The sequence below is a fragment of the Chamaea fasciata genome, unplaced genomic scaffold (genome assembly GCF_029207755.1).
Source record: "Chamaea fasciata isolate MVZ Bird 193981 ecotype frontalis unplaced genomic scaffold, bChaFas1.0.hap1 SCAF_1, whole genome shotgun sequence".
NCBI classification, from domain to species: domain Eukaryota; kingdom Metazoa; phylum Chordata; class Aves; order Passeriformes; family Sylviidae; genus Chamaea; species Chamaea fasciata.
In genome coordinates, this window is record NW_027094086.1 from 115,348,973 (window position 1) to 115,483,864 (window position 134,892).

Sequence of the window (134,892 nt, forward strand, 5' to 3'; positions counted from 1 at the left end):
ACATCCTATCACCTGTGTTGAACATCCCTACTACCCCACAGCTCAAACAAACGACATGCTCTGCTTGTGTGAAATAGCTTCCTTCCTTTGGCCTTGCTGCACTTATAAGCCTCAAGCTTTTATCCAAAACAAAGGTTGCCACTGCAAATCATTTGGTGAGGAAGACTCATTTCTTGCCTGTCACCCTGACCATGCTGTGCTGTGTTTTTGATTGGCTCTAAGATGGAAAAGAAAAAGCCCTGAATTAATAGAAAAATACCCTCTTTGGTATTTTTAGGGCAGGGAAGAAAAGGAAATATGAATTTTTGGAAAGTCCTGCTTCTGCTAGCCTTGTGTCCTGTGGGAAGGGGGGTTTTAGATGATAATCCCAACAGGGGTGAGAAGGGTGGGCAGTAGGCTGTGCTCGGTGGGAGGGAGCCAGGAGGCATCCTCTGAGGCACCAGCTCTGCTGGAAGGCTGGGGAACAGAGCTGGGAACAAAGAAGCGTCAGCCTGTGCAGACAGGGAGACAGCCAGCCCATCAGTGAAGGGATTGATTTTTCCCACCAAAAGGTCGTCTTTGTTTTTCTCTTTGCAAAAAAAAAGAAAAAAAAAAAGAAAAAAAAAAGAAAATAAAACAAAAAAAACCCAAAACCCAACCTCCCCCCACTTATTTAAACGTGATCTGTTTTATTTTTTTTCTTCTGAAAATGTTTTATTTGTATTTTGAGGAGAAATATAGACAATTTCAGACAAAATATTTTCTTTACATGCTTTCATTTTGCTAAAAGAATTTTCTGTAAGAGAGGATGTTTCTGTGCATGGTATGTTCATTTTTATGCATGTGAGGGAGTTTCATATGCCTAATAGGTATGAAGGGCTGAGTGCTGTTCGGTTGCTTCTCTGTCCTTCTGCAAAGCAGGTAGAAATCATCAATAAAAGGCAGGCTGGCCAGTGCTTCTCTGGGATGACACATGTATGCAGTACTTATTGGAGTTTCATGGTTCTGACCCTTAGACAAATTTACTCCTATCGTTAGTTTTTCAGAGTGTCATTTGTCCTCCTTTGTTTTTTTGTGTGTGTATTGTGGATCTTTCTTTCTTTTTCTTTTTCTCTTGTTCTCTCTCTTGTTCTCTCTCTCATTCTCTCTTTCTCTTTCTTTCTCTCTCTCTTTCTTTCTCTCTCTTTCTTTCTACCTTTTTTTTCTTTCCTTCCTTCTCAAACTTCCTATATTCTTAATACATTGTAATACACAGACTTACCAAGACTTGCCACAGAATGCTGACCACCTTTACTTTCTTGAAGTCAAGCACAAAAGTGTTCAGGATCTGCTGCAAATTGTTGCCTCTCACAAAAGGAATTTTTTTTGCCTCAAACATAGTTATGACATTTTGCTTCACTGATAACAATGAAGGGTAATAAAGATGCAACTGCAGCCTTCAAGAAAGAGATCACTAAAATATCATTGCTTTGAAGAAACTGGTACTTGATGGATTGTACTGAAAGACTGCATAGCCTTCTCACTTTAGTTCCCTACACACATACCAAAAAAAAATCTTTTTGATTCCAAGATTTCTAAATTACTAAAGAAGAAACTACTTACCTGGTCTTTATTTTCTATTTCAAGACTATATGCCATTAAGACAACCAAACAAAAATCAACTAAATTATAGCTATGTCAGCTCTTCCCCTTGACATGCTTCAGAAGTCTCCAAAGACTGGCTGATGTGTAAATATATTTTTTGCAAAGACATGGGTAAAAATAGAAGAGAGTCAAGGCATTAACTACTGTTACTCAGAAATGATTGGACTAATTAATTATAAATAAGGTGACAAGGAACTACCTCAATACATGAACTAAGGTACAGCCATGGACCCCCCTACACTGAACTTGTACCAGAACACCTAAGACACAATTGAGCTAGTCCCTATGACACCCAGGCTGAGGAGAGAGCTTGATGCCCCTCAAATTAGGGACAAGTGGCTGACTGAAGCCATAGCAACCCCCCAAGAGATTTGGGTGGAATCTGGATCTGTCATTTAGCCTTCCTATGGATCAGTCTCCCATCTGTAAAAAGGTATGATATGAGTTTTCTTAACTAGAGTTCACTTCTCTGTTCTGCATCTCAGGATGATGCCTTGTACAAAAAACTTCTGATCTTGTTTGGTGTCTTTCATTATTACCATAATATTTAAAGGAAAAAATAGTGAAAGTGAGATTACAACCTCAAGGTCAGCTTCTGCTGTAGTGCTCTCACTCTTTTGCACTGAAGTCTGCCAGGGTTTTACTGAACACAGGATTTGGCCTTTAAGGTTTTGGTGTACAATATACACATCTTGTGCTGAGATTAAATATGAATATGTTTAAAAGTCTGCTTTCAATCTAAATTTTGAGGGCTTGCCAAACTATCAGAGATTGAGATAGGATCTTTTGTACTATTAATTGAAGGCTATGCTTTTATTTCCTTTAAATTTTTTTTAAAGCCTCCCTTCTGTGGTGGAAGATATCTTGCTGCTGCTTGGATTGATTCCAAATACTGTTTTCCCCTTTAGCTAGAGCTGCAGAATGTCGTCAGTTTGATTCCTTGCTAAGTATCTTTTGTTAAATACTGGCAATTCAGAGTTGCAGTTACCTTAAGGTGAAAGGGAAACCAGATCAAGATGCTATTAACTGCCACTAGAAAGAAAACATTCCATAATGTCATATGAGTTAATAACTCTAAGTAGCCTGTAAGATGCTGCTGTGGAATTAAATGCTTAACAATAATTCAAGAACGGCTTACAGAAATTTAAGAATGTGGATCATTTAGTATAGCTGAAATTATGCTCCTGGCATATATGTATGACACATGAGAGCACTTACCTGGAAATTTATTACCCAGCTCTGAGCAAACAAAGCATGACCTACATTTGACTAAAGTCAGCTGTCTCTGGCTAATCCTATGGGCTTCTTTTTATTAATGTCACAATTGCTAATGTGGTATAACATTGTCATTACTGAATAGCACAGCGGGATAAGCTGCAGCTGTTATTTCTCTTTCTATACCTACTAACTCATTAAATTTGAGTTTTGGGGAATACAAATTGTAAAGATTATTCAAATTCTGATTAAGAAATAGGGCTACTGGGAAATTGGTGGCATATAAAGTAACACTTTGATTCAAGGATTTTGGTGTCTTTTTATTAGGAAGATTGGAAAATTCACTTTTTTTTTTTTTTTTCCTAGTATCTTGGCATTAATGTCCAAATTAAGCCAGAGGTAGAACATCAAGAAAAGTCATAGATGTAGGCAAATTATTTCACAGTGGGTACTATTCTTTCTGATGGAAACATAAAATTCGAAGGTTGTATAGTGAGAACATGGAACAAGTGAGTTTTATTCTAAGAGACCAGTAATACACTAATCATCTCATTGTTATTTTAAATAGCATAATTCCTCCTTTAAAATACATAAAAAGTATTGGATTTTAAAGACTTTTTATCTTTAAACATATTTTTACAGGATTGTATAGTGTACATAAGTCAGGTCCTTGGACTTCGGTATTTCCACAAAAACACACATGGCAGCAAGAGCTGACTTCTACAAGGGGGAAACTTTCCAGTTTGTCTGCTTCAGGGCTGAGACCTTGGTGTTCCTTTTTTCTTTAATTATGGTAGACTTTTCTGGGAGCCTTACCTCATGCTTATTCAACTCACCCTAAGGTCTGGTTGAAAACTTAAAAAAACAAAAAACAAACCCTTAAAAATAATAATAAAAAATCTTTTTTTTTTTTTTTTTTTTTTTTTTTTTTTAAATTTTTTTTCCTGCTCTCCCAAATCGTGACTACTGGGCAGGAAAGCGTTTCCAAAGCGAAGTGTTCCAGGCTGGCTGCATCCCGGTGATGTCTATCTGGGAGGAGCACCCCACCACCAGGGGTCTTGGGGTGGGCGGGCAGCCGGACGTGCAGCCCTCCCGGACCGGGTAGGAGGAGGCATGTCTGGGGCTTTCTCACACCCCAGCTATTTCCTGCTTTCTACAAAGCCCATGGAAACTGTGTCAGCCAGCAGAGTTAGGTCACTGCTCAGGGGTCAGGCCGCAGGGTGGATTTTAATGGACCTAAGTTGATGGTTGCAGCTGAGGATGTGGCCATTAATTTCCACTCTATTGTTACAGTGAATAGTTTTACAAGCTAAATTCAGTGCATGATCTATTGCTGTATTTCAAGGGGTGTAAATCCCTTGACTTTCATAGATGGACCTGGGGAAAGGCAATGGTGTTGAAGGATTAAATAAATTAAAGAGTTGAGGCTGGGGGGAAGGGGAGCTGGAGTACCCAGATATTGGTGTATGATCATGTAATTGTGGTGAGAAACGCGTGGTAGTTGGGCTAATCTGGAAGCATGGATGAATCTGAATTCCTCAAATCATGATTCAAACCTCCTGCTTCAGATAAATTGGAAAAGAAATGATCTCTTAGGCGTTCATGCACTTAATTACTTTCTCTCCTCCTCCCTCCTCTGCCAAGAGAAAAAAATAACTGCAAACTTCTACATTCTTGTTTAAAGGGTGATGTCAGCTGTTAGGCTGTGGCTGACTACTCCTGGGGATAGGTGGTCAGCCTACAGTGGATGCTTTACACCCAGTACAATAAGGAAATGTGTACTTGCTGGTGTTAATGAAACTGAAACATTGGGAAGCAGTATGGAGAGCAGGGGACTTGAACTGGGATGTCATAGCTACAGAGGAGGGATAATGAGCAATTTTTGCAGATGGTGAATAGAATTTGTTTGGGAATTCTGTGGAATGGAAGATCTGTGATCTCTATGATCATTGTAAATAGTGTTCTCTAGCCTCCTGAACTTCCCCTTTCTGAAACAGTGTTTCCTCTTGTCTTGCTCCTATGTCTTGATTGAATCGTTTTCAGACTTCCCCAAAGTGAAGCCTTTTCCCCACCTTTTTTCTTTTACAAATTTGGTGTTGTGTGAGCCCACCCTCTCCCCTTCAGAAAGCTTAATCCCAGCTGCCTTCTTGATCTGCCTGTTAACTAGTTTCACAAGCTGTGACTACTACAGCAGTAGGCTAGCTTTTAAAAATTGAGCTTTTCAGGGGAGCCTGGGGACGACAGAGGATAGCATGGAGTGTAGAGAGGAGGAGATGCTGAGGGCTCTGGCAGAAGGAGGCTGGCCCAGAGTGTGAGGAATGCAGTGTGCTCCTCTGTGCGTGCGTGATAGGAAGGGAGCCTGCACAGAATGATTCATATGGGAAATATGCCATGACCACGCTGAAAACAAAACAACATCAGCTCAAATTCTGGTGGGGTTTGTAGTGAGGAGAAGTGCTTTTTACTTTTTATTAGGTGGTTTGTGGTCTATATGAGTAGGCTTGAGGATTCAGCTTAATGCTTTGTGAGCTGGTGCCCACCACAGGCATTGTCACTCCTGCAGGAGAAGGACTTGGTGAGTTTAAGAATCTCTCCAGGGTGTGACTTGGGAATGGGATAGCGTGTGGAAGTTCTCATAGCTCTGCTTCTGGGTAAAATGAGAACTTCAGCAACATAAATATAGGATTTCTAATGCATAATACCAATAAGTGTACTCAAAATTTGTGTTAAATGCGCTTAAAAGAAAAATTATTTTTTTGATACTTTTTAAACAGCAAATGCCACAGAATTTTTATTAATTAGCCACATGGCTGTATGTAGGAATTAGCTTAAATGATACATGAATGTTCCTTCCCTCTGTTTTGTTTTTGTTGTTATTTTAACTTTCCCTGCTTCTCCCATTTCCTGCCTCACATTTTTATTGAAAATGGAGCAAGACCATTCCCAAGCATCACAAAAAAGCAATTCACTGATGGTGCTTGAAGATAGAAACACACTCTGCCTCTGGATTTCCATGTAGGTCTTAGGCTAAAGAAAATAGCCTGTACAGATCAGTCATGATATGAGCAGGTCTGCTGCCATCCTTTCCCCACCCGAACTATTCCTTTTAGAGGAGTTTCTTCTCCGGAGTTCTTTCTGATTAGCAGTTTGCTCCCTCTGTCTGTGAGAGCTGATAAAGCAAGGGCAGCAGAAGAGCCAATTTGAAACCATTCTTTATCCTTAGATGTGGTTTTAGGGGAATGCTCTTGAGTTGCAGATAAGATTAAAGTTACTAAGAACAAAAGTCTCTGTGAGCTTTTCTTCATCTTCCTGAGAGCCAAAGCACTGACTGATCAACTTGTTTCTAGTTTGGGCAGTTTCAGGCTTGGGAAAATTTGTGGATAATTGGACAATTGTCTGAAAACGGCATGAAGTTCAATGAGCTAAAAGCTTTTGGGGAGATTGCATTCTTTTTGAATAAGCGAAGTTGGTTTTGCTGTGGTTTTTGGTTTTTTTGACAAGATTTTTCTAAATTCTTTTAGGGGGAGATGAGTTTAGTTCTCTCCCCTGCTGCCTGCTACCCTCTGCGTTAGACTTTTACAAAGTCTGTGTGCCAAATGAGAAACCAATGGGCCAAAGGAGGAGCTCTGGAAATGGGCTCTCCAGGCAACGCTGGGAAAGAGACTAGAGGCAGATAACTATGTACCTGCTCCCTGAAATACGGTTCTTTTTCTTCTAGGTTCCATGCAGGTATTTCAGGGAAGGTCACATTTTTTCTGCCACTTCTCCTTCCTTTCATGTGGCCTAATTGCCGCTGAAACAGCTCAGGTGTGAATCCTCTGCTTGCTGATTTTCTCCTGATAGTGTGGGGCAAACACCCTCAACAATTCATTAACAAGCTAATAAAACCATGCAGAGACTAAGCTTTCCATTAAGAAAAAAAATAACTTCTTCAAAACAAGGTCTCAGCTCTTCCCATAATCAACCAAAATATTTATTGAGTATACGCTTTAAATAATTTATGACATGAGTAGTGAGTGTGTGCACAAAACCCAAGTGAACTGAAAAGTGAGCAGTTTCACCAGTGCGTGTTAGAGTGTCAATGGAAAAACAAGTGTGTGAACTAATTAAGTCGTGTTAGGAAATGGCATTGCTGTGTAGGCACAGGACTAGGAGACCACACTGGCCTTCAGCACAGAATTAAACCTTACTGAACAATATTCTGCAGCATGCAAAACAACTTGAAATGTTCAATGGCTGGGAAAAAATAAATGTCCTTTCTAACTTTCTTGTACTGATGTACTTGGAATCATAAACCTTTTTCTTTTAAACAAATGCCATCTTTAATTTCCAGAAACTCCTTAAAAAAGGCAGATAGATTCTCCCTTGGCTGCAGTTACATGTAAAAACCTCTTTATCAATTTTCAAGGAATAAGTCTGCACTATGTCTTGTTATTTCTAGCCTGACAAAGCAGAAGTTGTAAATTTTCAACATAATAATATCCATTTTGATAGATATTTCACCACATGAAGGACACTACTACTTTAATCAGGAAGCTATTTGCATTCATGTACCATTTTGTCCAAAGCTGAATGTTTAAAACCGCTGATCTATATCTAAACTTCGAACAGGTTTTTTAGTGAGCATGCAAATTAACTACATCATGCTATGTAAGTACCCGTTCGTGACTAACAGAAATTACCAGAGTAATGCTGCCTTTGTTCTCCTTTCATTATCCTCTTGTACCATAGTGTAGTATCGTATTTTTGGTAGTATTTAATTTTGTATAAGAAGAAAAATGAGAGGAAAGACGCTGTGAAGAATAAAGACGTTCTTTGTTACACACGGGAAAGATTAACGCTACTGCGTGCCACATGGAGGAGCTCAAGTATCATCTTAGGAATTACCCTGAGCCTGGCGAGCCCCGGCAAAGCTGGTCTGGAAAAGTAACTCCTGAGATTACCTTGGCCTCATGTCTGCCCGTGGGTGTGTGGATAAGGTTGATGCAACCCGTTAGCAGCAATGCATAAGAGCATAATTTGTTCTGTAGTAGTCCTAATACTCTTTCCCACTGGTATTATGAAAATCTCAAACCTGCTTAAACTGGGGCAAACCCTGGCTTTGGCTTTTCTGTGGTTTTCTAGATGTGTTTCCACAACTCCTCCTCTTGCTATAACATGCAGGATTAATTAAGAGGAAAGAAGGGGGGAAAAAAAAAAGAAAAGAAAAAAAAAAAAGAAGTTGTTCCCACCTTACTGTGCCATACTGCACTGTAGATTAAATAATGTAGATTCAGCTCCAAAATCTGGCTGTACCAACATAAAGGGCCGTTGACCTGTAGCTATTTTTCAGTCCCTTTCTGACCTACAAAGAGACCTTTTTTTTTCTCTAGTACACTGCCATTGGAGAAGTTTATGTGAAAATTCCCTAGATAGGTTCAGGAAAATCTGTCTGTGCTAGGTACTATAACCAGCATCAGTCCTATGGCAGGTGAGGTTACTGGGCTGGCAGTAGAGATCAGGGCAATTCTTTGTCTTAGTGGATAGACCTGGGAGTGGGGCTGTGGCTGTGCATGTTCAGCCTGACCAGCTGGACCACCTTGATATGTTCTGGCTGGGTGGGGTGTCCTTGGTTTTTCTCCCCGTGGTCATGCTGTTTTATGTAGGCTGGATAGTGCATGTAAACTAAAAACATCAGCTCTGATGAACTAGAAGAATAAGGAAAATGAGAAGTACACCAGCAGGAGGGAGTGGAAGAGAGGTAGGGGCCTCTCATGCCACTCATTTCTTAAAGTCAGGTTTTCACAACCTGCTGGCTTGTTAAACATGTTGACCCTCAGTTTGAAGCACCAGTTTTAGGTGATCTGTGAGACTCTGCTTGAGGTGTGTGAGGAAGTGCCTGTGGGAGATGCTTACCTGGCAGCTCTTGAGGGACACAGCTGGCCACAGGGAGGTGCTGAGTTAGAGGCAGGGATGGGAATGGAAAAGCCATCCAATGCCTCATCTTCCAAAACCGCAGTGTTGGGCTGATTATTTCTGGTTAAAAACAGGATTGCTTATGACTTTTTTTTTTTTTCAGATGAATTCCTGTAGTTATCGGACTTCTCTTTACTGATGAATTATTGTCAGACTATTACTCCTCCTTTCCTTCCCAGGAAGCATAATCATTTGTTCTCACCGTGCTCCCTGTGCTGTTGATGAGGTTAGATATGAAACTGTCACAGCTGTAGCACCTGTCCTGTGTTGTAGGCACACATAAGGCTCTGGGGAAAGGAGGAACCACCCCAGAGTCTGTGATGCTATTGAACTGCATTTTCCTTTTTATTACTCCCATTGGTGGTCTCAGTTGAGACACTGCGTTCTGGAATAGCAGAAGCCTGAAGAGCTTTGGGGCCCTCCGGCTGGTGTTGCTTCCTGCAGCTAGCTCCTGAGGGAAACAGCAGCCTGGTATGTATTGCAGGAGGAAAAGGTAGCTTAAACTAGCCATTTCTGCTGCTTACTAGTTTATTTTAAGCTACCATGCAGGTTTTTGCTGCATGATGAGCTACAATGACAAAGGTCAGTCTTCTGAAGTTGATGGTTAATATGCATTTCGTAATGGCTTTATTTTCCCCTCGGGTCAGATGTATGAAAAAATATCTAAGTTTTAACTTTCTAAATATTCCTGAAAGACTTTGTGTTGGTGTAAATCCTTGTTGGAAAGGTTAAGATGAATGATAATGGTTGCCACTAGCCTTAATTATACAAACAGTTTCATTTTTACATTTTTCTCTAAAGCATGTCAAAATTCAAAACTTGTTTGACGGGGATGTCTCACCTTATTTCCTGAGATTTAAGGCACAGAAAAAAAAGAGCTCATGACATTACTGTCTGAAACAATTTGGATACATGACACACTTGATGACTGCAAGGGTAGCGGCTGCTACTGCGGGTTCAGCTGGAAGAGTGGCAGTAGGAAACACTTCTAGAAATCCAAGATTCTTTTGTGAGCTAATACACCTTTCTGGCCATGTCTGTGAGTAAGCAAAATTCATGTGTAATAAATTAAATATTATTCAAGTGTTTGGATTGGAACTAGGCTTTAAAATGTGAATCCCGCAAAATCTATGGTTGTACTCTTGCCTTCTTTTTTCTTACCTGCTGCAATATTAGCAAACACATTGAGTAAGTTAGTTAGGTAAATGCAGTAACACAGCACAGAACTGGTTCTAAATTAGTAGTTGTGGGTGATAAATGATCTATTTCTGATTTGATGAGGGTAGAACATAAGAGTGTGCAGTACCAGCAATTGTTGGCTGCTGTACACTTTAAAAATAAATGGTATGCCAACTTTGTTGCTGGATTCCAGTGAAATAAAAATAATAATAAAAAAAACTATGGAAAATGTACACCTTCTTTCAATTAAAATGCATGCTCTTTGTATTAAGGTGCAGCAATACACAAAGCAATCCATACTGTCCAAGACATACAGTCCTAATTCCACAGATTTGAGATGTTAAGAAGCTTCTCTCAGGTTTGAGGTTTCCCCTGCAGAAACTGGAAGAGATCAAAGTGCACAGCTGAGTAAATAGAGGGCTCCACTTCACTTGGTAGGAATTAACACTGGTGGAATTGCATGGTGAATAGGAGAGAGGAGATTTTGGCTAGGAAAGCACCTTTTCCTTCTGTTTCTTGGAATTTTAATCTAATTAAAAGAAAAAGTTTTCCCAATATAGGTCTCCCATAAAAATGTAAGAACTTCATAAGCCCCTTCTCTCCTTAGTTCAATCATTTAAACAGCCCAAAATGATGCTGAGGTTGAAGAAGGTCTTTAGTTCTATGCTGAAAGTCTTCAGCTGTGATAATTCTTGAGGGATCTTTCAGTGAGCAGAGTTGTGCTGACCCTCTTGAGCAAGTCATTAATGAAACAGCTTTGTGATGAATAGTAGTGTGCTAATGACCTGCAGAGCGGGTTTATAGAGAAAGGCACTGGTCTCCTGGGGTCAGTATAGCTGGTATTCCATTTTTAGGAAGAATAAAGGTGTTAATACTTCAGTTACCAGACACAATCCATCTCAAGAAGTTAAATTTCGACTGAAATCCCCACTACATGGTCAATAACTTCTTTACACTTAACTTATGCCCCCTTTCTGAGTGCTGCAGCTGTGTGCAACAGCCACCGAACTCATGGCTGTTAAAAGCCATCCTTGTGCTTCTGGGAGGATTTGCAAAGGCTTTGTTTTATTTTGGTTTATTTTATTTTATTTTATTTTATTTTATTTTATTTTATTTTATTTTATTTTATTTTATTTTATTTTATTTTATTTTATTTTATTTTATTTTATTTTATTTTATTTTATTTTATTTATCTTTTTTGCGCTCCTCAGAGAGGAGCATGAATTCAAGACTTTCAGTTCTTACTGTGCCAAATCTGGAGGTTTTCCCTCAGGTCTCCATTCTCTGGGAGTCAAGTAGTGCTGAAGAAGGGCTGTAGTGCAGCCAGAGAGCCTGGCATACCTGCCACAGCACTGTTCCTGCTGCAAATCTTGAGCTCCAGCAGTTTCAGTGACTTTGAGAGAATTTCAGTGAAAATTCCTTCCAGCAGGTGCTGTGTGTCCACGGTACTACTTTCTAGTTTCATGCTGATCTTGAAAATACAGCTGCAAAAAGAGGATCATATATATCTTGTTTCTCTTGAAGTTGGCTTTTTTTTTTTTTCATTTTCTATTTTACCCCACTTCTTCACATTCTGAAAATTAGGTGTTACCTTCTTTGCAGTCTTGAAAACCTGAATGATAGTAAATGTATACAATCACTCTTCAAGTGTAAAATCGATTTTTTCCCCCTCAATTTCCTACTCAGCATTTCTGTTATTCTTCAGAATGTTGGCTGTGGAAATTGAAGAAATACAAGTGTCATTAGGATTTGTTCCCTTTTTTATTTCACCTAGCAACATCTTTGTCTGCTGTTCTCCATCCCCGTTCTAGGACACCTCCCAGCAAAGCAACACATTTGCAAAATATTGCTATTTCTGCTATTTCAAAGGCAAAGATATTTCAAAAACCCCACAACCTGCTCAAAGGAAAGAAATACCAAGGACTGGAGACTCTGAAGGCAGTACTTTCTGCTTTTATGGCATGGTAGTGCTCTGGGTAGACACAGTTGCAATGCTGAAATGGCTGTGAACTTGAAGGCGTTTTTTGGTGTAAACAAATTTTGTCTCTGTAGGTAAATTCTCCTCCTTTCCCTGTAATCCATGTCTACATTTGATGTGGGGGAAAGATAATGTCGGGGGATTTTGCAGGGAACTATATTTATTCATGTAACTCCATGAAACAGCAGGTGTTTAAGACTTAACAGCAGTTAAATTTATACTCTCCCATTTATAAGGTGGGAGAGGGAATGATCAAAACATTTTAAAATTTAAGTGTCTAAATATGGATCCTAGGTAACTTCTCTGACTGTCTTCAGAAGTGACCAGTGGTCTCTAGATCCTGTGGGCAGGAACATTTAGGACTTTTTCAAATACACTATTTTTTTTTCCTGATGCCCTAATCCACAAATTCATGTGCCTGAGGACAGAGGGGCAAAATCTAGAAATTTTTGAGTGTTTTAAATGTCCATTCCCTAACAGACTTGTATAAAGTGTAGAGTAGAAGAATGAGAAAGATGAGAAGCTCCCATATCTCTAAAGCAACAGAAATGTACTTTAGGAGTTACCCTGGTATCTCCTAGGCTAGATGAGATAACGCATAATTAGAATATTTATGATCGCTCGTGACAAGTAGGAATGATAATATTCACTAGGTGCAGTATTCAACTTCCCTGCAGGCTGAAATGTGTATTAAAGTGGATGTAGTATGTGGAGTGCTAATACAATACATGTGGATCATTGTGGGGAGAAGAGGTTTTAAAATAACTTCTCAGTCTGCAATTTTTCTCTTTGTCTGGGAACAAAATCTTGCTTTGCTCCCAGAAGTAAATCCTGTTTTAATGAAATGCCTTAGGAAAGCTACCTTTCAAGGTAGTGTCCTCTGTCTCCTTCTAGTATTTATACATACTTAGAAGACATTCTGAAAAGTAATGCAGAGGAATTTTTAAACATTAATAAGTCTCACTTTCTTTACTAATTGCTAAGTGGCTTTGCGTTAAACTTGTACTTTTCCACTTCAAACACAGGCAGCCTTTCTTTGAGCTGAGGGAAGGTATTTGCACTTTTCTAGTGTGTGGTTGAGTTCCAGTTGCCCCTTTGAAGTGCCGTAATCCTCTGAGCGGTCTGACACAAAGCTCAGCTGGAACTGCACCAGGACAACTTGCAAGGTGGAAGCCACTGTAGCACTTTGGTTCAGTCTAGCAGAGAAATGGGAAAAGCCCCACAGATCCAACTGAGATCTCACAAAATTGGGAAAGTTTTCAGTCTCCCTATCTCCTTCCAGCAATGATCAAGAACCTGATTTGTGAGTTTTCTTTGGCTAGATTTTTTTCAAAACTTAGTCTCTTGCGTCTTTTTTGGAATAAGAGTTCTCAAGCAGAACGTTATGTAGGCTGAGGGACATGCCAAAATTAGGCATTAACAATGCTGTTTTATAGCTATTATGACTCTGCTTTTCAAACACCTCCCATCAGCCTTTGCTCAGTCAGCTTTAGTCTTTGTGTGAGCCCAGTTTCCAGAACTCCAGCTTTGTGTTCCTGTGTTTGATACTCTGTCAAAATCTCTCCCTCTCCTGTCCTTTCCACTTGCTGCCTCTGAAGGTTTAGTCCTGCAAGATGTTGAATGTACCGGATATAATTAGAGTCACCAAAAACTCTTGTGTACATCGATTGTTGCTCACACCAACTACTCACCATACACCAAGCTCTTCACAGGCATGTGAGGTAGAGATGCCATTCCACATGTCTCTCCACACACTTAATAGTAGTCAGTGGTACTCTTTTCATTCCTGAAATTACACACTTACTTTAGAGCACAGGGATTGAAATGCTCATCATTTGGCAGAATCAGAATCTTGAAGAATATATGTGGTTTGAAGTTTGCTGTGCCTACCCAGAAAACGCTTTATATGCTGATTATACAAAACAGAAAGCAAGCCAAGCATGTTCACAGTGGAGGAAGGAACTGCTGACAGGCCTATGGCTGTAAGCTGTGCTGCAGCTCCTCAACAAATTACCCCTACACTGAAAAGCAGAATTCTGGGGATAGCCTGGTTCTTCTTAGGACAGTAGGCTTTAGCTAATGGTATATGCAGCTATTTTTTCTGTGGAAGAAACAGGTGTGACAAACCCAATGTTTGGTAAATATGACAGATGAACAGACTTTTGCAGAGCAACAATATGTTGTGCTGTTTGATTGCTCACTGTTTGGCAGAGCTGTTCCAGGGAACCAGATGATTGCATGTGAGCTTCACCTCACTGGCTCAAAACGACTGTAATGCTCTTCTTTAATATATAGAATACTTTTGTTATATGCTGCTCCTTCAGATTTCCAATAGAAAATAATTTTTAGTGTTTCTGTGTCTACAGCTTTTATAACAAGTGGTCCATAAATCCCCTCTCTAATATCATGTAGCTCTATAGTACTGGTGGTTTATCACAGGGATAATTTTATAACTTGTGTCACATGGGGACTCAGATTGTAAACTGTATGCTTGTTCTAAATCTTCAGCAATTTGTACTGATCCAGCTCACTGCTGCACTTCTAATCCCCTCCTGACCATGCTTTAGAGTAAGTTGTGCCATGGAATTTCTGTATTTACCTTTACTGAGGTAAAATTTGTCCATTGAACAAATGTATAGAGAAATACTATGTTGTGCTTTTATGATTTTGCTCCTGATAAGAATTTTATTCTTAACCGATGTTTCTGCTCATTGACACGACTAGTTTTGATTAAAACACTGAGGTTTGACTGTCAAGAATTTGTGTGTGTTTATCCTGCAAGCCCAAGTACTTTATGTGGGTTTTTTTTTGATTGGTTGGTTGGTTTTTGTTTGGGGTTGTTGTTGTTGTTTTGGGGGTTTTGAGGGTTGTTTTTTTGTGTTTTGTTTTTGATTTTACAACTACACTGTGAGCTGATATAAGAAAAAATGTTTTCTAAAGAAAGCAAGTTTATCATTACACACTTTCAAGGATAAGAAATACTTATTTTTTTCTAAGACCTTGTCATAATGCTAGTTGGCTAAGATACAGAATATGTGTTAAGTAATAAACATTTATGGCTAGTCCAGTGGATGTGGTGTCCTTTGGCTGTCTCTCTTCACACCACCCAAGCAAGATGCAGCTCCTTGTTTGCATCACATTACATTACATTAGTACAAAGTGCCAATCTTTAAGTACAGATTTGCATCCTTTCTGATACCAGAAAGAGAAGATAACTTTCCTTCCAAAGCATTTTGTATCTCTACACCAGTCGATTGCAAAGCTTCTCAAGGGACATCTCTTTTGTAGTCTTCATGCACTCCTTGTACATTCCAGACTCTTGATACATAATCTTTTAAACTGCACAAAGAGCTCTGCTCTGTGATACTAAGTCTTCTACAAAGATGAGTCATATTTATTGCATTGGGCATATTTAAACTACTTATTCTACATATCTGTCGAAACTGATGTAGGTAAAATAGGCAGTTACTACAGACACTCTGTAAATCTGGCATTCTTTCAAGGCCTGGAGCAATCAGCTATTGCTGGTGCAGAGTCACAGAATGAATTTTAAAGTAATCAGTTTATGCCAAGTTCTTCTTAATGTACTTGCAGGTCTAGTGGCAACAGGAAAGAAAAAGATAGTGATACCTCATCTGGGAATGATTCCATTATGTCGAATAATCTGCAGCTATACAGAAAAAATGTACTGTGAGCAGGAGAGGTCTCTAGAGGTTTGCTGTGTTTTTTAAATCTTGAAAGGCACAACTTTCTTGTCACTGACAAGGCTTTACATCAGAGAGTTGATTCAAAAAAATGTGACATTTATCTTAATTTTGCTCTTTTCAACTTCAGTGACACCATTTTGCCACTGAGTGGGAGTAAGATTAGAATAGTGCTGAACATCTTTGACAGATATTTTAAAGGTGGCAATTTGCTGGAATTGCAAAGAACTCTACCTGCTTGGCGCATAAAAATCATACACTTCAGACTAAGTCTTGGGTGTTTAATGGAGCCTTAGAAAAATTCAGAAAATTTAGAGCAAAGACTGTACATGCGTTTCTCTTATCCAGTTGTAGCGAAAAAAATATTTTTGTGTGTGTGCTCTTTAGATAAATATGTACAGAAGTAGGTAGAACTTAGCTGAGATTATGGTGTGCTGAAAATTTTGGAGTATTGTTTCGTTGTTTTTCCTCTGATGAAATTGTACACAGACATTTAGTCCTGGTTGGGGACCACTGATCTAGAACTGTTGCTTCCTCTATATATAAAAAACGAAACCCATTCATTTAAAAACAGCATCACTGGGCAGACTTTTAAAAATATTTTTTTTTTGTATTTTTCTAGTTGCCTACATCCCAGCTCATGATTTAGAGGGAAGGTTGTCTTTTGACACTGGGATTCTATTAAGTGTATCACAAGTCACATTATATTGGTTTTTGTTGTCTCTTTCTCTGCTGCTGCCATTTTTCTCTTTCCTTTCTGCCCCTTAATTGAGATCCACAGGCTATTCAGCAGGAATTAGTCTAGATTAACATTTCTGTCAGTCTGGAAGTCCTGTGGTCTGCTACTCTGTCCTTCACTGGATCTGACGGTCACTTCTGGTGCCTCTTGTTAATATCACACAGAGCCCAGGGCTTCTTGCTGAGGCTATCCCTAAAGGTATTTGGCAAATTCTATGACAAACTGATGAAACTGGAATGGTTCTCTGTTGTTTGACTTGGATGGGATGAGTTGCTAAGATCAGGTGTGACCCTTTCCCAGAGGTTTCAAGCCACTAGGATTCCAGGGTTGAGCAGTAAGAGAGGCAGCAAGCCCTGAGCCCTGAGTGATGCTCTTGTTTGGGCTATGCTGACCAACCCTTATGTTCCTGCAGCTTTGCAGAAAGGGAAAAGGAGAAAAGATTCTCTTAGCATACCCCCCTTCTCTACACCACCTGAAAATAGGACTGGGGGAAGTAGTGGGGGTTTCCTTCTGTCCTCTGTGAAGGAAGATTCAAAGATTGGCATGTTGGAAGTTTGCTGATTGCTACCTCTAAGAAGGGACCTGTAAAAGCAAGTGAGTGCACTGGAGCATACACTTTTCCAGTAGGAACCTAATCTCACTTTAGTAGGGCTCTGTGCTCACAAAAAAGGATTTTGTTCTCTTCTGTTAAAGTTTTTATGTGACTGTGAGCTTATGAAAATCTTAATACCAGAGAGGTTGAAATTCAATACGTTTGGGAGTTAGGTTCTTTAGACAATACCTCCAACACCATCTCAATTTCTAACAGTGTTTGTATCTCTGTGTTTACTAGTAGATCATAAAATCTCATCAAACAAACAAACCCCAACCCCATAACAAACAAAAACCCAGACCCAACAAATTCAGAGACTAATTTTGCTTAGAAAAAAAAATATGTGAAAGACAGGAGGGAATTTAAACTGCAATGAAGAACTGTTTAAATAATCCTGAAACTATAGAGTTTTCTGTCAGAGTAGCAGATGTTATAGCAGACAACCCCTCCCCCATTTTTTAATGGAATGTGAAAGTGTTGAACACTCTCATTTGAAAGAGCTAGACACAGGAGTATAGATCTTTGTTTCAGGGAATTTGAGAATGTGTCAGACATCTCTGAGTATAAGGGGTCTTTGAAGTATACTACTAAGCTTTGTACTTGAAAGAATTAAAGGATGCTGTATAGCTTTGAGTGAAAGAGAACTTCAAAGCACACTAAGAAGTAGTGAAAGATCTGCAGTTACTAAATTTACAGTAAAGAACCATAGTAAGTCTTCCTTTTTATGTACAATAGCAACATGATATTTATGGAGAAGGCACAAAAGATGGTGACTGAATGGATCAGTCAATGAGATATACGGAATTTTGTATCACTTAGTGTTTGAAATCCATCAAATGGTGATGAAACAGCCATGACTGCTCAAGGTGCTGAGTTAAGTGTGTTGCTGTGGTCTTCCACCTTAAATGGTTTCTGCTCTTTAAAATTTCTGTGTATTTAGTTGAGCCTTGATTTTCCACAATGACAGCTGTGTTTTCATGTTAAGCTATTAGAAGTCTGCTAGACTGTTGGCCACTGATCATACTACTGAGATGCAGCCTACACTAAGGTTTTTAGTGTTAAGGATATCCTTGTTATATTTCAAGAAAATTTTTCTAAGATGGGATAAGAGAGAGAAAAATCCAAGTGATTATGTGTTACAGGAGGGAACTGAGAAGTGTAAAAGAACACAGGACCTTAGAGTATCTAAGTGAAAGCCCTTAACTCTGCTCTAAGCTTGGCACAGATCTCTAGTCACATGCTTGCTGCCAGTAGCATTCAACAGTTGAAATTTTTTAGCTTTTCTCTGTTTAGGACTGTATAAGGTTGCGTATAAAGATGCTTGCTCTTTGAAGGGAACTAAGGGTTATCTTCAGTTTGGAGGACTACAAATCCCTGGAGACAGGAGGAGATGGGATGATGACCTTTAACTTGCTTTGGTTATATTTGGATTCCAAAAGCTGTGTCCGACAGGTAGACTGGCACAAAATAAACTAGGTTGTGAATTTATAGTGTACTATCTACTTACTCCATGCTAATTGCTTTTTTAACACATTTTGGTATATTTGAGGGAAGTTGTGCCTTCCAGAGAGACCTTGACAGGCTTGAGGAGTGGGCCAATGTTAACATCATGAAGTTTAAAAAAGCCAGGTCTGCACGTGGGTTGAGGCAACCCCCAATACCACTACAGTAGAGAGGGGTGAATGGACTGGGAGCAATGGTGAGGAGAAGGACTTGGGAGCATTCATGGATTGACAAAGACACATCGGATATGACATGGAAGTGTGTGTTTGCAGCCCAGAATGCCAGATGTGCCATGGGCTGCCTCAAAAGCAGCATTATCAGCAGGGTGAGGGAGGTGAGGTGATTCTCCTCCTCTGCTCTGCTCTCATGAGGCCCCACCTGGAGCACTACATCAGCTCTGGGGTCCCCAACATAAGATGGATGTGGACCTCTTGGACTGAGGGCCACAAAAATTATCAGAGGGCTGGAGTACCTCTCCTATGCAGATAGACTGAGAGAGCTGGGGGCTCTTAGCCTGGAGAGGAGAAGGTTCCAGGGAGATTTTGTTGTGACCTATCAATACTTAAAGGGGGCTTATAAGGGAGATGGAGAGATACACTAAGAAATGTTGCCCAGAGAAGCTGTGAATCCCTGGAAGTGCTTCAGTAGGATGGGGCTTTGGGCAATGTGGTCTAGTGGAAAGTATCTCTGCCCATGTCAGGGGATTTGGACAAGGCAATCTCTAAAGGTCCCTTTCAACCCAAAGTATTCCATGACTCTGTATTCCCAGTACATATTAGGTGAGGCCAGTATCTTTATTTTCTTTAGAAGTAGGATAATCCATGCTGCACAAAAGAATCCTTTGTTTCTGTGTACGTAGTGACTAATGCACACTTATTTCATTCCCTGTATCCATGGCTTTTAAGCATACCCTAAGGAAGATGATGCTTGAAAGTATTTGGAAAAAAGTGAGCGCAGCCAGAAGAAAATGGTTGATGCAAGGACTGGATTAGGGAATGGGGCAGGTAGGGCTTACACAGCTGCCACTGGTAGAAGACACTGATCATGACAAGGATCAGTGACCAGGAGCAGAGGAAAGTCATGACTTGTGAGGGCTGTCAGCTGACCCAGGGAGAGAAATTTGCTACACCAACTTACTATGCATTAACTTTACCATCTAAAGAAGCCTTAAGTAACTGAACGAAAACCATGTACCCAGAGAAACTGTTTAGAGCATCATTCTTCCAGATTATAAATTGGAAGAGCTAGTTTTATAATCCAGATTTTTGAAAAACTAAAATAAATGAAATCACCCCCGTTTTTGCTATTTCTCCAAATGACAGCAGTATGTCATCAACTAAATCAATGTAAATGAGTGCTGACTCCAGTTTTTTTTCTCACTTAGCTATGAAAAGTATTGAATGTTTCTTCAGTGATGTTTTATTCAAAATTTATTCAAAACCAGCTGGAAAGAAGAGGGAGAAACTGTGGCTCCAGAGATTCACTGTCAGCTGTGCCATACATCTCCAGAGACTGCTATATCTTGCTTTGGGATCTTTGTTCTATACATAGCTGCTGAGGGCTGCCTACACTCTCATTATTCTACTGCCTTGATCCTTTTGTGTGTTCATGAGATGAATGAATGGCTAAGGTCAGTATTGGACTCAGTGGTTTGTCAGTTGGCACTGCTAAAACCTGGCAGAAGATCACCCTTCCCTTTTTGAAGATGAGATAATCTGGCAGTGCAGATGTCTCTTTAAATATAGAGACAAAAGTGAGGAGTCTGTAAGATCTTACATTGTCTCCTCTTCTTATATCTTGCAATAAATGGCATACCAAAACCATTAAGTGAGGCACAGCTGTAATTCTAATGCCCTTTAACAGAGCAAGTACTTTCAAAAGTATCCATCGGAGGACACTAGAACACTATGAATCAAGGAAGTATGGTGATTCTACTAAAAAAAAAAAACCCAAACAAAAAAAAAACAACAAAAAAGCCACATTTTTTTTTTAAAGAAAAATTAAAGTAGAACGATTTTTGTTTTCATAACACAGTCTGAAAATCCATTATTATTTGACAGTTTTTCTCTGTCTGTCACACCTTCTATAGCTCCATTACTGCTTTGTTTTTGAAAATGGTGGCATGTACTCACTCTGTGGATGCTTGTATAATCACTTGTTCTAGTTTTACATAATTACCAGATGGGTTTGAGTTTTCTGTTCATTATTTTTTAATTATTTTTGCCTTTTGAGCTTTTAATCATTTGCAAGTCTTACATTAGCTTTTTGTACCTCATTTATATTTAAAATGATTACTATCCTTGTATCTTTTTCCTTACATCTCACAGAAAAGGTTTAATGAGTGACCAATCATTAGCAATGTAATTGAGATATAAATCAGAAAACTTAGTGCTGGATTGAAGAACGCTTTTGACTCAACATGGCTCTCTGGGAATGAAAGAAAAAATACTTCAGGTTTTGATTCAGTCTAACACAAACTCTCATCTACTGTCTCAATGACAGCATTCTACTGCTTTCTGCTCACTTCCATTGCACTCAAAATTGCAGCTGCTGAAAGTATTTTTGTCCCCTGTCATTCAGAGGTTAGAAGATAACTGCGTCGTATTTAAGGTTTTCTTTTCTTTATTCCCCGCCCCCCTCTCCTTACTTCTAAAGTCTCTCACAGCTTTGAACTTGTCTATAAATTGTATTCACATCTGTGATAGTGAACTCAGATTTCTTCCCAACTTCCATGCCAGACCATCCTCTCCTTTTAAAGCAATGTTTCCTTTCCACTTGAAACACACTGGTGGTAGAAAGTGAAGCATCACCTTGAGATTTTCTCTTGGAATTGTTGTTTAAACACAAACCCCTTATTTATATCTTGCTTAATATCTGACTTCCATGTGAGGGTATTTGGAAGACGAATTTAAGAATAAAAGTTCGGTGGGGGTAGTGGAAGACAGAGGAAGAGAAACGGGAGTTGTGGAGGGATCAGGCACCTGCCTTGTGGTTCTATCACTGGTAACTTTGTGGTCACTTTACTGTCACATTTTTATGTTTCCTGTGTAAAGTACATTGTGTAGTTGCTTTTACATCAATTTAACAAAATTCTGCACAAAGTATTTATTCAGTGGCTTATAATGTAATAGTAATTTCCAAAGAGAAAAAGAGTACATTAAATGCTTTTGGCAAATAATTCAGTGGAATTTGGCTTTTCACTCCTTCTTTTTGCATAGGGTCAGGCTCTAGAGTGGTAAGTATCTTTACACTTTGGTGACCTTTATACAACTCGAACTTTAGTTCTCAGTTTAGTTTAAAGGACAAACTAATGCTTTGCAAAGTTCAGAAATCAGTGTATGTACACACATAGAGAAACCATGTTCACACATGACATTTTCATTTTATTGCACACAAATTTAACTGTGGATCATGAGCTTGAGTTAATATTTTGTGTTTCCCTTTCCCTGTTACATTGCATGTGGTGTTGTCTCTCTCGGTTTGTGTGCAAAGCTTGTCCATTGTATTTAGTTGTTTTAAATTGTAATATAATGGTGAAAAATAACTACTTGTGGGGGGATTTTCTGAGAAGGTGGCTTCACAGTGATGTCTGATTAATTTATTCCTATCCCCTACTGTTAGCCTACTCTAGGCATCAAAGCATGTAATAATAAAAGGGATCAGATAATAAATCAGAGTCTGCTATTATTTAGTAAGAGAGACTATCTCTACCTTATTCTAGACAGTGTGGTGCCACACCATCTTCTGCAGTCTTACAGGGACAGGCTGCTAGGAAAGCTATTTGTCACAAGTCTTTTGCATAATGTTTGTTGTGCAAAGAAGGAGGGTGAATGGGTTGCCTTTGTGCTACTGAACCCCTCTGTGTGTGAGCAAAGTAGGGAAATCCCTAAGACTTAACCTACAGTTCTGCCTGTAATGGGCCAGGCTGCTCCCCTGCTACAGGCATCACGGATTGGCTTTCTTGTCTGATTGCCTTGCTGGTTTCCCTCCCCTAAGCAATGTTTAAAGTTGTTCAGGTGTATCAGCACGGTCCAATGCTTCCAGTTAAGCAGTTCACATTTAAGAAGAAATATGAATTGAATAATATCAAATTGAAGCCCAAAATTTCTAAATGAATCATGTCTGAAGTGGTTAGAAGTCCATAAAAGGCTCCTATAATGTGATATTTGAGATTCAAAAATTTAGCATGGTTCCAGGTTTATGTAACTGTTTTCTCTGAGGAGTTACTTAAGCTCTACCTTTGATGATTATAATTATTATCAAAATTGCATAATGTCCTAAATTGTTGCAGCTTTCAGAGGCCTTTTACCTCTATTATGGCAGCACCAGTTCTTGCTTATCTGCAATTCATCAGGCACAAGTCTTATGTGCATTGAAGCTCACAGATGAAATTGAATTTTGTCTTTACATTGATGATAAATTGGTAATGAATGCAATACAAGCAGCCTGAAGAAAAATGATGACTGTCTCTGGCTTGCCACTTCTAGCCATGGACATTAATATTCAATATGGCTGAGGACTTTTGTTAAAATTAAAGGTTATTTGATTCTAATGAATGTCAGGAACATTTCTCTGCATTTGTGGTCAATATTGTGATTGGTTTAAGTCTATTCTGATCTACCATACCCAAATTCCTCTTGCTTATGCAGCAGGGGTTCCTGACATGAATTTTTTTTAAACCAGATGTCATGAGATTAATATGAAGAACCATATTGTCCTTTGCAAAAGATCAGGTGGGTTCCCAGAGCTAAACTGAATGCATCTCCAGGACATTATTGTGGGGGTTAGTTAAGACAGAGTTAGTTGCACAAGACAGGAAGTTTATTTCACTGGAACTTTTTACAAATTACAGAGGCCAGAACTTACAAAGATCCTTGGAGAGGTGGAGTGTTCTTTGCTCCTTGCTGTTCTTTTCCCACCTCTAAAATAATGAGTGGTATGTTTTATATAACAGTCTCTTGTTTTCAAAGTACAATCGTATAGCCTAGGATGAGGGACTTAGAATAGTCCAGAGGATAAAAAACTTCTTGATTTTCTTCAAATCAAAGGAAGATTAGAAAAGTTTTTTAATTATTAAAAAAAAAATCCAGTTCCATTAACAGTTCTGCCACACAATCAGAAAGAGACTGAGTCTTTTGTGCTCTCTAGGAGGCTAGACACTATACTGCCTAAAGAGCCACCTTCTACCTTTCATGCCAAATTTATTTACAGCTGGTTTCCTGCCTACTTGTTCTCGCTCCCCTTTGAATTTGGATGCACAGTTTCTCCCCTAGGGGTTTCTCTACCAGTATACTTCGGGATAGCAATGCACTTCCTCAGTCTGTTTTGCCATTTGTATTGTCTCAGAAAAAGAAGGATAACTACTTCTACTTCTGACTGTGTGCCCCATCTGAGGAGAGAGTGCACATAGCAAAATCCCTGTCATGGTTCCTGTCAGGGGTCAGAATGACCTTCTCTCTGCTGTCACCTTTGGAGCTCAGATCTGTAGTGTGGGTTCTCAGAAGAAGCATTCTGCCAGGGTGCAAATTAAATGGTCCTGGAGCAAACTCCAGCACTACTGAGGAATAGACTTCTGGAAATCTGTAAACTGAAGAGTCATGAAAATTTTCTGCTGCAGACTTTGTACTGATTTTTATGTGCAGTGAGCCATCATGTAACTGTTTGAAGGTGACTGACTCAAGCGTGTGGAATTTGAACCAGGCTCCATTTACACTAAATATAATGGAGTGTACAAAGCCGCTTGTCAGACAAAAGAGGAACCTAGCCTTCTGGAAAGGGGACAGAAAAAGTGTTGGGTGATGGGATTAGTTGATGAAATGCTTATTATGAGAGTTATGGGTAGTTAGATTAATGCTATCCTAAGTACAAAATCACAACCAAAAAAGAAGTCCATGGTAATTCCTTAGGGAGCAATTTTGCCACTTTTTCCTGCCTTCCTCGAATTACAGTTTAACGATACAACCTTTTATTCACTATAGAACTAATTCAGAGGAAGAGAGTGATTAGGTTCAGAGTTCTGACTGGACTTCTAGGTAACTTCAGGCATGGGCTTCTCAGTTTTATTCCAAAATGAAGGTCTATGGTCTGGAAGTAATTATTCTGGATTCACTTATAACTCCTTTCTGTGTAAGCAAGCCTTCACTGCCGTCAGATACTTTTTGCATCTGGAGTATTTGTATCTGGATAACCAATATTTCAAACTATTTTATAATTTATTATAATAATTAATTAATTAGAACCAAATCCTATTCTTTCATGCAATGGAGATGAAACTGGCTTAATGGTTGTGAAATTGGCCTATTTCTGGTCTTAAACAAATGGACAGTAGAAAAGTGGAGACAGAAAGGGAGCAAGTAAGCATGAGGTTTTGCTATTATCCCCAGACAGCATACTCTGACACAAGAAGACAGTGAGGAAAATATATTTATTGTTACTTACTGCTAACCACAAAATCTTACCAGCTATGCTTTGGGCATGTCAGAGCTGGATTTCATAATTCTCCCTGTTTTCTGCAGTGGTTTTGGCTCTCCTCTTGCCTGGAGATCTGTTCCTTTCCTCCTGCTCCTCTGTTCTTTCTGCAGGAGCCAGGGGCATGAGGAAACTGGTGATTTTCTGCCCTGCTGCTGCTGCTACAGTGAGTGCAACTGAGCTTCACTTTTGTGATAGGCTGACAGAATCCAAGCAGTGTTGATTGTCATAGGTAACTGCAATCAAAGCTTGGTGTCTAGAGAGTTTTTTTGGTTTAGCTGAGGCATGCTGGAAGGCTTTCTTTGGATTGGAATAAAAAATCCTGCTTCAGAGGTAACTTAGTGCTTACAAGGGACTGTACCTTATGCCACTCCATTGCCACCACCACTATCCTTAGAAAGAATTTTTTGCTGCTGAGACTTGTTACTCAACTTCTCTACCCAAAGATCAGTGCTCTAATCAAAAGCATGACAGGTTTTAAATGGTAATAGTAAATTTTATCTTTAATTTTAGTTTTTATTCTTATACTGTGTTTCTTGCTATTATTGTATTTGCCAATGTTCAGCATCAGCTGACACTATAAAGTCATGGTCTAACTTTGTGGATTTCCATCTTGACTGAAGAATTTTCAATTTCACCTTCCAGGCTAAATTCTCCTTCATTAAGCTGGAGTCTTACAGACTCTTTCCTCCCTTCCAGTTCCTTTCATTAAACTCATTTCTATTATATAAACAAGAATAGATTTTGATTTATGGAAAGCTTTGTTCAATGAGGAGTTAATGTTCCCACTGTTCTTTCCTACCACTTGTAATCCCAGTGTGAGTCAGTGGTTAGTAAGTGAAGATGTACCTCAATGTATTATGCTAGTAGTTTTGTGGAAGTAGTCAGGTACAGCTTAAAGTTGCTCTGAAATTATGCAAGATAGACCATAAAACTTACAGAGTTATTGTAATGCATTTAATTAGTATTTAAAACAAGATCTACATTTGCATGCTTTCTTTTGGTATGTAAGCGTGCACACCATCTGATAAGCTAGAATTGTGGAAGGTCATCTAGAGGAAGAATAGAATAAAATTTTCCCCGCCTGTGAAAACATCTGCAGATCTAAAATAAAAAATGGGAGGAGGGGGGAAGAGAGTGGAATGCACTAGAAATTCTAACAGGGACATGGGTTGCTTACAAATAAGTATAAAGCAGAACTGGGGAACTGGATAACTGCAGCTGATGATCATTGACTTAGGATAGATTCATTTGGGGATGCCAATACCACTCTTAATTGGCAGTGAAAATATAAGATGTCAATGTGCACTTCATTCAGACCTTGTGACCCTACTGAAGCCCATTTATTTAGTCAGAGTTGGTTGTGGTGGGATGAGGAATAAGTTTCAAACCATTCATGATGTGACTGAGTATTGTAGGATCAACTTGGCTCTTAGACAGGCTGCCAGCTTACCCTGGGTGATTTCAGCAGTGAGTTCTCTGACCCTGGTGTTCATGCTGCCTGTGCCAGTGCAGCCTGGGAATGATGGTGCTGTAGAAAATGGGCCACATTTGGAGGCATATTATCTGTGCTGGGTTTGGACCAGGAGGTGCAACAAAAAGTATCTGTATTTTAAGGCCCTTTTTCCTTATTTTAATCACCTGGGACCTCTGAAGACTATTATTTGAAGCAACAATTCTCCATTGAAACCTTACTTGGCCATAATGCAACCCAAATTGGAGTGAGTAGGAGATGCTCTCACATTATTTCCAGATACAGCACTATCAGGAGTCTGAGGCAGGGAATTTCCATGGGTATTCTTATGTAAACCAATAATAGGAATACAAAACCTGTTAAATTTTCTGTAGCCCAGAAAAATACCAGGGAAAGAAATCCTGTTCACTGAAGGCCCAGCAGCAAGCTGTGCTGAGCATTTGCTGTTCCCCCGAGCATGAGGGTCAGTATCTCTCAGAAACAGAGGCTGAGCTGCCACCCTCATTGGTGTTTTGCTCAGGTTTAGTTTTCATTCTTGTAATTAGGACCTTCTGATCCCTTTGAGAATGCATAATTGAAAGCGTGTTAGCAGAGTATTTGTGATGGACGTGTATTTGGCCAGCTTCCTAGATTCCTCTTTTCTTCTCATACCAGGAGGAGATTAAATACAGCCATATATTCTCACTTCATAGTGCCCTCATTTTCCTGTTTTCTGGTTTTTGTGAAGACCACAGATCAATATAAAACCAGTGTAAGCTTCTAAATATATTTAATGTAAGTAAACTGATAATATTTGGTTGAATAACTTGAATCAAGTAAATATGAGTACATCTATTAAAATGTTTCATGTAGGTTTATATTGACCCCTTTGCAGTCATTTTTTGTTTTCAGTTCACGATAATTAGATTGCATGGATTAGTTTCTTCTAAATTTGACCAAGCTAAGTGCTAGATTTTATTGTGGGCTTGAATTTTGCTTTCTGTAAACAGCTTGTAAAACATTTAGGAATAATAGCATTATGGTGACATTAAAAACAGAAATGTAGATCAGCCAATTTCATATAGACAGCCCTCTTTATCTAATAAAAAATCATGAATAGTCAGAAATTGCCTGTACCCTTGCTTTCATGGGGAAATAACAATAGTGTTTGCATGTTTATCTCTGAAACAGCATCTGCAGCATGTTTGTCATTAATATAAGAAAACATGAAGAGAAGCAAAGCTGACATGCATTTGGAAAGATGATGTTTTTACATTCATATCCTAATTCTGTTATTGACATTGGGTATCAATAGCAGAAGCTCTGTCACAGAGACAATTTTAAATGTATGCAAAGAGGCATCCATTTCATCTTCCTTTAATTAACTTCATTTTGCATCCTGGAAAATATAGTAGGATAAAATAGACTATGTGGATCCTGCTTAAGGAGACAGAAGACATGGCAGAAGACCCTTTAACAATATCTATTTTATTACAAATCTAATGGTATTTAAAACTGAAGACAAGTCTCCTCAGGAAAAACACCTCCGGGACTTAGATTATGCAGATGATCACCATCACAGGCTCCCAGCTGGCTTTTTGTGGGCCGGCCCCATGGTGTGGTATGGCAGTGGGCCGTGCCCCAAGCCCCTCCTCCTGTGTAGTGGTGTGTTTTCGGGTTTACCAGTTTTCTGTATGCAGGTGTTCTTTGTTTTATACTGTTTTATATAAGTTACAATGATTTCTCCCATGTACCCCCTTGTTAAACCCTTTTTGGTTTACCCCAGTGATTGTCAGGTGTCAATCACAATTATGGGTCCTGTCCATCACTTTACAGCCTTGCCCTGATATCTAAAACGTTCTAGTGAGGATGTCAAGTGATTGGCAGGGTCCCAGTTCTCCCCTCCTTTGACTGATTGATTTGTTCTATTGCCTGTCATTTAGGTTCGTGGTCTCTCCCTTCTCCCTCTAGATTGGTTCCAAGCTGCCCCCTTCCCATTTCTCCACCCCCATACTTAAGGTGCTGTACAAGAGAGAAAACTCGCTTTTGTGGGTTCTCTCTGGGTGTGTACGAGTCCCGCATGGGCTTAATAAACCCCAGTTGAATTTCTCACAAGAGTCCTCCCTTATTCCTTGCCACTGTTCGTGCTTCTGCCAAAGGAAAGAACCCACCGGATTGGGAAGTATCCCAGGATACAAAACCGTACTTTACTGCAGCGTCAGTGCCCGAGCTAGCCAGAAATGGGACGTGAGTTCCCTGAGAGACACACCGCACTGCCGCAGGTTGGCACCCTGCCTCTCGCTTCTGCTGCTTCCTTGTCTCTCAAGAAGTGCTTCTGCCGTGGTGCTGCCATTGCACCTCCCCTGCAGGCTTTGCTCCATCTGCTAGACTGAGCCTGAAAGGGTCCAGGCCCAATTGTGGCTAAGATGTGGGTGAGCATCCCTCATCCTCTCAGACATCCCTCCTGTGGTTTCAGAAGCAGGTTGGGAGGACAAAGGAGCTGACCCTTCCCAGATTGCACGTGAGACTCAGCACTGGTGGGGCAGCATGTCCGGCAAGGTTGCCTTGGGTAGGTGTCCTTCAGGAGATCAGCTGCACTCTTTAAGCTCTTCAGCTTCAGTCAGAACAGCCTTCCTCACCAAGATGACATAAATTGTAATGTACTGTAAAGGCTTTTTTGGGGGAAGCGAGACAGTGCATGGTGAGCTGGACCTTCAGGAAAAGTGGGCTGCTGCTTCAGATACACTCTCTAGCCTTCTCTGTCAGTTAATGATAATGCTTAAATATATATAGGATACTTATTGTAATGGCCAAATTGATGTTTTGCTTGGTGATGGACAAGTAAACAACATATAATTTAAAAGAGTAGTTTATGTACACTTGTGGGATTATAGCACAGGATTTGTTCCGGAGATCTCAGAAAATTCACTGTATTTGGACACAGTTGATTTGTGATATTTTATGAAGCTGTGATGCCTAGACATACTGACAGCCATGCTGAGGGCACGGCTGCTTGCTCAGGAGATGTCTTGTATGGTGCAGACAGCCATGGGGGTTGGATCTTCCTCTTGAGCACAAGAGACCAGTGCATTAGGGAAGACCTCTGTGAAATTTCTATACCTACCTCTTTTGTCTCCAGATGTATTCTAAAAGGGGATTGCTATGTCTCTAGGGACTATTTCAATGCAGAGATGTTCTTTCCTAGCCTTGGTGTGTCAGTACCTACCCCACATTATCTTCTTTTATTGTATACACAGAAGTGTCAACCTTAAAGCACTCATCTGGAGAATGTACAAAGATAGCTGTAATTTGTCAACACTTTTAAAATCTCCAAGCAATTGCCTCTCTTTCCATCACGTTCACTGTAGATGTTGTTCTGCAGAATGACTTGAGGTTTTAATACAGTGGTGTGTGAATGAAATTCTCACAGTTAGTTCTTCTGGCTTCTTTCTGCATGGAGTAGGAATTATTTGCTAATTGTAAAATGAAGCGTCTATATAAGATGAAAAAAGAAAAAAAAGAAGTAAGTTTCATTTGTTTATTGTACCAGACTATCCCCTCTCTGCTATCACTCATGTGCATTTAAGTTTACGTTGGTGTGGTTGGTGGCTCAATGATACTATTAGTCTTACACTGTTTGATTCCTAAGAAGTCAGTTCAATAACCACAACAAGGATGGATTTTTTTGTTTGTGTTACAAACCTGTCAAGTAAAGGGATATTTTTTTAAGCAATTGCTCCCCAGGAGGAGCAGAAGGGCGAGAAAACTCCATTCAGTCTGACCTTGTGCTATTGAGCCAGGACAATATACTGCAGAAGAAAAGCTGTCAGCAGCCTATTGTGGCAAATCCTTGCTGGTCCTCGGGGCCTCACACCAATGAAAATCTGTGCCAAACAGATAACTTGCTTTCTTATCTCCCTGTTTGGTTTATTTGTATCTGTGGCCTACTATAAAATATATGGTGACTGAAAAGACTCAGAGTGGATGCTCTGAGACCTGTCCATGAACCCTTCCTCCATAACATGAGCCAGACTGCAGCTCAGATAAAAACATCTGTATGTCTGTTCTTGATGACGGGGGCCACATTTCCCTTCCTGCCACATTGCACCTGGCTGAAGATCATCTTGAGTTATTCTGGAAGGACCCTGATTTGTGGTTCCAGAAGAATTTGGCCCTTTAGTGGCTATTTACTCTGCTTGTAACTTCTGCTGCTGTGAAATACCAAACTGGTAAGGGCAGCTTGATTAACTACTTGTTCCTCTGTGCTAATCTTGGGCAGCAATTGTTGTCACAAGCACGAGCTTCTATTACTTTGGAAGTTGTTTCTGCTATGTAGCTCAAAGGAGAATTTTTCCCATCATTTCCTCTGCTCTCTTCCTCATCCCCAGGCTTTTATAAGCAAATATCGTACGAGCTTAACTCCAGCACTTCATCCTTCAATAGCAGTGAGCTTGCTGTCTGATTAGGTGATGGGGGACTTTTTCCTCCGAAAGGAAGACTTCGGAAAACTAAACTGCTCAATACTTCATGCTGAAGTTTTTCATATGTTTGAGTGCTCTTTGGATAGGTGGTTATGTTTACACTGTTTTATTCCTCATTGTGTGTGTAATTCATTATGTAGGCAGTCATTTGGTAGGCAAAAAATAAATTCTGGGAAGGCAATGTACTATTTCAAGTCTATTAGAGTTCATACTAGAGTTTCAGATGTTGTTCTATTTAAAACCTAATGGTTATGCTTCTCTGTTCCATAATTTTTTGAATTGTTAACCCAATGCAGTTCAAAGCAACTAGGGAACTATGCAAATGGATTTTCTTTACCACACCTCCCTCACACACTCTTTCCAAAGTACCCTAAATATAATGCTAATCTTCACTTCCTGTACATAAAGTTAAAAATGTGTTTGTGCTCTGCTGAATTAAGGATTTTAAGGCTCACAGCCTGGTATACATGAAGCAGCACCTCCAGTATAAAAACTTTTGAAAGAGTACTTAGTATGTACTAGGAAAGATTGATTGGTACATTGGAAATGAAGTGAAGAAGTTGACAAAGTTACTTGGCATGAAGAAGAGAAGCTATATAAGCATATGCATGCAGGATTTTCCTCAAATAAATATCCCTCCCAAACTCAAATCAACCTGCTGTAGTTTCTTCCCAGGGCTACGTGCATCTCTTGGTAACAAAAAATGCACGTGTACCTGTGACCGATCTCCACACAAAAGCCTCAATGAAATGAAGTTTGTGGCCCCTGTGGCGCTATTAGTCTCAGTTCTCTTGGAAAATTAGGCACATGGCTGCTCAGTAATTCTTTTCCTACTGCTGTTATTTTTTTTTTCCCTGCCCCTCTTCCATCCTTTTCTTCTTATTGAAAAAGGTGCATTTTATAAAGTAAGTATTTCTGTGTACTATTTCCCAGGGGGAAGCCCATCTGTTTAATAAGCTTTATCAGATACATTGTTCCATATTCCTTACTACTCAAAGAAAGATGATTAGTTGGCATGTAAACGAGATAAAATCAAAGTGTTTAGGACATGAGCTATTTAAGAAACAGAGAGAAAAATGTAGCATGAGGGGTTAATTTTTTTTCTTAATCTCAATGGTAATGAGCATTTAATGTGACTGTATCATCTCTAAAGAGTAGGAACATAATGAGATAGTAAATTGGTGTGTCAAAAATTTTCTGAAGCAGAGCAATCTTTGTAACCAACTTGACTTCAGGCAAAATAGCCAAATTGCTGCCATTTGACAGTGTGTTATATATCAGCCAGTGATATAAAATATCTTAGGGCCTGGGAAATGTTTGTACAGGAGAGGTGCAAATGCAATCTTGAGCTAGGGAACAGGGAAATAGTTGAGGGCCGTTTAGTGTTGTGCAGATCACATGCCTAGACCAAACTTGGTGTTTCCAAGTCAACATACTGCCCCATCATTTACACTGTGGAGCTGAAAAGAAAAATCTTGATTGCACCTGCCCACAGGAGATTGTACCTGCTCACAGGAGATTGTACCTGCTCACAGGAATGGAGCAGACAACGGAGCAAAAGCCTGTGCTTAATTTTGTTGAAAGTTCTCATAGCAAGCTTTTTAATCTTTCCTCACCTCCTCTAGGGAGGAACATATGTTTCTATTTCTGAAGTCTGCAATAGCCCCTGTTATGAAGGTCTAGGCAGAATTATTAAAGTAAAAGGTCTCAAAAAGTCACTCTGTGTGGATACCAAAAATAAAAAATTGATTCAATTGGTCTTCAAGCATTCACATAAAGCAGTGGCATTGATAGTGGCACTTTGCTTTAGCTGATTAAAGAGATTGAGTTTTAATGGTTAGAATACAAGCCTTTTTTTTCCCCCCTCCAAATTAGTCAGGGAGCTACAGCCATGCAGGGCGGAACTGGTCACTGTGACTGGGGTTATCAACAGCTGTGGATGGGGAGATTCTGTTCCAGGCAAGAGACAGACATACCTACAACATCACCCAGGCCAGACCTGGCTGTTCTGTTTGAGTCTAAACAGAGCCCTGGGTACTGGGCAGAGCATGTGCAGGTGATGCTGAGGCCACTCAGGGCAATCACAGCCCAGACATATCCTCGGATGCTTGGGTTTAAATTGTATTTAGTGCCAGGGAGGTTTGTATTGTGGAAAGATTCTGGTTAGACCATTCTTTATTCCTGTGACTGTTGCAGACATGGGGAAATGCAGGGAGTCGCTATAGCTCCCTGTGGATTTACTCCAGTTCTCTTCAAAGGCAGAAGGCGGTGGAGCCAGCTACTTGAGTTCCTCAGGTATTAGTAACAACCTTGTTTCTGTTTTAAGTGTAGCACTGCCTGGCAAAACCCTGCACCTCTATGTGTCCTTGGGGACAGGGGGCAGTCAAACTGGGGAGTGACCTTGTGAAACAGCTTTGCTCTGATAATTCCTTACCTGGCACAGAAAAGCAGCTGGAATACACATGAGGGAAATTGTGCTTGATTGTACAAGTAGGTGCTTTCAAAACTCATCCAGAACTTGCACTTTGCTGAGTAGCTCCAATAAGGGCACCGAGGCAGAGCACATAAATTTCAGTGAACATGATGTAGTCAAGCTGAAAAAGTAATTTTTCTTTAAGTCAATAGTGTAATATCCAGGATTTAGCACGTGCAGATGCAGTATTAAAGTTCAGCAAAAATAGTTGCAGTGACCTTGGAAATGGGCCCTTCTATAGTAAAGATATAAGCAGTGCTGTCTGAAATGACCTGCAGAGTCAGCAAATGTGTGGAAGCTGTTGGATACAGCTTTTACCTCTATAATGTACTTAGAAGTCTAATCAATAAGCCTGACTTTGGGAAATTCAATCTTTTTCTCCTCCCTTTGCAACAATTATGATTTATATTCTCTTTCAAATCAGTTGAAAAATACCTTTCCTATTTATCAAAACTGTAAATTGGTAAGTACAAGGCAATTATTTTCTTGTTATTCTGCTATTGAAAACTTTCAGATAAATATTTTCAGTGTAGGTACATCTGTGCTAAACCGCCCCCCTCCACTTCCAAGTATTTCCTCAGGGTTTGGTTTAAGAAGGTGCAAAGGAAAAAAGAAAAATAAATCCCAACACATGATTAGGTCTCGTTCAAAATCTGATGTTTGCAAACAAAGACTGAGGATAAAATACATGCCAGAGGCTAACTTCTTTAATTCTGATATAGATGAAAACAGACACGAGGAAACTTGGGTTTGCATGAGGTCTCTTAAAGGCAAGGAGAGCCTGTTAGTAATTGTTTGCAGCTAGTGCATTGGAGGTTAATGCCTTTCATGTTTGCTCCTCACAATGATTTAACAACCCAGCTCAGGTGCTATGCAGCTTTGTGGGGATTCCTAGCCAGGAGCTGCACACAATCACAGCATTATGAGTGACTTGGAAGGCTTTCAAACTTTTCCAAAGCTTTCTACTAATGATTGCAGTTGCACTGTGTTCCTGTGGGCAAATGGGCTGTTGCACAACTCCGTTGCAGGCTGATTGCTACCATTCCCACTGTGTTAATTGCTGAAAAGACTCCTGAGGTTTTAATGGGAATTCTTGCCGAGTAAAGTGCTAGCTAGGTGAAGAAAGAAGGCAGCCCTCTGGTAAGATCCATCATATTCAGGCACAGGACAGAGAAATGTAGGGTTAACTCATGTTCTTCTCATTTTGCAAAAGATTGACTCATGAGAGGAGGAAGAGGAGAAACTCACACAGGGCTTGGGGACTTGGCAGTCCCTGGATGCTGCTGCAGTTGTTCATGCAGTTGTCATATACAGTCTGGCCCTAAGGCAGCACCCTACGTCAGTGAGGGTCAGTTATTAATATTTTATCTCAAGAAAGTTTCTGATCACGACAATGTAATATTTTCCTCTGTTTTGAGATTACTCAGCCATTTTAACCTTAAAAAAAGAGAAGGCAACTAACAGATCTACTTGGGAGAAAATCTTCAAAGTGTGAAGATGAAATTTTATGTGGGAAATCTTAATACCAGTCTCAGTTTTTCATAGGTCTGGCTTTCAATTTTTTTTTTCTGAAAATCCTTCAAAATGCTGAAGGTATTTAATGGCTGTATCTGTCCATTCTGCTGGTTCTTTCGATTTTTTCCCCTGAATTTACTTTTTTAGTGGGCATTTATTGATATGTAAATTCATGTGCATACAGATCATTAGTCTCTGGCTTCTTAAAATGATAAAATTAGCCTTAGTACCTATTTTAAACTTAGACAGTTCTTGGATATTTTCTCCTCTTTCATTTTAAACAAAGGAAATGATTCATATCATACAATTTTTTTTCCTTAATAGACCATAAGGGATTTTCTGTTTATTAATGGAAAGATCTGGAAAACACTTCAGAAGTTCTTTATGATAATTTCCTTAACAAGGTTCATATTTTAAAAACAAATTGTCTATTGTGAAACAATTTCTGAGTGAGTTTACCCATAGCAGTCAGTTATCTTCTGAGTGCTCATTGCTAGTCTCTTGGTGATAACTGGGAAACAATAATCTTGGAGATGTCATAGTTTTGATACAGATTCCTAAAATTTCTGGAACAAATTCTGCACTCTGTTTTAAGTATGTCTGGAGTCATTGGATTTGTTCTGGTGTAGCAACCAGATATGACTGTCTCTGAGGGCCAGCTGGAACTTGTGTGCAGCCTGATTTATTAGAGGTCGCATTAGTAGTAGACTTCATTATGGATCAAACAGTAAGATATTTCTAAACTATTTTGCACATGATTTTGTTAGTGTGCAGCTTGAATTCTCCCAGAGAGTGTGGACTTGGAGATTAAACTACAAAGTTCCAGCGTTATCATTGGAGACATTTACTTTGGCTCAGCAGCCTTGCTTTAGAGCAGAGATACAAAACACTGCATGTGTATGTCTGAAGCTCAGGACTGGCTGTCTGCAACTTATATAAGTCCTGTTCACAGCCTATTTGAAAACTTTTCAAATTCAAACTTTTTTGCTTTGATTTTTCTGTGGCTGCTGTCAGCTTGTTTTAAATGGTAATTTTTTTTGGCGAGGAGGACTGTGTCTTCTCATGGCTAGGTCAGGGTCCTGAGAGCAGTGACCCTCAGCCGTACCCTACTCTGTTCTTCTCAAGAGTCATGCCACTTTGATGAGTCAGGATAACGGCTGTTATCCTTCAGGATCTAAGGGGGATGGAGTGATGCAGCAACCTGTGGTCCTATTTGTCTTTTGGATTTATTTCTGCATAAATGAAAGGGTTTCTATTAAGGTCTGTTAGTTCATGGCATTTATTAAATGGTCATTTGTGCACGTGGATGCGTGGGTGTGTGGAAGGAATTACTGGTATGTTGCTACTTTGATACTGAACACAGGATCTTGTGAGAGCCTGCCAGATATGCTGCTGGTGTCTCCAGGTGTTTCATGCCATGGGTAGGAGAAACATAATACACAACTCTATGTAAATGCTCTTGGTATTGTAAGAAAAACCTAGCACCTACAGCAGTCTTTAAAAAGCTGTATTCTACAGAGCGTGGTTTTTGGTTTTATGGGTGTTTTTTTTTTTTTTTTTTTTTTTTTTTTTTTTTTAGTACAATTCATGAATATGGATGGATGAACCCCAGACCTGGTAATGAGAAGCAGAGCCTTTCCGTATGAGATCGTTGCCTTAGAGATTTGGTTATGAAGCTAGTTATTACCTAGTGTAAGCTTTACTGCTGTGAAGGGACCTTCTTCAACACAGGTTTTCAGAAACAAGCTCGTTCTTTGGTCCTATATGGCTTTGTGTTCAAGCCACAGTTATTCATGTTTGAAAATGATGATGTGTTCAGTAGGAAATAAAGCTGTCTCTGGAGATAGCCATCCTCATCATCTAATATTAGAGGGATCATAGCTACTGGGGTTTGGAAGACAAAAGAGGAAATGAACTTTTAATGTGAGTGGTGTTAAAATTTACAGGGGAACTTTGGCAAGTTATTTTTTAAAAAGAAAGCCAAATTTCCTTTTGGGATTTGTTTCTTGTACATGCTGAAATATCACTGCTGAGTGGTGACCAAGTCTCATTTTACTGTGGTTTGACAAGATTGAAATCCAAGAAAAGAAGAAGGGTAGTTATTTTAAAATCAGTATTTAAAACAAATCTGATGCACATAGCTTGCAGTTTAAAAAGAACCTCCTTAAATTTCTTCCTAAACACGTTGCTCTATTCTTACATACTACTTCTCTGTCAACTGCTCTCAGTAATTTATAATGGAGGCAAATGTCATAATTCTGTTTTGCAAATGGAGATCCCAAGGTGTGGGGAAGAAAAAGTGTCTTTCTTGATGCCAATACGGAGAGCTGTATCTATTGTGATTGCAGGATCTAAATCTGTCACATCCATGTGAAATGTTCTGCTAGGATTTTGTGCTGTATGTGTAAAAATAGATCTTAAAATCAAATGTGTTCCATCTACTGCAAGCAAAAAAATAAAAGTAATTATCTTAGACCTAAAATGTACCTCTTACCTTCTTGAAACCTGTATTTGTTTTTAGCAGACATTACCTCAACTGGTATTTAACAAAATAAAGTGCTGTAACTGTGATTACCTGCCTTACAGAACATAAGCATTCACTTAGTTTGATTGGCATCAAACATCTTGATTTGTGCAAAACAGGTTTGTCATGAGCTTTGCACTGAACGTCTGCAGGTGAACTCTTTTTTGAAAGTGCTTGAGGAAGGCATTGCGTAATAGTATTACTTTTTTTAGTATTATTATTTTTTTTTTAATGGCTGTAAATGGTGTCCTTTCTCATCAGATCAACAGGATCATTTCAAGAAATCTAGCCTCAGTTTTTTAACTCTGAAGAATCTTTACCACCTTAATGATGTTTGGCAGTGTTTTCCTGACACTTGTGAATTCCAGGGTCTTACATTTTTAATGGACTCCTGAAAGTTACAGGACTGTATATTTCAAGGAGGGAATTTCCAACTAAATATTTCCTTAGTTCTTTGCACAGGAATCTTAGTCAGTGAAGGCATAAAGTAAGAGAAATTAACTTTGTCAATAAAATATCCTTTGAACCTATAAATACTTACTGTTAGATATACTTTGTATAGGTAAATAATATTGATGATTGCGTCAGGGATCTTTGTAAGCTTATGGAGTTCTTTTACGGAACTGAATTTAAAATGGCCTTGGCAGAATCTAGGGGTTGATCTAGTTTTAGACCTGAGACTTATTTCCTTAACCTAGAAATGCAAGGGTGTTGCTTTCAGCTGAGCCAGGAAAACACCTTTGTTCCAAAGCTAGAATGAGGATGACAGCCTGAGCTTTACCCAAGATACAGGTATAGCTTTCGATGTGATACTCCCATCGTATCTGGTAGGATAGTGTGAAGTGGCTGATGTGAAGGCTGGTGTAGATCAGAAGGAATGGGAATGATCATATTGTTTGGATTATGCCAGTTGTACACAGTGTTATAAGGAGAGGAAATCTTTAAGGCTGGTCAGGTTTGATGTTTGACTACTGAATCAAGTTTGGGAATTAAACCAGCGTTGTCTCCATTTGGTGTTGGGTATGTTCTTTAACAAGCAAACCCTGTGCAGTACAGGGTGTGAGATCAAGATGTGAAAGGCTGGAGGTATGCTCTTAAAGAGATCTGCTTGCTTTTGGAACAGCAGAATGGGAAACACCAACAGAAAAAAGAGTGCATAACTAAGGATTTATTTCCTTGACTATGACCATGTGGGCTGTAATATATCTCTATTTGATCCACCTTTGAGACACTGAGGCATTTGGGAGTCCTCCTTTGCATGGCTATTCATTTGTAGTGAGTAAATGCCTAAGTCCTTTGTGCTTTATTGCAAATAGGGATATTAGGTCATGAAAGATAGTGGCCTGCTTATAATTAATTTACTGCCATTCATCAGAGACTTGAAACTTTTATGGCACAGAACAGTAGTTGGCCACAAAACTACTGAAACTTATGTGGACAGAGGATCTGGCTCAGTGCCTCCAGCTGCCTGTGAATAAAAGATTAATATTGTCCAACCCTTTCCTTCTGCACGCTATTCAAGAGAAATATTTTGGCCTCTATTTGGCCTCTATCAGTTGGCCAATTTGCCAAATGCTTGATTTTTAGCATAGTGTCATTGGACTATATATAAGGGGCTTTTTTATCTTAATTCTTCCAAAATAATCTATGTTATTCCACTCAGTAAAAGAGGGTTCAGTTTTCAGTACTCTAGTGTTTCATCAGTGAAACACCAGAAACTCCTGATTTGAACAAAAAAGACCTTAAATAGAAATGAAAGTAATCTCTGTTTCATTGAGTGTGTTTTGTTCTAGAAGGCCATGTAAAACTTGTTCATTTTCACGCATTGCTTTTTGTCTAAGGTATCTTATCTCACAGTTTTGATTTCAGTAATTGAAAGATGCTCAAAAATCGAATTTGCAAACCTCTCACTTTGCTTTTGAGATCATTCTCCCTGAGTTGCTTTCGCTTTGTGGTGGCGAGTATCCTTTAGCTGAACTCTGCTATGTGTTCACTGCATCAAGCCACCACCATTGCTGAGCCTCCTATCTGCTGGTTTTGTGCCACTGCCAGGCAGTAGAACACCCTCACCCACTGAGAGTTACTCAGCATCTTCTCTGTGCCAGTTCAGTTACTCTGGTGAAGACTTCAGCTGTACCTGCTGCATCTCCGCAGAAGCTGGGAAACAACAAGGAACAGTTTCCTTTTACCTCTGTCACCGCTGACTACAGTACTGGTCCCCCAGACTTTCTTGGCTGCTGTTTTGCTGTCAGATTTTATTGCATAACATGATTTTTTAAAAAGATACCGAAATAGCAAAAACAGAGTAGGGAGGCAGCAAGAGAAGCGGGTAAATATGTGGAGGGTCAATGCATGCAGGAAAAATAGGAAGAAATGATTAGATGAGTTCAGAAAAAGAGATGTGTTCGTGAATGACTAACATTTCACTGTGCTTCATGATCTCCTTTCTCATCCTGAATATGTCAAAGGGCTGACTATAATTAGATACAGTCTCTTCCTGGGTAGCTGAGTGAGCGTTGTAAATATGAGGATCTCTCCTTTAGTTATATGTTCCTTTCTAAATCAGTGATTAGAGAGGATGCTTTAATCCTGCATGAGGAAGACGTCATAGCTTAAAAAAAAAATGCTCCACCTTACTTCCTCCATTCTACAATAGGATCATGATCCCTTTCATCTTATCCAGTGTATGTTCATGCAAATTAATCGTGTTGTATAGTGCACAGACCTAGGGGTCAAAGTTAGGTCTGCATGGGAAAAACTTGGGTATTTTCTGGTGTCTAAGTCACTGGCTGACTTATTTTTTTAGTTATTAAATGATATTTTAATTGATCTAATACAATAGAGCTGGTTGGATTAGACTTACAGTGGTCACCTAGTCCAACCACCTGAATGTTTCAGGGCTAACTACAAGATAAAACACAGTATTAAAATAATTTTCACAATGCCTGTTCAACACTGTCAGGCATGGGGCATCAACCACCTCTCTAGAGAACATGTTCCAGTGTTTGACCACCCACTCAGTAAGTAACTGCTTCCTCATGTTTAGTCTGAACTTCCCCTGGTGCAGATTTGAGCCGTTCTCATGTGTCCTATCAGCTACTCTCTCCCCACTTCCCCTCCGCAGGAAGCTGCAGACAGCAGTGAGGTTGCCTCATGGCCTCCAGACTAGACAATCCCAAACTCCTCAGCTGCTCCTCTCAGGACATCCCTTCCAGCTTTGTTGCCCTCCTCTGGATGCATTCAAGGACCTTTACATCCTTCTCTAATTGTGGGGACAAGGACTGGACTCAGTGTCCGTGGTGAGGCCACCCCAGTGCTGAATGCAGTGGGATGGTCACCTCTGACTGGCTGGTGGTGCTGTATCTGATGCTCCCCAGGATGGAGTTTGCTCGCTGGGCTGACAGGGCTCACTGCTGACCAGGGCTCCCAGACCCTTTTCTGCAGGGCTGCTCTCCAGCCACTCATCTCACAATTTATACATGTGCCTTGTGCTACTGTCCCACATGCAGAATCCAGCATTTGGACTTAGTAAATTTCATATTGTTAATGACTGTCCAAATCTCTCTAGATCCCTCTGCAAGGCATGCTGTCCCTCCAGGGACTCAACAACACCTCCCAGTTTAGTATCACCAGCAGTCTCACCAAGTGTGCACTGTGTCATTACTCATACTTTGGAATGCATACAGCTGAGGAAAGGAAGTGCACTTGTGACATGTAACTGTAAATGTAGTACTTGCATTTTTATATTGCTTCTCTTTCACGTCCTAAATGCTGATCCTAGACTTTGGGCTTTTTTTTAATTTGCCATATTTTGAGGTTTTTAAAGTAATATTCCAGTAATCTAGGTTTAAGATTATCTACTTGGAACGGGAAATACTTGAACTTTGCAAGGAATCATGTTACCCAGAGACTGGCATCCTAACTGTTTGCTGAAACTGGCAAAATATGAAGTTTACAGTCTGGTGCACAACTGTTTATTAATTTTGTTTGAAGCCTACAGGTAAATGCAAAGTATGATATTTCTACCTGTTGAATTCTAAACAAGTGTCAAAGTTGACTGGAATAAATGTGATGTGAAGGTTTGTTTCCACAGGTGTTTCATTAGACATCACTGGGGGGATGGGGAGGAATAAAGTTGATACCATCAAGTCCTTGCAGGAAAATCTTGTTTTCTTCTATCAGGAGAAACAGTGAATTCTTGAAAAATCTTCAGGAGAAAATCCAGTAACATTTTCATTCCTTGTTTCATTTGGAGAACACTGGAAGATTTTCTTTTAAATCGTGTTTTCATGATATGTTAAACAAAAGATTTTGTTTTGTATCATGTAATAATTTTTGGTTGAAGTAACTATGGAAATTAGCATGCTTTCTTAACTAAAAATTTAAAAATATGTTTTGATATTAAAAATGATTATTTTATTTAAAAAAATGTATATTTTAATTTTTTTTTCTTGAAGAGGGATAAGTCAATTCATTGGGAATTTAGTACCTCCTATACCCCGTTTAAAACAAAGATTTCAACTAAATTTGAGGGGATTTACTGGAGTGAGAGTGGCAAAGAGAGGTGGCTTGCTCATTTTGACATTATTGGTTATTGCTTTGTATAGTGAATAGAATATAATTGAAAAGCTGAACTGATCTTCTTCATATGCAGCATCAAACATATCTACAAGCTTGCTGCTTTGCTTTAGATGAGCTTAAAAATTTCTTTCCTGACTTTTATTCATTTGCTAATGAACAAAATTAATGGATATGGCCAAGATCATAGCACCTACTAAAAAGGATTTTTAGATTACTTTGATTTTTTTTGATTTTTATTGTATAACTTCTAATATTTGAAGTCATGAGGAGTTTCACTGACACGGATATACTTGTTCATTAAAGAAAGGCAGCAAAGTTGTCTGTAATGTAATTTGTACCTTGTTGTTCAGGAAGATGCTCTTCTGAAGACCTTGTATCTTGAGTTTAGCTGTAGCTATTCTACTCCCTGAAGAGAGGAGAGAGGCCCTCCTAGACTGCCAGTGACCTTTCTGGGACCATCTGCCAAATCTTTTTATCTTTTAATATCTTGAACTCTTACAGATTTGAGGCATAAACCGAAAGGATTGGCAGCTGTATTGTAAGGGGCAGGATGTTAAAGGATAACAAATCTTTTCCTCATATATATTTTGTAGATTTGGGCAAAATGGATTTTGTGACACGTTGTTGCTCGAGCTTAATGGCTCTTCAACAAGGTTGCATGCTCTGCTTCTGCTAGACTGAGGGCAGGTGCTTCTCCTCCCCCTGGAGAAGGGATTCAAGTGAAACTCAGAGATGCAAGGTGCCTCTTAGGCAGTTCCTCCTCTTCTTGGTACAGGTTCATGAGAAAGAGTCTGACTCAACTCACCTGGAAAGACATCCCATAAAAAACCCATAACACCCAGTGTTATCTGAGCCAGGGCAGAAATGTTGGAACTCAAAGCCCACTGAATGGACTCTCTTGAAACAAGGGCTCCTTCTTTTCACTGCCTCAAATTCACTGATGAGTTCCCTTCCCAATGGGATATAATTTCTTCTGTGTAACTTTTTCCAGGAGCTAGTTTTCTTTTGGAAATGCGTGACTCTCCAACCCACAAAGGTTCTGGCAAGAAATGGATTTTTATTGTTTGCCCCAGATAATCTGAACTTCATAATCTAGCTAATATTACTTCTTATTGGTTTTATTTTGGATTTCTTGTAAAAGCAAAAAAGTAGAAGTCAGAAGTAGAAAAATACAGCCAGTTTTAATCCTGTCTTTCCATTGCTAAATATCTTATTCCAGGAAGAAGCTGCACATGCTCTTTATAGATATTTATTTGCTCTAGAAGTCTTTATCCATTTCAAGTATTAGAGGGTATAGAAATGCATAATAGGTAGTTCTCATTGACAGTGACTGCAGTTAAACTGAAGAACAGGTTCAGTTTCTTTTAGTCTGGAAATTCAGATTTAATTCTGGATGTTGTGCTCAAGAAATATTGCTAATTTTATGTCATACGAGCCATTAAACACTCTAATACAGATGGAATTACAAAGAACTATTCCTAACATGAATGCTGACAAATATTTGCCTAATTCCTTGAATAGTAAGATTTTTTCCTAAATTTATCTTATAGAGTAAGCAAAAATCCTTTCTGAAGTTGCTCTTCAGACAGAGTCCATGCTCAGCATAAAGAAAACAGCCATTTCATGGGAGCTGGCTTATTAACAAAGTAAAACATCTCAGATATTCTCTTGGCTACAACTGAGATTACCCCTGCTGGAACTCCTATGCTTCTGCTAGGAATATATGACTAGCAGTTGAAACATGCCGGAACTTAAACTGCCCAAGAGGAGTTGTCAACATTTTTCAGTTAAACTTTTTGCACCAACCCCCTCCCCAACAAACCCATCTGAAGATTTGTAGTCCAAAGGTAGCCATATATTTAGGGAGGGGAAGGGAGGACTTTGTTTTGAAAAGTACTGGGATCTTTGAAGACTCTTTGATTTTTTATTATTTCTTAGATAATGAATCTCTGAAACAGTGCTTTTCTAAAGTGATTTGCCTATCTTACCTGAGGGTGTGGACTGGTTTCATGTAAAAGATCAGTATACTCAAGGACAATAAATACTCTGTGATAAGCCCAAGAGAAAAGTATAAAGCTAAATTTTTTTTGTTGGTTGAAGTCCTAAAGAATAAAAAGCTATTGTAACAGCTAATTTTCACATACGTATTTTTTTCAACCTGAGAACCTTAATACAATGAAGGAAACCCTTCATTGTATTTAGGCAAAAAGGTACTAAGTTTACAGCTGATAAATACAAGAAACAGTGAGATTTAAAAGGTTTTACTTTGAAAACATGCTGCAGAAATGTTTCACTAGTATAGAGCTTTACCACTAACTTTCCTTATATGTTACCTTGAGAAATCATAGTTTTATTGATTTGACATGCTTGATAGCATAAAATACTTGAATTAAGAAATATGAGAGTGGAAGAAGACATCAAAGGTGTATATATCTCACTTTAGCAGGCTAAACTTCTTTTTTGGGAGGGCTGCCAGTTCTTGATGTTTAGGGAAAGAATATGAGAGTAGGCAGGCATAAAGTGAAGCTTTTCCCACTCCATCAATTGCTTTCAGCAATCTGTGGCTTAGGGACTCACCAAGTCAAAGGTTGTATCCATTTCTCCACATTTAATAGTCCTTGTAGGACTTTCTAACCTGAAGCTGTCTAAAAGGAAAGCTGCCCTGAAACTAACCCAAAGGCAAACAGCAGATATCAACAGGCTTAACTCTTCTTTTTTCTTCTTTTTTTTTTTTTAAAGCATGATATTCTGTTTTGTTGCTGGATGATTTTTGCAGCAAAAGCGGGATTGACATTTCATTCAAAGAGAACTTGCGAAACTGCATCATCCAGACCATGAAAAATGACCAGTCTGAGATTGAGGGATGAGATGGTTTTGCTCAGACAGGCTGCTGTTATTTGCAGAATACTTCTTGCTGCTCAGTGCAAGGAAATGGGTGTTCTCAGATGGGGGAATTGGTGTGAAAGTGCTGCATATTGCCTTTCTAAGGCACTTATCATCCCTGCCTCTCTAACTCAAGTTCATGGCAAGCTCTACTTAATCCTGTTTATAGTTTTGTCCCTCTAGATTTCTGCTTATGTACATTTCATTGAATTAGTGCTTCTTGAGGGAAATGCTGTCTGTTTAATAGGCTTAATCATTCCAATTTTCTTGATAAAAATAGCGCTCAAGCAATTTTATAAATACTGTAAGGCAAGTGTGTGTAGTTGCACACTTATCCTCTAATGTAGGATGATGACCCTGTTAAAGGTTTTTCTGGGAAGCATATTCATATTCCCACTGTTTAATTCAAAGTGCTTTTTACTAGCAGCTGCTAACTTAAAATGCACTAAAAATATTAAATTTCAGAAAGAAAATGAAGTCAATGATGACTAAGGGGAATAAGGTATTTAGACCCACTAAAACTTAATAGGATCTAATTTGTTGAGAATTCTTAGCCCGGTTTCTTAACACCAGTCTTTTATCTAAGAATGGGCAAGATTGCCTAGAAGTAGTTCTTCTAAATAGAATTTCTCTTGATAACTTACAAGCAAGAGAGAGAAAAATCTAGTTTGTGAAATCCTGAAACTGCACTGCTGCCTCTTTTTTCAAAACAAACCATTGGTAAAAAAAATGGTGAGATGATAGAAGTTTGTGTGACTATCCTAGTTTATAACCAGGGGATTATTAACTGGGTAGAAAAATTAGGAAACCAAACCCCCTGGAAAAGTAACATGGACTATGAGTACTATGCTGCAGAGCACATATGAAGTGCATAGAAGTAATGTAAGTGGTGTCTCAGGTTCTGGTTTCTTTCCTTCCAGGCCCCCTGGCCATTGTGTCCCTTCCAAATGCCATTTCTCCGTTTACTTGATTTCCAGTCTGTGAAGTCTTTAAGACCAGATGCTCCAGGTGATGAATTAGGAAGAAAAATCTCTCTTGGTAGCTGTTCAGCAACTTCACCCAAATCACCTCAGAGACACAACTCCATGCTACCTTCTGCTTTTCCACTGTGTTCCCTCCCTGCCCAATGCAAGTGCCTGAGTGCTGCTGGGATTTGGTCATGGGCACAGTAATGTGACATCTGGTGATGGGCACTGCTCTTCCCCTGCCCTCTTGCCATCAAGGACCATGTCTTGTAAGCTGGATGTAGGAAAACACTGTCACTCCACTAGTTTTGAAAGGACAACTGGTTTGAGCAAGGAGAATTTGATATTCATTGCAGATAAGTAACTAGAAGCAAGAAGCACAGACCTGGTGCTGCTTAATGTGCTACAGGTAACACTAATTTCTCCCCCTTTAAGTGAATTTTTTTTATTGATTTCCCCCCCCCCCCCAGAACTATTTCATACAATTGTCCAAAACTGGAAAAACTTCAGTGAAGCATTTCAGTGGACTCAATGTTTTTGTGAATTTACAATGTTTTCTCTAATTTTATATTATCAGATTAATAAGCGAGTCACAGAATGTTATTACTTGCAAGATAAGGTGAACAAATTTATGCATCAAAGGCCAATTTTCCCTTTCTTTTACTGTGAAAATTCCCACTACCTCCATATGTATAAATATGTTTGAGTAATACCAAAAGGGGAAATTTAACTTGATTGTGGTTTTCTCGCTTTGCTTCCATCCAGTAGCACTCTTTATGTAGGGTCTCCTCTGAATTTCTACTAAACTATCAACAGTTCAGCCATGAGTAATTTTCTTAGCCTTCTGCACTGGAGATAGTGTCCAGGGCAGTATTTCAGGTCAAATGGTTTATCTGATCTATTCCACCAGCAACCTTATCAGGCAGAGCTTTATCTCCTTTCAGTGTTGCCTTCAGAGTCAGATACCCAATACAGACAATGAATAGGAATTCTCAGGTTCTTATACAGAAAGTCTCACTTTTCCCCACCACGTAATTAAAAACCTACTTCTGAGAGTTTGAATCTTAAACATGAGGCAGAGATGAAAAGAATGCCAGTAGATTTAGCAAAAATCTAGTGATAAGCCTTATAGATAATTAAACTTACAGTACAATTAAGTGCTAAATATCATTAAGTGCTAAGTACCTAAAATATCACATTCTTATTCTAGGAGGGTTGGGATTTTTTAACTCCCAGAAAAGCTCTCAGCTTTTGACCCAGATATATGAGCTGACCTGACTTAAGTTTTAAATGAAATACATTGCTTTTGAAAACTTAATAGGTATGGAAATTAGCCTAATAGTTTACTGAAACAGTATTTCTAGTTAGAGACAAAATATGATAAGGACAGACTTTGAGTGAACTTAATGGCAGAATGAGACTCCAACAGAGAAGATAAAATTTTTCTTTTATGAAAAGTGCTTTTCAGAAGGAACCTACTAAAATTCAGCAACTGTGTGTCAGTCTTGTGACCATATGCAATTTTACATCTTTCCACAACGGAAGTGTATGGGCAAACTGGAGAAATAAAACCCCAAATGAAATTTATTAGCCACGAAGAGTAGTTTCTGCAAATCTGAGAAAAGGCGGTTTATCTTTGTTTAAATCACTCTGGTCTGCAGTAGGATTTTGTTTGCATCTTACTGTGTTGTCTTAAAACAGTCTAAGGAGGAGAATTTAGCTGCTTCAGTATAGATTCCTAAAGAGAAGTAGTTATCCCTTAATAGGTGTTATTCTTGCATGACACAAAATATGGTACTTCATCTGCATGGTTATATCATTTGATCCTTCAAAATACTGGGGCATTGTCATATATGCCATATAGCACTATATTGGTCATCAAAATAGATATCATTAAAATTCTTTGCTCTCAGCCTTTTCCTAACTAGTGTAACAGCCCATGGCTTGCTTATTTCTGTTGGCTTTGCTACTGGTCATGATACCACGGGATTTTTAGAGGCTCTTCTGGAGTCATTAAGTACTGAGTTGGAGAGAATACTCTGAACCTGGATACAGCCCTAGTCATGAAAAAAAGATTATCCACATAAAATAACTGCTCTGGTATTTTCTAACCAATTTTAAAATGCTCTAACTCTTTAGACACACTACAGGACTTTGTTGCCATAAGACTTTTCCCAAGCTCTTCAGGGAAACCTTCCGAAATAATTTTGTATTCCTTTGCCTCTAGGCTAGGTACCTTGCTATCTACAGAATGCCAGGAAAGACTGTTGGTTTCATACTTTCACATCTCAAACATGCACTGTACCCGTTTTTGAAACATTTATGCCTCAAACTCTGAATGCTTCTAGATATTACATAAATGTAAGCAAAATACACCCTGGCTTCTAGATGTGCCATATATGTGGTTTCCACAGTGGATCAGCCCAATTTCAATGTAATTTTTTATAATTCGAGTCCTGATGGTCCAAACACAGGTAACCATGTCACATGTTCTATGACAAAGTTGCTTATTTCTACTTACATAATTATGGGACTTCTGGCCAAAACATGATTTTGGGCAATTTTACTCTGTGGAAATTCCCCAGAGAGATTACTTGGTTTCTGGGAAAACAAACAAACAAACCTCTTAAAAATGGGGGTAGACAAATTGTTCTACTCTAATTCTGCTTTGCCTGTCTGTCTGAGCTCACAGGTAAAGACAGAAAGGTTAAAGTAAGAGTTTGTCATGAGTTGTGTGAGCTTTTTAAAACTGAAAACATTTTAGCGCCACTGCATTGTTTTACTGTCACAAAAGTTTGAAGACTGATTTTTAAAATATTTTTTGTTTTCTTAACATGCTTTCAATGAAATCCTCCAAGTAGTATTACCTGGGGTTATGTTGTTACAGATGTGAATGGTTTGGCTTTTTGTGTTGGTGTTTTTTTTGGGCAGAAGAACTAGGCAGCCGGGTTTTCAGGAACTGGCCTTTTTATGATCAACAGCCTTTTCCTGGGTAGAGATAACTGAAGAAGATGATATCACACACACGAGAACTTCTTTGTTTGGAAACCTCATGTTAGATTATTTTGGATGCCTGTATTTTGCTTTCTTTTCTCAAAAGCAATCTTACACGTTCAGAATATTTTGGGTGTTCTTGATTGTTAGTTAGTGACTGGTCCGAAGGCACAATGTCTTCCACATTGCCTCCTAAGTTTTTTTCTTATTTGTTCTTCTGACTGAGTTGGAGGGATATTACTTAGGAGTATTAATTTGTTTTTCATTAACTCATTTGTTCATCAACCTTTTTCTCTAGTTTTGTTAGCAATTTAAACTTTCCTTTGTTTCAGTTCTCACAAAAGCTTGGGAAAGATTTCTTCCCCCCTCACTCCTTATTTCCTGTGAAGCATTTATCTCTGAAATAATGTTTTTCTCTAGACTGCAGTTATTCATTAAGCCTTCATTATTGACCTCCCTTCAAAACTGTAAAATAAAATGTGGACAACTTGAATTCATTGATCTAGTAACTGTTTCTTCTTAGACATGACAATTGGCCTGCCATACCATGTGTTGTGCTCAGTCTACATGCTGCCTGGCTAGCCTTGTGTCCATGACCAATAATTCAAGGAGCAAAGTGGTAGTGTTGAGCCCAGGGCCTACAGATATCAAGTTTGGCCAGTGGAACATGTTTTAGTACATCTGCATTAGTTTTAGTGTAATAAAGAGCAGCTCTCACGTGTGAAAATAGCACTATGTCTTCCATTGTTGATAACAGATGTAAAAAAAACCCCAAAGGGGAAGCAATTTTATATCCTTCCCCCATGTCCACCTCCCCTATAGAGGGCACATATCCTTTGTATTTCTGGAAAATTTGTGACCTTGACTTCTGGGTACAAATGCATGGATAACATTCTCTGCCCATTAATGGAACATTATGTCTGCTTTGCTGCTCCCATAACAGTGTCACTTTATATAAACAGTGCTTGTGCTGTACACCATGACTTTTTAAACTTGCCACTTGATGTATGAACTCATGATCAAAATGAATCTTTGTCATACGTACATTGCAATTGTCCCATTTATATAACCTTTGATCATTATTGCATTATCTGACTGCCAGTTCTACCAACTACCTAGAAATAACCCTTTTGAATAACCTTTTTTTTTTTTTTTTTTTTTTTTTTTTTTTTTTTTTTTTTTTTTTTTTTTTTTTTTTTCCCAGCAGGTTTTGGGTTTGATTTATTTGGGGGTTTTTCGGAGGGATCTGTAATGCCTCACCTTCTCCTCTTAACCAAAATCCTTGAACTCAGTCTCCTTTTTTTGGTCTTCAGGTTTTCTTAGACTTTTTAAAATACACTTTAAAATAGTATATTACTGTTTAAAATGTTGAAGTGCAGCCTTTTTAATAAAATATTGAACATCTTATCTCAGCACTTTTTGTCAGATTCCATTAGAACAGCTAAAAGATTGGGAGCTATTTTGTGTGTCATTCTCATTATTGTTTTCCACTTACAAATTCTACTTTGTTTGAAATAGAGTGTCCCTCTATGCTGCAGCCCTGACCTTGCAAATGTCACTTTTACTGATATATGCCCTGTATATTATAATATGTGCTCTGCTGATGTTCTGGCCTTTAGGGCTATGTCTGGATTAATAAACTACGCTCTGTGGACAGAGCTGTCCTACTGAAAAGGGAGCACATTTTAACCACGTGGATGCAAGCTGCACTGAGAGACTTTTCCTCAGGTGCAGAGCAGGGTGGGTGCCATTTGGCTCACTAGAGCAGTCATAGCTTCTGTTTGTTCCCTGAAAGTGGGCACACAGATCACTTTTTGTGCAGCCTTAATTTAGTAGTGGTTATAGTGCCCTATGTGGTGCTGCAAGTGTTTTCTCTTACCACATAACCTGCCACTGTACAGGACACTGACTCTGCTACTGTGGTCCTGGAATTTAATGTTCCTGTCTGGACAACTCTCCCTACAGACTTTCCCCATAAGGGAAAGATAGAATCGTATCTCAGACAATGTTTTTGGTTTGGAAAGGAAAAGTAAAGCTTCAAGGAGTCTCATGGAGAATTTGCAGTTTCATAAGTGTTTAATGTGAAAGGCAATTGGAAATTGCTGCATGGCTGTGGGAAGTCTTGAGATAAGACATATGGAAAAAACATACATGACTGTGACAGGTAGGTCAGAAATGTCCCCTTTATTAGTTCTGAAAAGAGCAATAGTCTCTGTAGAGGTAGGAACAGGAATAAAAGCACAGATTTCAGCTGGTTGCTTTTTACAGTTGATTGGACCATGTGGTAAGTACCCATTTCTCTATATGCTATGGCTTTGAGGGTTTTATGCCAAGATCTTATTTCCATAGCATTGTACCTTCTTGGCTCAGAGGAATCATTGTAGATTAATTTTAGATATGAAGAAATGACTAATAATCTAAGGGAACACTCTCCCTTAAGTAAGAGAGAAAAGATGCTTCATAATGCAGAAAGCTATTACTGCCTTTGCTGTTTTGATACAGCATTAATGTATTGCCTTCTCTGTAGTTATTAATGCCCTTAAAGTAGATTCTATCCTCCTTGGCATCTTCTATTCTGAGTTTAATAGAGACTTTAATGAAATTTTCATGGTAAAACAACTTGCCAGAAGGTCAAAAAAGCCAGAAATAAAACTGGGAATGTAAGTCATCTGAACGTCCTTTTCTTTTTCTTTTGTGATGATAGCACCTCAGGCTGGAAAATGAGCTGGAAGCTGATAACCAAAGATGAGGAAGGGAGGACAGGGTGGGTGGGGGATAAAGATGTTGGAACATAGCATAAAGTGTTGAGAAACAAGTCTCTTTTGCTACAGTTTAAGAAGTTTCTATTCAATAGCTTGACAGTTATAAATGTTGTGCTGCCTTAAATGCTTTCAGAATGACTTACACAGGACCTTGTTATTGCTTATTACACAGCCCCTTGAATCTATGTTTTTGGCTGGTGATTTTTTTTCTATAGTATACTTTTCTTTCTTTAGAAAACAAAGATTTTAAGGGACTTTGTGAAATGCACAGCACTGAGCAGTAAACGTAGCCACTCAGCTTAGTCACAAATAGTTCTGTGTGGAAGCACCCAAATTTAGTTGGCTAATTGAGAGCTGTGTGGCATAGTTCATTTCTCAGCATCCTCTTGAGTCTTTCCAAAACACCTAGATCTATTAAGGACTTTTTCCTGCGCTCACTGGGACGTGAGGTCATGCACTGCTCTTAAGTGCTGGTACTCTGGTTGCAAAAATACAGTTTGTAAAGCATAAATCACCAAGATAAAGAGAACGTGCTTCATAAGACATAATTAAGATTGAGAAAAACATGTACCTGTCACACTAGCCACTAAAAAGGAGAAAATGCCTGTTTTCCTAGGGAACTGTATTGCAGGAGTAATGGACTCATTATTAAGGGCAAGATGGTGGTGTAGGCCTTTAGAAGCTGAAATAATAAATTATATTCTGTAGCCTAAGTCTCTTGCATTAGTACGGGCATGGCAGGCCCCTGTGGAAGGTGTGTGCCTCAAGCTGAGATTTGTTCTGCCTGTGTAGACTATCTATAGAAAATGAAGTGTGATGAGGAAGACTAATCCACTTTCTTCTGATAGGTCTTGAGGGGATCAGCTATGGTGCTTGTGCTTTTGAAGTCTGTGTCAAACTGGAATTCTAAATTGTTTGAAAAGTCTGTTTTTTCTTTGATGTTGGCCACCACTGGGATTCAGCTGCATGTAGGAACACTTTGTCTTCAAAACCGAACTTAGAAGGGTTGGGAAACTAAGTGGGTATATTCCTTATTTACACAGATAGGTGACAATCTTGGGGATACCCTGTGGTAACTTGGGGAGCACTGGTAGAGGTCAGCAGGGAAGGCAAAGCAGATGGAGAAGCTGACAGCTACCAGCAAACTTCTGTTCTGGAGCAGTACAGGTGTATAATTGATTCTCTACACTCAAACCTTGCAGAGCAGCCTCACACAAACACCTCTATTGTTTTAGGACATCTACAAGGTCAAAAAAGCAGAGACCAAATGATATGACCTGTTCCTGGTCCATAGTTGTATTATGGTACCTGTTCTAAGATATAGGTGTGAAGGTTTAGTGCCTCATGGTAAAAAAAGCACATGTATCTTCCTGACAGTGTCTGCATACAGTATGTGTGTAATAGGCTTGAGTAGTAAACATAGCTTATTAGTCTTCAACATGTTCATTAAAAAGAGCTTATATACTTTTTATGTGTCGAATCTTAACAACATTGGACATTTTTTCTGTTGCTAATGCTATCCTATTTAAAAAACTAACCTAAATCATCAAGCACTTGGACAGATGCCCATACAGTTCAGTCTGTTATGGAGACCCTTCCTCACCTTGGTATGAGCTTTGTGGGCATCTGTTTATAACTGCACACATTTAACAAAGAGTTACAGTGCTTGCAGAGTAGGACTATTTAAAAAATAAGATTTTAAATGCCATTTACTCTGTCATTGAGTTAGTTGGGGTAAGAGAAGAGGACCAAGTGATGGGAAGGGACTGCATCTGAACAATTAGTCTGGATAGTATCCTGTCTGCAGTGGGATCCATAAGTAGATCTTAATCTAAATAAACTATGAAATGGAAATCCTAGTAGTCTAACAGAACACCTTTTTTTTACAGCAATACAAAAATATACTGTGTTTGAGTGCAGATATGATTGCAGATTGGTGGTCAGAGTCACAGCTGATCCAAAACATGGAACTACACGTCATTTTCAAAATGGATATCTGCTTTGGAAGGGGGACAAATTTACAGTTTTATAAAAAATTGGTACAGCTGCAGACTTGACTAACTTGCTGTAAAATATTCTTTTACTGCCTGGAGGGAAAAATTGCAATAAGAATCTTGTTTCCAGAAAAATTCTGCTCCTCAGAGTAAAAAGAAAGATGTGGAATATAACCTAACTTAAAAGAAGTAAAACTGCAAAATCAAACAAAAAACCCTAGAAAGGCATATTGTACCATGGACCCTTCAAAGTGAGTTTGGTTGGAAGAAGATTATTTCATATTGCATTGGAGAGAGAATATCTGTGAGGTCAAACACTCAGTCAGGATTTATCCCTATGCTCTTAGTCAGCTGATAAAGCAAGTATGCCATGAAAATCCCTGACTACTACCTCTTCCATCTTTTAGTACTTTTAAGACTGCTCACATGCATAAGTGATTGGAGAAGCAGGCCAATTTTTTTTTTTCTTTCTTTTTTCTTTTTTTCTCCCCTACAAGTATTATTAATAAGGAATACTTTCAGGACGAAACATTCTGGTTTGAACTTGGTTTGGCAATTTTATTTTTGAGTGTGTGAAAAAAGCACTTGGGAGATGTAGGAGAGTGGGATAGAGCTCCTCTATTACAAATCTTCTTCATAGTGCCTGAGAGGAGGTCAGTTTTGTGATGCCCTTTGCCAAGAGTTGCAGAGGAATGTTCCTGGACTGATCCTAGGAATTAAGGACTATGGCCACTGTGTATTTGTTCATGCATGTTCTGCTGTCTGGCAAGAGGGTTATCCACTTTAATCCTCTTCCCTCCCTGAATTACTTGTATTCCTGGCAGCAAGTAATCTCTGCCTACGTGACAGAGAATACTGAAGCTCTGATAGTCAGAATAGTGGGTACAGAGCAGTATAGATAATTAGGACAAGTTCATCATGTACCAGAGTAGTGCTTCTGATATACTTGAAATCCTTGTACTTCGTATTTTGCCAATATGCTGAAAAAAGTTGCTGCAATCTGTAAAATTTGATGAATGATTGATTTCTATTAGCAGAATGGACTGGGGCGTGTGATGGTCTTATAATATCTGATGTAATGTATCTCAAGACATATGGAATAATAAAAACTTAAATATTTTGGCTTCAACTGAAGAAGCAAATAGTTCATTCTCCATAAATGAAGCAGGTAAAAGTGCATTCAAATGAAAGTTTTGGTTTTGCTTCCAGAAAATTCCTAGAGTTAATGCCTGTTTTGGTTCAAGGCAAGCATATAAAGTAAAAACCCTTGCCCAAGAAACCCTGAGCGAAATGAAGCTATGCTTCATAATGAATAAAACTCAAGGAGAAATAAGGATTTCATGACTGTCATTTAATAATAAGTGAGCAACATTTCATATCCAGTAATCGGAATCACTTTCAGTATGTTAAGAAATATTCAACATCTCCAGTTCCTGTCGCAGAAAGCTTAATGTTGCATTACTCTGTCAAAACCACATTTACAGCTTTTATTTCTGTAGCTGTAAATTATTTTAGCAGCAGCAAACCCAGCCGAAATAGTTTGGTCCAAGAAGTGTATGTTGGGTTATGCATAATAACAAATACAGTGAGTACCCTGCATTAATCCAACTGCGTGGCACGTGAAATATTACCACAGTTTTTTGTGTTTGTTTTAAACTCTCTTAAACAATAGCTGTCCAGTGGAAGCACTTTACTTTTGAGCACTTAAACGTTGTTCACATGTGATACAAGTCTCCTGCTGTCAGCTGCTGAGTGATGTCATCTGCTTCAAATGCCCTTTGCACAATGCACTATATAGATGCTGCATTCTGGTCTTATGTTTCTTTGCAGTACATGCAATTGAAAACAGTAAAGCTGACATTTAATACTTGGTCTCCCATATTTGTTTAGTATGTGAAAGCTTAAATTATTATTTGAAATAACTTCAGAGGCCACTCAGGAATATTAAGAATAAATTAAACAACATAAGATTGAAGATCTCTGACTTTGGCTTCCAGCAAAGTCAGCCTTTAAAGTCAAATCTGTATTCTACATCTTTCCATGAGGTGCACAGCTGGGCAGCTCAGAAAGTCCAAGAGGGACTGGGGAACAGGGCCTTATCAGAAATTTACTTTCATCTGTTTGGCACTTCAATCTGTGAGCCTGTATATACAGAAAGCAGATTGGTGTTTAAGCTCCCTTTGGACCACAAAATATTGCTCTTTCTGCTATCTTCAAGGACCTCAATAAGGAAAAACTGCCAGTCTTTCTTTAGAATGATCCCTCGGAAAATAGTGTTTGAAAAGTGGAAGGATGACATTTTCATTTGAGGAAACGCTTCACTTTTACTTACCTATCTAATCAGTTGACTGTGCTGACTTTAGCTCTGCAGTGTGTGCCAAGGAGAAGGGAGTATTTGGTTTCTCCTTGAAGCCATAGTCTTAATAGTCTTGTTCTCAAGAATTTTGTTTTCTGAAGAAGCTCTCCAGCATGAATGCTGTGGAAGTTGTGAAGCAGTGCAATCACACGTGTGCTCATGTGGGCGACATTCCTAGGGACCCAGTACTACTGCATAAATTGTAACAGTAATTAGGTTCATTTAATACACAATTTTGGCAGTGTCAGTCCAGGCTTTAGGCAACATCATGGTGGGTATGAAAGGTGGTTTAGAACAACAATGGGTTTACTTCTCTGCTATGCAAAACATGTGTTGTGTAGCTGAGCCTTGAATGTTTCATGAGAAACCAAAAAAAGCATTGGGAGAGCTGGTGGCTGGTCTCATATTTTGAGGTTACCTCTTCTGGCCATGGTTTTTCAAAGTGCTCCAGTTATTCCAAGAAATATGAGAGGAGCCAGTTTAACAAGTAATTTACACAGTCTGTGCTACAGGAAAGTTCTGCAGGATCTGCTGCAAATTATGCCTGTAACCTGGAGCCATGCTGCATCAGCTCTTACTGCAAACTACTCAGCTCCAGGTGGCCACACATGGAAATTGTGTAAGGAGTATGAGCAGCAGTATGCCAGACTGTTTGGAGACAGTATTTTCTCAAAAAAACTGGGCTTACTATTTAAATGAGTGTTCTAAAAACTATTCTGTAAAGATGCTTGGTTCTGGTTTAGTATTAGGATGTATCTTACTGTATCACTTATAGTGTTCAAACAAGTGGAAAGGCTTTTTCACTCTACAGTTCAGACGTATTGGGGAAAGGTGACCTGATATGAGACTGAGTCTGATTTATGGTATCCCACAAGTCTATCCCAAATTTGTGCTGCACTTATTTTCTTCTAGCATTTTAAAACTTGATATCCCATTGAATTTGTATCAGATATATGAGGATTTTTTGTTTGAGGTAACTTGAGTCCTTCTTTAAAGGAAACAATAAGCTTGAAATTGTGTCCATTTCCAAAATGCAGATGGATGTCTCTGGATCATTGAAAGGGGAGAAATAAACCCCTCAACAGCAGTATTGGAGGATTTGCGAGAATTGGAAGATTAGCAATAAGATTTTTCAGTTAGATTTGGCCAAAGGATGTGTGAAATGGAAGCTGGGCAGCTATTTCAGATGTTTTTCTGATCTCAGAAAGCAACACTGTGTCAGTAAAGAGGATTGTACCACATAAATTCAATTTCATTGCAGTTTTTCTCTCCTATATGAAATAGCCATCTAAGACTTTTTTAAATATTATTTTTATTTCTCTGATCAGAAAGGGTAACAAAATGCTTCTGAAAGCCTGTTGTGGAATTAGAAAAATGACAAGGGAAGAGCTGTTCTATGTGTTACTGCTCATTTTCTGTGCATGAATGACTTATACAAAAACTCAGAAAAACACCAAAAGTTTATATGAAGAGAAAGATGACTGAAAACTGGAATCTGATTTTTTTTGCAAATGATAAGTTGTAAGTACATGTATGAATTAGTATATTTGAAGAATTTCAAGTGGATTTTTAAGACTGTATGTGGATAAGGTAAATATATAAGAAAGATCTTGGAAGCAAAATTATTATGCCATCCATCCAGGTCTATCTTTAGAAAATCAAAATATTTTAGTACCCCCTTTTTTGTTTTTGCTTCAGGATTTTCCTTTGACTGACTTGTTCATGGCTAACGCCTCTATGGCAGTATATTGGATAAATTTAAAAATACAGTATTGGTAAGGGGTGGAAAAGAGTATAAGTACAAAAGATGTACTATTGATACATTTTTACAAAAGTGAGCAAATCTAAAAGAATACTTAGAATGCAGGGAAATGCATTAACAATAGTGGGTAATGTAAGGTACTGTTTGGTGTACATAAGAGAGGTGGCATTAGAATGTAGGCTTTGGAAGACAGGCTTTGCCTAACTCCTGGGTTTACCAAGTAATTCCAGGATCTATTTCAGTTCTAGTTCAGATGAAGGTCACAATTCCCATAGTATCCTTTTAGAGGGAGAAAAATTTACTTTAGGGGGAGCAAGCCTGGAAATTTATTTTAATAAGCTCATGTTGATAAAAGCAGCTTAAACGTTCAAGAACAGTTCTAAAAATATTGGAACACTTGTTCCTAGACAAATTATTGTAAGGAGTACAATGAACCGTTTGTTATCATAGTTAGTCCATGCTTGCAGCAATGTGATCTAGTGTAGTTGCCAAGACCTATTGGTAGAATGTATTCTTAATCTGTGAAACCAGCTAATGTGACATGTAACCAAGGTAAAGTCTACTTCAGGTTTAAAACAAAAATAAAATCAGAAGTGAGACTGGTAACATCTGTAGCCAGAATAGCTATAAGAGGAGATACGAACTTTTCAGATGCATTAAGCTTGTGCTTTAGTACTTAAAGGACATTGTAAGCAGATACAGCAACTCTTTGCTTCCTCATTCTTGGTTCTTCTCATCATTGAAACCTGCCGCCAGCCAAGGTTCTTTTCTGTACCAGTTTTCTTGATTCTCTCTACTTGATTCTCCACTCTAGCTAAGATGGGACATAATAGAAGTATCACAACTTCTAACAGGGCTCACCGTCCTCTAACAGTCTCCAAGGCTTTCAGGGGATTGCCCTGAGCTGTAGCAGTCTGCGTAAATGCCCAAACTGATGCTGCTTGAACAAGGGGTGGAATCAATTGCCTGTTGTTCTGAATTTATCTAAGACAAAGCTATGCTGGATTCTTCTGTAGCATAAATTTTGAGTAATCTTCCAAAATACCTAAGGTTTCCACTTAAAAGTCTGGTTTCAGTCCAGTATCATTTTGTTTCCCAAAAATAATAAGAAAGTATTTCTTCTATATTCACTCCTTGATGAACATGTAGAAATGCAAGTAACGCCTAGATTTGTTTTAGCAAGGATGGTATGAGAAGGCAAGGTCCAACCTAGCTATCCCAGGGTCCTGGCTGGCCCTCCAGTGGCCACTGCAGCTTCCCTTTCTTCCTCTGAAATAAGGAGGAGGAAAGGATTCCTTCTGCACACAAGCCTAAACTCAAATGCCTGCCTCTCACGTCCAGATTTGGTTAATGTAATACAAATGCTGTGCTCAGGACTAAACCTTTTAAATCAGCCTCAAGCTGATGAAAAATTACTTTGATACCTATGGAGCCTGAGCCTTTTCTGGATGCAATTCAAGATGCTGGGTTTTACCTACAGGTCCATAAAAAGTCTCTGGAACTTTTTCAGTTAGCAAAAGGATTTGGTTTTTCTTATCCTCAGTATGAAGGAGTAGAGGCCTGTGAGCTGGATCAAACTTTCTTTAATGGTGTGAAATGCTGTAAACTCCTTTTTTTTTTTTTTTTTTGTGAGGGTGATTCTTTGTGGGGAATTGGAGGGAAATAGTAGGGAGAAGAGGAATATGATACGCCATTTTCGTGATGAATTATTGCTGCTTATTTCCTGGTTTGATGCATTCCTTTGGCTTTTTTATGTTGTATCTTAAATGTAGAAATGTGCTCCAAAGACCAGATGAGCTTCCACATCTCTTCTGCTGCAGCTCCATGCAGTGATTTGAAATAAAATTACATACCTGCAAATTGGTACACTATTGAAGTTACTTTCAATCTTTTTCCGTTTCAAATTGAGGTGTCTGAAGAGCTCAGGCAGGTTTAAAATTCTATATAATTTTATATAATGCTATGTGGGGTTATAAATTACAGTGAAGAAACTGTATCTATAGTCTTGTTCATGTTATAAATCTAACCTGTCTATGGCTTTATAGGATTATGGGTGGGATAGGAAGGATATCTTTACAGAAACCTCAGCAGCAGTGGAGGATCTAGTTAGTAGGTTTAAACTAGTGTGGAGATCCTTGTGCCCTAATCAGAGTTTTTCTGCTGTTGCCTTGTGGTGCATGAGTGACACTGTTGCTCTACAGGTGGGTGGTTCTCTCTCCTCAAGAGCAGTTTAACCAGCAGGAATGTTCCTTGTTTAGTTGCTGATGCAGTCTTTCAAGTGAAAGAAAATCAGAGTGAACTTAGCAATTCTAGTAAAATCATTTGACGGAAGCTGGTTAGTTAATAACAGAGAGTTGTTGTCTTGAGCATCGTGTGGTTGATGAATGGACTTAGTAGTAATATATTAGTTGACAGAAATGGACCATCTGCTTTCGTGTATTGTTGAATGATGAACACAGTGGGTATGGAGTGAGGGGAAAGGAGAAAAAAAATGCTGGTGCTCCAATATGTCTTTTTCCCTCACTTTTCCCAAAAAGTAAAATGGAAAAGGAGAGTGCATCTAAAAATCCAAGTACAGATACCAAGTAAAATGATCTTCAAGTGGCTATATAGACAATATTTGGATTTTCTTGACAATTTCAATTTAGGTGCTAAAAATGCACAGTGGCCTTACAGAAAGAAATTAACTGTATTTGTGTTGGTGGTGATTTCTTTCCTATAAGTTATTCCATGCACTTTGTCTTCATGTCTTACAGAACACTTCTCTAATGAGTGTGCACCATAGAGTTTGGAGACTCTAATGGCAATTTGTGCCCTGGGACTTAAGAGAACCTTCAGCTAAGGTAAGTGCATTAATTTTTTTTTTGTTGCATGTTTTTCTCTAAGACTCTGCTGCCAGTCTGAGCAATTCAATCACCAATTCTGACCAAGAGCATGTTTTCCTTTTACAGACAGATAGTGCAGACACTTTATCACTCCTGTGTTCAGGTTTACTTATCTTACCAGGATTAAGTGTGTTCAGGAAGCTTACTAGTCCAACATTTTTCTTGCTGCCTTTGCAGGGTAAGTGACTCTCCATCCAGCAGTACACTCTGAAGAATCCATCATGGTTGTGGCAACTGTGGGTTATGGCTAGTTGTACTTGCAGAAAATTATAAGTTGAATACAAAGACTATTCCATATAATTTCTCTTGTCCCTCTCTACAAAGCATTTTTCTTATTCAACTGTTCTCTGTATCTCATGGGGATTTTTTGTTTTGGGTTTTTCTTTTTTGGGTTTTTTTTTCTTTGTTCTTAGTCATCCAATCTGATTTTTTTCCCTCCAAAAGGATACTGTGAGAAATGTGACCTTCATCTAAACCTTGCTTGCTGCTGTACATCTTTTAACAGAAGCACCTGCTGTTGCTCTGGCCTTGCAGTGGATGCCAGAGAGTTAAAGGGATATACCCTTCTATGTACCCTTCTAAACTATGATTTTTGCAGTACTCATCTAATCTGTATTTAACTGGAATTTAATGTGTCCTGCAGGGGTTGACAGTACTTGTCTCATATATTGTCATTAGCTTGAGATAGTGACCTTGAGGGAAGAGAAGCTTAATAAGACTTTATCTGCTTCTGATTCTTGCTTTGAAAATGTTTGCTTTTCTTGTGGGTGTGACATCCACTGCTTAATGGAGCAGGGACTGGTGTAGTGGCTGGGGAGGTCTCCAAAAGTACTTCAGTCATACTGTCCCATGCCAAGAGGTTTAGTACAGGGACTGATACAAACCTGAAGAGAAAATTGAGGCAAATCAGTAGTCCAATCCTCCTTAAAGCCCAGAAGGGCAGCAGAAACCGAGGGAGAAGGAAGGTGCTCCTGTACAGGCAGCTATTTTTCTCTTATGTTCCTCAACCCAAGTCTTCCTCTTCCTTCTTCTCCCTAGTCCTAAACCTTCCTATTCCTTCACAAATTAATTTTGTATTCAACAAGCATTAATTGTTTGTGTAAGGGTTTGTTCAGGAACACAAATGCATGTTCACATTAACTTTGCAAAATATACTCAAACTAAGTGCTTCTATGTATTCTGTGATTTTTTTTTTTTTTTTTAAGAGAGATTTTGGTCAGGAGACCAAAACCTGTGAACACTTGCCTTTAGTGCAGTATAGTAGCAGATGGTCAGAAACAGCCCATGGACTCACTGTCTCTTTTGAAGTTAAATATGATACTAAGTAGCAGAAGTAAAGATAATGAGGTGAGCAATTTGGTTTAGGACAAACAGGGGAAGAAATTTGTTTTCAATTAGCCAACAACATATGAGACCAAGGTTAAGGTATTTAGGGATATAGCACCATTTGGGTTTTAGTGCTGTTCAAAGGCTCATTGTATTTTGCCACAAAAAACCCCAAAAATTTAAAAGTGAATGCTTTTAGGTTGGATTTGTCGTCGAGGATCATGGGAGTTGCAGTAAAAAGCACTGAGGCTGGATGAGTTACTCTGGGTTTTTAGGCTGGTACATTACATGGTGTTGCTCCCATTGTCTTCAATAACTGGCAAAGTGAAACTTTCAGATGCTTTTCACATATATTGAATATTTACTTCTAGGAAAAGGTGGAATTTATTCTAAGAATTATTCTATTTCCCATTACTAAACCATATGCACATAACCTAAAATGCTCAAAAATATGAATACTTGAGTAACTGAGTGTCCTGGTTTGGGGTAAATTTTGGAAGCAAACCTCAGAAGGGGTCTCCTCTAAAAGGCAGATTTCAGTCGCCCATCCCCCAACTGGTTCATGAATAATATTGAACACTGGGACTTCTTGTTGTTCTGAAGAGATGGCAGATTCAGAGATCCAGAATCCAAAGTCCTTTCTGTGGGTATGGAGCTAGGAGCTGGAGGGGTGGTGTCCAAGGGGGGACCTCTCCCTGCTGGGGTTTGCTGGCCAAGGCTCCTGGTGCCGGTCTTCTGGACCAGAGCAGAGCTGAACAGCTCGTCTGGAACTTTGAACACTTCCTCTGAGGAAGCCACAGTCTAGAGAAAAACTTCTTGTCTTGGCTGATGAACTAGCTTGCTTAAAAGCAAGGGAGAAAAAAACACTCTTAGTTTCTCCAAGCTAAAACACAGCCGTGAAAGAAAGGAATGTGGGGAAGCAAGTGCAGTTGCTGCAGACAGACTTCGTGGTGCTTCTCCCCACCCTTCACCCTCTCTGCCTCTCTGGGCCTAGCTTAAAGCTACAGGACCCATTTCTGGGCAAAAAAACAGACAATGGGAATATCAGCTTCATAAAGCCACCCTAGCACTCTTGAGTTTTCGTATTTTATTGCATACTGCATCATGAAAACTGGAAGAAATAATTTGATTGAATGTTATGCTGGCTTCTATATATGGTGTTTCAGGAACACAATTATCATCAGAAATTACTGTTGTTTGCTGCTTTCAACTTCACAGTATGTGGAAAAAGGCATCAGTCTAACAAATAGTATGAGAACATCTATAGCACAACCCTTCATCCTTTCTAAGCTTGTGTGCAGCTCTATATATATATATATATATATATATATATATATATATATATATATATATATATATATGTATTTAAAATCCTCAACAATTGTCCTTGTGGCATCCATGCACACATCTTCTTCTGAAACTATTTTTTGCTCCTGTTTCCCTTTGTGTGCAGTGGTTGTACTGCCGGGTCATTCCTTGTGGCAAGAGCCACAGGATGAGGTCTCTGCCCAGCTCACAGGACTGTCCTTCCCCTGACACATTTGCAGGAGGCCTTGTGTGGGTCCCCTAGCATGAGCCCTCTAACCCTCAGACATGTTTTGACTTGTTTGCTCGTCTTCTCCAACGCCTGTGTTTGAGTTCTGCATCAACTCACATTCCCTGAAGATTTTTAGGGATTCGTAAGCAACATTGGAAAGTGTGTGTGGAGGTACCCATGATGGCTTGATACTTGAATTTATGCTTTTATTAATACCTTACTCTTATTAAAGGATGTCTTATACACTTTATATTTACAGTTCTAGAAATGTAATTTTTATCTTTGTATTTGTGTATGTAGGCACAGATGACGCTTTATACAAACTTATTTAGCAGAACAAGATTTTTATATATTTACCAATGTGCATTTTTTTGTACTTATAAACATTTCCTGGTCCTAAAAGAGAGTGGATGGTATGAGGCGTGGAACCTCCCCCAGAATTTAGGGCTGGGGCACCATTCACCACCTGGCTTGGTTGGCAGCTGTCCCAGTGTGGTTGTGTCAGGGAAGCTGTGTGTGTTCTACCATTCACCCTACAGTGAAATGCCAAGCTTGAGCATGTGCATGACACATATGGAGCTTGCCTACAACCCCTTTCACCTCAAACTGTTGTTTTCCTCTCGAACCAACTAAATAATAATAAAAGAATCTGGATATTCTGAGTAACACTAAATAGAGGTTTCCAGTTTTGTGTACATCTGTATACTATAGCTCTTAACCTTTTAATATAAGTTTTGCTCAGCACATAATATTCAGTCATGCAAAAGTACCACTGAACTGATATTCCACTCTCGGAATCCTAGAGGATTGGAAGGATGAGATCTTGCTACAATGACCAGTGGCTTAATATATTGGAAGGTGAAAATAACAAAAACAAAAAAAAAAAAAAAAAAAAAAAAAAAAAAAAACAAAACAAAACAAAACAAAAAAAAAAAATTACCCATATGTTTAGGGTAGGGTATTTGTAGATTTCTTTTATTATATTGGTACCGTGCCATGCTCTTCTTGTAAACCTCTGGAAGCACTGAAGAGTGATATGGGTTATCTTTGCAGTGCTTGCCTCTTGCTCTGAGGCCAATACTACTACTGGTTACAGACTCTTTCATGTCCTGGAGACTGTTGCTTCCAGGCCTTAATAACTCCACAACCATTTCCATATGAAATGCTTTTCTTGCAGTCCCTTTGTAGGACTAACGAGTCCAACAAACTTATTAAAGGTATCTAAAGACTTTTCCTGCAGTTCAAAGGAGTTCATGTGGAAAAAATTGGCACTCCTCATGCTTGTTAAAATTAACTTTATCATTCTTTTATTGGAATATTTCAAACAAACCACCTCACTGCCACCTCTGTATCCTAGAAAGTAAGAGTCTATCTCATTCGTTGCAAGCAAAATATGTAAGGAGGCAAATAAAACTTTAAAACAGTTGTAACGGGTACTGTACAGCCTGTTTCTCCATTAGCTGAAGTAGTGGTGTGATGGGATGCCAGATCAGGCATCTTTGCCATATGATTTCTCATGATACTTCCTCTGCACCTGTGTCTTCCCAGCCATGTGGCTGCATCTGGCTTCTAGGTCTTCAGAGACACGCTAATAACCTACATAATATCATTGTTACTCAAGTTCTTCCTTCCTCGTCTGCTACTTTTATTGTTTTTTAAACCTACTGCTGGAAAAATTAATGATATGCTCAAAACTTTGACAATACAGTCAAGAGAATGCTTTGTTACCCTTACAGTAGGCTTGTAAATAAGCCATTTGCTGTCACTCTTTGTGCATCCTACTCTTTTCCAAGGGTATATTCACCATAACTTGTATGTATTTATAGTTCTGTTTATATTTCCAACAGAATTTAAATCCTTTTTTTATGTAAAGATGTTTTGTGCCAGTGAGTTGACTTCTCTGGTAACTTGTAGCCTTAAAATGTATGAGTGACTATGGTTCAGGCAGGAGTCACAGAAATAATGCCTTCTGAAGTAGAGGAAAATAACTGAAAGTATGGTATTTTGGGCTTATCTTTCATATTTTATATTTGGAGAAATGTTACTCTCTGAAGAAAAAGATATTGCCTTGCACTAGGGGACATGGTGCTCTTACAAGAGGAAAGCCATACTAGATTTTGAAACTATATATGATGTTTACTTCAGTGATTGTCTCGATAGGCAAATAAGGGATTTTTAGAAAAACATTAAAAAAATTTGGTATTATTTTCTTTTCCTAATAATAATTCCCTAGACTAAATCTTCTGCATTAAGGTAAATATTTCGTTTAACAGCATTTTATCTCTATAGTGCTAAATTTTACAAAAGTAAAATATGGAAGCATAAAGTGTGCTTGGTCATAACTTAGTCATGAAAAACCTTGTCTTACATATATGCCTCCAAATGTTTTGGTTTGTTCTGGCCTATATCCTCTCAGTCCTGTCTTAAATAACTGATTTTTTTTTATTGTCTATAGAATTATATATTTTAATGATTACACTTAGGATTTTGCAATCCATCGATGCAGTAGCTCTTTTCACATGTGAAGAATGTGCTGAGTGGAAGTGGCCCATTTATACTTCCAGACAAGCCCCACGTGATTTCTGTTTCAGGAGCTGGGTGAATCTGTGCAACTTTCAGTTCGGTCCAGTCTAATAAGCTACTTTTGACCGCAGGAGCCAACCTTGCTTGCTACCTGTAGACTTACAAATATCTACCTCTGCCTGATGCAACTCGCTAGGATGCAAGGTAAACCTAGATTTCTGCCTTTTTTTTTTTAACTAAGAAGGGATTAATTTGTAATCCCATGTGTGTTTTCAGTATCGGTTGAATAATGAGACTGAGGGAAAGTAATGAGAGGGAGAGTATTTTATCCTAGATATTTTTACATATCTGAAGCAAAAGCTTCCCATATTCGGGGATGCATATGAGATGGAATTCCTCCAGCGATAACTGGGACTATTCCCCAAAATAAGAACATTTCTAGGCCTAGTGATGTGCCAACCAATTTTGTATTATTTTTGCTTACAGTGTTTTCTGTATACATTGTTTAGAAACTATACTCTTCAACTCCTAGAAATTAAACATTGTTTAGAGATCTGGTTTCTATGTACTTAAAATTTTGAGATCTCATTTACAACAGCTGATTGGAAAAAAAAAGATGGTGATAGTTCTGAAAACAGTTTCTAAAAACTCAAAGGTAAACTGGAAAGTCCATGTAACTTTAAAAATAATAATTTAAAAAATAATATATTGCTATTTATGGAACACCACACAGCATTGCTGTCTAACAGGAACAAAGTTACTAAATGGATACTAGTACATCTCTCTTCAAATGGTAAAACCAGTTTCCTCCGTACTCAGAGGAAATCTACCTTTCCATTGTTTTATCACTTGTGTACATTAAAAAATGTTTGTACTAGTATGCATTCACTTATGAGGGTGCAATCAGCGGCCTTTACAATGCTGGGGCTTGAAGCTGATCTTCTGTCAGAGTCTCCACATTGTTTTATGATAGTGCAGCCCTTTTCAGTTCCAAAATTCTGCTCATGTGTCTTTTTTCCACATAAGCTTTGTGCTCCTAGAGAACATATAGGAAATTATAGGTATAAGCAAGTCCACCGTGAGTTGAGTTCTAATGCTGTGATGGGATTAGATTAACTTTGCACAGTTCTGAGTCTCATTATGAGCCCTGTCAGAAAGCTGGATTCATGTTGTGCCATTTTCTATCCTCATTACCACTTTTGTCACAAAAATGAAATTTTTCATCTGTCATACAGGCTGGAAAAGACAGAAGCCGGCAACAGTAGTGTGATATCCTTTCTAGTGCTGTGCAGTTTGACAGGCTGTGCCTTTCTGCTTTGTTCTCTTTAATGGTTTCTCAACCTGTGTGAAGGAGAGAAGGGACGGATATCTATCTCAAGGTACAATATGCAATTAATATTGTTGTCTCTATTCGGAGGACTTCAACTTTCCAAACTGAGCTGGTTGCAAAAAGAATGGCAAATATTAGAAACATTGGTACTGCTAACTGAGTCCAGTTTTCATTTTCATGTGGTCTAAGAATTGAGATTATTCTAAAAATACTAGATAATCTAATTCCTACCTGTGTTTCCACAAATTCTTGCTGGCTTTGGTGGGCTGGTTTACATGTCCCAAATTACAAAGTTCCTCTGTAAAACAGATATGACCAACTGCCAGTGTTTTACAATATTTAACCTAATTTTTCCTACTTTTAATTAATTTTCATTAACATAGTTTAATGCCCTGAAAATAACCCTGCTTTATAAAATTCCTATCCTTCTTCACTGTTTATGTCAGTAAACCAAAGAAATAGAGCTGTCTTTTCATTATTCCTCACGTGCTCTGTAATGAAAACTGCAACAAAAGGGTTTTGGGTAGATATCCTTCATTTTTATATCTCACATTTGTAATACCTCTGATTTTCTCTATCTAGAAGAGAAAATAATTTATGGTTCTTGGTCTATATCCTCCCTGTGATGATATCCTGTGATGAGCAAACTACCTGCTTGATGAGAGGGTGTGATAGCACTGCTGTGCTAGGACGCTGCATGCTGAAGTTAATAAATTTTTGCCTGAATGAGAGTTGCTGAAGTGCAGATGCCCAAAGGCCTCAGTTGTTAATAAATAAAGGCCCCATAAGTGTTAATACACAGCAGTGTTTTGTAAGAATAGGGCAGGAACCACAGCCTGTGGCTCTTGGAGACAGCATATTTGGGGGGAGTTTTTTGTGATACACCCTTGTAAATAATTCTATCTGACCATTTCTTGCCCGCATTTCTCTTCTGAAATGTACTGACTGACCAAATGTCACAAAAGTGCTCATCCCATCTGCAATACCTTGAAGGAATGAAACACATCATACAGGGCGTTATGCAAAGAAGGACATTGGGCTTCATAAGTTTTGGTATTTGTCAAACTGATTTGTGTAACTAACTTTTCATCAGCACAGTGGGTTCTTGGAAATAAACCCAGTTTTCTAGTATTTAAATGTAACAGGTGTGCCTGCTTATTGAATAAATATGTCTAAGACCAATTCTACAGTGAATGTGAAAATATGAAAAAAAATTCCATTGTGTTAAATCCTTTCCTGTAAGGGCCTTTACAGAAACACAGGGGTTATAAAACATGTCTGTCACAGCTTGTAAGTGTTACGGAAGTGCACCTTTACATGAAGACATCTGGAACATAAAGTTCAACGAAATCACTGAAGATTCTATCTCAAGTGCAATCTATTTCAATGTGACCTTACATCAGTGAGCACTTGCACTTTGCCTGCTGGCAAGCAAGGTCTGATTCCAGCTATCTCTTATTGTTTCACAGAGCTGCATAGCTCGCCCAAAATGTTGTTTAGGGGTTTTATGTTGGTTTGTTTTGTTTAGTTTGGATTTTTTTCCTCTGCTTTTGTTTTGTTTTGTCATAATGGAATGCAGCTTCTTTTCCTGGCTGCCCTGAAGGCTTGCAGCATCACTTGGCATGTCTTTGACCTTCCTCTTCCCACACAGGAAAATCTAGCTAATTCAGATGTTTTCAGTAGCTTTCTTAATTCCGTAAATTGTATTACAGTAAATGCAGGGATAGAATACCAACAACAAGAACAGAAGTTAATAGAGAAATTTCACCCCAGCATTAAAACCAATTAACCTAATGTCACCTATGCTCAAAGGAAGCAAGTCAGACTACTACTCTTGTAATACATATTATTTACTCTTTAGTGTGTCCTATTTAAATCATGAAGCTGAGACAGAGGAATGTGCTTAAAAAAGGGAATTATTCTGATATATTTTATTATAATGTATAACATCTCCTGAAAGCCCTTATGCTTTGTTTACTTCAGAGATGCTATGGACAAAACAGGCAGTAAAAGCTGAGTCTGTGAAGTAATGAGGTTATACCAGGAAGGACTTTTGGTCCATTTTCCTTGTAGCTATTCTTGAACTATTAACCTTTTATTTTGTTTGATTGTTCAGTAAATGAAAAGGTCTTACAAAGGATCCTAATCTATCCTGTGGAGTAGCTAAAATGACAAATCAGTTTTAAATGTATGCTTAAAATTAGAGAATATATAGCAGGTTGGGGGGTGGGAAAGCAGAGAAAGGAATGGTTAGTAACAGCTTGTCCAAGTGCCTCAGGGTGCCTGTAGAAAGAAATTTATTTGTTTTTACTATCTCTTCCCCTGCAACAAAATAAAAGCTAATTCAAGTGTACAGCCTTCATTTGCATCTGACTTGCGATGTGTTGTATCTCAGACATGTCAGGACTTGAAGATTATTTCCGTTCCTTTTTCTTAGCTCTGTCAGTCTGTAAAATGCCCCTGGCATACTGGGAGCCACTGTCAGCCTTGTTACCCTGATAATTTCCCTTTTAGAAGGGGCACATCTACTTGAAACAGTAACAGAAACACCATACCAAAGAGGAGGGTAAAATCAAGCCAACACAGCAGAATTTTTTGAAGTGGCCAAATAAGAGGGAGCCTTGTATTCTGGGGAAGGAAAGTAGATATATTTTGATTTTGTTTGGAACTTATAGGGAAAATGTGTATTACTAAGAACTTGTTTATTGATCCATTGGGAGAAAATCTTCAAGTACCTATTACGTGTTATAGGACTACAATTTTTGGCCTTGTTTCTTCAGTTTCCTAAGACTGTTTCTCTCCTTTACCCTATGGCAGATTTCATGATGGAGAGAACCCTTAGGATAAGAAAATAATTGATCTTTGCAGCATCCTATTTTCTGGCAGGATGAGGTTGGAAAGTGGAGTATACCATTTTCATCTTCTTTCTTTTCTTTGTCCAGTCCCTGTTTTGCTGTGAGATTGTTGAGTGTGGGGTGAGGACTCAGATTTCTGTAGGTTATAAAACAAAATACAAAAAAGGCACACAACCAAACAGAAATCAAATCTAATATCTAATCAGTTCTCTAATAGTGTGTGATTGAAAAAATATCAACACTGTGCTGCTACTCAGGCTCATTCTTGTAGTCAGCTCCTACACTTCAGAATCATAATACCATGAAACTTCCTGCTTCTAAAACAACAGATGAAAGTCTGCTGCTTTTTTTGAGAATGTTTAGGAACTCAGTTTTATAACCAAATATGTTATTAGTAAGTGGGCATTACTGAATTGAAAATCAGTTTTAGAAATGGATAATGTAGGTAAATTTCTATGCAGATTGAAAAGTTTTTAAAGCTATTATATTTGACCCTAGAAATAATGTTATTGCAATAAAAAAAATCACTGAACTCTTACATTATGCAGGTTAAAATTTAAACTGGTTTTGCTTATTTGTCTCCACTGATGAGTCATTATTTAAGTGTTATGATTTGTAAATTTTGTGTGTATATTAAACACCTGCTAAGTGCCCACATTAATGTGGTTTTTTTGGGTTGGTTATTTTTATTTCTTTACTCAGTGAATGTGTTGTTACTGTGTTAAGAGGTGGGTTTTGCCTGGTGTATTTAATTCTCAAAGCCAGTAATATTGTCTAATTCAAACATCATGGAAAAGTTAGAGCAGAGTCAGGCCTTTGGAGTATATACCTTCAGACTTTCTAAGACGACCCTGCACACTATTTCACAGGTATAAGGAGCATAGTTGTCTTTGGCTTGCTATATCTTAGAAACTAGTAAAAGATATTCTAGTTTGTAAAATATGCTTTAGCTGTTCAGGGCTCAAGATGGTGATGATAAAAGCTTCTGCTGGAACATTTATCATCACAATTTGTGACAGTTGTTTTGGCTGCTACTGCCTAAAGCTCTTCAGTGATTGGTATGATGTGGGTTCTATCTTGATTAACTATTTGCCATCAGAGACTTTTCTTAGTAAACCAAGTTGGATCCATCTATGTGTCTTTCTATATCTGCAGAATAAGCTTTCTAACAAGTTGTTTTAGATTTTGTAGCATATTTTGTTTTCCGTTCCTGATGAAGGACAGAATGGGAAAAGTGTGTGATTTAGGTTGACAAGGAGTCAGAAAGAAATATTTTTGTAATTCCCATCCATTTAACACATAAAGGATTTGTGCTGGTTTCAACTTGGAAGCAGGCTGCAGTTGTTCCTTTTGGTTTCACTCCATGTTCCCCAAGATGTGCACCATTTGTTTTCCCCTTTGAAATTGTGCTAGAACAGTATTGGAAAGTGTTTTGTTCTTTGATTTTTGCCTTTGAATATGAACATGTGATCCTATGTTTTCAGTGTGTAGAGGAAAAAAGTGGCAGCGTGAAGGCAATGAAGTGCATTTAACCACTTTTTAAATGATGCCAAATCTTTTAATGATGCCAAATCTTTTCATAATTCCAAGTCTTTCAGAGTAAAGATGATCTTTGGTTGGTGTAACATGATAGTTTAGATACTGCTAGAGAGCAATTGATGAAATCCATCATGTGGAAAAAGAATTTCATAATGTAATACCTCTGGTTGTCAGAGTATATGAGCCAAGAGATAATAATCACAGCTAAGAAATAGCCTTCATTCTTTGAGATGATATTTTTTTTAATGGTAAAGAATAAATTGTTGCTTCGAACAGAGAAATGCAGTAGTTGGAAGAATTATCTGCTGCCTCCTGGTCAACAGACCATGCCAGTTTTGAATCAGATAAGTAGTGATGGTTGAGACAGCTGTTTTTTGTTTGTTTGCTTATTTTTAAATTAGAACTCATTTTTCAAAGTTGGTAGTGGGAGCCCCATAGTGTGTACAGAAACATAGTGTGTATTACAGACAATATGACTTCAGGTTAATTTTCTAAAATAACTCATTCATGTGGTTTAGGTTGAAATAGATCTTAAAAATCATCTAGTTCCAACCACCCTGCTGTGGCCAATGACCCCTTCCACTGGACCAGGTTGCTCAGAGCTCCATCCAACCTGGCTTTAACACTTCTAGAGATGGGACATCAACAACTTCTCTGGTCAACCTGTTCCAGTACCTCACCAGCCTCACAATGAAGAATTTCTTCCTAAAATCTAATCCAAACCTGCTCTCGTTTTAAAGCTGTCACCCCATATCCTATAACTACATGCCCATTTAAAAAATGGGCAATTAAAATTGCTTCTAGTTACAAGAAGCTGGTGTGTATTTTGTTAAGTTTTGTAAGAAAATGTCAAAATCCTTTTTTCTGATGTGTATTAGAAGTTTGGCCTTTATGAGTAGTGGCCAAACCACAATATCTTTCACTAAGTTAGCAAAGAAGTTGGAAATTTTGGTTCAGTAAACATAAGTCATCACCAATCCTTGTTCTTTCTCAGAGAAAAAGCACTGCCAGGAATATCTAATATTGTAAAATGTCAGTTTTAAATAAAAACATTCAATTACACAAGTAAATAAAGTAGCTTTTATGAATCTACAAGTACGAAACTAATTGTAATAACCTCTTTTTTTTTTAACTTTCTTGATATATGTGACTTGAGCACTTGTACAAGAGTTTGCATGCAAATGCTAGAAATTAACTTGAATTAAGAAAATACAATGCTGCTGTTTAATGGTGTGGGAGAAGGATTCCTTGTCAGGAATGGCTTGGTCATGAGGTAAGTGCTGGATGCTCCCTGCTGCTGTATGTTCTTACCATCACTATTCATCCACGTTTCAATTTCCATTTCAATTCCAAACCTCAAAATTGTTGTGCTTTTGTATAATACGCTGCTGGCACTAAATCATGCTACCTACTGATGTTTAGTGACCTGAATGAAATTGTTTCGATGTAATTGACTGACATCTTTTGTGTGTAGAAATAAGTCTGCTCAGCAAAGGCTAAATTATGTTTTTAAGCCATAAAAAAGGGGCTTGTCTACTTTAGATTTTGAAAAACACTGCAGGCCCATTGATTTCATCCACAAGAGGAAAAATATATCAAAAAAGTACACAACCTTAAAAGCTACTGCTCTAGAATTGCACTCTGTTGTTTCTCTGTGTTTTCTTATTATAAACTATATCCTTTCCTCTTGTGATAGGCTTCTCTGATCAACACTGTGCTGCACTTGACTGGGTGTAGAGCCTCAGTTCTCTTTTGGAAGTGGGTTAGGTATGGTTGCCAAAAGGAAATTCAGCATCCAGCAATAGGAACATGCAGAGTGGGTGGGTATCGGCTGTGTAGTGAGTGTGTTAAAAGTCCATGCTGCATGAAGGCTTCCTGTTTAGAGGTGCAACAGTGCAGTATTTAAATCTTGTTTGGAAATGTTTGTTAGATTAGATTTAAATGTGCTCTGTGCTGTGTGTCTTCCTACTTTGCACCTGTGCCTCTCAGTGTCAGTGAAATGTGTTATAGTTATCACATTTTGCCTTCATGAAAAAAAAAATCAGTTGTCTGTGTTTTCTCAGTTTTAGGAGGGGACATGTATGATCTGGCCTGAGGGTAAAACACCAGAGTTAGGGGAGATGGTGAAGCTACGTCATGATTTTTATTGACTTGGGAACTAGCTAATGGTTCTGTCTAAAATCTGCCCTTTGATAGTTGTGTGAGCTCCTGCAGAAAATCCCTAAGTCCGTTGCTACTTGGTTTGCATCCTTGGATTTTCATCATCTTTGAGGAACAGCTATAAACACCTTCTCAGACCTGGCTGTCCCTGTCTGGGCTCATTGCCCATGTGGCTAAACATTAACTCTTCTCCCTGATCCCTTCATCTTTGTTGTATGCAACTTAATTTTAGTAGGAAAAATTTAACTTGTACTGCTTGACACAGGTTAAAGACAAAATGATGTCTTCTGCATTAACTTCCTTTCCTGGAAAGAGAAATACCAGTCAGGTCTCTGGCCCTTTGACTCACTAAGTCCTTTGGATGAAGTTACAACCTGCATGATTTCCCTTGCCTTCCCTTTCCTTGCACTCTCTGGGTAGTTTTTATATTGCTGTAAGGTTTTGATTTGGGATATGCGGAGGATCTGGACGATGCCAGCTGTCAAATTTGTGTTCCTAGTTGTGGGATCAGTTTTTTTCCTGGATAGGGTGAGAAAATAAAGCCTTAAATGCACTAACTTTCTTTCTACCTTCCACTAGTTTTCTGGATGGCCTTCAGCCTTTAGAAAAATCTTAGCAAAGGAATGCTGTGAAAAAAAAGAATATTAAAACTACCATGCATATGTATTTTAAAAATGTATATGATGTATGATGATACCCTTTTATGGGTATAAACATTTCCATTGAAACTGTAACGATCATTTGTCCTGGGAATACCTTGTAATACCAATGGTAGCTTCATGATTCCAACCCATATTATTTTAAAGAAAGGTAAGCTGGTAAGTGTATGTGGTGCTGGGCAATTCAGCTGGCAAAAAAGTGGTAATCATCTGACTGAGGTGTGTTAAAACAAGCAGAAGCATTTTGAAGGAAGGTAAGCCTGAATGTTGCATGAGCCTTGGCGGAGGGAAGTGACACATATTTCATGTTGTGAAGGATGGCTCCGGAGAGAAAAATCTGGCAGGAGCTCAAAGGCCCCGAGGCGCCTTTTGGGCTTCAGGTTTATAACTTCTGTTCACTAAACATGAATCTGCTGGAAAATGCTGCACATTTTGAACCTGATGTCAGCAGTGTTCCATGTAGATAGCACACCTAATCAGTGAGTTGAAAGAAAGAGGTCTGTAGCCTTATAGCTGATGTGGAGCATGCGGTACATGGACAGCATTCATGGAGCAGAGAGGGAAGGAAACACAGCTTCCCACTCTGCGCCATAGATCTTCCACTTCTCCTTTGTATTTCTCTCCACTGTCCTTGGTAATGTTTAGTTTGATTGAAGAAGTCTTCTTCTCTCTATCCATAGGCACATGGAAATACCTTATGCTAAAAGTAACCCAAAAGGGTCACTGGACCCGTTCTGTTTCCCAGAGCCCTGCAATTAAGACCCATACCACCTGCTGCAAGGAAAATAGTTGGTGCTCTGGTTTATTGACAGTGGCTAAAGTGTTGTCATGCAGTATTTTAAAGCAAGCTGGTAATTTGAAAGCCTTCTGAAAGATACTTTATGTTAGATACTGATAAAGTTACAATATAAGTCAATCTATTTTCTAAATATTTCTTTTAATCCTCAGTGCCATTGTTTCTCTAATGAGTACTTACAGGTTTTTCCAGTCTTTGGCTATTACTAAGTCCTTGGAAAGTAATCTCAATTGCTTTTGCGTGCAGTTTGTGCCCATTTAAATTGTCCCCTTATCTTTGAATATGTACTATGAATCACAGTATATTTCTTACAATGTAAGTAGAAGATCTGTTTCGTGTTTCCTGTCAGGTTTTTGTTTATGATTTCAACATCACAAGTGTGCAAAAATCCAAACACAACCCTGTCATTTAGTCAGAAAAGAATGTCCTGGCAAGGTGATATGTGAGGCTATGGTTAGCTGAAATGAATCTGACTTAGAATAATTTTTCTTCTTTTTTGCCCCTCCCTAAAATTAGGTGTGCCGGGGTCTTCAGCTAGCTAAAGATTTGAAGACCATGAAAACCAAGGATGCTGGATTAGTAGGCTTCTCTTTAAACACCTCGTTATACTTTAACTGATATTAAATATTGAGGGAGTTGTTTGATTTGTAGGTTTGTGATTGTACAGTTCCTAGTTGTCTATATATTCCAATCTGCCTTGTCTTAAACGGGACTGGAAGTCTACATTTGTACTGTTTTATCCAGTTACCTATTTGTGTCTCTTGTATGTTTCTCATATTTGCATCTCTTCTGTGACCTTTTCAGGAGATGATTTTTTGACTTCTTTGCAGGCATATAGTTTACATTTTTCAGGCCTATTTATATATTTTGTTTTCCACAGAATTTCTGCTGCTGTGCAATTACTGGCACATTTTCTTTTCCTCCATTTAGAGACTATGCAAAAGAAAAAGGTATAAATTTCCCTCATTTCATCTTTCCTTGCCATCTCCTACATAAATTGTTTTGTGCTGTAATTTTCCTTGTCTTATTAATGTTTATTGATTTAACCCTGTCATTCCTGTACCTCTTGCTTTGTTTGATTGCTTTACTGCTATTTCATTGTGATTAAAGCTAAAAGTACCACCTTTGTACTGCTGAGTGAAATAAGCTTGTCTTCACAATTCTCTATTGCTGTCAACTGCAAGCACACACAATACTAAGAAATTCACATGTCCCAGGGAAAGCAGGACATGTTCCTTCCTTACTGAATATAGGTTTCTAGAAAAATTTAGACTGACAATGTGTTATTTATTACTCAGATGAAACCGTCATTTCTTGACAGTGCGCAGGTCCAGTGGTCACTTCCAAACAGGTGTTAACAGCTACATTTGATGTGCCTGACACCAGAATGCCCAAATTGCTTTCACCTTTTTTCCCCCCTATTTTTAAGTTCCTTCTTTTTCTGCCTATCCCTCAAAGGAAAAGGGTTATTCTACTCTGGTAGGTCTTTCGATGTCTTTTTTGTAATTTGTGTCACCTAGACAGAGCAGTGGATGAGCACCATGAATTATGGTTAGTTAGGACACGGCAAAGTCCAGTTTGCCACAGCGAAATGCCTAACAGAATAAGTAGTTCAAAGCCTTTTTTTTCCTCAGGTCCCAGGTATGTTTTTGATCACTTGTACATCAAACCAAGTTATAAACATGGTAGATTTTGTATGTTTTTTATGTGCATCCAGGTTGCGGATGGGAACTTTAAAAGGGACGGTATTGTTCACTTTCCTGCTGAGAACTGCCTACAGATGCCAGGGAGATATGTCAGATGCCCAGCTTTCCCTTATTAGAAACCTGTTGTATTTTTTCTTATTTTGAGCCTTTTGCTTGTCTAGCTGAGTCATAGAGACCCACTTTTGCAGTCAGTTTCTAATCACATACGTGCAAAAATGCAAATGCTTGCTTTCCCCCATAAGTTTCTCTGTTACCTTGGTCCATCAGCTTCTACATAGAAGGTATCGACAAGAAATGCACTGTAGATTTTTATTTTTCAGACCTATTTGAGTTTACTCTATAATTTGGACACTATTGAAAAGTATACAGAACAATTACTCTCCTAAGAAAAAATGTCTTGGAATTGAGCTTACATATAGAGGGTATAGCAGAACAGCGGACAACCAAAAAATACATTCCTGGGGCAAGCATTAAAGAGAAGTGAATAATTTTTTGGAATGATCTTGAGGAAAGAATTTTTTATGAAAATGAACTTAATCAACAAAGTCCCTTTATTCCTCTCTGTAAATGGTTTTGTATGGTGACAAGATCCTTTCCTTGTTCAAGATGATCTCATTCTTCTCAAATGGAAGTGAATGAGAGCACAGAGAAAAAAAAAAACTGATTATAGGCAAAAAGAGTCCCAAAATGCCAGACAAATGAGGATCACTTCAAGGCTATAATGAATGAAAATACTTTTCTGTTTCCTAGCATTCTGCAGCTTAATCAATACCTGCATTCAGTGGAAAAAAATAATCCTCATAGAATGAAATACTGTGTCGTAAGGGTCATACAAATATATGATTTATAGGAAATAACAACCTTCTAAGTTATTACTTAACTTCTTTTCTTTCCCAAAAGCTCGGATTAAAAAGTAGGTCAACAAACCCATTTAAGTAGCTTATTCCACAGTGTGGTTTAAATTAGTGCTAGTGACAAGTGTATGAAGTGCTGTGCATTTTATTTTTATGGCATATTGGTTAAATTTAGAATTGTTCAAAGTGGCTGTTATACACAAGCCTCTAGGCAAATCCTCAGATCTTTCAGTCAGGGGGCTTTGTTCTTGCTTTTAAACATATAGCATGTTGTCATTGTATTTGTAAACCAGGTGTTTTATCTGAATGTGCAATTAGTGTAATGAGCACTAATGTTTGTCCAGTGGTAGAGCCTCTTGCACTGAGGAGCTACAATTTCAGCTCAAAGGCTAACACATTTGTATTCTCTGGGCACATGATTCCTGCTCCTAGTTTTGTTCACAAGTCCTTCCAGAAGAGTGATTTTAATCTAGAGACAAGCTGAAACCGTTAAGTCCCACTGAACAGAACTGCCCTTGTAATGTTATTTAGTATTGATAGGTCAGGCAGCTTCCATCAGACAGATGGCCCGAGATGAAAGACTGATTGTAGGCAAGGAAATGGCTTTTGCAGGAGCTCTGTTCTTGTTTCAAAAAGCCATTCTTTGGCTTGCAATCTCCTTCTCTGCTGCTTGAGAGCTGCCAGAAACAATTCTGGCCCTGAATTTCAGACGTGCCTAGCGCCAAGGTGAGGAGAGAGTTATCCAGCCCAGCTAGAAATTTTTCTCTTCCTCCTGCCTTTGTTGCTTTGCAGCATAGGGTTCTCATCTGCACCCTGACTGGGAAGATACCAGCAGAGATGAGTGAATAATGAGGAAATCTACTCACTAGTGTTTTGACAATTGCTAAATAGAGTTTTGCTTAGATCATGTTTGTACTTATTTTATCAGCTATGGAGCTTTTTCTGAAAAGCTGTGGGAGTGAAGTGTTTGCTCAAAAGAATACTTGCAGGGAACTATTTCTGGACTGTATTCATGATTAATTTAATCAAAAACCAGTTTTTTCTCACTGTAAAAGTAGCTGATTAATGATTACGTCATAAGTGAGGAGACAGAAAGAGGGAATAAATCAGTGTGTTAAATTTGAGCTTGTTCTCTTTCAGAGCTCTACATAATTCAGCTGCAGCAGCAGGTCTTTGGTAGCTTTTTTTGTATCCTGCTCTCCCAGTAATGATACCCTTGTCAGTCTCCTCCTGCCCTGCTCTTGTATGCCATTCTATTTTATGTAGGTTCTCATTCTGCTCTCATTGTGAGGTATATGAGCACCCTGCAAGTTTATGGTACGTGAGGTGACTAGCATCTGTAATATCTGCCTCATCTCTTCCCTGCGTGAGGCACTAGAGACTTAGTAGGAGTGCTTTGTTTTGGTAAGATTGTTATCTGCTTATGAGAAGCAAGATAGACAGAAAAACAGTTATTTGCATTTGGAGTGAGAATTGATGGCATTTTTAATACTCCTTTTCCCCTGTAGGAATTTGTTTCCATAGCCTTGGCTGGCTGCTGGCAAAGCTCTGTGTTTTAGGCCTGCAATAGCTGATCGTTACATTTTTGTACTTGCATGCTCCAACGAACTTTTTTGTCAAGTCTCTGTCCTCACTTTACTCCTGATTGTCCCATAATTGTCTCCTAATTGCAACGGACAACTGAAGATCCTGAAAAATCAAGCTACCTAAAGAGCTGCTGATGCAATGAGTTCCTTTTCTGCCCTTGCTGCTTTTTATTCCTTTTATAATTTTGCGGTTGCTGGAGAGACTTTTTATTTGTGCTCCAAATACTGACCAAGATAACAGAATAATAATAAGGAAAATTACTGCATATTTTCAAAGTAATTTATCAAGCGGTGTTAGCTACTTCATACTGAGTATTGTCCAGTCAAGGCAAAATACTTAAACCACAATAAACTGCTTGGCAATGACTTAAGTCATTGGTAAGCTTTAGCTAACAGTCCACCTCCATTTGGGAAAGCACTTAAAGCATGTATTTATGGTCCTTTGACTGCAGCAAATTGAAGAAAATGATTGAGCATGCTTCCAATCAGGATGGATTTCCTGTATTGGAGCTATGTTGCAGACATATCTTAATAGGAACCGTCACATAATACTTCTCTTTGCTCCTTACATGAACAGTGAGAGGAGTTAGGTACAGTACAATAGGGCTATATCATGTCACAACTGGTTACTAATATAAAAAGTAATCTGAATGTGCATTTTGTGGAGCGAATTGATCTGACAAAAGCCTCACAAATTTCTGTGAGAAACTGAAAGAAGTTCCTCTCTAAGGTCTATTCATAAGTTATGGTGCCATATTCAAATTCAAAGAACCTTTTAAGAGATAGTTAAGTTTGGAGAGCTTAAGAGAGGCTTATGAGCAGGAGTAAGCCTTTATTTGAAACGGTATAGATTCTTATTAAATGTGATGAATCTGAGGGATATTTCAGGAATACCTCCTGCTTAGCATTGCAAGAGGAACACTAAAGATGCTCTGAGAAGTTACTGCTACAGTATTGACAAATCACTCTGTCACAGCACTAATAGACTACTTATTCATGAGCTGAAGATGAATATCCTGTTTTCCTGTGCAAGGAAGCAGCAAGCAGACAGGTAAGAAAGCCCAGAAATAATAGACTCCACAACATGGCATGAAGGTTGACAAAAATCTCATACATTCCCAGCACAGCAAGGACCACATTGTCCTGACTGAAATTATGAAACTCAATCAGGAAACTGAGTTAAAATTTTAACATATTGTTGTTAAATGAAAATTCAAAAGTGATTATACCTTGTAGCAGTGGTTAAGCCTGTATAAAGTAAACTTGCTTGAAACATAGCCCTCTAGAAAGGTTGTAGTTCAAACCAAGATTTTGGACAAATAAGAAGACTTGGGTGGAATGTAATAAGCTTATTAATGAATGGATGTCTTTCTCATAAATTCAGATACCCTTTTGTTTATCTGATGTCATAGGACTGAGATGTCACCAGGTACCACTGAGTTACACCACAGATATTTGCCATTTAAAATTTATTAGGCTTTCTATGAAATTAAAACATGTTCTACAGGTTAGTGAGATTTCATTTCCTATCTCTAAAAGCTTATTTACCTAAGACACATCCTAAAACGTGTTTCAATTTGAAGAGTTAAAAACCTTGGGACTGATACTAACCGCATTGTAAGAGGTCCCATTTGTGACTGAAGGTTTCCTTGGGAAAAAAAGTCTAAATTGGGTAGCTGTTATTTTTTAGAAGTTGATTGGGTTTTTTTAGAAGTACCACAAAAATCATATTTAATCACTGTTTAGCTGATAATTTTTCTTCCCTTTAATAGTGTTATTTTCTGAGTTGTTGTCCTGGGTTGAAGTATATTCTATCACCATCTTCATGAACTGTTGAAACCAGGTGAGGCAGTGCTCCCTGCCTCCTCCACTCTGGTTTATCTTCTGTTAATGGGCCCATCAGCACCTTTGCCACATGACTCACAGATAACCCTCTCCTGGACTACCTCCTGTTAATGGGCCCATCAGGCCTTATCACATGACTCACTATCCCATTGTGAGATGCTCCGCCCAGAGGGAGAAACCAAGCATTCCAGCTTAGATATAAGCTGAGACTCTGAACACCAGAGGCGTGCTTACCCACTGGATTCCCAGAGGACCCGAGCTACCAGACCTTTCTACAGGATCACTGCTTCAGGAAGACCACCTCATCTGGACTGCTTCCATCACTCTGCTCAGGTTGTATTCTGACTCTGTCAGTGGTCTTTTGTATTATTGCATCTATTTTATTGTACTTTCTTTCCTTTCTTCCTATTAAATTGTATCTCTGACTTGGAGCCTCTCATTTGTTTTGCTTTCAAACCACTACAGTTGTACAACCAAATTCCACGATGATCCCGTCAGAGAGTTTTTCTTAAGAGACAATCACTAACACTTGTTCAGCTGTGTCTCATTTCTCTAGGCATTTTTTTGTAATCTGGACAAAATTTCTTGATGCTTATCTATGTAAATATAATCCTGGTCCTAAGAGCTCATCTAGAAAACCAAATTAGGTAATGCTCAGTTACTCAAGATTCCTAAATCCTTAGGCAAGTATTTCTCTGTGAACAGACTGAGTGAGCAAGGCTCAGGTAATCAAAGTTTATCTGCAATGGTGTTACCACATATGATCCATATAGCTTTGAAATATTTAGATCTCTAAATTGATCCCTTGCTGTTCATTTTGCCTCTATTATGTCAAAACTTGCTTTCTGTCTCTCACAGTGCACTAATGGTAAAAGGACACAAATACACTCATGCTTTAATAAATGATGAAGTTTTTTGTTTTGCCATCATTAATAGTCTTCCAACAGAAGCGATGCAGTCTGGGCCAGCCAAACAACTTTTTATTGCTACTTCTGCAGCACTGACGTGGCTCCAGGTAAAACACACTTTGGTTTTGTTTCAGCTGCTCTTGACATATGCTTCCTATCTTAATCTGCAGCCCTGGAAAGAGTCCAAATCTCATGGAGCTTGATTCTGGGGTAAAGGTTGCTCGCAGGATAATGAGCTAACTTTTCTGATTTTTTTATTCACTCCTTTTACTCTGTTTTGATAGTGGGTAGATACAGCAAAATGGCACTGGGTGACACCTGGCTTGGAAAGTTAAACAGCTTAGATTTTTCCTCACACAGCAATTTCAGTTAGATATGCACAGATGTAGTTTCTTCAAGATACATCCACATAATACATTCTCATGTTCTGTGACTCTTAAAACAGTACAACCAAAACTTACAGTTTTCATCTGGGCAATTGGGTTCTCTCACAGAATTGACATGACTTGAAATTTTGCTCAAGGTATGTCCTTTTGTACTAAAACAGAGGGGTAATAAGAAGTACCCACAATTTTTTAAGCAGAGCAAAGAAATTAATTTCTTGGTGACTTTTGAGAATCTAGGTATGATATAGTCAGTCTATGACAAATCTGTGAGGTGATTCCCAAAGTCTTATTCCTAAATGTATTTTCAAGTCCTGGTGGTTTCACCTAGCATTGGCTAAAACTGCCTGTTGTGAGCAGTCATCTGTGTTTTTGTGGTGATTTGGCAACTGTGTTTGGAGGCACTTTTCTGCCATTGCTTCCATCTGTCTGAACTAAGGTCAGTGCAAGTGATGGACTTAATATTCTGGGTCCTCCTTATAATTGTGAGTCTTTTTTCTGGCGTAGCTAAGGCTGTGTCACCGTAGACATACAGACCTGGGCTTAATTTGACTCATCTCAAATGGCCTTGCTGTCCTAAGCGGAGCTGCCCATGCATAAGGGTAAGGTTATACCCAAATTCCTACAAGAAACTGGCTTAAGTTTGACCCAAACCACTGACAATATTCTGCAAGCAATGAATTTCTCACTTATCAATTCCCTGACTCATTAGGGTTTCCTTTATTTTTATTTATTTATTTAAAATTAAAATTGCACTTTCTCTTAGAAATATCGTTGCCATAAAATAAGTGTTAGAAACTGACTTGATAATTCTGGGAGGTCCAACTTTTGGTAAAAACCTGTAAATTAAAAGGATTGCAACATTTCAAAATTCCTTTGTCAGTCACTGCGTTTATTTTAAATTCTTTTTTATTCTTTTTTTTTTCTACATTATTACTGTCCATACAAGAATGATTGATAACAGAGAATGAAGTTGCCATTAACTTTAGCTGTTACCCATAAATCCTCCAGAGATTTCTAATTAACATGAAAGTTTACTAGTTTGGGCTCATTGTGAGAGTCTGCTCATGGTGCTCTGTATTTCTACCAGTGCATTCCAGAGGTCCATAAATCTTCATTGCTCTGGGATTCTCAGTATGTCCCATTAGCATGAAAAAGTGACATCTGATGCAAGAAGTGTAAATACTGTATAGAAGTTCAATAAAGTGTTTCATTCTTCACTGCTGAATTACAGTTTTATGGCCCATAAATAAAGCCAAACAAGGAAAACTAAAATATGAGGAATGGTTGTATATCACACATGTTATCTGGAATGAAATTGTTTCTGCTGTGGTGACAAATGTCTCACCTTCAATTTGCATTCATGTCTTGTTGTTATGCCACTCTAAGGGCAGATGGTTGATGTTTTTATAAATGACCTCAAGGAATAAAATGATAGATTCTGGTATCATCATGGGGTGAGTATTAGAAGGTCTTAGAGACCAAGAGATAAAGTTTATCAGCCTGGTAAAGTTTGAGTAAAATCAGTATTTTTAGGGGTCAAGTTTATATGGTTTAAAAGAATTAAGATTTTTGGACACACAATGCAACCCTTTCCCCCCAGCAAAACAGTAGAAACATTCTGAAAGGATCTGCTTTGTTCAGCAGCAGCCCGTGATGGGTTTTGTTGTAGTGATACAAGAACTTTCATAATTCAATCACTACAATAATCGCTTAGCAAAAGATGTGATGACAGAAGTTAAAAGGATTTCATAGATCATCAAATCCAAGATGCTGTGCTAAGCATATTGGCATATCAACCTATTTATAAATGCACCAGGTCCATCAAAATTGGTTCAGATGTCTTCTCCTCTTAACCTGCATGGGCAGAACATTCTGGATATGCATTTGTCTTATGGAGGGTCCACTCTGTGCTTATTTATAGTCTGCTTATATACATTGACTCTTCAGTCTGCACTGCATTTCAACAGCTGCTTTCTCCCTCCAGTGTTCTTAACCCAGTGAATTTATATAAAGCTGTTCAAAGACTGCTGGCATTTTTCTCTTCTTTTTCTCGATTTTGTGCTTTTTATGTCAAATAACATTTCTTCCTCTGATCATCTTAGTCCTTCTCTGACTTGGAACAGTCCTAAAGCATCATAAACCACGTAACTGAAATTTGTAATCTTAATTCTAAATAAGGTCTTACAGAGGTAATACATGGTGCTTTGACTTCTTCTACCATGTGTGGTGCGATAGCATTGAATTTGTCTTTTTTGTGTCTATGTTTATGGTTCATGGTCATTGAAATCTGTGTTACCAGGCCTTTCCAGCTACTGAACTCTGGGATTAACTCTATGATCCACATCCCTTGGTAGTCTCTGGTAGAAAGTTTTGTTATATGCCAAGACTTTTTCTGTCTGATGAGACCTAAAGTTGCCTTTACTTTCCCAGCTGAAAGGGAAGCAAACCTAGTGGACAGGCAGGAAGAGATGCCGTGCACTTTGGTCATGTTCTTGACTGTCACAAGTTGGGGCTGCAGAGTGTGGAATGCCTATGCTTATTTTTTGAAATATTTTATCAATTATCTTGAATTTATCTCATATTCTCCATGTTTTTAATGTTGCCCTTTTGTGTTATCAGTACAATTTCTTATGTTTGCAACAGTAGGCAGCTTGATATGATTTAGATAGGTGGTCCCATCTTGATGAATCAGAAGAATGGGTGTAACACTGAGTGGGGTAGTTCTCTGTTATTGCTGGCTTGATATGAAATAATTTTAAATCCACCTCAGTCAATGTATTTTTTTTTTTTTCTTTTTGTTTCTGGGCTCTGTTGGAGTAATAGAAGATAGTACAGGTGGCATTTTTGGAGGTGTCTGTTTACATCTGGAACAAAGATTTAGAATTAAGATTACTTTATTTGAACAAGCTGACTTCTTCCTTGGAGACTATACTTAGTATTTCCTGCATAACTGTGGAAAGAGCTGCTCCAAATAATGCAGTGTGTTAGTGGTCTTGGTTAGCAGGAGATAATGTAACTCTCACAGCTGTCTCTTCGCTAAATTTACAGGTTAAATCAAGAGACAGTGCACTTGGCTTACACGCAAGATTGAGGTCAAGGCATATGTGCTCTGTTCTCATTCCTGCCACAGATCTGCAGGATAAGTGTGAGTCAGATTCTGCCCTTTAGTTCCTTTGTCTATAAAACTTACATACACATAATCAATTTAACAGTCCCTGACAACTTACAATTTGAGTTCAGCCACAGCCTCTGTCTCAGGGGTTTCAAACTAAGTGGCACATTCAGGTGAATTTGGCAATGTCACAAAAACGTGGTAATTATTATACTAAGTCAGTGAAAGATAAAAGAAATTAAATATATTCTGTATGTTCCTTCAAGTTCAGAAGCTGAGAGTCAATGAAAATGGGTTTTTTAAGGTTATTTGCAGAAAGTCTTATCTTGTGGCAGACACACTGGCTGTACCTAAACAGAAAGACTTTAACCAGGTGTCTGGGGTTTCGGAATCAGAAGGGTTAGGAGCAGGCCCATATTCCACTTTTGTTGAGCATCTTATTCCTTTCTTCTTTCAGGAGTTTTTCAGCTTCCCTCTAGGACCAGCAGCACTAATGTGCTGCCTCCTCCTGAACTTCTCTTTGTTCAGTGCCAGGAGGGTAACAAGGCCGGACTTGGAAATGCCATGTTAGTGGCAAGCAGCTGAGCAGTCTGACTCAGGGTATTGCTGCTTTACAGCGCTGCAAATCTGGCAAATGTAATTATGCTCAGAGGGATAATGACAACTCCATATGGGATGGAAAATTGTTTGCATGAAGGTTTTGCTTCTTAACTCCTCTGGTCTTCCTGCAGTTAGTGGGCAGGCAGCCGCCTCCAAAGCTAACAGCAATGCTACTGCTTGTCCAGCTGGCACAGAAGATTTAACTTCACACGAGCCAGCTGGCTATCTCCTTGCCTATTTTCACCTAAGAGCCTGAAACATGGCATCCTTGAGATATGACCAGACTCCTGGAACTCACAGCTCTTTCTGGGAAAGAAACAGCATTGTTAGTACTCTGTATATGCTTTCCTTCAGAAATATGTAAAATATTAAATATAGATATATTTGTATTTATATGCTTTATCTATGTTCATGCACAGATGTTAAAACTAAAATGGATACCAAGGATATTTCAAGCTTACACATAGATAGACAGAAAAAGAACCAGGAAATGAAGAAACAAGGTACTCTGTTTTCATTTTGATGTAACTGCCTTACTTCCACTATCCTGTGTATGTGGTAGCCTTAATTATCATTTGGATTGTTTAAATATGCAGCCAATAATATTCTGTACTCATAGTCATTGATACTAGGAGGATCGCAGTATTTTAATTTCCTGGGTTTTTAGGATCTAATTTATTACTCTTCAAAATGGCACTAGTGGTTTTCATAGTTATTTTCCTTTCCCTAGTAAATACAAATATATGGAAAAGATAAAAATGGCTTTTTAATATCATTGTTTTATAAGTATCCCTGCTAGGCTTTGAAAGTCATATCTGGAACAATGAATTGAATGGGACATTACATTTACTGATGCTGCTGTTTGGCTGAATTGCAATTTTGCAGAGGCAGCAATGTATCAGACTGAGCCATGAATCTTTCCCTAGAGAATTTAGGATTTGGAGATGACTGAAACTGATGAAAACACAGTGAATTCCATCTTTTTGGGTGTGGTGCTGGGGCAGTATTGGTAATATCTCATTAAGGTATAGATGCTTCTTTTAATGTAAATTGCTCCAGCCAATCCTGACAAGCTGCTTTTTAATAGCATGAAAATTAAAAGGGCTTATTTTGCATCTCCCCTTCTGGCTGCTCAAAAGTTAAGAAATGCTCAAATGAAACAATTTTAAAATTGTCCGAGCTTGCAGAAATGAAATTAAAAGCACGACACAAAAGCGCTTTAAAAAGTTCTAATTGTGGATTCTTGTCTTGTATCTCATGAAGAGCAGATGTGGCAGAAAGCTCTTGCAGTAGTCTTAGATGTCTACAATGCAGAAGTTTATTAAAAGCCACAAGGGAAAATCTTCACCTCACATAAGTAACAGATGCTAATTATCCACTGAATGCCTACTCTTGGTGGCACTGAGCGACTTAGCTTATATTGGCTAAACCAAGAAGGCCTGTATTCAAATAAACCCATAAATAAGGCTAAAAATTTAGTTAGTGCCACTTTCTTCCAAGGTAATGGATGAGGATTGTGGCAATGAAAGGACTGGATTGCATTTATTTATTGAAAAGTAACATAAATGAAGGTAGGCTTTAGAGTAATTTAAAAAAAAAAGGGCCGCAGATATTAGGTTATTATAGTCTCAACTAGTGAACTGATCCCTTTCTTGCGCCATCAGTTTTATTAGAGCAATGTCTACAGTGTTTCCTAATGCTATAACTAGGAAACTACCCATGGCCATTGATCAAAGGAGGGGGCACTCAAAAAGGATCTCAAAGGCTATCAGAGGCTGTTTGTGCCAGGGCTGTTCATCACACATTGCTCAGTGCTCTCACCTGCTCTGAACATTTGTTATCTGCTCTATCGCTTGGGATCTGGGATCCATGGGTTGGAGTTCTTGGGAATTACACAACATTCCTTTTTATGGATGGCATCCAAACATGAGGCATCTTACTTAGCATCAAAGATCTAGTTATGAATAATATATGTTTTGGAGGCTGAAAAGCAAGCAAAATAGATCACTTGTAATTCCAAGAAAATATCTCAAAGGCCATCATATAAGACTGTTTTATAAGATGAATTTGGAAATTCTTTTCTATTTTGCCAAACCTATAAAGATAAGTTGTAGTAAATAAATAATGAAATGACCTACTTATGGTCTCTATATCTTTTTCAAGTTTTAAATGCTTTCATTGGGAGCAATGTTTAAAGTTGCTTAGCACCCAAATAATTTGCAGTAGTTTTTCAGCCACAGCATGCTTCAAAGGCATCTACAGAGATACATCCAGGAATGCATCCAACCATATCAAGCACTGGAGATCTTTGATGCTATGTAGGATGTCTCATGTTTGGATGCCATCCATAAAAAGGGATGTTGTGAAGTTATGAAGTCCTAAGAATTCCATGGATTGCATTGTAAAAATTCTCTTTAAACCTTGTAAGTGAAATATGTTGTTAGAGGTATCTTCCCTGAGGATTACTGGCAAAAACCTTGTATTTATGGGGGTACCACAGAATTTAGACAGCACAGACAGGATGTCTCTTGCATTCTAATTTGTCTTTGTCCATGGTTTATAACATCACCCCAAATTACTTCTTGGTGTGCAATTCTTCATGCTTGTTCTACTCTCAGAAGTGAGATTTTTTCAAAGGATTTCAAGCTTCATTTTAGCTCCCAGTGTGCTGGGCATGAAAAAGGATTGGTTTGACACACTTTTATGCTCTGGTTGCTCCAGAAGCATTTAAATCTGAAAACTGCAATTGTGATGGATAAGTCTCAGTCTCTCAGATAAGGTGTTACAAGCACTCAAAAACAACATTAAAAGGGCATGAAGGTTGTAAAGTTAAGCACCTGCCAAAACACAAATTAGGCAATGATAGAATGAACATTGGTAGTGAATCTTTAATTCAGCCATGTTCGGACAATTTCGAAGGGATAAGGTACTATTTCTTTCTTATACTTTCTTTTTCTCTCCTGGTATCTTCTTTCCTTACTGGGTCTCTCTTATCACATTTGTCTTTCCAGATAGAGTTTTCTTATGCAGTCATTCCTTGCTTTATCCTTCCAGACTTTTCATTTCCACTCTTACTTACTTCACCTTCACTCCTGAGTGTCTCTGTCTTTTTTTTTCAGTCTTCTCTTATATTTTTCTTGCTGTTGGCCCAGAAAAATGAAACTCTGAGGAACGACAATGACAAAATCCACATCAAGTTTTATATGTACTGATCTTAAGGTGCAGAGAACTGATTTCTCTATGAGAATATGTTTGGAAGTAAACTTTTGGAGGAGAGGCTAAGGGGAGCCCTTCCAGACTGTTGCCAAAGAAGTCAGCTGTCTCCCATACGTTTGTCTTGCAGTTCCTTTTGCTATGCCATATGTTTTGGGATTTCCGGGGGGAGGGGGGGGGGGTGTTCAGTTTCTCTATTTCAGTTAAAGATGTGCTGAGTTTTTAAGACTTTGTTAATAGGTGAAGTTAAGATGTTAGAAAGGTCTTTTGGAGGATGCTGTCAAGAAAAAAAAATCAGAGACAAAAAATATAGTTGGTATTCCTCACATATTTGTATTTCACCAAATACATGTCAGCATGCTAATTTTGTGTCCAACTCCTCTGTGAAAATAAATGTTCCTTTCTCTCTAACTTGCATCATATGTTCTCCATCCTTTCCCTCTATCTTTTTAATAAACTGACTTTTTCTGTGGTCTTTTAAATTAGTTTATGCCTTTGGGATTTATGTGGCATCAACTGGAACAAACCCTTGCAGATTCTAGGGGCATCACTGGTCTGTGCTCTATACTCTCTGCCTATATAGATCCGTGTATAATCTATGCCTAAAAACCAGTGTGCTGGAAGATGTGAACACACTGAGCAAACCAGTGAGCCTGGCTCACTGGGTGAATTTTAATTTAATTTGAAAACTTCCAGAGCTTTCTCACTGATACTGCAAAAATCTGACTTATGTTCCTAATTTTCTACACTGTAAGTAGATCTGGCTAATTTGTTCCCCAGCTGTTTAATTTGCAAAGGAGGCTGTCATTCTATGTTAAATGAAACTGGAAAAGATGGAGCCCGAGGAAGATCTGTGTAATGATGAAAGTTTTTTTCCAGTTCAAACAATGCTGTTGATATTGGGTGTGATCCAAAAACTCTTGATGCCAGACGCAATGCTTCCATTGATGTAATCAGGTATCAATCAGGGTGGTGTGTTCAGCCCACTACTCCTTTAGCTACTGCTCTGGTACCTGACTCTGGGAGGATGATCTGTGCCAACAGCATTCAGCAAAACACCATTTCTGGTTGCCCTCTGCCTTAGACCTATATGCAAGAGATGCCCACTCCCAGCTGTATAATTCATTATATTTCTCCCCCCAGGCAAGTAATGTGAGAATTTTTTTTTTTTTCAGTCTAGCCTTGCTTTTTATTTGTTTACTCAGTCCAGATGTGCATGGTGTGCATGGTTTTGTGTAAACTACAGGTGTTGTGGACCAGATCTGAGTGACTCTCACTGCCCCTAAATCTGAGTTGCTGGCTCATTCAGCCAGGAACTGATTTCTGGATGGTCTCATTAGACTCATTACCTGAGCCTAGACATGCTTGGTGGTCTCATCATTGGCACCTTCCATACTTCTACATTAAAAAAAAAAAAAAAAAAAATTAAAAAAGGGGGTATTTTGAAAATTCAGGCAGTTGTGTGAGAGATAATGGATGAATCAGGCTTTATAGTGATCTGCTCTGCTATTATTGTATGTTAGGGACTCAAGGACCAAATCATAGTCTTGGCAGCCCCACCAGAGAGTGGCTGGCCCTAGGGCTGAGAGAAGTTCCCTGGGGGAGAGTCTGGAATTGGAGGTCTTTTATGTGACTCTACTTGTAAGGGAAATGTGCCTCACTCTGGACAGTCTCATAACTGAATTGATTTCTCAGTAGTCTTATGATTCATAAGCCTGTGGTGTTGCTGATCATAGTGTTTTCCTTTTTTTTTGCTTCATCTGCCTGCTTTTTCCTGGCTTTATCTGTCTCTGTACTGCTAAAAGTCCCCATTTTCTCTTCCAATTTACCTTTAGAGAGAGCATTATGGAGACCCCTGTCAGATAATCTGTCTGCTGGTTAAAAAATGCTGCTGCCCTTAGCTGGGCAGTGTCTTATATCAACTTGGTGGGCAAAGACACAAAAATACTTCTCCTGCTGTCAGAAAAGAGTGAGTATTTCACTCTTTCCAATATGCAAATGTTTTCTCTATGATTTTTAACAATTATTGATAACAGCTAAGCAGTTATGTTAAAACTTTGCTTTATGGACTGTGTACTATTTTGGGCACTGTGCTGGTGGGTGAAGAATCCTGGTATAAGTCACTTTTCTATTCTGAATCTCTTCTCCCACATATAAAAGGAGAAAAAAAAATGCTGGCTGGCTTTCTGATATGCTTTGAATTCCACTGCCGAAAAATGTTACTTAGAAGTTGGACATTATGATCTATAATTATAATCAAACCCATATGAGCATTATGCGTGAGAAGGCAGCCTGATAGCATTTATGGTGGTGAGTGTAAAGAAACCAGGAAATTCCTCCTGCTGCTGTAGACAAGTGACAATGGAGGCATTTTTAAATACAGATATTAGCTGTTCATTTTGTCAGTAATGCAGAGAACTTGGGGAGGTGTGTTGCTACTTGTTAAAATTCCTTCCTGTATTTAATTTCTCTGCATTAACATAATCCTTTGACCTAAATATGAAAATATCAGCAAAGGAATGAAATCTGAAAACAGGTTTCAGAGTTGACGGTCCTGCTCTACTTTGTGAATGGCATTAGTTAATGGAGATGGGGGGGGGGGGGGGCAGTAGGAATTATTCCCCCTCAAAATCTAGAATTGTACATCAAACAAAATTGTACAACCAAACTTATTTTTTGAAGGAACAACTTTTTGTTTGATGTATGCAATTTTTTCCTGGTCTGTGAGAGGTTTGGAAGTACTTCTGGAAGTACATTCCAGAAGTTAAGTTACATTAAGTAACTTCAGGAAATCCTATCTAAACCATCAGCTTCTTACTGGCTTACAAAAGTAAAAAAGGTTTTGTAATCTCAAGCAAATGCACATTGTTACTGTTGACTTAAAAAGTATTTTTAGCTCATGAACACACCCAAAGCATGAAGTGTCAAATGTGAATCTTTGTTATTTTATGATTTCAAGCATGTGAATTTCTTAGATCAGCATGCAGTTCTGTAGGTGAACAAGGTTTCAGATCTACCTCTAAAACTCCAGGTGTTCCTTTTGCTATTGTCACTTCCCTTGCTGATCTTGCCTGGACACCTCAAGACAATCCAAGGACAAGCTGTTGTCTGAGACACCTGCATTATAAAGGTAGGTTCATCAAAATAAATGTCTTCTCCCTCACTGGATTTCTATTTTAGTATTAATTGGTTTCAAGCCCTGGCATCAGTGCAGTAAATTTAAACCCCCACAAATGTCTTGACTTCATTTAATACCTGTTACAAAGAATACCCCATTTTATTTTTTTTTTTTAGGAAATGAAGAAATGTCTTTATTGTAACTGTAATGGCTCAAGCTCCTTTCTTAAAGGAGCAATAAGGTTGGAAATTGCACAATTCATCAGTCTGGAAACGCTTGTTTAACCCAGTACTGTTCTCCTATTTGTCTGCATCATGATACTGGCTTATAGTATTTCACTGCCCTTGTAGAAAAGCTCAGAACAAACCCTTGTTTACAAGTGAAGTAGATACATTCAGTATAAATCAAGATAGTAAATTGAAGCCGAGACTAATTTTTTTTCTGAACTAAAGCCCCTTCTTGCTACTGAGAATAGTAATAATAATAATAATACGGTGACTACAAGGTAAAACTAGCTTCTTTGAAGTCTTGAAAGAGTTGTGACCCTACTGTGTTACATCAAATACACCTGAGAAAGTGTAGAGAGTTTCTCTGAAGAGGGATCAAGACTGGTGTGGGAACACAGCACAACCAGACTTCTTAGAACACCTCCTATAAATTTGGTTTTATTAGTAGACTTGGGATGTTAAGGGCAGAAAGCTATTTCCTGTACTAATGCACTTACTCTTCTGTGCAGATTGTGCATCTGCATGCAGCTGTAACAGCAGTGACAGACCATCGCTGCAGTAGTCAGCAGTGGATGGCCATCCTGAGCACAACTGTGTTTTCTAGCAATGTGTTTGGAAACTCCTTCGAGGTACCTGTAATCAGGAAGTATGTGTCACACCTGTAGTTCCTGTCTGCCTGCAGCAGTTCATTTCCTCTTTTGGCAGGGTCTGAGTAATCCCATCACTGGTTGATGGGCACATTCATCAGCTTTTTGTCTTAAATTCACCAGTTCCTGGGAGATTTGCATGTGCTATCTCATGGCACATACTTTCTCACAGATGGAGGTGATGGTCCCTCCATCCACATGTGTAGGTCCCATTCCCCTTCACGGAGGCTGCTGCAGAGGGGTTTTGTGGCAGGAGCAGTGCTGCTGCTGAGCCTTCAGCTGTTACTGAGGGAGATGGAATGTGAGTGGGAGAAAGGAAGAAATGACCCTGTTGTGTAGGTGGGGAGCTGGGCTACAGCATTGTGTTGATTTGCCTCAACCCTGGCAGGAAGCTGGCAGCAAGGCTGTGAACTGAGTCCAGGATGTCTGTCTCCTCCTGGCTCAGCCTTTCACTCTCCAGAACAACTGCCTCTGCAGTTTTCAGCTCCTGTTGCTCTTCTTGCTCTGCTGCAAGATATGCAGTTACAGCACGCTTGCTTTCCCAGATATACTGGCATTCTGGAAGTAGACTCCAATGTTTGAGGAAAACCTCAAAATATTTGAGATGATGTTTCTAGGGCTTGGTTGGCTCACTTACTGGGACTCAGCCTAAGGTGTTTGTTCCTCTGAATGAAATAGAGACATTTCTTCTAGTCTTTATTCAACAAACTGAATAGAAAAGGAGAAGCCCAAAGTAGATATGTCAGGTGTCTTAAGAGACCATTTTCCCTGTAACTCTTCTACTCAACATATCTTAATTGTTTAGAAGAAAGGAAAAAAACGGCTGAACACTTGCACTTGTAAGAAGTTATATCCCAAAGGAAGACTCAAAAAGAGTAGATGAAATTGTTATTGAGGCTGCGATTCACTATATTGTGTTTTGCAGGAGTCACTTTACTTTAGCAGTCCTTTTCTTTCCACTTTTCCCCAGCCCAAGTGCTGAAATCAACAGTTGACAAACCAACCTTTGTTTTTGTTTCACTCTAGGTTGCTAATATTTCTTTAGATAGCACTGAAAATTGTACTTCAGTGTTGTCATGGTGTCAGGGTTAGACTCTGATGAGGATCTGAGCCAGGACCAGCATTGTAACTTCATGTTAACCTTTTCGCTAACTCTTTTTTTTCAGTTTCTGAAGGTTCATTAGCTTTTATAGATGGAAGGCTGTGTGGAAATTTCTTTTATCTTTAGGTAAATTCCATTCATGGAATTCACTGAATCAAAAGCCCAGAGGTTCCTTTAAATTCCAGTTACTTCGGTAATTTGGAGTCATTCTTCACTGAATTGTCTTAGTTAATTACTGTCATATTTAAATAAGGTTTTGGTTGACCAAAGACCATTAACCACTTTGAGTTAGACCAGAATATTTTAAAAGAATTGACAGAACTGTTTCTTCAACTTCTTTATGCTCATTGAATGAATTTCATTTGAAGCTCCTAGTCTTAAAAATATTCTTGAGACTCTCACACTCTTTTTTCCTGATAGACTTAGGAGTAATTATAATAATAAAACAAATAAGCTTGTTGTTGTGAACTATACCTACATGGAGGACATTATTCAGAACAAGAATGGATTAGACAATTAAACTCCATGTAATTAACTTAATGAAAATGTCTCCTTGAAATACAAGGGTGGGATGACCTCTGCATTTGGTAAGTAAATGGCCTATTGCTGACATTGATGGGAGGCAATTAATAAAATAAAATTAATTCCGGTATCTTTGCCTGAAACTAAATTTCACATTTTATCACTGTTTTAATGTAGTCTTACTGGTTTTGAAAGTGCCACTTGCAGAAAATAGTTCTCTCCTGTTTCTACACAAAAACCCACTGGACTTTCTGGAAATTTAAGGAAGGGAAAATGACACTAGAACTTGGCTGACCACAATGTATGCAGTAATGTTTTGGTTGTCAGATGAAACATGTTGGAAAACTTATGCAGATGTATTTTGGGGTAGGAAAATTGATGTCCTCACCTAAAAGGAAAAAAGAAATCCTTGAGTCTTTGTTTTTTGGAGTTTAAAAATGAGAACAAATTCCAGTCTTTACTGAAAGATTTAGCAAATTCACATCAGTTTAGAAAACCAGAAAATTATAGCTACAAGAGAACAGTGTGATTATTTTTTCATGTGTAATTCAATTGGAACCCATCGCTCAGGAAAGTCATATGATCAATAAAGTCTTGTTCTGTTTAATTATTACAGAACAACTTGACAAACATCTGAGCCAATTTCCCCACACTGCCTCAAACTTGGAATAGATGCAAAAAGAGCCAAGTGGATTTAATGCATAGCTATGGATGAGTAGCCAGAAATAGAAGGAGAAATGTGGAGCAGTTCTGTCAAAACCCTTGATCATGTAAAATAGGCATTAGACAACTTAGAAATGCTGAGATTATTTTTAATGCTGGGACTAGATTTGCCTAAAGGTGCAATCAGTAAGAGATAAGTGCCTTACCTCCTTAATCATTTGCGTGTGTTGAAATGGATTCCTGGCTAAAATTCAGGTCTGCTTAAATCTGTGGAAGGCTGTATTCATGCTGGGGCCCTGAGGGCACTAATACACCTTAGTGACCAGCCTTACCTGTAATTACTTCCAGTACTAGTGTGTTTAGCTCCCTGCCGTGGGGTACAGTGCAGGAGAACTGGTCTCTAGCACAGCTGCAGGGATTCCCTGTCTGCTTGGACATTCCCCTTTTGCAGAGCTCAGACTGTGCACTGGCAGCTTGGCTTGAACCTGGACCGACCTTATTGCCATGGCATAGCCCTTGGTTGGACCTGCATACAGTGTTGGGATCTGTCCTGCTCCACAGCTCAGGGCGGTGGACAGGCCCTGGAACTCTGCCTAGCTGGTCTTACAAGTTAATCATTGTCTGTGGACTTCTTTTTCAGTCCATTGGCTTCACAGAGATGTTTGAATTAGGTTTGATACCCAACCGTTAAACAATCAGTGCTAGATGAGCAGGAGCACATGCACAGTGAAAACAGAATTTCTCATTTTTCTCTAGGATTTCACATTGTTTGGGGGGGAGGGGGGGGTGCAGGGTTTACCTAATTCTCTTTCCTCAGCTTTGGCTGTTTCAAAGACTTTCTTGCAGGCCTCTTCTATTAGAGATCTTCATTGCCCATATTCTAAAGAGCAGATATAATCTCTTCATCTATCTTGTGTGGCAATTACTGCCTGCTGCAGCAAATCAGCACAGCTTTAGCAGCTTTAGATGGATATCTATGTAATTTCTTCATGGGCTGGCCAGCAGATTCCCACTACTCCAGTACAGTGATCCTTCACATTCATCATGTGAATATTCAAGTGCTCAGATTTTACTAATGGAAGTGCCCTGGAGGGAAGATAATGAGCTTCAAGCAAAGCAAGCATTAATCTTTGGTTTTGAGGTATTTTCTGAAAACATTTAAAATTTTGTATCTATCTGATTTTAAAATTTCCAAGTTGAAACATATTTGACTATTTACATCAGTTGGAGAACATGGTCAATAAAGTAGTACTTGTGTGAGAGAAGTTTCAGTGGAAGTTAATTACAAGCAATTAAGGAATAGACAACATATGCAATAATTGATCCTAATGACACAAAGTCGATGAGAATTTTGTCATTGATTTCGTAACGGACCAGACTTCATATCTGACTGTAGAGAGAGGAAACTTTCCTCCTGCTTAAACCAGTTTCATGTTACTAACCATTTGCTGAAATTGTTTTAGCAATTAAGAACTTACGAAAAATTAAATACAAACCAAATATTGTCAGAATGTGATAATTGTCAGATTTTGATTTGTTCAACTCTTCTTCTTTTCCCATAACTGCTGGAAATACCAGTTAATATCACTAGTTCTCTGTCGCTGAAAAAGTCAACCTGATTGAAGTGACACAGTTCAGTCCAGAGAAAAATCTGTGGTCAAAAACTGCTCACATTGTAGAACTGTTAGTTCTACAATGAGTCAGGCCACAGAAGAATGAAAATACCAAGCTTGCTTTTTGTGAGTGGAAGAAGGATATGCAAAATGTGCCTTCTCCTTAGGAAACAAGCTGTAGATTTTGTAATGATGCTTTTCACTGTAAATGTTTGTTTGAAATCAATACATATATTGGAAATATCAAAAATTCTATCAAGTTGAAAAGTTCAATCATTTCAAATCAATAGGGGTGTAAAATAAGCACAGTCCATTAATGTTCTTTGGTTTTATTGCACGAGAGAATTATTTCAGGTTTTTTTGTGGATTTGAAGTTTTTGGTATGTTTTGTTTTGGTGAAATTAAGACTTTCTAATTTGTTGGAGTGTGAATCTGTGAGAACCTGATAAAGAGGGGAAATGTTACATGGCCCAAGGTACAAACAGACTTCTCACTCTTCTCGAGTTTTCATGCCTAATTTTATTTTCATTTAGCAAAGCCTCTGGATTTTTAAGTGTGGTTCATAACCAATTTTGGGGTCCAGAATGCAGAATTATTGCCAGCTGTATTTAAAAGGTCTGAAATTCATAAGACTAATTTCTGCAGATCTGAGGAGTGAGTGACTACAGGTGGACACAGTGCTGAAGAGGAAATGAAAACCCATGAAAAGAGTGAGAAAAGTAGTGGCTGTAAGCAATGAGGGAGTTCCTTGGTTCTTCTCACACTGAGTGGAGATGTGAGAGGAATGGGCTCTGAAAAGGCTGAGACAAAACAAAAACCAGAGGGATGAACAGTCAGTTCCTCAGGAAAACCAAATCACCTGGGATATTTACATTTATAAACTTTAGTTTTATGGAGTTATATTTTCATATATCTAACACATGAGAATAACCGCTACTCAAACTGAGAAAGTTGCTCATATCCTGTGGTGGAAGAATCTGCTCCAGGCATCAGCTCAAGCAGAATTTACTTTTGCTAAATAAATAAAATCCACATTAGCTGCTGAATTAAAAACCATTATCACATGAGTTTTTATTATGCTTGCTTAGTCTCTGGTGTATGGAGTAGATATTATCTATTTGTCTCACATATCTCACAGTGCCCAGCATGTGGCTGATAATGGCTTTAGACTGGTACCAGGCAGGATCACAACATGTGGCAAAGTCACATCTCTAATCTGTGTATTGAGCCACTGTTGAAAGCACACCTCAAAACCACAGCTGTCATTCGGCATCCTTCCTACAAGACATTCTTAGTCTTCTGAATTCACTTACAGCAGTCACTTCAGCCTTTGGATCTTCTTCAGGCAATTTAATTCACATAACGGACAAAGAAAACTTGCTGTGGATGCTTTTATAATTTCTTTTCTGTTTTTCTATTATTTTCTTCCAGTCACTCAAGTTTCTTTTCTGCTGTATATTACTATCCATACAATGCAGAGCCGTGCAATTGTAAGACCAGAGGGCAGCGAAATGCCAAATTTTTCCCTTGTGTGCATTTTCTATACTTTTGCAGTTCAGATCCCCAGAGGGAGAAGTGAGCTATTTTTCTTTATCTTGTGTTTAATGCTAAATGTAGTCTGCAGTGCTGAGATGGGTGCTCTGTTTGGGGTACCCCTTCCAATTTATGTTGCAGCTACTCAAAAATGAGCTGAAAATGATGATGCACGAACTTCTGGGAAATGATGAAAAACTCCGTTATTCTTTCCAGAATATGAAAAGATGCCCCAAATATTTCTCTCATTAATTTAAAAGAGCTTCCTTGTTTATCTTGGTTCCAACAAGACAAGAAATAAAGTTGACTTGTGTGTGTCCTATTTCAGAGGCTGAGCAATGCTGGAGGGACTAATTTTTCTGCCTGCTGTAGCTCTTATTCTTTAAGCCAGATGTCAAACAGAAGACTGAGAAAAACTTTGGGTGCTTTCAAGAATGATGGTAGTAAGGGAAGATGATAGAACATAACTGGATTGTACTCTCACAGCTGAATTGCTATTGATTTTAGAGAATGTAAAATCTCATTGTAAGTCAGGCATGTCTCCAGCCCTTGGCGATGCTCTGCTACCTGCCTGCATGGGGCAGGGTGGTACCTCACAAACAGCTTTGCTCTTTCCAAGGAGATGGCTTGTAGCAGGCAATTCTGCCTTGTACATTGACATTTGTCTCTCTGATTAGTCCTTCTCCTATTGCAACTATTGGTAGACATTATGTTGGCTTCAGCTGTGTTGCATTAGAGCAACATGGTGATGACTTTGTATTCAATATTGCATTGCAGGACTTATTTTCGTGGTTATGAGGGTTCTGTTGAAGATAAATAAGATACTGTCCCAATCTAATAAAGTGGGAACTAATATGAGCCCAGAACATATTTCAAAAGCGGTTGAACTATAATTCAAATTTTCTATTTTTGATACGATTTTTTCTTTCTTACCTTTCACTTGCAGATTTTTTTTCAAGGAAATTATATTTTTCTAACCTGATTTCTTTTTGCACATAAGGAAAGAACAGAAGAGAAAATATTTTTGCCAATGTTTTGCTTGTTTTTCCTATAGACAAAGAATTTTAAATAATAATAAAAAAGAATGAATTCTTTATAAAGGAGATGGAGCATATAATTGCTAATTATTGTACAAATTTTACACCTTATCTGTAGTGTTCAGCTGCAGCAAATAGTAGTGGCCAAATTGCATTTTATATGGCTTTATTATTATAAAGGACATAGGATAAAGGGAAATTATGGTTTTTCTGGTTTAACTTTTATATGACCATGTACAGGAAATGTATGTTGTTCTAAATTGGTTCTTAGTAGGGGTCCATCTCAGCAGAAGACCCTTCTGTTGAAAGATATTGTTTTGCTGGATAGCCCATATATGCCTCATAAGCATATTCATGTCCTTTAGTCTTGAGAAAATATTTTTTTCCAGGCCATATCAGCACAAATTGTTTTTCTGTGTAGTGTATGTATCTGCATAACTAAGGAAATATGTCACAAATAATTCTACAGGATGTAGCTTTCATTTTCTTCTGTAGTGATATCAAACAGTAGTATAATTATGAAGAGCACTGTGTAGGGATATCTTTAACTTGCAAAGACAAGGTGTCACATCTAATACAGAACAAATCTAGTAGGGTAATACAGTATGACAGCAGAGAGTTCAGACTCTGCGTGCTCAGTTACACATTGGAATATGTGTTGGAACAAAGCAGGAGACAGAGTTCAGGAAGCAGAAGTCCTGTGAGATTTTTAAAGCTATAAGTATAAAACTTAAATTCTCCTGTCCTTTTGTTTTGTATGTTAGTAAAATTCTGATGGCCCAGGATCTGAATTGTTTTCCAGATATCTTATTGTTTTATCATTAAAGCCCATGATATTAAAATGTAACTGGTTTTATCTTCTACTTGTTTAGCCAGGTACTAGATTGTGTTAAATGTACAGGTTGTCTTCACTTTATCTTCATTTGGGCTCATTTTTGTGATGCAAAATGCCATAAACACTGCATTCCAGGTTTCTTTTTCCTTCGTGATTTAAGGTGATATCACAATAAAAATCTAGAAAATATGGGTGATCTGATTTCAAGGTGTGTTTTGGACCACTCTCAGTAAGGCTTTGCATGTGATCAACCTGAACTGCTGTCTCTGGCAGGCCTCAGGAACTCCACCATAGGTTCTAAAGGTTTCTAGTCCTGGCATAACCTCAGTGATGCACAGCTGAAAGTATAATTTATATTGTTATTAACAGATATGAATTAGGGAAGTTATGATGCAGGCATTTAAGAGGATTGGAAAATACAAAGCAATGCATTGGTTGCTTGAAGAGTTTGCTTTGATTAAGTGCAGTGACGGTTGATGTACCTCTGTTCAAGGTCCAATTTTATGCAATTCAGCTTGATAGATAAGCTATTTTTACACAACATATACTGCTTGTTAAGGATGAAAAAAGTTTCTGATTTTCTCAGTCATGTCTCAGAGATACCTTGTGAGTCAACACAATTCTTCCTTGTGGATGATTTTTAATCATGCTCCTTGTTAAAGGATTCAGTACTAGGAAGACAGGGAAGGTATCCAAAACAAGGCTCATAATATTTTGGGAAAACTAGTGAGTGAAAGGCTGTTTGCATGGTTACTTGTTGATGGCAAGCATTGGCACAAAGAGAGCAAGAAGGTAATGTTAACATGTTTAAAGGCCAGCATGCCAGTACTTCATAGTCCAGCTCCCCCGTTAAGTAAATTGTTCTTTTTTGCTAGGAAAGATACATGATCTTTAGCTAGAAGTTCATCAGTCAGGAGCAAATCATAAAAGTTAGTTTAGAGGAGAGGTAAAATTCCTTAATCCACTTTCCTGTCTGCATGTCAGGAAAGGACTGCTTTTCTTTTTCTGCCCTTGCAGAGCCAGAAACTCCATTTTTTTCCAAAAGACATAAATACTCCTGGAAAAGTTCAATGCAACAGCTCCTGCCTGTCAAGTCAAGCAATAGGTGTAACTGGGGGAGTATACGCCCTGGCTGTATGCCTGGGGTGCAGTCCAGAGTCTTGTGGGATGGGTCTTCCTTGGGCATTACATTCTGAATTCCCTAGATGTAAATCTTGGTACTAGCAGAGAGGACACAGACTCCTTAGTTGCTATAGCTCTCTGTCCATCAGAAGCAGCTATGTCAAAAAGTTCCAGCACAGACTACATGGCAGTGCTCTGTGGTCTGCAAACTGACCCATGGGCTGTGCTTCTGGAACCCCTGCTCTGGAAAGGTAGTTTCTGCCAGAAGATGTTGCTTTCCAGAAAACTCATATGTAAGTAATTTCAGTATCTGAGGCCACTTATAAACAGCAGTCTCTTTCTGGAACTCCTTTTTGGTATAGGCTTTCTCACTCTGTTATCCTGGCCTCTTTCCCTCCTCCTTGATTTGTCACTTGAGAATCCACATAAAATGAAGAATGCAGGACATTCAAAGGAAAGTTCCTGGAGCTGAAATGTTACAGCTGTTCTTTCTCCGTTGTCTTTAAATCAGTTTCAGTTTGTTTTAGTGGTGCTGAGGAGAGCTAAAAACCTTAGAAAAAGTTGCTGCTGACATCTGTGGCAGAGGGCACCACCCTTTTGCAACACAGGAGGGAATATGAGTTCTTGACAGCTGAAAGAACTGGGCGTTTTATTGCTTTATGTTAAGCAATATGCAGTATGGGCATGAAAGTAGCTTGAAGTTTTCAGCCCTAATGACTGCTCTTGGACAATTTAGTCTGAATTTGACTTAACAAAGGCTCCTGGCTCTGCAAGACACCAATATCCTGTCTGATTTCATTGCTGGAAGATGTCCTAACTGGTTAAGTTGTATCACTGCTGTGTGGCTCAGAATCGTTCTTTGCTGAAAAAATATTTCTCATACTAGGAAACATTAAGCATTCCTCTTTGAAAGGGATGCTTTCTCCTAAGTTTTACACACTGTACTTTTCAGAATTTTGAGAATTTTTTCCCTTCTCATATCCACTAATTGAACACTGCAGCTGGATGCAGCATGGAGAAATGAAAAATGAAAAAAAATCTATTTTAGCAGTTTGTCATGAGCTCTGATGAAGATGGCTGTGGGTTTGAACTCATTTAAAAATGAAATGTTGGTGCACTTTATTAATTTGCATGTTGCTGTATGTAAGATGAAATGCATCCCCAATCTCCCTGTTCTCTTGCCATCAAATTTGTAGACAGACAAACAGTTGCAGACATATCATCTGCACCTGAGATTAGGTTGTTTTGGGGTTGTTTTGTGTCTTGTCTTTGCATAGGAGGAAGATAAATACTGGAATAAGAAGATAAAAAACCTGGGACCTGGGCTTTTAAATATCTTTAGATACGTATGGAAGAATCTGTCTCTCTGTGGGACTGCACCTTGAAGATGGTGCCCAACTGGTGGCAAGTTGAGTTGGAAAGAGCTCAGTAGTTGGTATCAATCAAATTTAAAGGCCAAATGACAAGCAAAAACTGTGTGAAGTTAAGGATCTATTTGGAATGCTTTTTTTTTGGGGGGGGGGGGGGCACTTATTTTTTAACCAAGTGGAGTTACCTTCTTTGATTAATTGTACACAACAAGCCTATCTAGATATGGAAATCTGATATCTCTTCTGCATCAGACTTAACATTCATCTCAAAGACAACTCAGTATCAGGGAATAGCTTCTTAGGGTCAGCCTCAGGACTACATTACAGCTCCTGTCTGTGCTAGAGCTGTTGTGTATCAGGAGGTCTGTGTAAATAGTGAAAATCTGTAGCCTGGAATAATCCAACCTGACACAGACAACCTAACACCACATTAAAATTAGCATGCCAGGACTTAATTCCTTGCTAAAACACAGCACATCTTTCACTTGGGAATGTAAAAGTGCTTATAAATCTAATTAAAATTCCTACTTGAAAAAAGATGATCTAGGCTTGGTGTCTCTTGGGCACTTAAAATCTCAAATATGGAGGGGTCTGTTCTTATACACACGAAGATTTTGATAATAGCAAATAGTTTGATAACATTATAAAAAAATCAATTTGTGAAATGGTTTTACAAGACTATTTTTGTTTACCTTGGTCAAGCCTAATTTTCTGCCTTGATAAATCAGCACTCTTTCAGCATTCTTCATGGAAAGGTTGTTGCTGACCCTGCTGGTTTCTATTGAACTAGCTCTCCAAAACATAGTTAGCAAAGTTACATTTGCCTTTTACTCAGCAGAAATTTCAAAGTTTCAGAGTGTCTCTAATTCCCAAACAATTATAAGAAAAGCCAGCTAAGGAACAACACAAAGGAAGTGCCCCCTGCCCTCCCCCCCAAACTGTTAGAGCATGAAAAGTGGTCTTGGATGCAAATACTAAGAGAGCAGAAAGTCATATAAAGATATATAAAAAGATGTGAAACTTTCTGAAATGGTTGTAATTTATACTTGAAAGAGCCATAATGACACTGCTTCTCTGCACTTACATTAGGCATTTCATCTGAAGATCTCAAAAGGTATTGAGGGAGTGAATTTGGTAGGACTGTAGTCTCCTACTTCACCTTTAGCAGGTTGCAATGGCAGTAGGGAAAAAATTAGGGGTGAGCATTATAAGAATTCACAATGTCGTCTCTAATTTAGACTGACATTCTCTCTCCAATAAATTATCTGCTGCCACCTGACCTTGCCAGACTAGCTATAGACCATAGAAAATCATAGGTGCTGCAAAAACCTGATCTGGTAGAAAACATCATGCAGGGGAAAGTCTAAAAAGTTCTGTCACACCAGAGCCAGAGGTGCAAAATTAGGCTGAGGGGCTCTCATGCCAGAGCTCTAAAACATAAAAACCTACATGGGATCATAATATTTGTTAGCTGTCTAGACCCCCCTATATGCTCAAGGAATGGAATAGGCACTTCTATCTCACAGTTTCTGACCTATTTTAGATGTTCCTTTCAGTACCATTAACTGAAATGCTTAGGTAAGTGTTTAAAGTGAGGTGAAATTATCTCCTCACCAAAAGTAAGCACTTTGTGGTGTTACGGCTGGGCTGAAAAAAGAACTTTTGATTTAGATGTTTTGATTCCTGGGAAAGACACTAGTAAAAAGAGAGTACTAAAGTAATTATGAATTCAATGGAAGTTTCCTGAACTGCTGTGCTTAGTGCTGGTCTGCAGGTGGTCTTTATGCAATGGGCATGCTGCGAGTTGTCTTAAACAATGAGATCCTACAGGCACCAAAGCACAGAAGTAATGTCTTTACGTCTAATGCTTGGACCACAGCAGATAAATATTCAGGTCCCTGGAGAGTCATGATTCTGAATGTGTAAGCACATTTTATGTCTCTGGGAGTGTGCAGTTAAGTCGCTGCTGGAATGTGAATTTTTTGTTTGTTTTGTGGACGCAGGATCACCAAGAGTGCTGTTTTGTGTGACACTCAAGGAATGTGGGTTTTTAGGTAGCTTTCTCTGTATGACACTGAAAGTCTTTCTGGGAAATGGGAATGACAATCTTAGCATACAGAAGATGGAAAAGGCTCTGTTGAATATATTTTGTAGCTGTTTCTTGCAGTCAGGGCAAGAATGAAACTGATCTGGTTGTCTCAGTAGCTGGTGTGGACCAAACGGGGAAAGAAAATAGAGGGGAAATGGCCCAGTCTGGCTTCCTTCAGTTAGTGAGACCTAATGAAGGTCTAATGTTGCTCCTACTGGGATCTATCAGCAGCTTTGAGATAGCTGAAAGAATACCTTGTATAGAACAGATATTCCCTAGAAATGCCTCCTACTTGTTTGTAGGAGTTTTATGATCTTTATGGGTAGTAAAGAGCCTACAAACCAAAAACCTAACTCAAGTTTATGCCTGTAGTATTCAAACAGGTTAAAGGTGTGACTCTTGCAACCTACTATGTTAAAAACCTCTGTTTTCTCGATAGCTTCCCACATTGTATTATGTATTTTTTTTTCAGTTGAGACTTCAGCCTGCACAGCTTTCTCAAAAAGCTCCTAAAACACAAAATCTTGCATGCATTTGCAAAAGCAGCGGGTGCTGAGGAAGTGGCAGTTACAGTCCTGCCACCAATTTCAGTGGCACAGCAGGAAATGTCTTTAAGAGAGAAACTAGACTTACAAGCACTCCATGTTCTTGGTGAATATTCCTTATTACAAAACAAAACTTCTTTCTTAGAAGTCTTAAGGCGAAGGAATAACTCCTCGCCAAGATAATGTCTACTGCTCTTGGTTACTGGCCTCACTAGACCTTTCAGGAAAAACTTGGTTTAGGAATTGGTGGAATTGAGCACTTTCAAGAGAGTATTTTTTAGGAAATGACTAAACTGTGCCATATTCAATTCCAGTCTTGGCAGCTTAAAACCATTTGCTCACGTGAGGGATACAGCAGTCCTCTACGTTTCCCCTCCCTTTTTGTGTACTCGTCCTATGTCCTTTGACACATTTTGTCATTGTAACGTCTGCAGAGAGAGCTAGCTTAATGTCTGTGTACCATCTCCTGGATAAGTAAATATCAGTTTCACAGCATGACAAGACACTACTTCCACCAATAAAGGTCTATGGAGATGTGCCCAAAATCAAGGCACTATTTAGAAGGTTGCAATACTTCTGTTTAGTTTGTGTGCTCCATTTTCAGTTGTCACATACTTCTCCAAGGTTTAGACTTTTTTTTTTTTTCTCTGAAAGACGCATTTAAAATATTCTGGCAGAGACTTTTTTTTTTCTTTTTTTATGAACTGTCTCCAATTAGGAGGCAGGCAGAAGTGGTTACATGTGGAATTCAGGCAATATTTTCAACCTGGCTAATGCATAAGTGGCTTACTGCTTCTGTCTTTCTGCATTTGTCTGGAGACAAATCATCTAGAGGTGATCTAGATGATCTCTGTCATCTAGAGATCATAGCTCTCTGAGGTTGGTACTATATGCACATGACCCCTTTATTACTGAGGAGGTGCCTAGGCCCACAAATTAGGGAGAGCTGAAATGGTACCTTTTTTTCTGCATTCAGAGTTTTTTTTATCCCTCACTGGCTCATTATTTGGTGACTGGGAGGAGGCTGTCCTGGACTGGGCTTGCTGTCCCAGGTCTTGTGTTCCTTTTCATTTTCTCTTGGAGTCCAAATACAAGATCTTTATCAACAATAGTATAATCTTACTGAAATTTCATGGGTTTTTTCATCGTTTCAATAACTTCGTATCTTAAAAAGATAGCAATGAGAGGGGTAAATGTCAGCACTGAAGCTGATGGCCTGGATGTTGGTGAATGCTGGTATTTGGGGTACAGCTTTGGGGTAGCTCACATGGCTCTGACCTGAGTATCCTAGCAGTGATCAGTCCATTGAATAGCAAACTCAGTCATAAAAGAGAGCAAGTGAATTTATATTAGAAAGTATATCAACTGCATGATATTTTTCTGGGTCATTCTGAATGACATACTTTGAGAAAACCTTCTTTGATATCACTTTTCAGAAACATTTGCTACAGCCCTCCAGTATCTTCCAGCAACTTACTGTTAGTGATTTCATCTTATGCTGTATGACTTTTTAGTAATAAACTGGGAATTTTTTCTTTTATGGTTTTTTGGTTTGTTTGTTTTTTGGGGATTTTTTTGGCAGGGGTGTTGTGGGGTTTTTTGTTGTTGTTGTTCTTCTGTTCAGACTGAAAAACTTAGTCTGTGCTTCCCTAGAGCTTCAGCAATATTATTCTCTTATTTTGCTACTCCATCTCAGCTGCTAATCGCATTTTCTGTCTTTTTGTTACAGTGGGATGAGCTGTTCTTGTCCCACCAGAACTCTGGCTTCTTTTGGTTAATTTATTACCTTTTCCACTTAAGAGAGTTTATCAGTTCCTTAAGCATTCTGTTATGTTTTATTTGCCTTATTGTGTGTCTTGGTATTTAATAAGCCTGGTGCAGTGCCTTCCCAATGGATTTCCTTTGCCTCCCTTGTGTACAATCTTTTTTAGCAATTAGAGAGTATGTTTTTCGTTGGTTTCCATTTGTTTGGGCCGATGAGTTCTTCCCTGCTGTTTGACTGGCACATTTAAATGCTGGCTTAGCCACTTTTCCCCAGACTGATTATCTATTTTCTTGTCTTCCAGAGCTTCAGCTATTTTCTAAATGCTAGTCATGAAGTTTTCCTGTCTTCCTTTTAGCTTGCTCTCAGGGACACAAAGTGATTTTTCCCAAAGGCAAACTGAATTTTTAGTTCTCTAGCCAAATATGTGCACTTATTAAAAAAGCTTTGTAGTGTCAAAGATGATTCGATTGTTGTGACAGGGCAACTTCAGGAGTCTCCCAGCAATGCTGCTGTGGTTGACCAAGAAACGGGCCCTGAGACAGACCAATAGATATTTCATGTGTCCCTGAGATGGGCTTGAATGCTGGGCTTTTTTTGAAATAATACCCAGACAGTCTCCCTATGACCCTCATAGCAGCTGACCTTAAAGGACAGTAATAGTGCATACAGAAATAGAAACAGTGTTACAGACCCACCCAGACACTGACTCCTAGTGTTCCCCACCCCAAGGAAGGGAACCAGTTCTATGTAGCAAAACCAGAAATTATAAGCAAGAAAACAAAAAGTTAATCAGCACTGAAATGTAAAGTTATATTCTTAAAGCATCTGTATGGCTGTGTTTCTCACCAGCATGCTTCAGGGATTGAGGTTTGGGAAGCTAAAACACAGGCTTGTATGTATTCAAATGTTTATGATGCTCCTCTGAAACCCATAGCAGAATCATATCTCTTGAACACCTGCTGTATGAGTTGTGAAGTATACTGACCTCTGGCTCAGATTTTTTGGACTGAATCTTTCATTATCAGCCACATTCCGCCATAAGTCATTACAATCCAGTCCTTTGTGCACCCCTACATGGAAGATAGAACAGAATAAGTCTCAGGAAGAAGTTACGCTGTGTAGAGCCTTCATCAGCATGGGCAAGTCACTAACCTTCTGCCAAGCTGGTGCAGGTCACCTCTTGTGAGCTGGATGTGCTGTTTGTTCCATGAGCTCATCTGTTACAATCTCAGCATTGTACAGTCAGATCAATGTGCTGTGTGTGGAGGATCAATTTGCAGGTCAGGCAGCATCTGTAAAGGCTTCCCGATCTGGGATTTTGTACTAACGAATGAATGAATGCAGTTCCTTTGATCAGTTTGTTTCTTTTTGTTCTTATAAACCCTTGCATTTCTTTCTCCCCATGTCCATGTCTAAACATCTCGCTTTAATTTTTCTGCATAAAACTCCTAGGAGGTAAGGCTGTAGTTGAAACTTGGGGAGTTGAAATGACTTTAACCAGCTTCCATAAGGCATTTGTGAGAGGACAGGGATGGAATTTAGGACTTTAGAGACTTGACACCAACACTGTTTCCACTCCAGTATTACAGTTGTTTGGGAGGGCTTTCCTTCTGGAGATTTGCCTTACCTCTCTTTTAGGAACTTGCTGTTGAGCTTCATTTAGTGCAATCCCACAGTCCCTCTTCTAAAGATGTCCTTCAAACCACTGATTTTTTTATGATTTTGTGAGTTTAACTCCCTTTTATGATAAAGAAACATCACGATTGCAGACTCAGACAATGGTTGAGGTTGGAAGGGACCTCTGCAGGTCCTCTTACCCAATCTCCCTGCTCAAGCAAGTTCACCTAGAACTGATTCTAGCCCGTAGCTGAAAGACTTTGTAATATCTGTGAAGATAGAATTCCTTGGGCAACTTATGCCAGTGCTTGGTCACCCTTGTAGTGAAAAATTGTTATCTGTGGTTCAAAGGGAACCTCTTGTGTTTTGGTTTGTGTTCATCACTTCTTGTCCTATCACTGTGCACCAGTGAAAAGTGCCTGGGTCTGTTGTCTTTGTACTTCCCCTGTGGGTATTTATATGCTTTGATAAGATGCTCCTGAGCTTTTCCTTCTCCAGGCTGGACAGTCATAGCTTCTCAGCCTTTCCTCATGGTAGAAATGCTTCAGTCCCTTCCTCGTGTTCAAACCCTTCTTTGGACTTTCTCCAGCAGGTCTCACTTGTATTGGGAACCCACAATAGAACCCAGCACTGCGGTTGTCTCACCAAGACGAAATAGAAGGGGAGCATCACCTTCCGCAGTCCTCTGCCAACACTCCTCCTAATGCAGCCTGGGATACAATTAACCTTTGATGTGGCAAAGGCAACTGTGTTGTCCTGGTTTTAAGAATGGTTTTGGGGTTTTATCTTTCCTCCTGAAGGCTGTTTGTAGGTCTGCATTCTTAAATAAGATAGCTGAGCATCTTTTGACAGAAACGTTTTTTCTAAAACAGTCAGTACATTCTAAAAAGTGCGATAAAAGTAATAAAAACTTTAGGGAAGTCTGGCAGAAAATACGTCCATTTTGTTTTTTAATTCACTGATGCCTTAATTTAATGATGCCTTAATTTCAACAGCTTTGGAGGCTCCACAGTGTCTCAATTTTCAGTAGAAAAAAATATTAGAAAAGTGCTATTAAGGAATCTGTTTGAAAATAAAATAAACATAATATTTTTTCTTTTGCTGAGCAACCCGAAATGTTACAGAGCTGGAGTGGCCAATGCCACTCCCTCTAGAGAGCAGATGTAATGGTTTTTGACTTCTCCCTTGCTTTAGCCTATTTGGATTTCAGTTTTTTCATTGCATTGCATTGTGTTGTTTCAACAAAAATAACATGTAGCTTATTAGGAGAATTGTCTTTATGTTTTGTGTGGCTGTGAAGGAGATGACAGAACAAGAAGTTTCACTGCCAGTCCCTCAACAGAAGCGAGAGGTAATATCATCCTGTAGATCCTGTGGAGTGGTATACAAAGGTCTTCAAGAAGATTTCAAGATTGTATTTCTGTAGGATGTGGTAGATATATTAAAAATGCATATTACTAATACATGCATGTTCCTATTACGTCATGTATGGGCTCTGCCAGACTGGGATATGGCATAGAAATGCCTTCATTTCAGTTCAATCTTTATGTCTGTAATGTTGGGGAAAAATAAACCTATATACCTCTAGCAGTGTAGATAAACCTCAATGATGTAATTCTGAGAACTGAGTCCTCCTGAAGGTTCTTTGTTAGCCAAACTTCAAGTCCTCCTGAAGGTTTTTTGTTAGCCAAACTTCAAGGTGATTGGCAGCTATGAATCTTCTGTGCCTGAACTGTAAATTGGGTACGTTTATGAAAATGACCAAGTAGAAGATGAAAGAAATATCCGCAATGTTTCTGCAGTTCTGTTTTCCAATTGTGATGCAAACGACTATCAGAATTGGATGTGAGGACAGAAAAAAAGAACATTTGGAGGTGAAATTTGGAATGAAGCACAGTTCCTAAGAGATAATGGAAAATCTCTGTTGAAGGAAGGCAGTGCTGATTAGAAAGTGAGGTCAAAGAAATGGGGTGTGAGAAGAAGTAAAAGATGGTTTGCAGGAGTTTGGGGGGTGGGGAAGGTGAGGGTGGCACAGAGAGTACTGTGCAAAGTCTTCCTGGGAAAAATCCCAGTTTGGTTTGGAAACACTCCTTAAAATCCAATGCTATTTCAGACCTCCTTCATCCAAATAAGCAGCAGGGAACCCCTCCCTCTGCCCTTGAGCACTTGGCATATCAGACCACACTGACTCCAGAAAGTCTGATGAAAGACTGAAATCAGCAGGGCATTGTTGATTTCTTTGCAGCTAGAAAGGGTTTCACTGTGTTTTTAGTGGAAATTTTGAGCTTACTTCTTTTAGGTAGAATCTATTTGTGTGCAACGCTGGAGCAGCATGAGTTGATGAGGACACACCTCTACACACCACAAAAACTGAAGCACAGGAAGCAGGAGACCTGTATCCTATTCTCACCTCTGTTTCTAATTTGTTTCTTAATTTTGAGTTACTTACATGAGTATGTCTCCAGAGCTTGGCTTGTTTGTATGATACATGATAGCACCTTTATAAAGCTTATTTCACAAAAGCTGATACTCGCATAGGGAAATTTTTGTATAGTGGTTGGTAGAGAGAAATTAGGTGGCTTTTAGTAAATGACTGATTTCTATCCAGAGGTTTTGTGTGGGAGCTATTTATACTACTACTCTTGAGTAGGAGCTTCACATTATGGGGAGGCTTAGACTGATTTTTTCTATACATCTTTCCTTTAATTTTATTCCGTTGCTAAAATCTTGATAGGCTAACAGTGGACTGTTCAGATTTCTATAACAAATAACTGTGATATACAGCCCTGCAAAAGCCCCCTGTTTAAAAATAAAAGCAACAAAAAAGCAACCAACTCTAAATCTTTTGTGGTGTATTATCTGCCACATACATTCTAAACAAAGGCACTGGATATTCAACCTACTTCTTTTGCATTGGAATTTCCACCCTTGTTTTAAAATGTCACCTTAAGCAAACAATTGCACCTAGCTGTAATAAATTTTCAATAAAAGTTAAAAAATTGTTATAAAGATGTAAGAATAAAATAACAGAAGGTTATAGGACTATCTAAGTGCAATGTGCTTTTTACATAGTGTGTAGGAACTGCCACTTTTAATCATAACCATACATCTTGAAAACTCTACTTGGTTTCAAATAATTTAGTGCTGCAAAATGGGTCATGAAAAGTCCTTCACCTGAAAGTTTGCCAGGTTGGAGAATGGAAAATCAGGCCTAGGAAACGTAAAGGTATTGAAATGTTTATAATATATTGAATAAATTGTGTTAAACTCACTAAGTGCAAATTTGCAACCTCATCAAGTTTATTCATACAGCTTTGACTGGATGCTTTATGCAGGACAGGTTTGAAACAACTTTGTGAGAGTAAATTTCAGTGATTTATTAAATTGGCTTTCATTCAGTGAAAGTGGTGAAAGTTTTTATGTATTCAAATCTGGGCATTGTAAGGAGATCTTTCATGCTCTGACATTTGCAGTAGTCACAATGTGTGCCTGCAATAAGAAAAAAAGAGTTTGCCTTGTTCAAGAAGGGTTTTGCAATCTCATTTGAATAGATTTTAAAGATTCGTTTTGTATTAAACATTTATTCTGCTTTAATAAAAATCATAGCCAGTAGTCATGGATATCGTTAGTGTATGCTCTCTTATTAAAAAGAGTATCCCCACATGGTTCTAGATGTGGAACAAAACTAGCACTGTCTAAAATCTGGCTCAGTTCAAGATTCACAATCTGCCTGCTGTTGAGCACAGAGATTTGTATTTCTTAGCAGGTAAAAGATTCTCATTTCTTAAACTTAATTTCCCACTAAATTTCACTTTCAAGCAGGATCAAGTAGGAATGATGCAGTTGTCTGGACACTTTTCAGGGGCAAAAGAATGAACTGCCCTCAGGAGAGGTAGTGTCTCATCAGTTTCTAGAGTTTCCTATTAACATTTTGTAGAAGGTAAATTTATTCCTGTAAGTCATGTAGGTCAATGTCAGAGTCAGGCAGGGCAAAATCTGTAAGGTTGATAACTACTGATAGTACCAGTCCTATCTTATCCCATCCTAAGGATTGACTTGGTTCTTCCCATAAATGCTCTTGGATCCAATCTTCACTGGCAGCCCAGCCTGTGTGATAATAAAGATTTGGGTCTGTTTGTCTATTGAAGGCCCAGGAAAAATTCCTTGTTGCCAAAAAGACTTGGGAAAAATGCAAAATGAGGACATTCTTACCACAAACTGGCTCCATTTTCTAATCAAGACTTGGATTTAAATGGTGTTTGCAAGTTGCTTGCATTCATACTTGCATGTATCCTGCCGGGGATAGCCTCGACCATAATGTGGCTTCCAGCCCCCAAATTCTCTCTCATGTTTTTGTCTCTTCATTGTTTTTAGGATGCTCATTCATTTGCCCTTCTTCAAATTCTTAAGTGTACTAATACCTTTATGAAGGTTTCATATTCCAATATGGGATCTTTGGAGCACTTAGAATTTATGTCATCTCTATTTTTGACTAATCTCTTTAATACTCTTGCCTTCATTTTAGCATCTGCTCTCAAGGCTTGGAAGGACACAGCGCTTGGCACTGCCTTCGAAATATACAGGGCAGAAAATGTGCAAGTGATCTGTCATTGCTTGGATACTTTTTTTTTTAATATTGAGGGGTAAAAAATGGCTGTTTCACTGCATTTACCCATAACAAAGTTTGACAATGTACACAGGAAAAGGACAGTAGAAAATTTGTATGATTTAGTTACCTTTCTCCAGCCTCCTCATTTATCATTTCACTACAATTTTTAAATATTTAATTTCATCTTGAAAATAAGCTTAAAATTAAGCTTGACATGAAGTGCACAACCTGTATTATTAATATCCCATTATTTTATGGTTATACAGGAGTAGATTTGAATTGTCACTCCAAATCAGACTATAAGTCAAAGCAAAGACTCTAATAGACTTCTAGGTCTGTATCTTTACTGAATTAGACAGTAATTTGGCAGTCTCTTCTACTAAATGTAGTGAAATAGCTAGTTAGTGTGATATGCCCAGGCAAATCTGTTGTGTTGCATTGATGGAGACAATTCCCTGTGGCAATTGTACTGGCATTTGAGCTGATTCTTCTTGATACAGAGATTCAATGTGCTCTTAATGTTGAGGAAGGAAAATGTGTTTCAGAACCTCCTAATGTGAATGCTAGGAATTGGACTGAGAATCACTTTTGTCACCCAAGATAGCCTTCCCATATTCTTATAATATTTGTTCTTTGTAGTCCATTAAAATGACTTTACTGTGGGAGGTATGTGATTGAAAATTATTTTTAAATTGTATGCTATTGCTGAAAAAGCTTAGTATTCAAAAAGAGCTTCCTGTACTTTAAAGGGAATAGACCCAATACTTTATAAGGACACCTGAGCTCCATTGTCTAGCACTGGTATCTTTGAAAACCATGGGGCTTTTTTTTCCAGATGTTCCACCATCAAGACTTCTGTACATCCAGAATGTAACTACAATAAATGTGCTGGGAAACTGAGCATGCTCACTACAAAGCAAATGCTTGATTTAGAACTGTAGCAAAGTAGTCTTCCAAGGAGAAAAGGTGGTGTGTTAATGAAAGTCTATTTTAGAAATTAAGTGATGGTATTATTAATACATTAATGGAGACTTAAATGTTCAGCTTGCCTTTGTGGTTTGCTGAGGAAAAATCTAATTTTTAGACGGTCAAATGGGCTCGGACTAGAAATGTTAAAGAGTTGTTTTCCCATAAGTGAACTTTCATTAAGGAATGTAAATTTTTTTTGTAGGTGAGGTAAATTTACATGCAGAAATATTTATTCAGATACTATTAAATGAAACGAAAGAAGTAGAAACTACCTATGTTCTGCTCAAAAGAATCTGTCTTTAGTAGGGCACTCCTTTGGTTGCTGTCCACATATGTCAAAAATCCCCTCTTGGTACTGGAAGGTGAAGATGAAACTGTTCTGTGTAAATATAAGTCACAAATTTCTTACTTTTCATGGTTTTTTAAAATCAATCTAGAGAAAGATATGTGTATCCTTTGTGTTCCTGTACTTCAGGTGCTTTTCAAAAATGTGTTCAATGCATATTTAAAATTTTATTTCAGAACATAATTATAGTTTTTCCAATTGGAAAAGAGCAAGGTGGTGATGAAAAGGAAATACCTTAAGAGTAGGCATTATAGAAGACTTGTGTCTCTCCTGGGAATAAAGCAGCTGTTTTTACCTTGGAACATGAATTTTACTGAAACCAAAGCTTGTGTTTCAAGAATTACTAATACTGGAAAAAGAATTATAAACCAATACTTAATCATATGTGACAAGAAAGATCTTACCGATAAATACACTGAAAAAACAATTCAATGTTGTGTTTCTTGTGCTTCTTTTACTACTTGTTCTTTCACTGAGTGTTACCTCAGATCTCCCAAACACGATTATAGTTTCCGTCTTGCTGTCAAACTAAGAGGACAGCACGGCAGAAAACAAGTATCATTGAACTGCTGCCTCTTAAAAGGGGAAACAGAAGCAGCCAGATGCTTGTGTTCTAGTCTCCTCTAAGCTGTCAGCTTTGAACTTGAAGACTTTTTGCTTTCTTACAGTGTAGGGGCGTACTTCAAACCCCTTCAGACATCCTTGACTTTATCTATAGTGAAAATATTCAGCTACACTGATATTCAGTGAAAAACACTCAGAACTTGCATTTGTTAATTTTTCTCTGTTAAGGATAGTAGTGTCCGCATTTCAGCTGCCGTGAAAGTGTGCTTAGAAATCTCTTCTCTCAAACCAAAGACACTTTTTGTCAGTCTTTCTCTGGCACAACACCATTTCATAATTTCTGTTTTCTGCAAAAGGGACATCTCTGTGCCTTGTTTCATGGTAGCAGTCATCCATAAAGACACCACTTGGATTTTTCAACAAAAAATGTACTTCCCTGAGGTGACATTGAGATGCATATCCTCATTCCACTCTTGAGAACTTTCCTGTCCCATGCTGGTGAACTGCTTCAGAAACGTATATTGAAAAAGAAAAGGATAAAAGGAGAAAGGAGCAAGTCCCTGCTCATGCATGCATTGCATTCATTTAACTTCAGTTTAAACACAAGACCTGGTCATTTCCTTAGAGGTTATGTCTCTGTTTCCTTCCACAGATTAAGTGGGATTGTAAAAGAACTAATTTGCAGCTGCTTTGCTGCAGAAAGCACTTCAAAATGTGGGGTTTTTTTTCCCTTTTGGAGAAAATTTCATTTTTTCTAAGCATTTTGACATTTGAGACTTTCCTAAGATTTTGTCCTGGCTATCCACCCACATTTGAAATGTCACTGTTTTTGCAGTTCTGTGACGCTGAGGGAAGTAAAGATACAGAAGTTAGGAGGAGCATCAGAACATGGGTCTCAAGAGTATAAGGGAGGCCCTTTCAGGCAGACAAGAAAACCACTGTGTGTTCTTTAGGTTGATAGGATTATTTTGAACTGCTGAAAAGATACAAAGTGAATTTTAACCTGGCTGGAGCTTTGTGGTGGATGAATTTCCCTGCTCCCTCTGAAGCACTGGTTCATCTGTTGCTAAAGGAAAGGACTGGGGAAACATGGAGGCACATGATACCCAAGCTTTGTTTCTGTGAGACTCTACTGAGGCTGTGTCTTTAATGAATCTGTGGACCTGGAAAATGACACTTCTCTGTAGCCATCTTTTTCATCCCACAGGCATTTAATTAATACTGTTTTCATAACTCTAAAAAGGAATTAAATCTGTTTCCTTATGATTCTATGGTTTTCGCTTTGATTTTGTTGTCTAAGGAAATGTAAGCTTTCACTTAATGTGAGTATTTATGAGGAATTGCCTTCTCATGTGGGCATTTCCAGGGTTTCTCTGCTTTTCATGGAGATGCTAGGACCTGACAGGTCTTTCTGATCTCAGTCTTTCAAAGTCAGTTCAAATAAGTCAGTGTGCTCAATATTTATTGAGGGTGACAAGTATGTGGGTGAGCACAAACAAGAAGCACCATCACACTGCCAAAACAGACAAAAATCAAACAGGAAATCTTGCAGAAATTGAATATTTTTTTAAAGTCTCATAATGCTGGATATTTAGCTGGGGAGAGGAAGAGAGCTGCGAGTGTACTGACAAGTTCAACATAGCACTTTGTACATACGCCAGAGTCAGCATTCTTAGGTAGGTTCAGTGTCTTATAGGGAACCTGTCTGATGTGTTTCTTTCTTGTGAAATGGCACTTATTAAAGTCACTCTTTTGCTCCTCCTGTTACCCTGGCTATTAAGTTAATTTAGTTTATTTAGATTTTTTTAATAATGTATAAAATAGGTCAAGTAAATGACCTATTGACTGCTTTCATTTTAGCTGAATGCATAAATCTTTCCTAATGTTGGGATTTTGAAAACATTTATACTTTTTTTGTAGGACCTGCATGTAAACGCCAAATGTGGGGTTTTTTCTGAGTTGTTTTATAGAGGATGTATTTTAAGTGTTTAGATATTTTTTCAAATGCAATGAAAATCGAGTGCTTATATATTTTTGCGATATTGGTTTTTGTTATCTTACAAGTGTAATAATAATCAGTAATAATCCAAGAACTCTGATGGCTCTCAGCCTTTTTTGAACTGCAGGTATAGGAAATATGAACAAACATATGCTAATAGCAGAGGTTTTCATAAGTCTGTCTGTATATAATTTGTCAGTGCAGTAGAAAATCAAATTTAATCTATGTATAATAAATTGAGCTGACATCCCCCAAACAAAGCTTATTACTCAGGAGAGGCAAAGCATTGACTGTAGTAGCAACCTCAACTCTGACTCACTGCAAAAGTGGCTCGGTGCCAATCACCAATTTTCATTTGCAAAGAGCCCTCAGAACCTCTTCCCTTCCTTCAAATTACTGCTGTTTTGGCATAGTTAAAATTTATCCTCTCTTCATGCACTATGGGAACAGCTCGAATGCAAAGTAAATGTAGCTATGGGGTTTTTTCCCCATTTTCTTCTGTTCTCCACACAAACCTTCTTTAAAATCCAAGGACAAATACCTGTTGGCTCCAGGGCCGTACTACACTGTAGCCTCGTCTTCAGATGTACAGTGCCAAAGATTCACTGCCTCTTCAGGTAGTGTTATATAGGGGCAAAACATGAATTAAAATATAAAACTTTCTTTGTTATATTATGCAACCAAACTTTAAAAAGCCACTATACACCGCTGCTTCTGCCATTTGCATATTAGCTAAAAGGTTGCCTTGGGGTTCAGCTACTGGACTAGAAATGTCTGTGCCTTACTGTATTTTTATGACATGTTGGGTTTTTTCTGCAGAAAAGTTCTTTAAGGCCAGTTTTGTCAGATACTGATTTATTTCCCTTTTATTTAGTTGTCCATCATAGACTAAGCAGCACTCTCAATCTCTGAAAAAATCAGTCCTGATTAAACGCAAGTTACAACACCAAAAATATCAGCAGGATTTTAACTTTTTGGAGACTCCAAGTCCAGACTCCAAAGTGTTTAATGTGACTAGGAATGCTTCTGTATGTCAAGTGAGAGGGAGATTTCATTGATCAATATTGTAATAGTTTTTGAAATGCTCATGACATTGTCGACTTATGGGAATAGTCCTTTGGGAAGTCACCTCAATCTGCATAATGGTTATGTCCTTCAGACATTGTGATTTTTAGTCATGACAGTCCCGACTAATCTTAACTGGCTTTTTCGTAAAAAGCATATCATTATAGAAATTGGAAAGCATCTTCCAGTCTAGGAAGTAAACATGATTGAAAAAAAGTAGCTTGATCCAGCTGGGATTTGCAAGAAACATTCTGTATGATATTTCTGGTGGACAAGTTAAAGCAGTATTTGGAAATAAAGTCAGACTCTTCAGTCATCAACAAACTGTCATTCTCTGAATGAATGAGCACAGCTCTTTAATATTTTTCCTTCCATTTCCAGAGTCTTCACATGTGAAATCCACGCTCACATTTGCCCTCTGTTGTGTTACTTTACTGGCCTTCAAAGCTCTGGTGAGGAACGTTGGGAATAAGGAGATCCTGTGATGAATTGTCCCATACAGTATTTAATATAATACTAGCTAGGTGAGATTAATAGGTTATAAACCTTTCCTTAGCAAAGTAAACTTCTTTTCTCTGAAGTGCTTCAGTGCCTTGTGTGGGCGGCTCATTGTTTTTGGAACAATGTTTTGGGATTTTGGAAGTGTTACCCACCTGAAATGTGGAGCACCATCATGTACCAAACCAACTGTGCTATACAATCTACTGTTTTATGATTAACTGCAGTTTTTTGCAAAAATACTTATTTTTACCAGTTGTACTAGCATGCATAAAAAGAAAAATATGCTCTTATATGTCTCTGATATATCTCAGGATGGAAACAGTTTGCTGACAAGTGCTCCTTTGTCTCTGATAAACACTTTTGAAGTCTATCAAACCAGGTTTTAAGTTTTATAGTACTTATACATACATTTCAGCTGAAATCAAAGCAAACTCCAAACAAAATAGGGAAAATTCTGAATTTTCTCTTTTCCTCCCTTTCCCCCCTTCCCCCCCCTCTTCCTCCCTTTCTCCCCTTTCCCCACCTTTCCCCCCCTTTTTCCCTTTCTCCCCTTTTCCCCCTTTCTGCTCTTTTCCCCCTTTTCCCCCTTTCTCCCTTTTCCCCCTTCATAATACAAGGAGTTTGTCTTCAGATGGCTGATCTTTAGGAGCTCTCCTGAAATGATTTTTTGAAATAGTGCTCTCTCTGTAAAGACTGCACTTGTTCATCACAAGCCTCCGAGAAAGCTCATGCAAAAAAAGCAGAGACTCATTGAAATCCTGCAGAGAGAAAATTCAAAAGGGGTTGGGTACAATCATTGTCTCCATTGTGCAATCACTGGTAGTATGAATTCAAGTTAAAATTCAAATGAACACTTGCAGTAATGTTCACCAATCTCACACATTTTATATAAATATGAGATACATGTTATTTATATATGTGATGTAAATAGCATCAGTTTCTTAGCTCTTTTAAAATGACTTGAAGAAATGAAGTAATCGCTTCAGCTGATAAGGCTTTGCAACATGTAATTTGCTATGGGCCCCATCATTTCTGAATGTGCTCAGATTATGTTTGATGTATTATTGAAAATGTGACTCCGTTTGAAATGCTTCTCAACTCTCAAACAATAAGAACAGTCACAACAAAGAAAAGAGTGTGGAAAAGGAGTGAGAATGTCTGACAAAATAGCTAGAATGGCCATCTAATAAACACCCTGGTAAAGGAGTATTTGGATAGGCTGAAGCTATCCTTTATTTTACCTTGGCCTCCCTATATTTTGACTATTTTGCATTTTTGTCTTCTGCAGCACATTCCCAGGGTTTTAAAGGTATTTTATATGTATATTACTGTTAAGCTACTGGCAGAGTTCGTCTGTATGGAGAGTTGTAACAGCTTTTGGTTTCTCCCTGCAGAGCGGTGGGGTATCCAGAGACCAGATATATTCCAGGTACTCTTTGCTGCACCAGTGAATGCTGAGGAAAACGGAAAGCTTGCACAGGGAGAGGTGAGCCTCTGCTGCTCTTTTGCCAGAGGTGATTCAGAATGGAAGAGTAGCCTAGGTCCCTTCAAGTGATCACAGGAGTAAGTTTTGCTTCACTGAAAGCATGTGTTACCCTTATTGTGATGAATACCCCTTAACCCTTCTTACCACCTTATTGAACTGGGTCAGCAATATTAAGTTACTCCTTTGATAACAGAATTAGGACAGTTGTAAGGGCTAAACTGGGATTTATATGGCTAAACAAGATATGATGAGTCTCTTAATCTCTGCGTTAGGGTTGACTGTGGATATTTAGCTGGGGAACTCCTTCTAGGAGATGAAGATGGATACTTAGTCCACTGCAGTTGGTGGCAAGGCCTGCAAAAGCATCCCTGATCTCAGGAGCAGTATGATCTCACCTGGCAGAGTGCAAGTTACTTGCAGTTTTTCTGTACTGAACTTGTTTCTGCTTGACTGTTTTGTCATTATTATCCCTGAGATGTGAAGCTCCATCTCTTCCCCTGTGATATGATGCAATAAATCGTGATGTCTAGCAGATTTTACACTGCTGCCCTAACTTATTGTATGCTGCTGCCATAAGCAACAGTAGAAAAACCTTTGAAGTAATGTTTGAAAAAGAAAAGAGCACAAATGAAGGTTCAGAAATAGTTTCTTAAAAGAGCACTTGAGAAAGAGTGATTTTCTTACCAACGTTGCCTCACTGACAGACCAGTAACGGCCCAAGAATTTATGGCAGGAGTAGAGCTCTGTAAATGATTGTAACTCTAATTTTTTTTCTTTTTAATTTCAACTTGCCCAAGGAACGAAACCAGGAATGTTAAGGGACAACACCAAAGGAAAATATATCTTTATTTTTCTTTTCCACAAAATTTAAACAAAGCGCCAAATTGTATGTTGATTGCAGACTGAGCGGGATGTTTTGCTTTAACAAAAAATCAAATACTACATTTAATTTTCATCTGTCCTTAACTGTTTCTAAGCAAGAAAAATGTCAAAGCAAAACACATCAGAAAATAGAACAGCATTAAAATGCTTAACGAATCTGCTTGTTACTCATCACCAAAGTAAATGATAAATTCTGGTGAAAGTTTCAAATGCTGGTTCTTGAGGTTGTGTTTTCAAACAAATGTGATCTAGTAAGAGAGGAAATTCTTTTGTATTCTTCCTGTGCTGAGACAAAACCTTTTCTCTGGACAGTGTATTCCGCTTAGTTGCCTTTTTCTCTTTCCCTTCTTGTTCTCTGTTTTGTTTCACTCCTCTACAGGATCCTATCTGGAAAACCATGGTGTACATTATGCGTAGAGTCTAGTTAAGTTGAACTATGGTAAAATTATTGAAGGTCATAATATTTTCTAAATCTCTACCCTGCTGTGTTTTTTTCCTCATATAAAATGTTGCTATTATTTTATACTGTACAATGCCTCCATCCCAAGTTATAATCAGCTTTGGACAAAGAGAATTTCCCTGTGGGGGAAAACTCCCCAACAAAATTAGTGCACTGATTTGCAACCAGATATTCTGGTTGATTTTACCTACTTCTTACCCCTTCTTCTCTGGTATGAATTTTGCATGCAATCATATTGTACTTCATATGTTCCAGAAGGATTTTGAGGTCTTCATCTTTAGACAATCTTGTGTGTCCTCTTGCCTTTAGTCCCCTTATATAGAATGTGGTCATTTTGACATGACTGAAGTCACAGAACTTCAGTCCCAACAGCAAGGTTTGATTCACGTTTTTTTTTACAGAAAGAATCGCATCAGAAGTTTCATTTTGTCACATCATCCAACTGATCTGGAAACACTGATGATGCAGTGAGGCCATAGCATAGTTAACATAGTTGAATTAATACACTGCTGTTCTCTGGCATTTGTGAATAATCTGCCATTAAAATATAAGCTTATTCTGTCTGTACTTCTATGCTTCTATTATTTCTTTTCCACCTTCTTTCTTCCCACTGGGACATGGTAATAAATGAAAAGGGAACATGGTTCTGAAAAATCCTCAGATCTCCCTGTCTTAAAAGGCCACAGAGGATGCTTATAAAATTCCAATTTTTCTCTGTTCCTGTGAGCAAACCCATTAGTTTTGTGGTCATGTCGATCACAATCAGTAAGAAATTAAACCTCTCAATGGAATACTTAATTTGATCTAAATATATTCTATATTTATTAATATAACTGTATTTATATGGTTCTAAAAGGGACAGAATATTGAATACTTGTAGAAGTCACTGGATATAATAAAAAGTAAGATAAAATATATAACTATAATATGTATAGCAGGACAAAAGAAATTGTAATTAAACAGGATACTCTGTCAACACTGAATTCAAGCCCACTAGGCAACTGGATGCCTGTTTTTAGAAAATGCTTTCTTCAGGCCCAAATAACAAGTCCTTTAACATTGACAATGGCAATCAATACAAAATCCATCAAAATGTGAATCTACATTGATGTCTAGAAGCTCCTTCCTTAGGCTAAGCTGTCTTGAGAAATTCACAAGGGCAGATAGCAGTTAGTTCAGAAGGTATTTTCTGTTTTTTCCTATTCTTTAATAATTAAAATAAATATTGCTGTGGAATCAAGCAGTAAACAGCAGGAATAATTGTTAAGAAGTGAAATGGTTGGACTACATATGGTATCCCTTCCGTATCCTATTTTATTCTACTAATCCTGAAGATGCAGTAGAGTGGATTTTTATGGAGAGAAAAGGCAGTCAGGAGAGATGGGCTTTCTAAAGAGGATTTGGCACCACTCTGGGTCTTAGATGAAGGTCAAATGTTCAGAAGAAGCCAGCATTAAGCAGCTCTAACCATGACACTTGCACACAGATTTCTCAAAGAAGTCAGCATCTTGTATGCAGTTCTTGTTCTGATAATCTTATTTGTTTTGGTGGCAAAGCTGACGTTAAACCCTTCTGAAAATCTGACTGCTGTAGCCAATTATGTTGACAGAAGCCCAGCTAATGCATATTGAATTGTGATTTGGAATGGTCAGAAAAATGGAAATTTTGTGTGCAGTTCATACATAGGTTTTGAAATGCTTATTTTCAGAGAAAACTGATCAGAACTAAGAGGTCATCGCAAGTTTCGTGTGCAGCCCCCAATGTCTAGTCAGTGCATTCTTTTCTCTGAAAGGTAGGGAGGAAAATGAGCAGCACTTCACTGCTGAGTATAATTGTATTGTTTTGAAGGATCATTTATAAATTGATATATAAATAGTAGATATTTTAAGGGATGAGTGAGATTCAGCCCCACTCATATGGTGGGTGTTTTACCATTAATCTCAGTAGAAGCAGCATTGATGCTAATTTTACAGGCAAAATAATTTGAAACAATGGAATACAAGTTCAATACTTCACTTAAACATAACAAATATTATTCCCTTGTCTTTCCAAAGAAATTAAAATTTCCAAAAGCAGTTAAGTTATCGTTACTTTAAAAGATATTGTAGTTTCTCCAATCATACTTTCATCTATATAACTTTGTGAGGAAGGCAGATATGTATGTGATCATGGATAATTTTTCAATTGTTTTATTTAAACCAAAATATTACAGTATATTGTTATGTACTAGGTTACAGTAATTTAAAGAGCTTGAGATAAAACTAATTTTTCACTGGATTCATTGAAAAAAAAAATGTGAGAGAAGTTCAATAATGAATCATAATCCTAGCCTCCAGCAAGATTTTAAACCTGGCTGCCAGGCATTAATGGGATTTTTTTTTTTTCAGAGTTATAAGACAGTTAAAAACATTTTCTAATATCACTGTTTACAAGACCAAAATTTTAGAAAAAAAAAATATTTTGAGCAACTTTAAAGAAATGTTGAAATAAAAAAATGTGTGAAGATTTAAACACCTGTGCATACAGTCACATTCCAGGAATGTTCTTTAAGAGACCTGCTGCTCATGTTACTCTTTCAATCTGTTTTCTTTTCTTTTCAGCCAAGCAGAATATTCACTGGAATGTTCAAGGCTGGAATAAAGATGTTGGTGGAGAAGTCAACAATACCATGTAGGTAACATTATTGTCCACAGCAATGACATGAAAGACAGAAATTAATATGCTTATAATAATTAATTATAAAAGCATAATAATATCCAACTTTCTCCTGTTAGCCATTAATAGAGACCATACTGTCTAGGCTTTATTTGAAGTTGGATGGGGGTATGGTTGTTGCTTTATTTCGGGTTTTTTTTTGTTGGTTTTTTTTTTTTCTTTTTTTCCTATATTACTGTTTTATTTCCTAGTGTAAGGTAAGTTTTTAATTACAGACTCAATTATAACTCCATATATATGTGAGTGGTGTGCTGGTTTCTAGCTAGCATGTGCTTCCACTGTGACCTATTTTTATTCAGCAAACTCGCTGGTTTGATATTCATTTTTCGGTGCAATGTGAAAACAGCAGCAACCTCAAACCTTGAGGAGTGTGTGTTCAGGTGAATTGATAAACAGTAGCACACTCCCATTTCAGCTAGTTTGTTGTCTGGAATGTAAGAGCAACTGGTGATGTTAAATGTACTGGTATCACTTCAAGAATCCCATTTAACACAGACCAAAGTGTAAGTGGTTCATCGACCTAAAAAAAGAAATGTGGCAAATTTTGTAGGCTACAGATATTTTCTCTTTCTAACTGATTGAGAGGCAGGAGTTATTTGTTTCTGAGTGTCTTTCTTGCGTCTTTCTCAGTAATTCCTTTCTCTCCTTTCAAATTTTGGCTCATAGCTAGCCTGCAAATATGAATTTTAATGTGTAGATGTTGACTGTGGCTTATATGGCCTTGTGTTTACTGTCAGCAGCATACAGAAAAAGCTAAAAGGTGTGCTAGAAACCCATATTCTTACCAAATAAACGTTCCCCCCCCCCCATCTACTGCATTCACTGATTATCCCTCTTAATTTTCTCATTTTTACTCTGCAAAGGAACCAGAAATGCTGATATTGGATGATTTGCCTGAACCTCAACCAGTTATCTTAAGCTAATTATTATGGATTTTAGGCCTGTTTGCATCTTCACAGGCAATTAAACAATATTAAAGAGTAGTCATTACAAAAGGCATCAGACTCCGTCTGAATTGAAGCTCTTCTATTTTTCTTCATCACCAGAGATGTAGGAGAAAAGGATCCCACCTAGGCACACAGCAGAAATACTTTGAGAACTGAGATATTGTGTTTTTTCCACAATTCTCTTTCTATAACCACGAGAAGGAGAAAAGTTATAAGCAGATAAATATATTTGGATTGTGGATTTTATCTGTTCAGCTGATCATGTTTAGTGAGTTAGAAAACTCCAAGAAATTAATCCCCTCTCCAGCTACCATCTTCATAAAACAACAACCAGGGAACAGTCTGAAAGAAGAGTCGTTGACTCTGAGTTTCATTTGCATATTCAGCAAGGTCCAGAATAAACATTGAGTAAGCCAGTTTGTAATATCAAGATAATCCTTGCTTTCCATTTACAGAAATACATTTTTCATTGTTTATTTTGTAAAGGAACCCTTCTAGACTTGAAATTGAGGCATTGCTTCCTTTTTTTCCTTACATTTCTCAGGCTGCATTCTTTTCTACCTTTTAAAAAATAATCAGATACTGAAACTTGAGCAATATTTTGTAAGTTTTAGTTCTGTTTTCCAATAATACACAAACTCTGTACCTACCTTATTGAAATGCGGAAGCCATTTAGCAAAGAACAAAGAGAATTTTTAGTTTGAGTTTAGTATGAGAAGGAAAGAAGGCAGATTAAAAGACCTTTTAATGTTTCTGTGTAAAAGATGTAAAAATGGAGCTCTCCTACAAACTTGTGAAAATTATATAAAAGATTTAGAGTATTTTACGAAGCAATGAAGTGTGAGATGCTTTTTAGATCCAGCAAGAAAACTGCAAACATTGCTTGACCATTATATATTCTGGGTGAAGGAAGAATGAACTGAAAACACTGTTTAAAATGTGAAAAGCATATATATTTAAAAATCCTTTAGAAGAACTAGCAGATGGACTATGAAGAATGACATCTGGATCAAAGTCCTTGCTTCTAAACATAACCCAGTCAAATACAGCTGGCTCTAAGAAATTCTGATAAATATTTTAATCTCATTAAGAAAATGAATGCAGTGATGTGCAAAACAAGCATACGAGTATCGATAAGATTTTTATGTGTTAATGCCGTTCTTCTGGAGAGGAGTTTGGCAGCCAGGTGCAGTAAAGAGCCTGCAAGACGTGTGCACAAAAGGTACTGAGGGCTGTTGACAAAAATCAGATATTAACATGGATTGTGGGCAGGAAGAAACGGACTAAATGTTGACATAAGCCCCCCAAATGTCTTTATTTGTATTTGCCTTTGGAAATTATCAGAACTAGCTGCTGAGAGGCAATGCTGTTTGCAGGCAGGTGTAAGGACTTGAATGGAGACAATTGCAGCTGGAGTGCAGCAGTTATGTGAAATGCAGGCCTGGAGACCATGCTGGTGTGGACTGGGCTATTTTGGAAGAAATCACAAGACTTAGGTCTGACATGGATGGATGAGTCCAGATATTATTCATAGATCCTGTTTAAAATAGGATTGAAAAGTGCAGGCTATTTTTTTCCCTCTGTGACATATCACAAAGTGTGAAGTTGCATTTTCAGAGCAACTAAGCCAAAATCCTACTTGATCTACCTCTTGCTTATGCAGATTAGGTCGAATATTGAAGGGTTTTTGCATTTAATGTTATTTCACTTCCTTCACAGTCTTTAAATAATTGGGGGGAGGGGTGTGTTGAAATATATATATATGTAACAGAATCATAATTGTGGTTTCTTTTGAAGTCTTTTTAATGTTTTTTTCCCATTTGCTTCCATATAAAAACCTAGATCTTTCTCCAGGTACTCTTTTTTTGTTCAGCATTTTGTTTTTTAAAATGGTTTATTCGACACATTTTGACATACATGTGAGCTATTCCTTGTAATGTCTTGTATAAATATATTCCTATATTCTAAATTATCTGAAGTCTTTCACCTTACAAATGAAATAGTAAGTAGGGATTAAATTACACTACAGTCATGTAGATACAGCAAGCTTGAACTGTAATACAACAGAACATCTGAACCCCTTTTGAAAGCTTCAGGTATAAATGAATAAAATTTTTGTTAAAATTTTAGCATTTTTAGGCAGTTTTTAAATCTATTTTTACAGTAGTTATTCAATTAAACAAATGCATATATGTGTCTTTTCAATAAATGAAATAGTATGTAAAAAATGAGACACTTTTTTTTACCATGTTCTTTACTTAAACATTCCTCTCCAAAGATAGCTACAAAATAGGTCACAGTATAAAAATAGTATAGTAAGCAAGTTAAGGACTAGATTCTGTTTGCAAACTGAGTGGTCTAAATCTGCCCTAACTCCATTGATTTCATCGATTTCAATGGTTTAACTTAGATTAAACTGTGTTGCTTCTAATGAATGTGCATCTACTGCAGATAAGGTACTAATTCTTCCAAAATCCTGACAGCAAGTAGCATGATTTAGCTGGCAAAAAATAAGAAAGTAGAAGGATATGCCTACCCTCTTTCATTCCATCTGCAAATTTTACCTTGAATCCTGTACTGCAGGGATGCCTGACCTTCTAAGCAGATGGATGCCAACACCTCTCATGGAGCTGCACGAGAGACACACTCAGCCTTTCTCTACCAGGTAGCAAAGAGTGTGCCCATCACGGAGCTGCAGCCATCCCCTACACCAGGACTGCCTGGCAGACTCCAAATTCATTTTCAGAGTACACACTTTCTAAGCTGTGTGCGTGGATGAGCACTTATCTTGGTGGTACCCACATTTCTGCAGCTGTGTTACGTAGAAGTCAGGACAGGTGCTTTGGGGGGAAGGCTTAATGAACCCTTGGGCAAGTCAGTGATTGCTAGAGCAGTTGGAATTACTCATGCCCTGTTTTTTGATTACGTCTCAGGTGTCTGTGACGACTAATCAAACAGTATATTAAATGATTATGCAGAATGGATTGAATAAAAAGACCATTGTAGGGAAACATCCTTGGGCACCACTAAACACAATCCTGCTGGAGCACTTATTTTTTTCATCAAACGCTACTTCTTCCCTAGTAGGCTGATAATGTAAAAAAAAAAAAAAAAAAAAGTTTTTTTTATGTTTGCAACTGATGCCTTCTTCCAGGTTCAGTGCGAGTTTGATTACTACTGAAGCCATTTATTAAATATAAGGAGTAGAAACCAAGCCAAAGGTTTCAGTCTAACAGAAATTTGGCAGCTGGAAAAACACCGAGGCTAGCAACTGCCAAGCAGACACAGTTCTGAATAGAAGTTTAAAACAAAAAATTAATCTTTGTCAACAAATCTTTCATAAATTATTTGGTTCAGGGCTGCTGAATCAAAATATTTTTCCCAACAACTTCGCCAAAAAATAGTCTATTATTTAGAATTCTTTTCTCCTTAGAGAAAAATTCCAAAAACAAGAGAAAAAGTTCTGATTCCTAACACTTATTACATTTATTTGGTCTTGAAATTAGGAAAATAAGTCCAGTACTTAATTAGGCTAATTTTTTCAAAAATCTGCCTGACTACAGAGGCTTGTGAGTGACTTCAGAGAGAGCATCATGCTTTCCCCCACCTAGAATGCATAAAAAGGCAAGTTTAATTATTAATCTTCATTGCACAGGTATTCATAGTGATACAGTTTTATGCAACATCACCGGAATTTAGTGCAGTCGTATTATTACAGAACAATTAAGAATTAAGCCCATTGTGCCCTTCTTACATCCTCTAAGTACTGCTGAAGAATCCCTCATATGATTTGTCATTACCAGGGGCATTAATGCAAGTGGACAGGTCTGAATGAATAATCAAACCTTCCTGATACTTATTCTGAAGTTCATGTGGAGGCAGTGAAAGCAGTAATATGATGCATGTCAGACTAAGCAAAGCATTCAAGATATGTCTAGGCAGAAAAGTGAAATGATCACTGCACAAGAAATGGCCAAATGTCTGAAAGCTTTTTATGGCAAGCAAGAGTGCTGAAGTATGTGATAATTCAGATGGGCCTTTATTTTTTTCTGATAAAAATAATCTCCCTGGTGCCTGCTTTCATTTATCATTGTATTCTACCACTGTGTGCTTTTTACAATCTCTTTGTTGCTGTAATGCTGGTTGATTGAAATTCTCAATTTGTAGGTCTCCTTGAACATGTTTATTCAGGGGATGGGACTTGCACAAAACAATAGACTTGTGTGAGGCAATCTCATCACATCAGCCTTCATTATCATTTTTAGATTGTCTAACTGGAGTACTCGTCAGTGTTGTAGATCCTGTGCTCTCACAAAATGGCTTCAATTGTTGTGTGCTGATCTTTGATACTACATCAGCCTTAGCTTTACTGTGATATCTGAATTAAACAAGAATCCAATTGCCAAAAGTGTAACTTTTCTGCACTAATACAATGGGACATTTTGAGCACAGGAGCTGAGGTCTTTCTTCATATGCGTTGTGGGATTTTTTCCCCCTCAATATCTCTTTGTTTTTTAAAAAATTAAATACCATCATTCCTATCTATCTCAAGATGCTAAGTTTATGCATATAATGTGGCTTACTGCATTGCTCTACTTCAAACAGGGGTGAAGAGTTCTGAGTTAGTTTCATATTTTACACAGCTGGATGATGTGTCTATCCATTCCCCTCTTTGACACATTGCATGCCTTTAAATCCATCATGAGTCATTTTTCTTATGTGGAGGCTAATTAACATCTTGGGAACAGATTGCTTGCTTTATCTTGATTTTTTTTGAAGTAACCAGATGCTGTAATTACTGCGTATACAGTGCTTTTTTGCCTGTAGGTTGTCGTATAGCACACCCCATCACTTTAATTAACAGCATAAAGTTCATTTAAATAGTAAAAGATGAGACAAATTTGTTTAGAAGTCTTTGAATGTAATAGGAAGAAAGATTTGTCCTGAATAGTAAAAGCAAAATAAACCTGTTTCAAATAATTGAGGTAAGAACGCTTACTTCCTTTCCTTTTTAGTGCTACTAATATTTACTTGAAATTCTCCTACTTTTAATTATATTCCTTTTGTTTAATTTTTACCATGTATATGCTAGTACTCTGTGTTGATTTGCTGAAAAATAGATTCAAATTTTCCATAATTATTTTCCTGGTAAAACCTGTATTTATTGGTTCTTCTTCCCTATCACAGTGTCTACTTTGATTAGCTCATTCCTAGACCTTCATTTCTTCTGATTTTTCTTGAGAAGCTGAACAAACTGGATTGGTATTAAGAAGAAAGATAGCTTATTGTTAATTACTTTTTAGGTGACAAGAGGAAATAAGCTTTCTGTGAGATCTGGTTTAAAAGGATCCATGTAAAGAAGCGAAGGGAAGGAAAGACAAGGCATAGAAACATGAAGACATTTATAAAGGATGAATCAAATCAAATCATTCTCCTCCTAGCCATTATTGGGTTTTTTTCATAACAGACTTACTTATGAGCAGTGTCAGCTTGTTTATATTTTAATTGGTTCTGTATACAATATCCACTATAGTGCAGCTCAACACCTCTCAGATGAGAGGGGCTTGTTACATCACACTTTCATCAGAGACTTTCTGAGATCCAACCACACTGTGTTGTGTTTTAATCATCAGACAAGACTATTGCTTGTTCCAAACAGGTAAGACAGACTTTGTCATGAAAGCTATTAAAGAAAGGTAAGGAAGAAAGAATTCAGTGGGAAGTGTCATCAGCTGAAATGCCAGACACATGCACAATGAAAGGACTTGAACTGAGAGTAATACTCTCATCATATCCAAAAATATGATATAAAAGGCAGTCTTCCTTCATGTAAAGCCAATGTTTAATTTTTGGCAATTATTACAAATTTTTTCCTTGTCATAGTCTGTGAGTACTCAAAATATTTTTCCTATAACCATTAAGTTACAATTATCAGTTACATATCAATGATATATATCAATATCAATGATGATGAATAACATAAGCTTCTGTCCCAGCTTTCAGCTCAGTAAGTTGTGTGCTGCACAGCTGTGACTGTAACTACAATGTGATAGAAAAATACTGCATCTGCAAAATACATCTTGTTTGTTGGCTTTGTCCTGTTTTTGCTAGTCATGGTGGACCACTAATAAATAAGAAGAGCAATATCAATGACCTTTAAAGTCTATGTGAACTGTTTATTAGTGTCAGGGGAACAACATAAAAATGATATTTCCAATAGGAAATCTTGTTTTATACACTGCTTTCTGAAATCAGGATAACATCAATGCCACACAGGAAATAAAGAAAGAAATGGAATAGCAATGGAACCAACCTGAGGAACCCTTAGAAATCCAAGTGTTATTAATAAGTCTTGATTTGTGCCAAGAAAATAATGTAGAATAAAAAAAAAAGACAAGACCTGTGTGTCTTGTTTTGGGTATCTAGTTGGTTATTTTTCTGCATTCAGGAAGCTTTTAAATGAAGAAGCTAAAAACATACTTATTCCTCTTATATATTGTCTCTTTATAGACAAACATAATTTTTTTTATGAGTAAAGTCAGTCCCTGCAATGTGCTGGCACTGTGTGAGGAATGATGAGCTGTAGGAAAGCTTGCAGTTCCAACAGCAGTCTCTACCTTGAGGATCAGTCAGCTAAAGACAGTTAAAGGAAGGTTTTCCATATTTTCTGAGATTGCTGATGAGCTTGGTTAATTGTCAACATCAAAAGGTTCCAAACTGCAGTTGCCAGACCATATTAATGGTCTGTGGATTAAACTACTAGACCATAGAATGCTTAGAATGCCAGTTGCAAAGTTAGAGTTGGTGGTGTGAGGATTGAGGTATTGGTGGACAAAACAACCTTCTTACTGTTGTCTATGGGAAAAAAGAAGTGGGGCAGGGCAATCATGCAGCAGGAAATAATAATCAAGTACAGAGGAGTCTGGGGAAGTAGCTACAACAAAAAATCAACAGGGAAATATGAGAGATGATCACAAACCAGGTCTCAAGTTGAGAAAGATGGGGAGCAAGTCCAAAGCAGGTGCAGGTTTTTCAGGCAAAGGAATAACCCACTTAAGACAGAAATGATGAAAGAAGATTGACATAAAGATCATAAGAGGTTGAAGTGAGCTATGTTGCCAAGGTACTTGGTAAAGGGGGAATTACAGAGAAAAGAACCTTCATCCATCTCACCTACAGTCTCTTTTGTCACTTACTCATGCTGAGTCATCACCCAGCTTATTTTACTTACTAAACTGACACAGCATTAACAGTAACTGAAAGGCTGAATGGTTTTAATTTTACAATATCTTGTGATATCAGTGGGCAGAAACAAAAGTCACTCTACAGAGAATTTTTATGAGATTCAGTTTCGTTATTTTTTTTTCCCCACTGAAGGAGGTAGGAGCTTTATATGCCAGATGGAAAGCAGCCAGCTGGAGACCCTGAGTTTTGCCAAATTCCAGGTACTCTGACATGCTGTAAAGGAGCTGAGTAGGGACCATAAACGGCAAACAGGATGTGTTTGCAATCTACCTCAGCTCTGAACAAGCTTCACGGGAATCTCTGACTTCATAAAACTATTCTGACAAATTAGCAATTTCCAAACAATAATATGCAGCCTCTCAACCCCTCAAACCACACATCACATTTTAAAGCAATTCTAGATCCATGCAGTTTCTACAAGGTTGAAGCTGGTATCAGTCAAAAGGCTGCTAGACTTAAAATTATTAGTGCCATTGCTGGCAGCCAATACTGGCTGAAGTGAAAACCCAAACTACTGTAATGTGTAGCTGGAGTGTGGTCTAAAGTTGATGATATTATTTATCTTCTGCTAAACTCTAACAATTTAGCTGAGTGCAATTTGACCAATTTGGATGGTGCATCACTCAGAACCAAACCCCAATGCTTTTTATAAAAACATCGTGTTCTGGGTGAGGACAGCCCTGTGTCTTGTCCTCTGTATTGTGTGTACTGCAGGGTTGAGATAACTGTTCTGGACAAACAGAATGAAGATGCTGTTATCTAATATTAATATTCTGAAAGGCAGAGGGGTGAATGCATATCACTTAGCACACCTAATTTCTCTGCTGGTTAGGATGACTAATATAGAAAATCTCATACTGCATTGCTTTTTTCCATATGTTTGTCTGGAGTTGTAGCCTTCTCTTTTACTGTCAGGTTATTTTCTTCAATACTGACTTGAATTAAGTGATTATACATATATATTATGAACAGAAACATGAATTACAAATAAATGCTTCATAAAGTAATTAGTCTTTTTGATAGTTTAGATACTGAAAAGCAAGAAGGAATTTGGAAAAGTATACAAAACATAGCTCTTTCTTAGCCCATTATTTTTCTAAGAAGCAGTAGCTGGAAATATTATTTTGCTGGGTTTTGTGCATTTTAAATAGCTGTAAAAGAAATCACATTTTTTTTAATTTCATGAATGAGTGGAGAAACTGCTGTGAATGGTAGTCAGTCGCAAGAACTAATTGTTCCAAACTTCAACAGGAAAAGCGAGGTCAACCATTTTGCTTTTTCTCAATATTAATTCTGCTTCATGCTATGAATGTGCTACATCCAATATTCGTATTCATACAGATTTTGAATATTTTTTCCACAAGGTTTAGAAAAGAAAATGTGGAGGTGGAAACATTGCCTGTGAGTTTCCTGACACTCTCCATCCAGTCAGTATTATCACTGTGATATCTGCCTGTGAAATGCCCCACGGATCCCAGCTGAACACAAGATCACTCCTTTTTTTTCCTGGTCTGAAGCCTTCAGTGCTGCTCCACAGTCATAAACAACCAGTTTTGGTCCAGCTGAGAGGCAGCTGCTTTGAGTGGTGAGTAAAGGTCTTGCTATACCAAGCTGGATTTCTCAGTGTCTGGTGTGTTTGGGACAGAAGCCTCAGAAGTGACAAGAAATGCTGTGTGCTATAACAAAGCAGTGCAGACCTCCCTTTGGCTAACTGCATCCTGCCCCTGACTGGACTGGCCTGCAAGTTACCAGGTGCCACCAAAGTTAAAGTAGTGACCCT

General features: G+C 38.3%; 1 long non-coding RNA gene across 1 annotated transcript; it reads left to right on the forward strand.

The window, feature by feature from the left end:
- Positions 1 to 5,084: 5,084 nt before the first annotated feature.
- LOC136287657 (uncharacterized) lies at positions 5,085 to 68,442 on the forward strand. The gene is made up of 4 exons (XR_010720260.1): positions 5,085 to 5,413; positions 60,456 to 60,542; positions 66,039 to 66,174; positions 67,206 to 68,442. It is a non-coding gene; the product is annotated as an uncharacterized lncRNA (long non-coding RNA).
- Positions 68,443 to 134,892: the final 66,450 nt, after the last annotated feature.